Here is a 144179-nt window from a genome sequence, read left to right on the forward strand (position 1 = left end):
TTCCCAGTGCCAGCTCCTGGCTGCTCCCTCCCCCTTCTGTTTGTTTTCTGATATCTGCCCACAGAATCACGGCTCCACCCTTCATACCTCGAGACTGCTGGAGATTTTCTGCTTGTAGAGATCCAGATAGATATTCTTACATTTCAGGCTGATTTCATAGGTGTTCAGAATGGTTTGATACATATCCAGCTAAATTCAGGAGACCAGTTGAAATAGGGTCCGCTACTCCTCCGCCATCTTGCCTGGAATCAAAATTAACCCTTTTAAAGTGAACATTTCAGTGGCATTTAGTGCATTTACCAGTTGTCCAACTACCACCTCTGCCTAAGTGCACAACATTCCCATCACTCCAAATTACTGTCCGTTACCCATAAATCAGTTTCTCCACATTTTCTTGTTGCCAGTCCCTGAAATTACCAGTCTGCATTGTGTCTCTGTTTATTCTTTATAGATTTCTTCTTTTTCAATATTGTCTGGACTCTTCAGGGCCCGTCACAGTTCCATATGTATTGGATCATGTTTTCCATTTCTCCAAGGAAGGTTTCTAGAATTTTCATAATGTGTATATAGAATATCTAGACCACTTTGGTAAATGTTATCCTCTTTAAAAATATATCTTCCAACCCATAAATATGAAATGTCTTTTCTGTTTATTTTGGTGTTTAATTTCTCTCAGCAGCATTTTATGCTTTTCAGTCTACAGGTCTTTCACTGTCTATGTTAAGATTTTTTTCTAGGTATTTTATTTCTTGGATGTTTCATTATATATGGAATATATTTTTTTTAAAGATTTTATTTATTTATTTGACAGAGAGAGACACAGCGAGAGAGGGAACACAACCAGGGGGAGTGGGAGAGGGAGAAGCAGGCTTCTGCCGAACAGGGAGCCTGATGCGGGGCTCGATCCCAGGACCCTGGGATCATGACCTGAGCCGAAGGCAGACGCTTAACGACTGAGCCACCCAGGCGCCCTATATATGGAATATTTTAACATTCTCTTCCCAGATTGTTCATAATAGTTTATAAGGCACAACTGCTTTCATGTGTTGATATTGTGTCCTGCAACCTTCCTGACATCATTAGGACACAGTGTTAGAGTAGGTTGTGTGTGTGTATTTTTTTTTAAGATTTTATTTATTCATTTGACAGAGGGCACAAGGAGAGGGAAGCGCAGGCAGAGAGAGGTAGAAGCAGGCTCCCCGCTGAGCAGGGAGCCCGTCCTGGGGCTGGATCTCAGGACCCTGGGACCATGACCTAAGCCGAAGGCAGAGGCTTAACTGACCAAGCCACCGAGGTGCCCTGTGTGTGTGTATTTTATGGAATTTTTTATACATAGTATCATGTCATCGGCACATAGAGATTATTGTCCTTTTTCTTCCCCAATATGTATATTTAAATTTTTTTTTCTTTCTTTTTTTTGTCTTATTGGTCCTGGTAAAACTTGCAGTATAGTGTTGGATAGCATTGATAAAAGTCAGTATTCCATCACGTATTCCTTATCCTAGGGGGAGAGTATTACTCTTTCACCATTGACTATGATATGAACTGTGGGTTTTTTTATAATAGACCTTTAAGAAGTTGAGGAAGTTCACTTCTGTTTTAAGTATGCTGGTGTTTTTAACATGAAAGAGTTCTAGGTTTTTTCAGATATTCTGTAGACAGATGATTATGTAGGTTTTTCTTTTTTTCTTTTTACTATTAATCTAGGTTATTATATTGATAGATGTTTACATGTTGAATTGTCAATCCTTGAATTCTTGGAGTAAGTCACATTTGTTTATGTTGTGTAATTTTAATCTGTGTATTTAATTGGATAGTATGTTAATGAAGATATTTGCATCTATATTAATAAGTTATATTGGTTTATGATTTTCTTTTCATGTGCTGTCTTTGGTTTGTTATCAGAATAATGTTGGCCTCAGAGAATGAATTAAGAAATGTTCATTCTTGGGGGGACTGGGAGGGGGGAAAAAAGGAAGTGTTCCCTCTTATTTCTTGTTGTGGTGGTTTAGTTATAAGGAACTTCCTCACCTTTTGTTTATCTTGGAAGTTGTAATTGGTTGACTTTTTTGTCCCTCCCCCCCCCCTTATCTGTCAACATTTTAAATATCTTATCCCATTGTCTCTGGACTTCATGGTTTGGCTGAAAAATAAGCTCTGAAAGTTACTGCGCGTCCTTTGTATGTGATGATTCTCCCTTCCTACTTTCAGAATTCTCTTTTTTACCTTTGTCTTTCCATATATTGATTATGATTTGTTGCAGTGTGCGTCTCTTTTGCAGTTTTTCTTAATTGCATGTTCACTGAGTTCTTAGATTTGTAGAGTCCTGTCTTTTAACATTTAAGAAATTGTCTACCATATTTCTTTCAATAATCCTTCTGCCTCCTCTTTCTCCTTTCTTCTTGGGACTCCCATTGTTCATATGTTGGCCCACATGATGTTGTCCTGCAGCACCATTAGACTCTATTCACTTATACTCAGTCTTTTTCTTTGTGTTCCTCATACAGGGTAATTTCAACTGCTCCCCTACCAGTTATCTGAATCTTACTTCCACCTCATTAGACCTGATATTGAACCTCTCTATGAAATTTTTCTTTTTTTTCTTAAGATTTTATTTATTTGAGAGAGGGAGAACATGAGCGCGAGGAAGGGCAGAGGGAGAGGAATAACCAGACTCCCTGCTGAGAAGGGAGCCCAATGTGGGGCTCGATCCCAGGACGCTGAGAGCATGACCTGAGCTGAAGTCAGACGCTTGACCAGCTAAGCCAGCTAGGTGCCCTTCTGAAATATTTCAATTCAGGTTCACCTTCAGAATGTGTTTGGTTTCTTTTTCCATCTTCTCTTTACTGATATTCTGTTGTTTATTTAAACAGTGTTTTCCTGATTGCTTTTTAATTTTTTGTCCATCATTCCCTTTAGCTTAAATAGTTGATTTAAAGCATGTGTTTAGTAAGTCCAAAACTTGGGCTTCCTTAGGGCCAGGTTTAGTTATTTAAGTTTCATAGCATCATTAATCTCTCTGTCTGATCTCTTGGGCTTTCAGTTTATCCCAGGCCTCCTCGGCTTCTTTCTTTTCTATCATCTTATCTTCTGGCTCACTAATTCATTCTTCAGAGGCCATTGTCTGATCCTTTTCTTTGTTGGTTCCTTCTCTTAGTCATTTTGTTGGGGGGTGTTTGAGGGTATGTACAGAGTCCAAAGTATTAACCACGACCCAAGCAAGGTGCACCTGTTTTATAGGGACCCTAGGGTTGTTGTCCTCTTGTTCTTCCAGCCTGTCTTCTGGGGGAGGGGCTTGCTGTGCTGTTCCTCAGGCAACCCTGCTTGTGCAGAATTGCCCTGCCCCTTGTGTGTGGGGGGGTGGGGGTGGGGGGCTCTGTGAAAACTGGTATTTTTGAGCTTTTGTTCTCTGGTGACTTTCCCCGGAGGCTTTCCGCATCTCTTCGCAGAGTCAGAGCAGAAGTGACCACATGGAAACCTCTGTCCCAGAACAGAGAAATCACAGTCTGCTCTTCACTGAGCTCTCCAGGACATACGGTCTCTGTTTCTGTCTGTGCTGCTAAAAACCACAGCCTCCCCGGTTGTGCGTCCCACAGCAACTCTCCCACAGGTCAGTTCCAGGGCCCAGCATGTCTCTGCCCTTTTTGCTTCTAAAACCACGAGTGGGCCCAGTTCATGCACGTGTGCACCCACAGGTCCTGGATCCTGTCTGGGGGCTGCACTAACGTCCTTTCCCCACTGCTACCAGTCTGCGAGTCTGTGCCGGGTCCCCATCGTGGGATGCTTTTGCACTCCAGTGTTATATAACCTTCCTGGCACCACCCTTCTGTTTATCTTCTGATATCTGCCAGCAGAATCCTGGTTCTGACCTTCATAACTCGAGACCGCTGGAGATATTCTGTTTGTAGAGATCAAGATATATATTCTTACAGGGGCACCTGGGTGGCTCAGTCGTTAAGCGTCTGCCTTCGGCTCAGGTCATGGTCCCAGGGTCCTGGGATCGAGCCCCGCATCGGGCTCCCTGCTCAGCGGAAGCCTGCTTCTCCCTCTCCCACTCCCCCTGCTTGTGTTCCCTCTCTTGCTGGGTCTCTCTGTCAAAAAAAAAAAAAAAAAAAGATATATATTCTTACATCTCAGGCTGATTTCGTGGGTGTTCAGAATAGTTTGGTAGCTACATTCAGGGGACTGGTTGAAATAGGGTTCCCTACTCCTTTGCCATCTTCCCTCCGACTCTACTGCTTATATTTTCTGTCAGGTTTATAATGTTATTACAGAGAGGACAATGTTAAAATATTTCCTAGGATTGAAGTGATATCCATTATGCTCCCATAGAAATCCAAAAGTCACGAGCTCCCCATAAACAAAACGTCCTCTAGTTAAATGACTATTTAGAACCTACTACAAGTTTATTTTTTTTTAATTTTTAAAAAGATTTTATTTATGTGTCAGAAAAAGCGATCACAAGTAGGCAGAGCAGCAGGCAGAGAGAAAGGGGGAAGCAGGTTCCCCACTGAGCAGGGAGCCCAACATGGGCCTCGATCCCAGGACCCTGAGATCATGAACTGAGGCAAAGATACATGCTTAACTGACTGAGCCACCAGGCACCCCAAAACTGATAAAGTTTATAATGAAGTTTGGCATTAAAGTTAGTGTAGGTTCTAGGGGTGTCTGGGTGGCTCAGCTGGTTAAACGTCTGCCTTTGACTCAGGTTATGATCCCAGGGTCCTGGGATCGAGCCCCGATCGGGCTCTCTGCTCAGTGGGGAGTCTGCTTCTCCCTCTCCCTTTGCTGTCCCCCCTACTCACACACTCTCTCAAATAAATAAAATCTTTATAAAAGAATTAAGAAATAAACTTTATCAGTTTGGAGACCATGACGGTGAACCCCAAAGAGTCATAAAACCACTATGGTCAATTGACATATCACTAAATAAAGGGAAAAAAATTACCTTTTATAGATCCCTAAATTATGCCATTTGACTCAAGACTGCATTTGTAAAGTTTTGATAGTCATTGGATATCTTTGAAAGATCTGCAAACACATCTTTTTGTGTTCTCCTTTGACATAATCGAGTTTATATATGGCCATTTTCACATGAGTATAATTTAAGTACCTAATGATATTTTATCATAACTTTATTTCAAATGAATATTATCTAAGATTGTGCAGTCATTTTCAGCCTTTTGGCTAAGATCAAGTGCAGATGGATTGTGCAAAACTTGTTGTTGATCCACCATTCTGTGGTGGGCAATTCTGAATTTGCCATCCAGCTGAACCTCAGCCTACTTACATCATTGTTCCGTGGCTCTATTGTTTTCTTCAGCTACTTGAATGACCATCTCATATGCACCTTTTTATTGACTGAATTGTCTAAATTCTCATGCCCACTTAACATTGGGAAAATCTTCATTTGTCACATTGAGAGTTATAGTGCTCAAGTATTTCTCTATATTTTCCAGATTGTTTTAGGATCTAATGTTTTATTTATGCATAGACACTGAACTTTTCCATGGTAAACATTATTAAAACTTGTCCATAATACTAGCATTTCCTTTAGAATTGTTATTACAGTTTAATTATTGAGGCAAAGCTCAGTCTGCCTTAGTCAACACTTGCTTGTAGTGTGTTCAATAATAGAACTTAGGATTCAATGGGAGATGAATGAATAAACAGCTGAACATTGTGTAAAACAGAGAATGTACATCTCTCTGATTATATTAGGGGATTGGTATTCCTTCTGTCCCAGCAGAGCCCAGATAGACTGCACTCATGACTCATGAGAAGAAAGGGGCAGACAGTGGGAAACATGCAGCAAACAGTGCACCTATTACTCTAGTCACACGTGAGTTAAATGAAACTATTACCAATAAAGTGAAATGTGTGAAATCTTGTGCATGGTACAAAGTTGTAGAGAAATACATGTTGAGCTTAGGTTTGATACCAAAATATTTTTAAACCAGAGAAAATGTCTCAAGATGCATTTGAGCCTAGCAGCTGCTCTATGAAACACACAACACAAAGTATTTTTTTAAATACTTTCCCCTTAAATTCCTACTTTCAACAGTCTCTCTATAATAATCAGAAAACAGGGGCGCCTGGGTGGCTCAGTCGTTAAGCGTCTGCCTTTGGCTCGGGTCATGGTCCCAGGGTCCTGGGATCGAGCCCCGCGTCGGGCTCCCTGCTCAGCGGGGAGTCTGCTTCTCCTTCCTCTCCTGCTCCCCCTGCTTGTGCGCTCTCTCCCACTGTATCTCGCTCTGTCAAATAAATAAAATCTTTAAAAAAAAAAAAAGAAAACAGATGTTCTAGTAAAGAATCAATGTCTCCTTTATGTGCATCCTAACCCATAATTAGAGAAAAATATATTTTAGAAACTCACTAAGAGACTGTTCTTGTATAGGATTATGTGATTCCAAGAGATCCACCCTGCTCATTATTACAAGTATGGATGTATTGTAATCCTGAAAAGTTAGTCCAGATAAACTGAAGAGATTAAGAACTGTAAACCTTAAGAATCCTAAAAATCAGATTTCATTGGTATTATTTGGATTCAACACCAACAACCACCGCCAGTAAGGAGTGTGGTAAATTACACTGAGAGACATCAGGGATTGGTGTGGTGTCGAAAGCCCCATTTCTACCAGCTCAGCTCATGCCTCAGGGATTTTCCTCATTCCTGTGTAGCTTTTGAACTGGAGAACAGTCCACCCCAGAATTCCATTTACTCACATGATCACCCAGACTGTTGATCTGCTTCCCTCCCTTACAGACTCTGTCCCTCACACGGAAACAGTAAATGCATAATGCTTTTCTGCTTCCAGGAAGGTGGATTGAGTGTGAAGGTTGTAACAACTGTTGCTTGTGTGACAGGGAGGCAGCCGGACCCCGAGATACGGATCTGTGATTCTATGACCTCCCCTCGCCTCAGAACGGCAAATTATCTCAGCTGTAGTGGACATGACCGTGCAGGGTAAGGGACCTGGGAACCTTTATCAGGGGGTGGGGGGGAATCCCTGTTGCTAACTACTAAAAACCATCACCATCTTCTATTAGCATCTTTGAAGAGACCATCTGTGTGGAGTTTAGGAGCAGGTCACCTTTTGTATGATCCCTGGTTGCAGATAGGATCTCTTATAGAGGAAGCAGGAAATTCTGAGGTCTGATTCGTGATGGCCTGCAATAGAGCAATGAAGCTCATCGATTCACTGGATTCTCTGCTTTGCTGAGTTGTTCTGCCTGAAAATGAATTCTTTACTAATTGGCAGGCACAGAGAGGTACCATTTCTTAATTTATGAGCACAAATTTAGAATCTGACAACATATTTGATAAGGATATTCACTGAGATACAAGTAAGAAAGAACAGGAAGTTACTAATGTGCATTAGAAATTATTAGATTCATGGACGCTCGGGTGGCTCAGTTGGTTAGGCATCTGCCTTCGGCTCAGGTCATGATCCCAGGGTCCAGGGATCTAGTCCCACATCAGGCTCCTTGCTTAGCAGGGAGCCTGCTTCTCCCTCTGCCTGCTGGTTCCCCTGCTTGTGCTCTCTCTCTCTCTCTGGCAAATAAATAAAACCTTAAAAAAAAAAGTATTAGATTCATTGCAGATTCTAATGAATTATTAGATCCATTGCAATTCTAATGAATTTGAAGGTTAAATGAGAAGGAATTTTTGTGGGAAGATATGACTGAACAATATTGACCCCAATAGGGCACCTGGGTGGCTCAGTTGTTAAGCGTCTGCCTTCGGCTCAGGTCATGATCCCAGGGTCCTGGGACGAGTCCCACATCGGGCTCCCTGCTCAGTGGGAAGCCTGCTTCTCCCTCTCCCACTCCCCCTGCTTGCGTTCCCTCTCTCACTGTCTCTCTCTCTCTGTTGAAAAATAAATAAAATCTTTAAAAATATATATAGACCCCAATAGTGATAGGAAGTCTAAATAACACAGGATCATTAGAGAAAGGTTTGTAAGTAACTAAAGGACCATCATCAGATGGTTTCATAGGCAGATTCTCCCCTTTAAAAAATGCAAGATTCCCCTCACTCAGTTGAAGAGCATTGAATAATTACCACACTCTACACTTGTTGAATCTTTTCTCATGGGCACTCATTACTTTTGAAAGAAATGAATATAAAATATGAGTACACACAAATCCTTGATATTTCAAATTAACAATTCTAAAATTTGATCCTGGTTCACTATCTAATTATCCTTGATTTCTAAGGGATTAGAGTCATGATGGTGGAGAAAACACACATACACATCAAGCACAGATGCAAATACTCATGGACGTGCACACACACAATCAAATTCACGTACACATACCTACTTACAACCACATGCTCTCTATCATAAGCACTGTCATCCACACAGTTACTGCAAACTCTATACGGGATTCATTTACACAACAACACACAGAATCTCATGTGATCATACTCACATTTGTGGGGCACTCCAATCAGATGGGGTCCACCAAATGTGGAGTGTCCCAATTGGGTGAGGACCCCAGTGTGGGTGGTGAACGAATTCACTCAAGAAGAATAGAGGAGTTTATTGAATACACTGCAAGGGAGTGGTGGGTAGGACAGTAAAGGAGAGACTGTGATGGGGCAGTGGTGCGAGGTTGCAGTTAAGAGCAGGGGGAGGGAGCATAGGGATGGATGAAATTTTCCCTTTTTTGGTTACTTAGGAAATGTGCCTCTGCTTGCCTGAAGTTGGTCAGTTAGGGTCTATGGTTATTTCAAGGTGGAACACTTAATGAGCCTGTTTGCATTCAGCTTGTTCGTCACTGTGGGCCTTTTGCCTTACTCAGGTTTCCGCTGCTCAACCCTGCTGCCTAAAAGTGGCCTCTACAATGTTCATATGATCACATTACTCAACCATATCAATGTATGTGTTATGATCACATATTCATATGTGGAAGAATATTAGTGCCTCCAGACCTCAGGAACACCGAAAAAATGAGACCTTTTGCACCTTTTATATTTTTTCCAAACCTGCAACAACCCACTAGGACAGTGTTTGTGAAGTGCATCATTGTTTTTTTTAAAGATTTATGTATTTATTTGAGAGAGAGAGAGCAAGCAGGGGCAGAGGGAGAGGGAGAGTCCTCAAGCAGACTCCCTGCTGAGTGAGGAACCTGACGCGGTGCTGGATTCCAGGATCATGGGATCATGACCTGAGCTGAAATCGAGTCGCATGCTTAACCGACTGAGCCACCCAGGCGCCCCTGGCCTCGCTTGCTTTCAGTGGCAAATATTATGAGGATTTGTCCTCCTTGTTCATGGGCTCCGTGGTGTGAAAGGCTGTATTTTGCCCTTCTCTGCGCCACCAGCTCCCTCCCTACCACACATGGCTAGGGTCCATTTTGCTCCCAGACTGCATCTTTGCCTTTCCTACCTTCTTCCATGTGGCCACTTTTCCATCTTTGATTGTGGAGTTTGTTGTGCCAAACTTCAGATTGTTTTCTGGGTTACTTATACTGATGTGAGTGTTATCTAGTTGTATCTATGGGATGAGGTGTGCTCAGTGTCCTCCTACTTGACTATCTTCCCAGTCCATCTCCTTTAACATTTCTTGTAGGGCTGGTTTTAGTGGTCAAGAATTCTTTAACTTTTGTCTGGGAAACTCATTGTCTCTCCTTCTATTGTAAATGATAGCCTTGCTGGATTGCACGTTTTTTCCTTTCAGTACCTTGAATATGCCATGCCACTTTCTTCTGTCCTGCAAAGTTTCTGCTGAAAAATCAGCTGATAAACTTATGGGGTTTTCCTCATATATAGCTGTTTTCGCTTGCTGCCTTTAAAATTCCCTCTTTATCACTACTATTTGCCATTTTGGTTTTTTTTTCGTAAATTGTTTTAAAGGTTTTATTTATTTGGTGGGGGGGGGAGAGAGCGAGCTTGCACACACAAGCAGGGGGAGCAGCAGGCAGAGGGAGAAGCAGGCTCCCCGCTTAGCAAGGAGCCCTTCGCAGGACTAGATCCCTGGACCCTGGGATCATGACCTGAGCCGAAGGCAGACGCTTAACTGAGTCACCCAGGCACCCCTACTTTTTGCCATTTTAATTACTAGTGTTTTGATGTGGACCTACTTGGGTTGATTTTGCTGGGGGATCTCTGTGCCTCCTCGATCTGGATTTGTTTCCTTCCCCAGATTTGGGAACTTTTCAGTATTTTTTCTTCAAACAAATTTTCTTCCCCCTTTTCTCTCCTGGGATCTCTATACTGGAAATATCACTACATTTGATAATGTCACTGAGTTCCCTAAATCTATTCTCATTTGTTTTTAAAGATTTTATTTATTGATTATTCATTTGAGAGAGAGAGAGAACAAGCAGGGGGAGGGGCAGAGGGAGAGGGATAAGCAGGCTCCCTGCCGAGCAGGGAGCCCGACGTGGGGCTTGATCCTAGGACCCTGGGATCATGACCCGAGCCTAAGGCAGACGCTCAACCGACTGAGCCACCCAGGCGCCCCTCTCATTTGTTATTTTTTAAAGTTTTATTTACTTAAGCATGTTTATCTCCACACCCAATGTGGGGCTCTAACTCATGACCCTGAGATCGAGTCACATCCTCTACGGAGTCAGCCCAGTGCCCCTATTCTCATTTGTTATTTTTTTCTCTCACCTGCTCAGTTTGATTGCTTCCTATTACTGTCCTCCAGGTTGCTGTTTCATTTTTCTGCTTCTTTTAGTCTACTATTTATACCGTCTAGTGTATATAAAATTTCATTTACTGAGTTCTTTATTTCTGATTTGTACTTTTAATGTTTTCTTATCTTTTTGTTAAGGCTATTACTGATGTCCTCCACTCTTTTCTCAAGTCTGTTGAGTCTCTTTATGATCATTACTTTAAAATCTCTATCAGGCATGTTAATTCTCTCCATTTTGCTTAGCTCTCTTGCTGTGATTTTGTCCTCTTCTTTCATTTGGGACATATTCCTCTGTCCCCTCATTTTGTCTAATTCTGTGTCTTTTTCTGTATGTTAAGGAAGTCAGCTATGTCTCCTGCTCTTGAAAGTAATAGCTTTATGAAAGAGTCCCTGTAGTGTCCTGCAGTGCAATGTCCCCTGTTCACCAGAACCTGGTGTTTCAGGGGTGTCCCTTACGTGTGTTGCATGCCCCTTGCTGTTATGACTGAGCCACTTTTTCCTTCAGTCATCTGCAGTGGCTCTCTTCGTCTGTTGTGGGCAGGGATTGGTACCTGTGGTATTAGTAGGCCAGTCTGGGATGGTGTTGGGATTGAGTTGAGTCAGACCAGGCATTTGCCAGAGATGTAGGAGCATCAACCTGCTAGGCACTTTCCCTATGTTGTCCCTTGAGAAGCTCTCATTGGTGGGTGGGATATTGAATCAGACCAGCTGTCTGTCCCCAGCCCACTGCAGGAGCCACAGTTGGATTTGTGTGTATGGTTATCTTTTTCCCCAGGTCAGAGGTTACTTTGGAGTGGTGCTGGTCCCTGTTCAGGCTTCTTGTGAACTGCCAGGCTTGCGGCATCACTTTGGATGGGCTCCACACAAAAGCTTACTGTAGGGGGAAGATCTGCAGAAGAGTGGGGCAGGAGGTGTGTTGTTAGCATGATTTGTGCTGGTCCTCTGAGGGGGGTACCTGCATCTGCTGTGACTGAGGCAGGCCTGGCAGTAGGGGGCAGATCCACAGAAACACAGGGGAAGGAGATGCACAGGATGCATCATGTTAGCAAGTTAGGTAGTGAGTGTTAATTGTGCACTGGTTCCCATAGATGGCTTTGTGTAGGGTGAGGGACAGGAGAGGGAAATACTGCCCACCACCTCCTGTGTTCCTGAAGAAGCCTCCCAATGTTCTCTGCCCCTCCAGCACACACTCTGAGATTAATAAACAAATACGTCTCTGGTATACCCCAGACATTTTTCAAAATGCTGTTTCTATGCTGTATCTTTGTGAGCTGTTTGTTGTCCTGTCTCTTTAAGTGGGTGACTCCATTCTTATCGGCTTCCAGGATCTCCCAGAACTGAGCCCACTGATTTTTAAAGTACCAGGCTTTAAGTCCTGCTGGTTATAAGAACGCATGAAATTTGGCCCCTCTAGTTTTCCAAGCGAAATGTTAAGGGGATTCATCTTCCCCATGTGGGCTCCCCTGTGTGATAGCTTGTTTCTGTCCCTTCTCCATGGCCATGGGTCCTTCTCTCCCACAGTTGGCCCTGTGGATCTGTTTGGCTCCCCTCTGTGTCTCCACCCTTCCTACCCTCTTAAATGTGGCCTCTTCTCTACATTAATTGTGGAGTTTGTTATGCCAGTCTTTGGGTTATTTTCTGGGTTGTTTACACTGATGTGAATTTTATTTAGTTGTGTCCATGGGAGGAAGTGAGCCTAAGGTCCTCCACTTCTGCCATCTTCCCAGCCTCCAATTGTAGAATTGTTGAATGATTATACTGTATAACTGAAACTGATAATACTGCATGATAATTAAACTTCCATTAAGTATACATATATATATATATTAAAAGATTTTATTTATTTGACAGAGAGAGAGTACAAGTCGGCAGAGTGGCAGGCAGAGGGAGAGGGAGAAGCAGGCTCTCCACTGAGCAGGGAGCCGGATGTGGGGCTCAATCCAGGACCCCAGGATTATGACCTGAGCCGAAGGCAGCCGCTTAACTGACTGAGCCACCCAGGCACCCCAAGTATATGTATATATTTAATATCATTGGAATTTTGTTTTTGAGAGCGAGTGAGCGCATGTGGGCGGGGGAAGGGACAGAGGGAGAAGGAGAGAGAGAATCTTAAGCAGGCCCCACATTCAGCCCAGAGCTCAATATGGGACTTGATCTCACAACCCTGAGATCATGACGTGAGCCAAAATCAAGAGTTGAATTCTGAACCAACTGAGTTACCCAGGCACTCGGATCTTGATAGGGATTTGCATTGAATCTCTAGATGGCTTTGGGTAATATGGGCATTTTAACAGTATTAACTTTTCCAATTCCTGAACATAGGATACCTTTCCATGTATTTGTGCTATCTTTAATTCTTCATCAATTTTTTAAAGTCTCTAGATGTCTTTCTCTTCCTTCATTAAATTTATTCCTAAGTGGGGCACCTGGGTGGCTCAGTCGTTAAGCTTCTGTCCTCAGCTCAGGTCATGATCCCAGAGGCCTGGGATCAAGCCCCACATTGGGCTCCCTGCTCAGCAGGGAGCCTGCTTCTCCCTCTGCCTGCTGCTTCCCCTCTGTCAAATAAAAAAAATCTTTTAAAAAATGCTAATGTAAATGGGATTGTTTTTCTTTACTCTTTTTCAGATAATCACTGTTAGTATATAGAAATGCTCCTACTAGCTTTTGTATGTCAATTTTGTGTCCTGTAACTACTAAATTTGTTGATGATATCTAGCAGGTTTGTGTGTGTGTGTCGTATGCAGAGTCTATAGGATTTTCTATATGTAAAATCATGTCCTTTGCAAATAGAGACAATTTTACTTCTTCCTTTACAATTTTAGTGGGTTTTTGTTTTTTTTTTAAGATTTTATTTATGTATTTGACAGAGACACACAGCGAGAGAGGGAACACAAGCAGGGGGATTGGGAGAGGGAAAAGCAGGCTTCCCACGGAGCAGGGAGCCTTTTTGCACGGCTGGATCCCAGGATCCTGGGATCATGACCTGAGCTGAAGGCAGATGCTTAACAGCTGAGCCACCCAGGCGCCACTTTTAATGCTTTTTAAAAATTAAAGTATATTTGGGGTGCCTGGGTGGCTCAGCCGGTTAAGCGTCTGCCTTGAGCTCAGGTCATGATCTCAGGGTCCTGGGATCAAGTGCTGCGTAGGGCTCCCTGCTCAGTGGGGAACCTGCTTCTTTCTCCCTCTCTCTCTGCCCCTACCCCTGTTCGTGCTTGTACCCTTTCTAATAAATAAAATCTTAAAGTATATTTGACAGACCAAATCCTATGAGTTTCAGGTGTACATCATAGTGATTCAATATTTTATACATTATGACATCCCCACAATAAGTCTAATTACCTTCTTTCTTCATACAAAGTTATTACAATATTATTGCCCATATTCCCTATGCAATATACTGCACGCCCATGATTTATTTTTTAACTGGAAGTTTTTACCTCTTAATCTCCTTCACCTATTTCAATCACCCCTATTTCAACCCCTAAAACCTTTTCACTCTGGTAACCAATAGTTTTTTTCCTGTATCTGTGAGTCTGTTTGTTTTGTTTTTTAGATTTCACATATAAGTGAAATCATACGGTATTTGTCTTTATTTCACTTAAGTGTAATACCTTCTAGTTCATTCATGTTGTTACCTTTTATTTCTTTTTCTTGCCTGATTGAGCTGGGTAGGATGCTCAGGGCTATCTTGAATAGGATTGGTAAAGGCGGACACTCTTGTTTTGTTCCCAGTATTTGAGGAAAAGCTTTTATCCTTTCATCATTGAGTATGAGGTTGCTGGTAGGCTTGTTATATATGGTCTTTATTATGCTTATGTATATTCTATACCTAATTTGTTGAATTTTATCATGAGTGGGTGCTGAATTTTTTAAAATGTTTTTTCTACATGTATTGAGAGGATCATAAGATTTTTTTATTAATGTGATGTGTCACATTGATTGACTTGTGTATATTGAATCATCCTTGCATCCCAGGGATAAATCCCAACTGATTGTGCCGAATGATTCTTTTAATATGCTTCTGTATTCAATTTGTTTTCTTGAGGGATTTTGCATCTATGTTAATAGGGGTATTTGCCTGTAGTTTTCTTTTGGTGTCCCTTTCTGGCTTTGGTATCAGGGTAATGCTGGCCTTATGAAATGTTTGGGAGTGCTTGCTCCTTTTTGATATTTTTCATAAAATTTGAGAATTCTCCATTAAATATTTGGTAAAATTCACCAGTGAAGCCATCTGATCCTGTGCTTTTGAGATTTTTGTTAATGGATTCAGTCTCCTTATTAGTAATTGGTCTGTTCAGATTCCTATTTTTTCTGATTCAATCTTTATAGGTTGAATGTTTCTGGGGATTTTTCTATTTCTTCTTGGTTGCCCAGTTTGTTGGTATGTGGTGGTTAATAGTATCAGTTGTAGGGGTGCCTGAGTGGCTCAGTTGGTTAAGCGACTGCCTTCGGCTCAGGTCATGATCCTGGAGTCCCGGGATCGAGTCCCGCATCGGGCTCCCTGCTCAGCAGAGAGTCTGCTTCTCCCTCTGACCCTCCTCCCTCTCATGCTCTCTGTCTCTCATTCTCTGTCTCAAATAAATAAAATCTTTAAAAATAGTATCAGCTGTAATGTCTTTTTCATTCATAATTTTGTTGATTTGGGTCCTTTCCCCCCACTTGGTTAGTCCAGCTAAGTGTTTATCAATTTTATTTTTTTAAAGAAGAAGTGTTTAGTTTTAATTTTTTGTTTTCAGTTCTATTTCATTTTCAGTTCTTTTTAAAATTTCTGCTCTAATCTTTAATATTTTCTATAGCTAACTTCAGGCTATTTATTTCTATATATTTATGAATTTAATTTTCCTCCTGTTAATGATTTCTAGTTCCGTACCATTTTGTTTGGAAAGTTTTGAGTTATGGTTTTAATATTATGTGTTAAGGTTGGCTTTGTGGCTCAGCATATGATCTATCCTGGAGATAGTTTTCTGGTGCTGCTGAATGGAATGTTCTGGGATATATTTGTTAGGTCCATTTGTCTATAGTGTTATGTAGATCCAGTGTTACTAATTTTCTGTTTGAAAATGGAATACTGACATCCCCTACTTTTATTATTATTTCTTCTTTTAGTTTTGCTAAGATCTGGTTTAAATATCTAGGTCCTCTTATAATGAATGCATATAAGTTTATTATTATTAGTCTCTTGATGAATTGATCCTTTATTGATGTAGAGTGACCTTTGTCTCTTGTTACCAATTTTGACTGAAAGTCTATTTTATCTGATGAGTATGGTCACTTCAGCTCTCTTCGGGTTACCAATTGCATGGAATTTTTTTTCTTAATCCCGCACTTTCACCCTCTTATGTGTCTTTAAAGTTAAAGTGAGTATATTTTAGGTAGCATATTGTTGATTTTTAAAAATTTATTCAATTACTTTGTGTTATTCAACTGAGAATTTAGACCATTTATGTTTATTGATAGAGAAGGACTTAAACTTGCCCTTGCATTGTTTTCTGGTTGTTGTTGCTGCTGTTTTACTTCCTTTTCCCCCCCTCTCCTTCTCTTGCAGTGTTCCTTTGTGGATTTTTGTGGGTTTTTTTTTTTTTTTTTTTCTGTGGTACAAATGAATTTTTATCTTTCTGGGAACTACACTGGTTTTTTTTGTTTTTTTTTAAAGATTTTATTTGAGAGAGAGCGCACATGATGGGGGAGGGTCAGAGGGAGAAGCAGACTCCCTGCTGAGCAGGCCCCCCCCCCCCCATGTGGGACTTGATCCTGGGACTCCAGGATCATGACCTGAGCCGAAGGCAGTTGCTTAACCAACTGAGCCACCCAGGCACCCTACACTAGGTTTCTTATTTGTGGTTTCTATGAGGCATACTTAAAAGATCTTGCATGTATAAAAGGTACTTTAAATTGATAATTATCAATTTAGTACAATAATTCTACTTTCCTGTTTTATACTGTTCATGTCATACTTCTTTGTATATTGTGCAGCCATTAGTAAATCATTGTAGTTAGAGTCATTTCTTATTTTTAAGCAAGCTCTATGCCCAATGTGGGGCTTGAACTCATGGTTCTGAGATTGAGTCATGCTCTGACTGAGCCAGCCAGGTGCCCCTATTGGAGTTATAGTCATTTTTAATAACTTTTATAGTAGCGAAACAAGTGATCTACATACAACTATTATAGTGGCAGGGTATTATGAACTTAACTTTCATATTTCATGTCACTTGAGAGTTCTTCAGGCTGAAATAAAAGGATGTTAAGTTTATTTCAGCCTGAAGAACTCTCTTCAGCAGTTTTTAAGGCAGGTCTAGTGGTGATGAGCTCTCTTAGCTTTTGTTTTTCTGGATAGATCTTTCATCTCTGGAGGCTTGATTTGTTGTATATAGTATTCTCAGCTGACAGATTTTTCTTTCAGCATTGAATATATTATCTACTTCTTCCTTGTTTACAAAGTTTCTGTAAAGAAATCTGTTATCCTTATAGGGATTCCCTTGAATACAGCAAGTTGTTTTTTTTCTTGCTGCATTAATAATTCTCTCTTTGTCTTTGACTTAGAGTAATCTTGTGTTGATTTTGGTTGGGGTCCTTTCAACATTCTGTACCTGAATGCCCATATCTCTCCCTAGATTTGGCAGAGTTCTATTATTTAATTGTTCTCCTTTCTCGCTTATCTCCTTCTGGGACTTCTGTGATGCTAATAAGTTCACTTACACTTTATTCTACATTATCAAATCTGTTGTGCAATCTACTGAATGTTTCACTTCTGTCATTGTATTCCTCAGGTCCAGGATTTCTGTATATTCCTATCTGTTCTCTGGGTTGATGGTATTACCTTCAAAATCACAGTCATGCTAGGGTGGAGCCAGTTATGAGACTGCTGGTGGGTCTGTGGTTGGTGGGCATGTTATCGGGGACCTGGATGGGTATGGATCCTGTCTGGTCCCTGAGTGGGTGGGACTGCCTCCACTACCTTGCTCAGTAGAGTGTCACTAAGGTGAGCCTACACATGGGGCCCCAATTGGGTCCTCCAACAGTGAGCCCATTACCAGGTGCATGGCAATTGTGGCTCCCACATGGTTTCTGAGAGGGATGCTGTCTTGTCACTTGATGGGTCCCCAGGTAGATAGGGATTGGAACTGTGCTTCAGGTCTACTACAACTTCTACAATCATGTTTATTGTCATCAGACCTAACTCTGGAGGCACAAATGGATGTTTCCTGGTAGGTCCCTAGGTGGGCTGGTCCCTGACCATGACTGGAGGGCTTGTACCTGAGTGTAGGGCCCTTTCAACATCTCCTTAGGTGCGAAGGTGTCTCCTGCCTCATCCCTGTGCCTGCAGGATTGTCCATGGACAGTGTATAGGGCCCTTTCTAAATTCCAGAGGCATGGCTATGTTTCCTACTGGGTAGCGGGCCCTTTCAGAATTTCAGGAATTTGGGAATGTCTCCTGCTGGGACCTTGGCCCCTCAGGACTGCTGGCAGACTATGAGTGTGGAGGATGTTACTGAACCTGAGTTCCTAAGCTTGATGTGCAGCAAAATCAATCACGGAGACAGAGTATGCAGCTAGGAAAGGATTTATCCAAGAGGCAGCCGAACAAAAAGATGGCAAGCCTCAAATTTGCCTCCCCAAAGGGGGATAGTCAGGGATAATATTTAGAAGTAAGTGGTATAGGGAAAGGAGCCACATTATTTAAAGGAGGTTTCTAAGTAGGGAAGGCCTAAAGTCAATTTGTTATCTGGACTTGCGTGGATCTTTTTATGTTGTCATGCAATTCAGGACTAGGAAGTTGGGTCCTTAGCATGATCCAAGGGTGGAATTATATTAAAAGTTCATCCACTGGATACTCACACATGCTTACCGAGAAGGTTGGTGGTTCTGGCCAGGTCCTTGGTGAAACTTTGAGTCTCTGCAAAAAGTTAAATCAAGGTTTTGTGAACATTCCTGCCTGGCATAATCATAGCTGTGGAAACACTGTGTCACGGCAGGTCCTGTAGCCTGTGTTAGCTTACAGTGCGTTCTGGGGACAAACAGAATTTGGGTAAAAGTTACAGCTGTACTTAGTAGTGCTGTTAACCCTTTGGTCACCAGTTTCCTTCAGGATCTCCAGTGTTACAGATAGCTGGGTCTTCCACCAAGGCCCTCAGACTGCTAGCAGACTATGGCAGTGATTAATGGGGCCTTTTCAATTTCTCAGGGGGCATGGATGAGCCTTTCTCCTGCCTGCTCTCTGTGTCAACAATACTATTTATGTACCATGGTGGGGAATCTACAGTTTTTTGTTTTGTTTTTAAATATATTGTTGAGGGTTTTTGTTGTTGTTAAGATTTTACCTATTTACCCGACAAAGAAAGTGAGAGAGAGACAGCAAGCACAAGGAATGGCAGGGGAGAAGCAGACTCCTCACTGAGCAGGGAGCCTGATGTGGGGCTTGAGCCCAGGACCACCCTGGGCTCATGACCTGAGCCGAATGCAGCCGCTTAACCGACTGAGCCGCCCAGGTGCCCCGGGAATCTACAGTTTAACCAAGTTTGGCAGGCTTGCTTCAAGTTAGGGCACCTTCAGGGTCCACAGCCTGCACTGAGGTCTGAATGTCTATTGTCCATTGCACAAATGACAAAACCAAGCCATACAGGACTACAGGCAAGTCCTCAAGTGTACAAAGCTATTTTCAGATCTGTAGCTGGGACCTGAGAAATGAGACTCTCCTACAATGTCCCTGTGCCAGGAAGGACTAGTTGACTCTAACTGGGATGGGCTGGACCCAATTTGCAGGGCCCTTTCGGAATCTGGAATCTACAGTTGGCTAGAGGCTGGTGGGCTTAAAGAGCTCCAGTATTCATAGCTACTTCAGGGTCCACAGCCAAGACCGAGGTCTCTATTACTGGACATATAGATGGGTGTGACTGCTCCCAAGGCTGTTGGGATATAGTACTGGTGACAGCCCTATAGCCAAATGGGGCTGTGGGTAAGTCCTCAGGATTGTGGAAATGTTTCTGTATCTGGGACCCTGGTCAGTGAGCTGCCTGGGTGAAAGCCTGCTTTCTTTAAAGGGCTCTCCTTGGTCTTAGACTGTTCAGGAATTTCACACTTTCCTACCTGGATCCCAAAGCTCCCAGGAATGCACTTTCATAAGTAGATGGGTGCTAAATTATTGTTAATGGGGGGGGGGTGGATACAGCAGTGACAGCTTATTGAGCTGTGTGCTGACATCCCTCAAGGATACATGTTTTTAAAACATTAAGGAATGATTTGACTTATAGAAAAGGCTGAACGAAATCATTTAAAAAACCAAAACTCTGTGCCCATTAAATAACTCCATTTCCTATTCTCCCCAGTCCCTGTCAACCACCATTCTATTTACTGCCTCCATTAATTTGATTAGTCTAGGTATCTCATATGAGTAGAATGATTTTTGTTACTGGTATATTTCCCTGGGCTTAATGTCTTCAAGCTTTATCCAGGTTGTGGCATGTGCCAGAATTTCTTCCTATTTAAGGCTCAATTTATTATGAGCATATATCACAATACCCATTTATGTAACAATAACACTTGGATTTTTTCCCTACCTTTTGGCTGTTGTGAATAATGCTGCTAAGAACATAGGTTTACAGATACCTCTTGGAGACCCTGCATTCAATTGTTTTGGGTATCTATACTGTTTTCTATAGCAGCACCACCAACTTACATTCCTATAAACAATGCACAGGGCTCCAATTTTTCCACATCCTTACCAACAGTTGCTATTTGTGTTTTAGGTGGTATCTCATTGTGGTTTTGAGTTAGGTTAAACATCTTTTTGTGTGCTCATTGTTGGCAGCTTCCCTTTTGCTCTATCTTTGTGCATCTGTATTGTAAATAACTCCTAAAGGTTACCACGTCTCTATGTAATATTATTCTACCTGGTCAGATTTCTATATAGGGAGTGCACAATTTTATTAATACAGGCTTTATAATATTTTGTCTGATTTTCTTGTAATATTTTCCCCTTGACTCTTTGGCCATACTCTGTAAACAGAGATTGTTTGAACCCTTCTTTTCCAGTGGTTACTTCTTCACTAATACCTCAAGGTGCTAAATAATACAGGGTGTTGGGATTTCCTAGTGTTCTTTTTGACCCTAGAGGTGACTTATCTATTTCTCAATAGGTGAACTAGCACTGGGGGTCAGTGACATCTTTGATTAAGTTGAATATAAGTTATACAATAGTTTTTCATTAAGAAATATTGACAAGGTTAAGTGAATCTTATATTTGCTAAAACTAAATATGTGAGGCTTCTTAAATATATTTTTGAGAATCTTTGTAAGATTTGGGAAATTTCCTATTTGCAGCAATTGTATAAATCATCTCTAAAGTTCATGGCATGCCCCCCCCCCCCCTTTTTTTCCACTCCTCTTCGAAAATTTTTCTCAAGCCCTTTGTATCCTTGTTTCTGTTAACTTAAGTTCAGGAGCCGGAGGATGAACAGATAATTATGTTGGGGACAGTGAACTTCTCAACTAAATGCATGTGCCTTGCTGTGGTCCTCTCATCTAGCAGATTCTGCTTCCATCATGTGGGACCTTGTCTGTTAATATAGAAAAAAAAACTTTTCCCATACACTCGATCTTGAGTACATAGTAGAAAATCTAACCATTTATGGGGATTGGGAAAGTTGTTTTTTAGGTTATATCTGAAACTACAGGTGAAATGACGACTGCATTTCTGCCGGGAGTTGATCACAAACCCAAAAGTGCTGAAAGCAGAAAACTGCCAACCAAGAATAGTCTTTCAAAATGGAAGGAAGTTTCCCAGGCAAGTGTAGGCTGAAGGAGTTAAGACTGGCTTTTTGGGAAACGTTAAAGGTGGTACTTCAAGCTGAAATGAAAGGACACCTAATTCGATTTATACTTTACCAGTTAGTAACAGGAAAGCAGGTAAATACATAAATTCAGAATACTCTTGTGTTGGGGGGTGGGTAAATCACCTAACTAGTATAAAAGTTACAAAAGTATTAAAAATAATAACTAAAATACCTTATGTATCCATTAATGAGTTAAGAATATGTAAATTGTGACATCAAAACCAAAACATGGGTGGGGAAAGTAGAAAACGTAAAATTTTCTCAGCTTATCGATCTTCATGGTAACCATGACGAAAAACTTGTATTAGATCTAGGTATGCCAGACAGCAAATCATAAAGGGACAAAATGGCAATAGTAGTAAGCACATACCCATGAATAATTACATTAAAGACAGTGGCTAAACGGGTATAAATACAAGACCCAAGTCTATATTCCCTATAAGACACTGACTTCAGCTTTAAGGACACATACAGACTGAAAATGAAGGGTTGGAAAAAGATCTTCCATGCAGGTGGGGCCAGAGTTATAATCCTTGGCTTAAGGTCTCTTATAAAACAAAGAGGGTCATTGTATAATGATAAAGGTATCAAACAAGAGCATATAACATTTATAAATATGTAGGCACACCTAAATACATAAAGCAAGTATTACTAATAAGAGTAGGGGACTTCATCTGGACAGAAAATCAGTAAGGAAACTTTGGACTTAAATTATACATTAGACCAGATGGCATCAACAGACATTTATAGAACATTCTTCTCAAGCACACATGGAACATTCTCTAGGATCTAGCATCTGCTAGGCCAGAAAACCATATCAAGCCTCTTTTCTAAACACAGTGGTTAAGACTAGAAATCATATTAATTGATAGCTTCTTTGTCCTATCAAAGGAAATAAAAAGCCCAAAGTCAGAAGAAAATTAGAGCAGAAATAAGAGACATTACAACTGACATCACACAAATACAAAGGATCTAAAAGACTGCTACAATTACTTCCCAGCAAATTGGACAACCCAGCAATGGAACTTTCCTAGAAAGAGTCAACCTACCAAGATGGAATCATAAAGAAATAGAAAACCTGAAGAGACCAATTACTAGTGAGACTGAAACAGTAACCAAAAGCCTAAGACTTCAATGGCAAATTCTACCAAACATTTAAAGATTACCAGTTCTTCTCAAAGTATTCCAAAAAAATGGAAGAGGAGGGAACACTTCCAAACTCATTTCATGAGGTCAGCATTACCCTGATACCAAAACCAGACAAGGACACTACAAGGGATGGAAACTACTAGCCAATTACCTGATACAGATGTAAAAATCCTCATGAAAAGAGTAGCAAATGGGCATTAATAGTGTGTCCTTTTAATGACACACTATTATCAAATGGGATTTATTCCAGGGATGCAGGATGGTTCAATATCCATAAATCAATGTGATACAGCACATTAATGGATTAACCTCCTACAATCATCTCAATAGATGCAGGAAAAGCCTTTGACAGAATCATGATAAAAACTCTCAACAAAATGGGTATATGAACCTCAACATAGCCCACAGCTAACATACTCAATAGTATCCCCTAAGAGGAATGAGACAAGACACAGCAGTTTATATAATTGTGTGTGTATATATAATCTTACATTAACATTTTTAATCCAACACTATATTTGTTTTGTTGCTCAAATTGCTTCAGCTTTTGCAACTGGGAGCAAGTTGCAGCTGGTTTCAGATTAAACCATATATCTCTTTCATTTACCCTGATAAAGATTTTGAGAGGGAGAGCAAGCAGGAGTTGGAGGAGTGGCAGAAGGACAAGCAGACTCCCTGCTGAGTGGGGAGCCCAATGTGGGGCTCAATCCTATGACCCTGAAACAAAGTCAGATGCTTAACTGGCTGAGCCACCCAGGCATCCCTGAACTGAAAAATTTAATATAGGCTTTCAAAAGCAGACTTGAGCAGAACATTTGATATCCACTCAGAGGAGCACAAAGAAAAAATGAAAGTGTGAAAAAAGAATTAAAGTCTTGTACACTGTTTTACTTGTAGTCTCATGAGTTATGGAAGTCAGAAGGAGAAGAGAATGAGAAAGGGACAGAAAATGTGTGTAAAGAAATAATGGCTTGAAAACCTCCCGCATCTGGGGAAAGAAATCCAAGTGCATGTTCATGAAGTCCAAAGGACCCCAAATAGTTTGCAAGTTGAGATCTACATCAAGACACATTAAAGTAAAAATTTTGTTAGTAGCAAAAGAGACCTATATCATAAAAGGGAGCCCCACAAGAAACTTGCAGATTAAAAGAGAGTGGGATAATATGTTCAAACTGTTGAAAGTGAAAAACTATGAACCAAAAATACTATATCAGCAAAGCTGTCCTTTAGAAACAAAGGAGAGCTAAAGATGTTCCCAGACAAGTAAATGCTGAGGGATTTCTTTAACCACTAGAACTGCTATACAAGAAATACTAAAAGGAGTTGTTCATACTGAAGCAAAAGGACACTAATTAGCATGAAAACATAAAAACTCACTTGTGAAGGTAAGTACATAGTCAAATACAGAATATTCTTATACTGTAGTGGTGGTGCATAAGCCATTTTCTACTCCAGCATAAAAGTGAAAAGAATTTAAAATGACAACTATAATAATTTGTTAGTGGATACACACAAAATTTGTAAATTGTAACATCAATAAAATATTGGGAGAAGTACAACTGTAAAATTTTAGTATGTAATCAAAATTAAGTTGTTTCCAGGTTAAGCTAGACTGTTACAAGTAGTTTTATGTAAGCCTCATGGGAAACAAAAATCTTGTAGTAAATACACAATATACCAAGAAAAAGGAATCAAAGGAGACCACTAAAAGATTAAATGAAGAGAGGAAGAAAGTTGCTTTCTACCTGTATTGTAGTTCCTTTGTCACTAACAAAATGGCAATGATGAGTCTTCATCTATCAATAATTAAAGTGTAAATGGATTAAATATCCCAAATAAAACAGGTGGCTGAAGGATTTTTTAAATCCAGTCCTATGCTGTGTATATAACTCATGTTAACTTTGAGGACCTATATAGGATAAAGTTGAAGGGTTGGAAAATGACATTCCACACAAATGATAATCAAAAGAGAGCAAGCTGACTAGCCTCAATCAGACTTTAAGTGAAAACCTATCAAAGGAACAGAGAAGGTTATAATGATAAATGGGTTAATTCTTTAAGAGATAACAATCATAAGCTTGTATGCACCCAGCATTGGAGTCCCTAAATATATAAAGCAAATATTAACATCTATAAAGGGAGAAATACAGAGATCTACAATAATAGTAGGGAACTTCAATACCCAATTTTCAATGCTGGGTAGGTCACTCAAATAGAATATCCATCAGGTAATACTGGACTTGAAATTTTACTTTAGATCAAGTGTACCTAATAGACATACATAATACATTCTATCCAACAGCAGTAAAATGCCCATTCTTCTCAAGTACACAGAGAACATTCCCTAAGATAGATCATCTGTTAAGCCACAAACAAGGATTGTTTCCTACCATGATGATGTGAAACCAGAAATCAACATCAAGAATACTGGAAAGTTCACAAAGATGTGGGAATTGAACAACCAGTGTGTCAGAGAAGTAGTCATAGGGAGAATCAAAAGAGATCTTGAAACAAGTGAAAATGGAAACACAGTATACCAAAACTTAGGGATCTTGAAAGTGATAAAGAAAAAAAAATCTCATAAGTGGAATTTATGTATTTAAGAAACAAAACAGATGAACCTAGGGGAAGGGAAGGAAAAACAAAACAGAGGGAGGCAAACCATAAGAGACTCTTAACTATAGGGAACAAACTGAGGGTTGCTGGAGGGGAGGGGAGTGGGGGGATGGGGTAATTGATGGGCATTAAGGAGGGCACTTGATGGAATGAGCACTGGGTGTTATATCAACTGATGAATCACTTAACTCTACCCCTGAAACTAATATACTATATGTTAACTAATACACTATAAGAAATAAAAAAAATTTAAAAAGATCTCCATTAAACAACCTAACTTTAAAACTCAAACTAGAAATAAAGACCAAAGTTAGAATAAAGATGAAAGCAGAAGTTAAAGCAATAGAGATCATAAAGATTTAAAAATTTATTGATCTTTTCTAGTAACCCAAATTGACAATTAGCTAGAATAAGAAAAAAGACCAACAATAAAGATGTATCATTAAAATGATACCACAAAAATATAAAGGACCATAAGAGACAAGTATTAACCATCACATGCCAACAAATTACCTAGAAAGCAACAGGCAAATTCCTAGAAACCTACAACCTACCAAGACTGAACAGTGGATAAATAGAAAATCTGAACAGATCAATAGTGAGTAAAGATACTGAATTAGTATTCAAAAGACCTCGCAGTAAGGAAAATCCTGGAACCAGATGCTTTACTGGTGAATTATACCAAACATTTAAGGAATTAAAGCCAAAATTTATCTTCTAAAAAATTAGAGGAAGGGCGCCTGGGTGGCTCACTTGGTTAAGCGACTGCCTTCAGCTCAGGTCATGATCCTAGAGTCCCTGGATCAAGTCCCGCATCGGGCTCCCTGCTCGGCAGGGAGTCTGCTTCTCCCTCTGACCCTCCCCACTTTCATGTGCTCTCTCTCATTCTTTCTCAAATAAATAAATAAAATCTTTGAAAAAAAAAATTAGAGGAAGGGACATTTCCAAACTCAAGAGGCCATCATTCCCCTGATAGCAAAATGAAACAAGGGTACTACAAAACATTACGGGTCAATAGCCCTGAAAAACTCAGATGCAGGTATCTTCAAAAAATACTGGCAAACAAAATTCCACATCACATTAAAGGGATCATACACCATGATAAAGTGGGACTTATCTGTAAGGTTCAGGGATAGCTCACACATTAACAGAATGAAGGTGAAAATCATACCATCATATTAATAGATACAGAAAAATTATTTGATGAAATAAAATTTCCTTTCATGGTAAAGACACCCAACAAATTAGGTATAGAAGGAATTTCCCTCACATAATAGAAGCCATCTATGACAAGCCCAAAACTAACATCCTATTGAATGGTGAAAGCTGAAAGCTTTTCTTCTAAGTTGAGGAACAAGCCAAGGTTTCCTATTCTTGCCACTTCCATTCAATATAGTACTTGAAGTACTAGCCAGAGCAGAATGGAAAGAAAAATAAAATCCAAATCATAAAAGAAGTTAAATTGTCCCTGTTTGCAGATGACATCATCCTATATTCAGAAAATTCTAAACATGGACCACAAAACAAAAAACTGTTAAAATGAGTAAATGAATTCAGTAAGTTGCAGGATGAAATCAGTTGTGGGGCGCCTGGGTGGCTCAGTTGGTTAAGTGACTGCCTTCGGCTCAGGTCATGGTCCCAGGGTCCTCAGATCGAGTCCCACATTGGGCTTCCCCTGCTCTATGGGGAGCCTGCTTCTCCTTTTCCCTCTGCCTGTACTGTCAAATAAATAAAATCTTAAAAAAAAAAGTTGTGATTCTACACACTGACAACAAACTCTCAGAAAAAGAAGAAAAAACTCCCATTTCTAATAGCACCAAAAAAAAAAAAATTAGGAAAAAAAGAATGCAAAAGATGTGTACACTGAAAACTATAAAATATTCAAAGAAATTGAAGACAAATGAATGGAAAGATAACCTCTGTTAACGAACTGAAAAAAAAATATTAAGGGGTGCCTAGGTGGCTCAGTCAGTTAAGCATCTGACTCATGGGTTGTGAGATGGAGCCTTGCATCAGGCTCTGGGCTCAGCAGGGAGTCTGCTTGAAGATTCTCTCCCTCTGCCCCTCCACCCACCTTGGGCACAGGCGTGCACACTCACTCCCTCTCTCTAAAAATAAATCTTAAAAGAAAAAATATTGTTAAAATGTCCATACTACCCAAAACAATTTATAAATTCAATGCAATCATGATGAAAATTCCGTTGGCAGTTTTCACATGAAATAGAAAAAGCAGTCCTAAAACTGTCAAAAAAAACAAAAAACAAAAAACAAATTCATGTGGAACCACCAAAGACCTAAATGGCCAAAGCAATCTTGAACATAAAGAGCAGAGCTGAAGCATCACACTGAACCTGAAGCATCCCACTGCAGGGTTTCAAATTATACTACAAAGGTATAGTAATCAAAGCAGTATGGTAGTAGCACAAAAACAGACATTTGAACAATGGATCAGAATAAAGAGCTCAGACATAAATCCACACATTTATGGTCAACTGATCTTTGACAATGATGCCAGAAAAATACAATGGGGAAAGGACGGTCTCTTTAATGAGGGAAACTGGATATCCACATGCACAAGAAAGAAATTGGCCCTTATCTCACACTATATACAAAAATCAACTCAAAATGGATTAGAGACTTAAATGTCAGATCTGAAACTGTAAAATTATTAGAAGATACAGGGAAAAAATTGGTATGGGCAACGTATTTTTGGATACAACCCCGAAAGCACAGGAAACAAAAGCAAATAGAGGGGGAAAAAATTAGATGGCATCAAACTAACATGTTTCTAAACAACAAAGGAAAAAATCAAGAGGGAAGAGACTGTAATGGGAGGAAATATCTGCAAACCAATATCGAATATAGGACAAATATCCAAACATATAAGGAACGAAATAGCAAAAAACAACTGTTTTAAAAATGGGCAAGGACCTGAATAGACATTGCTCAAAAGAAGACCTACAAATGGAAACAGGTATATGAAAAGTGCTCCACACCACTAATCATCATGAAAATGCAAACTGAAACCAGAATGAGATATCACTTCACACTTGTGAAAATGGCTATTATCAGAAAGACAAAACAAATGTTCTCAAAGGTGCAGGGAAAAGAAGGAAGTCATTGTGTACTTTTGGTGAGAATGTAAATAGGTATTGCCACTATGAAAAACATTATAGAGGTTCCTAGGGCGCCTGGGTGGCTCAGTTGGTTAAGCGACTGCCTTCGGCTCGGGTCATGATCCTGGAGTCCCGGGATCGAGTCCCGCATCAGGCTCCCTGCTCAGCGAGGAGCCTGCTTCTCCCTCTGACCCTCCCCCCTCTCATGTACTCTCTCTCATTCTCGCTCTCTCAAATAAATCTTTAAAAAAAAAAAAAACATTATAGAGGTTCCTGAACATACACACACACCCTAAAATATTACTCAGCCTTAAAAAATGAGGTAATCTTATTTGGAACTACATAGATGAACATGGAAGACATTATGTTAATGAAATAAGCCAAACACAAAAATACTAGGTGACATCACTCCTATGTAGAATCTAAAACAGTGAAATTTTTAGAAGTAGAGAACAGAATGGTTATCAAGAGATAGAGATGAGGGATATGGGTAGATGCTTGACCCTGTGACCATGTTTTGGTATACAGGCTGAATGAGTTCTGGAGATCTACTGTTCAATATTTTGACTATAGTTAACAATGCTATATTGCATACTTGATATTTGTTAAGAGAGGGGATTTTAATTGTTCTTCCCCCCCCTCCCTGCAAATGTGAGGTGGTAAATATGTTAATCAGCTTAATTGTGAGAATCTTTTCACACTGTATATCAAAACATCACATTGTTCACTTTAAATACATGGAATTTATTAATTATACAATAAGTAAAAAATTGGTATAATAAAAGTCATACTGATTTTTTAAAAGGAAATTATTGCAAAAATAAATTTCTCAGAATACCTCAAATACTTAAACCTAGAAAATGCTTCTGTACAGCAAAGGAAATCATCAATGGAATGAAAAGAATCTGTGAAATGAGAGAACATATTTGCAAATCATCTATTTGGTTAATATCCAAAATATATGAAGGAGTGGTTAATATCTAAAATATATGAAGAATTTGGGCGCCTGGGTGGCTCAGTTGGCTAAGCGACTGCCTTCAGCTCAGGTCATGATCCTGGAGTCCCGGGATCGAGTCCCACATCAGGCTCCTTGCTCGGTGGGGAGTCTGCTTCTCCCTCTGACCCTCCTCCCTCTCATGTGCTCTCTCATTCTCTCTCTCTCAAATAAATAAATCTTAAAAAAATAAAAATAAAAATAAAAATAATAAATAAAAAAAAATATATATGAAGAATTTATAAACCTCAAACCCCCAAACTGATTAAAAAAATGGACAGAAAATATGAATAAAAATTTTTCAAGAAGACATACAAATGGCCAATAGGTACATGAAAAGGTGCTCAACATTCCTAGTCATAAGGGAAATGCAATTTAAAGCCACAATGAGATCACCTCACGCCAATTATAATGGCTATTATTGAAAACACAAGAAATAAGTGTTGCTGAGGATGTGGGAAAAAAAACACTTGTACACTTTGGTGCAAACGTAAATAGGTACAGCTGCCATGGAAAACAATATGAAGGTTCCTCAAAACATTAAAAATTGAACTACCACACTGGGGCGCCTGGGTGGCTCAGTTGGTTAAGCAACTGCCTTTGGCTCAGGTCATGATCCTGGAGTCCCTGGATCGAGTCCCACATTGGGCTCCCTGCTCAGCAGGGGGTCTGCTTCTCCCTCTGATCCTCTTCCCTCTTGTGCTGTCTCTCATTCTCTAATAAATAAAATCTTTAAACAAAAAAACTGAACTACCATATAACCCAGCAGATGTACTTCTGGGTATTTTTCCAAAGGTAATGAAATTGCTATCTTCAAAAGGTATCTGCACCCCCATGTTCATTCCAGCATTATTTATAATAGTTAAGATATGGAAACTACTGAAGTGTACATTGATAAATGAATGATTAAAGAAAATGCAGTGTACATATACAATGGAATATTATTCATCCATAAAAAAGGAAATCCTGCCATTTGGGACATTGTTGGACCCTAAGGATACTATGCTGAATAATATAAATCAGATAGAAAAAGAGAAATACTTTATGGTATCACTTATATGTGGCATCTAAAAAAACCAGTCTCATAAAAGCAAAGAGCAGAATGGTAATTACCAGTTGCAGGAGGTTGGGGAATAGGACAGATGTTGTTCAAGGGTAGAAACTTTAAACTAGGAGTAAGTCAGTCCTGGAGATCTAATGCAGAGTGTAGTGAATATAGACAACATTGTATTATAATAATCAGATTTTTTAAAAGACTACATCTTAATTTTCCTAACCATAAAAAAGACATTATGTGACATGAGAGAGGTGCTATTTACTACAAATGGCAATCATATTACAATATACAAGTATATCAAACTGACACATTGTACAGCTTAAATTTACATATAAATGTCAAATATATTTCAAGAAAATAGAGAGCAACAATATCAAAGAATCAAGCAAAAGAATTAATCTGTGAATTAGAAGATAGGAACTTGAAATATCCAGTCAGAGAACAAAGAAAAAAACAAAAAAGTGAAGGAAGACTATGTGATACTCAGAAGAAAATTTGGCAAATTACTGGAGTCTCAGAGGATACACAGAAAGAGGGCAGAAAGCTTATTTAAGGAAATGATGGCTGAGAACTTCCCAAATCTGCGCAGAGATTTGAATATCCAAGTTCATGAAGCTCATTAGTCATCAAACTCAGAGGTCTTCTCCAATATATATTACAATAAAACTGTCAAATATCAAAGATTCCTAAAAGCAGTAAGAGAAAAGAAGATTTTAACTTACAAGCAAACCCTCATAAAAATATCAGTGGATATTTCAGCAGAAACCTTCAGGCCAGCAGAGAAGAGGATGAGCTATTCAAAGTGCTCAAAGAAAAAAACTGCCAACAAAGAATATTCAGCAAAGTAGGCCTTCATAAATGAGGGAATGATAAAGACTTTTCCCCAAAAATCAAAAGCTGAAGAAGAAAAAAACAAAAGCTGAGGGAGTTCATCATCACTAGACCTGCCTTACAGGAAATGCTAAAAGGAGTTCCTCAAGCTGAAATAAAAAAATTAGTAATATAAAAATATGAGAATATATAGCAGACTTCTGGTGATAAGTATATAGTTAAATTAAGAGTATTCTAATAATATAACAAGGTTGTACATTAACCAGTTAACAGTAGTATAAAGGTTAAAGGACAAAATTATTAAAAGTAAATATAGCTAAAACATAATAGCTATAATTTTTAATGGTAACATTTTAACATTAAATTTAACATTATTAAATTGTGATTCTGTATAAAAATGGGGGGAGGGGAGGAATAAAAGGGTAGAGTTTTTGTGTCTAACTGAAGTTAAATTTTTATCAGCATAAAATAGGCTATTACATCTATGTTTTATGTAAGCCTCATGGAACCACAGAAAACCTACATTAGATTAAAAAAATATAAAGAGAAGAGAATCATAGCATACTACTACATAAACCAATTCAAAAACGGCAAGAGAGGAAGATACAAGAAACAACAAAATAGCAAGAAAACAAATAAAATGGCATTGGCAAGTCCTTACCTATCAATAATTACACATAAATAGATTACATTTTCCACTCATAAGTCATAGAGTGGTTGGATGGATAAAAACACAAGACCAACTATATGGTGCCTACAAAAGATTCACTCCAGATTCACATAAGCTCAAAATGAAGCCTTGGAAAAGGACATTTCAAACAAATAGAAACCAAAAGAAACCAGTGTTAGCTATACTTTTATTAGAAAAAGCAGACGTTAGGCCAAAAGCTGCAACAGGGGAAATATAAAACTATTATATGATAAAGTTGTCAAGGGCGCCTTGGTGGCTCAGTTGGTTGGGTGACTGCCTTCGGCTCAGGTCATGATCCTGGAGTCCCGGGATTGAGTCCCGCATAGGGTTCCCTGCTCAGCAGGGAGTCTGCTTCTCCCACTGACCCTCCCCCCTCTCATGCTCTATCTCATTCTCTCAAATAAATAAATAAAATCTTTAAAAAAAAGTTGTCAACTCATCAAGAAGACAATAATCACAGACATGCCCTGAGTATTGGGGGACCACAATATATTAAGCAAATACTAACAGATTTGAGAGGAGAAACAGACAATACAAAAAGATTTTTAAAAATGAATAAACCATCCAGACAGAAAATCAGCAAGGAACTTTTGGACTTGAACTATACTTTAGACCAAATGTACCTAACAGACAAACAGTATAGTCCACCTCACAGCAGCAGAATACATATTCTCTCAAGTTCACACTGAATATTCTCCAAGATAGATGATATGATGGGCCACAAAATAAACATTAGCATATTTAAGAAGGTTGATATCATAATAAGTATTTTTTAGTCACAATGGTATGAAACTAGACACTAGTAATAGAGATTCTGCGGAAAATTTACCAATATGTAGAAACTAAACAACACACTCCTAAAGAACGAATGACCAAAGAAGAAATTTTAAAATAAAAAATAAAACATCGAGACAAAGGAAAATAGAAATATATCAAAACCTATACTACACTTTAAAAGCAGCTCTAAGAGAGAACTTAATAACAATAAATGCCTACATTAAGAAAGAAGATCTCCTTCTGTAGGGCATACTGCACGTAAGCCCAATTGTCTTGGAGAATATGCAGCCTTGTTCTGCTTAAAAGCCTGCCATCTCATCCTTAGGACCCCCCCGCTCCCCATTTTCTGTTTCTTCTGGTGGTCGCTGCCAGAATTCTAAGTAGTTTTTACTTCTACCACTATTTCTTAAATTAACAACTTCAGCTAGTATTTTTTCACTTGCAAAAATACGAACTTTATATTTTAAACCTGCTTTACCTTTTTATTGTTTATTGATCAAATAAAAGTAGATCCTCAAAACCTAAAAAAAAAAAAAAAAGAAAGAAGATCTCCAATAAATGATCTAACTTTATACCTAAAAGAACTGGGGGGGGGGGGGAAAGAACCTAAGCCAAAAGTTAACTGAAAAAAGGACAGAGCAATGATCAGAGCAGGAATAAATTAAAGACAGAAATTAAATTGAGATAGAAAAATAGAAAGGATCAATGAAATTCAGAGATGGTTTTTTTGCAAAGGTAAATAAAATTGACAAGTCTTTAGATAGACTAAAAGAGAAGATCTAACTAAAACCAGAAATGAAAGGGGACCAAAGAAATAGAAAGGATCAGAAGAGACAACAATGAACAACTAGTTTGACAACCTAGAAGAAATAGATACATTCCTAGAAACATACAATCAACCAAGACTGAATCATGAAGCAGAAAATCTGAACCAGTAATGAAAAAGGAGACCAAATCAGCAATCAAAATCTCCCAACAAAGAAAACCAAAGCACCAGTTGGTTTCCCTGATGAATTCTACCAGGCAAAGGATTGACAACAATGCTTCTCAAACCCTTCCAAAAATCTCAAGAGGAAGGAACACTCCCAAATTCATTTTAGAAGCAAACATTATATGACACCAAAACCAGATAAGGACAAGAAAACTAAGCTACTGGCTAATATCTGTGAATATAAATAGAAAAATTCTCAACAAAATATTCACAAAGTAAATTCAAAAGCACATCAATGACCAAACCCCATTTATGCTTTAACACATATAAGTCAATAAATGTGATATTCCACATTCATAGAATGAAAGGAAAAATATGATCATCTCAAGATATCAGAAAAAGCATCCGACAAAACATGCTTTCATGATAAAAACCATTAGCAGACTGGATATAGAAGGAGTGTATCTCGACATAGTAAAGGCCATATACAGGGCGCCTGGGTGGCTCAGTTGGTTAAGCGACTGCCTTCGGCTCAGGTCATGATCCTGGAGTCCCAGGATCGAGTTCCGCATTGGGCTCCCTGCTCAGCGGGGGGTCTGCTTCTCCTTCTGACCCTCTTCCCTCTCGTGCTCTCTGTCTCTCATTCTCTCTCTAAAATAAATAAAATCTTAAAAAAAAAAAAGCCATATACAAAAAGCCCACAGCTATCATATTCAATGCTGAAAGGTTGAAATATTTCCCTCTAATATCAGGAGAAAGACAAGAGTGACCAATCTTACCACTCCTGTTCAACATAGTGCTGGAAGTCTGAAACAGACCAAGTATGTGAGAAAAAGAGAAAAGTCATCAAAATCAGAAAAAAAAGGAGTACATTTTCTTTGAAGATATGATTTTTTTTTAGTATAGTTGACACACATTGTTACATTAGTTTCAAGTGTACAACATAGTGATTCAATATCTCTGTACATTATGTTATGCTCACCACAAGTGTATATTCCCCATGCTGTCCCTTTTATTCCCATGACTTGATCATTCCATAACTGGAAGCCTGTATGTCCCACTGCTCTCCACTCATCTGGTCCATCCCTCCACCTTCATTCCCTTTGGCAACAATTTGTTTACTGTACTTATAGGTCTGATTCTCCCTTTCATTTGTTTGCTTATTTAGTTGTGTTTTTTTAAATCTCACATACAAGTAAAATCATATATTATGACCTTATATATAAAAAATTCTAGGAAGGGGGGAAAGATGGCAGATGAGTAGGGGACCCTATTTCAACTGGTCCCCAGAATTGAGCTGGATATCTACCAGACCACTCTGAGCACCCACGAAACCAGCCTGAGATGTAAGAAGATCTGGATCTCTACAAACAGAATATCACAGGTGGTTGGTTGTGAGGTACAAAGCAGAGAGGTGTGATCCTGCAGGCAGATATTGGAGGATAAACGGCAGCGAGAGGGTGCCTGGACGTGGGGATCCTACACTGCCGGTGAGTGACAGCCTCGCACGCTGGGGACAGGGCACAGACTCGCAGACCGGTAGCGGCGGGGAAAGGACTCTAGGGCAGCCCCCGGGGTGGAGGACCAGACCAGTGGGGTCGCGTGTGCGAACTGGGAGCGGCTGGCGGTTTTAGAAGCACAAAGGGCAGAGACGTGCCCCGACCTGGAGGCAGGACTGGGGGCACTGCGGAGGGGCGCACAACCCAGGACGCTGCAGTTTATAGCAGCACGGACAGAAACGGAGATGGTGTGGCCTGGAGGGCTCACTGAAGAACAGACTGCGGTCTCTCTGCTCTGAGGCAGAGGGTTGGAAACGGTCTCTTCTGCTCTGACTCGCGGAAGAGACACGGAAAGCCGCCAGGGAAAGGCGCCAGAGAACAAAAGCCCCCAAAACTGCTTCCCCCTGAGCCCATCCCCCGCCGCAGGGGCGCAGGGCAACTCCGCCCAAACAGGGTTGCCTGAGTAACAGCGCGGCAGGCCCCTCCCGCAGAAGACAGGCTGGGAAAACAAGAGGCCAGCAACCCTAAGGTCCCAAGAAAACAGGTGCATCTTGCTTGGGTTCTGGTCAATAATTTGGACTCTATACATTCCCTCAAACACCCATCAACAGAATGACTAGGAGGAGGAGCCCCCAAAACAGAAAAGACTCAGAGATTATGACTTATACTGCAGATTTACAAATGGATGCAGATATAACCAAGATGTCGGAGATGGAATTCAGGCTAGCAATTGTGAAGACAATGGCTAGAATGGAGAAATCAATTAATGGCAACATACAGTCTCTAAGGGCAGAAATAAAAGGGGAATTGGCAGAACTTAAAAATGCTATCAATGAGATCCAATCCAATCTAGATGATCTAACAGCTATGGTAACTGAGGCAGAAGAGTGAATAAGCGGCCTGGAAGACAATATAATAGAATCAGAGAAATAAGTGACACCATGAAGCATTCCAATGTCAGAATAATTGGAATCCCGGAGGGAGTGGAGAGAGAGAGAGGACTAGAAGATGTATTTGAGCAAATCATAGCTGAGAACTTCCCTAATCTGGGGACTGAAACAAACATTCAAGTCCTAGAGGCAGAGAGGACCCCTCCTAAGATCAAGGAAAACCGGCCAACACCTGGCATGTAAAAGTAAAACTTGCAAATCTTAGAACCAAGGAAACCATCTTAAGAGCAGTTAGGGGGAAGAGATTCCTTCAGTACAGAGGGAGGAACACCAGAATAATGTCAGACCTATCCACAGAGACCTGGCAAGCCAGAAAGGCCTGGCAAGGCATATTCAGGGTACTAAATGAGAAGAACATGCAGCCAAGAATAGTTTATCAGGCAAGGCTTTCATTTAGAATGGATGGAGAGATGCAGAGCTTCCAAGACCAGCAGAAACTGAAAGAATATGTGACCACTAAGCCAGCCCTGCAAGAAATATTAAGGGGGGGTTCTATAAAAGGAGAAAGACCCCAAGAGTGATATACAACAGAAATTTATAGGGACAATCTATAAAAACAACATCTTCACAGTCAACATGATGACAATTAATTCATATCTTTCAATAATCACTCTCAACGTGAATGGCCTAAACGCTCCCATAAAACGGCACAGGGTTGAAGATTGGATAAAATGACAGGACCCATCCATATGCTGTCTACAAGAGACTCATTTTGAACCTAGATACATCCAGACTGAAAGTGAAGGGATGGAGATCCATCTTCCATGCCAGCGGACCTCAAAAGAAAGCTGGGGTAGCAATTCTTATATCAGACAAATTAGATTTTAAACTAAAGTCTGTAATTAGAGACACAGAAGGACACTATATCATTCTTAAAGGGTCTATCCTACAAGATCTAACAATTATAAATATCTATGCCCCCAACATGGGAGCAGCCATCTACATAAGCCAACTGTTAACCAAAATAAAGAGTCATATTGATAACAATATGTTAATTGTAGGAGACCTCAATACTCCACTCTCAGCAATGGACAGATCATCTAAGCAGAAAATCAACAAAGAAACAAGAGCTTTGAATGATACATTGGACCAGATGGACCTCATAGATATTTACAGAACATTCCACCCTAAAACAACAGAATGCTCATTCTTCTCGAGCACACATGGAACTTTCTCCAGAATAGACCACATACTGGGTCACAAATCAGGTCTCAACCAATACCAAAAGATTGAGATTATTCCCTGCATATTCTCAGACCATAATGCTCTAAAACTGGAACTCAATCACAAGAAAAAATTTGGCAGAAATTCAAACACTTGGAAGCTAAAGATCACTCTGCTCAAGAATGTTTGGGTCAACCAGGAAATCAAAGAAGAACTTAAACAATTCATGGAAATCAAAGAGAACGAAAACACATCGGTCCAAAACCTACGGGATACTGCAAAGGTGGTCCTAAGGGGGAAATACATAGCCATCCAAGCCTCACTCAAAAAAATAGAAAAATCCCGAATTCACCAACTAACTCTGCACCTTAAAGAACTAGAGAAAAAGCAACAAATGATGCCTAAGCCACACACTAGAAGAGAAATAATTAAAATTAGAGTAGAAATCAATGAATTAGAAACCAGAAACACAGTAGGTCAGATCAACGAAACTAGAAGTCGGTTCTTTGAAAGAATTAATAAGATCAATAAACCACTGGCCAGACTTATCCAAAAGAAAAGAGAAAGGACCCAAATTAATAAAATTATGAATGAAAGGGAGAGATCATGACTAACACCAAGGAAATAGAAACAATTATTAGAAATTATTATCAACAACTATATGCCAATAAACTCGAGCAATCTGGATGAAATGGAGGCCTTCCTGGAAACTTATAAGCTGCCAAGACTGAAACAGGAAGAAATTGACAACCTGAATAGGCCAATAACCAGTAACGAGATTGAAGCAGTGATCAAACCTCCCAAAAAACAAGAGTCCAGGGCCTGATGGATTCCCTGGGGAATTCTACCAAACATTCAAAGAAATAATACCTATTCTACTGAAGCTGTTTCAAAAAATAGAAACAGAAGGAAAACTTCCAAACACATTCTATGAGGCATTACCTTAATCCCCAAACCAGGCAAAGACCCCATCAAAAAAGAGAATTTCACACCGATATCCCTGATGAATATGGATTCCAAAATCCTCAACAAAATCCTAGCTAATAGGATCCAACAATACATTAAAAGGATCATCCACCACGACCAAGTGGGATTTATCCCCGGGATGCAAGGGTGGTTCAACATTTGATAATCAATGTGATAGAACACATTAATAAGAGGAGGGAGAAGAACCATATGGTCCTCTCCATTGATGCAGAAACAGCATTTGACAAAATACAACATCCTTTCCTGATTAAAACTCTTCAGAGTATAGGGATGGGGGAACATTCCTCAAGTTCATAAAATTCATCTATGAGAAACCCACAGCGAATATCATCCTCAATGGGGAAAAGCTGAGAGCCTTTCCCTTAAGATCAGGAACACGTCAAGGGTGCCCACTCTCACCACTGTTGTTCAACATAGTACTAGAAGTCCTAGCAACAGCAATCAGACAACAAAAAGAAATAAAAGGTATTCAAATTGGCAAAGAAGTCAAACTCTCTCTTTTCACAGACTACATGATACTTTATGTGGAAAACCCAAAAGACTCCACCCCCAAATTACTAGAACACATACAGGAATTCAGTAACGTAGCAGGATACAAAATCAATGCACAGAAATCAGTTGCTTTCTTATACACTAACAATGCAACTGTACAAAGAGAAATTAGAGAAATGATTCCATTTACAATAGCACCAAAAACCATAAGATACCTCAGAATAAACCTAACCAAAGAGGTAAAGGATCTATACTCTAGGAACTACAAAACACTCATGAAAGAAATTGAAGAAGACACAAAAAGATGGAAAAACATTCCATGCTCATGGATCGGAAGAATAAACATTGTTAAAATGTCTATGCTACCCAGAGCAATCTATACCTTCAATGCCATCCTGATCAAAATTCCAACGATACTTTTCAAGGTGCTGGAACAAACAATCCTAAAATTTGTATGGAATCAGAAAAGACCCCGAATCGCCAAGGAAATGTGAAAAAGAAAAACAAAGCTGGGGACATCACGCTGCCCGATTTCAAGCTACATTACAAAGCTGTGATCACCAAGACAGCATGTACTGGCACAAAAACAGACATACAGACCAATGGAACAGAATAGAGAACCCAGATATGGACCCTCAACTCTATGGTCAAATAATCTTTGACAGAGCAGGAAAAAACATGCAATGGAAAAAAGACAGTCTCTTCAATAAATGGTGCTGGGAAAATTGGACAGCCACATGCAGAAGAATGAAACTCGACCATTCTCTAACACCATTCACAAAGATAAACTCAAACTAGATGAAAGACCTCCATGTGAGACAAGAATCCATCAAAATCCTCGAGGAGAACATAGGCAGTAACCTCTTTGACATTGCCCACAGCAACTTCTTTCAAGATACATCTCCAAAAGCTAGTGAAACAAAAGCAAAAATGAACTTTTGGGACTTCATCAAGATAAAAAGCTTCTGCACAGCAAAGGAAACAGTCCACAAAACAAAGAGGCAACCCACAGAATGGGAGAAGATATTTGCAAATGACACTACAGATAAAGGGCTGGTATCCAAGATCTATAAAGAACTTCTCAAACTCAACACCCAAAAAACAAATAATCAAGTCAAAAAGTGGGCAGAAGATATGAAAAGACACTTCTCTGAAGAAGACATACAAATGGCTAACAGACACATGAAAAAATGTTCATCATTAGCCATCAGGGAAATCCAAATCAAAACCACAAGGAAATACCACCTTACACCAGTTAGAATGGCAAAAATGGACAGGGAAAGAAACAACAAATGTTGGAGAGGTTGTGGACAAAGGGGAACCCTCTTACACTGTTGGTGGGAATGCAAGTTGGTACAGCCACTTTGGAAAACAGTGTGAAGGTTCCTCAAAAATTTAAAAATAGAGCTACCCTATGACCCAGCAACTGCACTGCTGGGTATTTACCCCAGAGATACAGATGTAGTGAAAAGAAGGGCCATATGCACCCCAATGTTCATAGCAGCAATGTCCACAATAGCCAAACTGTGGAAAGTGCCGAGATGCCCTTCAACAGATGAATGGATAAAGAAGATGTGGTCCGGGCGCCTGGGTGGCTCAGTTGGTTAAGCGACTGCCTTCAGCTCAGGTCATGATCCCGGAGTCCTGGGATCGAGTCCCACATCGGGCTCCCGGCTCAGCAGGGAGCCTGTTTCTCCCTCTGACCCTCTCTGCTCTCATGCTGTTTCTCTCTCTCTCTCTCTCAAGTAAATAAATAAATAAAATCTTAAAAAAAAAAAAAAAAAAAAAAGAAGATGTGGTCCATATATACAATGGAATATTACTCAGCCATCAGAAAGGATGAATACCCAACTTTTACAGCCACATGGATGGGACTGGAGGGGATTATGCTAAGTGAAATAAGTCAAGCAGAGAAAGTCAATTATCATATGGTTTCACTTATTTGTGGAACATAAGGAATACAATGGGGGGAGGGGAATTGGAGGGAGAGATGAACCATGAGAGACTATGGACTCTGAGAAACAAACAGGGTTTTAGAGGGGAGGGAGGAGGGGGGATTGGTTAGCCCAGTGATGGGTATTAAGGAGGGCACGTACTGCATGGAGCACTGGGTGTTATACAAAAACAATGGATCGTGGATCACATCAAAAACCAATGATGTATTGTATGGTGACTAACATAAAATAATAAAATTTTAAAAAAATTAAAAATTCTAAAGACCAAAACACTGTTCAAATTAATCAACAAATTCAGTAAAGTTGCAGGATACAAACTCAACAAAAATCACTTGTTTTTCCATACACTAGTAACAAAATATCTGAAAGAGTTAAATTAATCCCATATACAATATCATGAAAAAGAATAAAATTCTTAGGAATAAATGTAACCCAGGAGGTGAAGGATCTGTACATTGAAAAGGATAAGACTGATGAAAAAAAAAACGGAGCAAGGTACAAAGAAGAAGAAATCCATTCATTGTTAATGGATCAGAATTAATACTGTTAAAATGTCCACACTACCTGGGGCACCTCGGTGGCTTAGCTGGTTAAAGGGTTCCCCTTTGTCCACAACCTCTCCAACATTTGTTGTTTCTTTCCCTGTCCATTTTTGCCATTCTAACTGGTGTAAAGTGGTATCTCCTTGTGGTTTTGATTTGGATTTCCCTGATGGCTAATGATGATGAACATTTTTTCATGTGTCTGTTAGCCATTTGTATGTCTTCTTCAGAAGTGTCTTTTCATATCTTCTGCCCACTCTGACTCTCGGTTTCAGCTGGGGTCATGATCTCAGGGTCGTGAAATCAAGCCCCCTGCCAGGTCCCGCATTCAGCAGAGAGTCTGCTTGAGATTCTTTTCATCTAGCCCTCCCCCATATGCACTCTCTCTCTCCCTAAAATAAATAAATCTTAAAAAAAAAAAAAGCCCAAAGCAATCTGTAGATTCAATGCAATCCCTATCAAACGATGGACTCCGAAAAACAAACTGAGGGTTCCAGAGGGGAGGGGGGTGGGAGGATGGGTTAGCCTGGTGATGGGTATTAAAGAGGGCACGTTCTGCATGGAGCAATGGGTGTTATATGCAAACAATGAATCATGGAACACTACATCAAAAACTAATGATGTAATGTATGGTGATTAACATAATAAAAAAATTCCAATGCCATTTTGCTTGAAAAAAAAAAATCTATATATACATATATATAGATATATCTCCACAAAAAAAAAATATCTATATATACATATATATAGATATATCTCCACCCAGGCGCCCACAATTTCTGATTTCAAATTCTACTACAAAGCTGTTGTAATTCACAAAGTATGGTATGGCATCAAAACAGGCACACAGACGAATGGAACAGAATGAAGAGACAGAAGCAAGCATTTGCATATACAGTCAACTAATATTTGATGAGGGAACCAAGAATACTCAATGGAGAAAGAACAGTCTCCTCAATAAATGGTTCTGAGAATACTGGATAACGACATGCCGAAAAATGAAATTGGAACCCTATCCTACACTATTCACAAAAATTAACTCAAAAGGGCACCTGCATGGCTCAGTTGGTTAAGCGTCTGCCTTCCACTCAGGTCATGATCCTGGAATCCCAGGATTAAGTCCCATATCAGGCTCCCTGCTCAGCAGGGAGTCTGCTTCTCCCTCTGACCCTCTTCACTCTCGCACACTCTTGTCGTGCGCACATGCTAATAAATAAATAAAATATTTTTTAAAAATTTTAAAAAACCTCAAAATATATTAAAGATGTAAACATAAGACCTGGAACTGTAAAACTCCTGGAAGAAAATATAAGGATAAAGCTCCTTTACATTGGCTGTGGCTGCATATGAATACAAAAGCACAAGGAACTAAAGCAAAAATATAAGCATGACTACATCAAACTAAAAAGCTTGTGCACAGTGAAAGAAACAAAATAAAGTAACATATGGAAGAAAATATTTGCAAAACACATCAGAAAAGGATTATCCAAAATATATAAGAACTCATACAACTCAAGAGCATAAACCAAACAATTTGGCTAAAAAATGGTCCGAGGAACTGAATAGACATGTTCCAATTCAGACACATAAATTGCCAACATACGTATATGGAAAAATGCTGAACAATACAAACCATCAAGAAAATGCAAATGAGGGACAACTGGCTGGTTCAGTTGGTAGAGCATGCGACTTGATCTCAGGATCATGAGTTTGAGCCTGGCGTTGGGTGGATAGCTTAAATTTTTTTAAAAGATGCAGATCAAAACCACAGTGAGATATCACTTCATGCATGACAGAATGGTTACCTTCAAAAAGACAAGAGATTACAAGTGTGGAGGAGGTTGGGGAGAAAATGGAAATGTGCACTGTTAGCAAGAATGCAAATTGCTGCAGCCACCGTGGAAAATAATATGGAGGCTTTCTAAAGCATAAAAATAGAATTACCATATTATTCCACAACCCTACTTCTGGGTATATATCCAATGAAAATGTCAAGATTTCAAAATGATCTCTGCACCCCCATGTTCACTGCAGCATTATTTACAATAGCCAAGACATGGAAACAATCTAAGTATCTATCTATGCATGAATGGTTAAAGAAGATTTAGAATACACACAGACACACAGGAACATTATTCCGCCATGAGAAAGAAAGAAATCCTGTCATTTGCAAACACATGGATGGAACTTGAGGGCATTGTTCTAAATGAAATAACTCAATAAACATACATATGATATCACTTATACATGGAATATTAAAAAAAAAAAAAAAAAAACCCAAACTCACAGAAACAGATTCATTGACATTGGCCAAATCACACTACCATAGTTTTTTCCATCTATAATATAGCAATAATAGTATAATCTATGTTTCAGGGCCATGATGAGAACCAAATTAGCTAATATATGTAAGACAGGGTTGTGGTGATGACACAGACAAGACCACTATGGCATGTGCCTTGAGTGTAGGGTTTTGGCTTGGCTTACCCATACAGAATTTGAGTGGACCCTTCTATGATCTTACTGGACCAGAGTCAGTCCTCAGACTTAAAGCTGAAAACTGAAGAAAACCAACCCAGTCCACAATTAATCCCACGTAGACATCTGGATAGTCACTCTCAGCATCCAGGTTAACCAAAGTACTTGTATACCACCTGTCTGTAGCTATATGGGTCTACACTCCGACTGGAGAAGACAACAATAAATGTGCCCCTAGGCACTGGTTCTCAAAGTATAATCTCTTGACCAGCATGAGTAGCATTACCCTGGACTCTTAAAAAGGAGAATTTCTGGCACAATGCAGGACTACTTCAAAGAGTAAACTGCAGAGGTGCCCAGAAATCATGTCTGCTTCTCCCTCTGACCCTCTCCCTTCTTGCGTGCTTTCTGTCATGCGTGTGCGCTAATAAATAAATAAAATCTTAAAAAAAAATTTTAGGGGCACCTGGGTGGCTCAGTCGTTAAGCCTCTGCCTTCGGCTCAGGTCATGATCCCAGGGTCCTGGGATTGAGCCCCACATCAGGCTCCCTGATCAGCGGGGAGTCTGCTTCTCCCTCTCCCACTCCCCCTGCTTGTGTTCCTTCTCTCGCTGTGTCTGTCAAATAAATAAAAAAATGTTTAAAAAATTTTTTTAAAAGACCTCAAAATATATTAAAGATGTAAACATAAGACCTGGAACTGTAAAACTCCTAGAAGAATATATAGGGATAAAGCTCCTTTACATTGGTTGTGGCTGCATATGAATACAAAAGCACAAGCAACTAAAGCAAAAATATAAGCATGATTACATCAAACTAAAAAGCTTGGGCACAGTGAAAGAAACAACAAAATAAAAAGGTAACATATGGAATGGAAGAAAACATTTGCAAAACACAATCCAGAGGTTGTTGCAGGCTCAGTTTGAGAACCACAGCTCTAAGTCAGAACTCATCCCTAAATCAGCATCAGATAAATTACACTGGGAACAAATCTTACACATGCATCCTCAATTGTGTTAGGACACAAAATTCAAAAACATCTTTTTTTTTTTTTTTAAAGTAGGCTCCATGCCCAGCATGGAGCCCAACACAGGACTTGAACTCATGAACTGGAGATCATGACCTGAGCTGAGATCAAGAGTCAAATACTTAACTGACTGAGCCACTGAGTTGCCCCCAAAACATCTATTTTATAATTTAAAATATTCTGACTCATATAAGAGGAAATACAAACAAACAACAAATCCTCTAGTGCAAAAAGGGAAAGAGACTTCCATTTTCTCCTTTATGAAAAAAATTTAATAAAATGTGTAATTTAAGCTTTCTGTCTCTGCTCCTTTGAGATGTATGTAAATCATTTTAAAAGTTAAATAAGCATGACTGGGGATGGGGGCGGGGATCCAGGCCACCATTGCCTGCTCTGTCCATGCCCACTTGCACAGCTCCTTCCTCCCTCTTCTTCCAGCTGCTTGCATTTCCTGCTGCTCTGGCTCTCCTGGCCCCTAAATGTTCTTCACAAGCTTTTCTCTCTTAAGCAGGTGATACAGGTGCAGTCAGGGGACAGACTGTCATACTCCTTCTCTCTCAGCTGTCTGCTCTCCTGGCTCAGCAGCAGATTCAAAGGGCCACAATTCTTTCCCACCCACCTCACTCATCCTTTTTTCCCTTAAATATGTCCCCCTCCAGGGGAACAACCCAGTGCTTAGGTTGTTCTCCTTTTCTCCTCTGAACAGCTCTGTACTGACCCTCATGTGAAGAAAACAGCAGATACCTCCCTCCCATTCAACCTCCTGTGGTTCCTCCCACCACCAGCCACTGAAATAAATTCCTTGGGGGAACTGGTGCTTTGTCATCATGAAGGACTTTCCACACAGACTCCTGGGCACTGATGAGGCCATGTATGTAGGATGTTAAAAGTGTATGTGCATGTTTCATTGAAGAATGACAATGAAAAAGGCTCCTGAACTCATCTTTTCCCACAGACATACTGAATCTACAGCTACACATGGAACAACTCCCTCTGAAAGAGTTCCAGAAACTAGTTGACTGATACCTACACATCAAATAAACAAGAAAATACTCACATTAAAATGGGATTGGGCATGCCCTCCACTATGTGGAGACAGAACAAAGAAGGTAGCTTAGACAATCACGAAAATTTGAAAAAACAAGTAATAAAAAAGCTTTTGTGTCTTACGCAAAAAGAAAAACAAAAATCGCCGAACATTTGAGAGACAATCAAGAGCTTGGGTAGAGTTGAACAATAAGATTATTCTCCTAACTGAGACCACTCCATCAAGACTGGGAGGGTAGCTGTTTTACCTAATGCATAAACAACAACACAGGCAAAGAAAATGAAGAGACAGAGAAATGTTACAAAGGACATGATAAAACCCCAAAAACAAACTATCATGAAATAGAGATAGTTCCAAATAATGTTCATAAATATGTTCACCAAGGTAAGGAAAACAATGCCTGAACTAAGTGAGAATTTTTTTTTTTTTAAGATTTTATTTATTCATTTGAGAGAGAGGGAGAGAGAGAGAGAGACAGAGCCCAAGCAGGGGGAGAGGCAGAAGGAGAGGGAGAAACAGACTCCCCACTGAGCTGGGAACCAGATGCAGGGCTCAATCCCAGGACCTGGAGATCATGACCTGAGCCAAAGGGAGACACTCAACCATCTGAGCCACCCAGGCGGCTCTAAGTGAGAATGTCAACAACAGACTAAAAATGAAGGGAAGTTCCAAGCAAAAATCACAGAGATAAAGAATACAATAACTAATAGGAAAAGTTCAATGGAGGGGTCCTAACAGACTAGAGCAAGCAGAAGAGAGGATCAATGAACTTGAAGGCAAGGCAGAAGAATTCAACCAATCAGAGAAGCAAAAAGGAAAAAGCATGAAACACAGTGAGGCTAGTTTAAGGAATTTATGGAATACCATCAAGGGGACCAGTATATGCATTACAGGCATCCAGGAAGGAAAAGAAAAATGGATATGAAGCTTTCTCAAAGAAATAATGGCTGCAAACTTACCTACTCTGGGGAAAGAAATAGACGTCCATTCCAGAAAGTCTGGAGAGGTTCCAAGAAGATGAATCCAAAGAGACCCACATTGATACATATTATAATTGTCAAAATTAAGGAAAAGGAGAGCAAGAGAAAAGCAGCTTGCTACATACAAGGAAACCCCCATGAGACTACTAGGTTTTCAACAAAAATTTCACAGGCCAGAAATAGGTAGCGTGATATAATCAAACTGCTGAACAAACGAACAAAACTGCAAACCAAGAATCTTCTACCCAGAAAAACTGTCCTTCAAAATTGAAGGAGACATAATGAGTTTTCCATACAAGAAGAAATTGAAGGAGTTCATCAGTACTAAACTGGCTTTAAAGAAATGTTAAAGGCACTTCAAGTTGAAACAAAAGGATGTTAGTCAGTACAGTAAAACTTAGGAAAATATAAATCTCACTGGTAAAGATAAACAAAGCTAAATTCAGAAGACTCTAATATGTTGGCAGGTAAATCACAAACTCTAGCATAAAAGAAAAAAGACAAATGTATTTCTGTAACTAGAACTATACTGATTTGTAAATTGATACACAAGGTAAAAAGATGTAAATTGTGACATCAAAAGCAAAATGTAGGGGGGAACAGAATGCAAAGCTTTAGTACGCTTTCAAAGTTGTTATCAGCTTAAAATAGGTTGTTATGTTAATATAAGATGTTTTGGCTTAATATAGACTACAATATAGCTAATATAGACTGCAGAAGATGTTACATATAAACTGATTGGTAACCCCAAATCAAAAAAGTCATAGATATGCAAAAAATAAAGAGTAAAGAATCCAGGGGTGCCTGGGTGGCTCAGTCATTAAGCATCTGCCTTCGGCTCAGGTCATGATCCCAGGGTCCTGAGATCGAGCCCCGCATCGGGCTCCCTGCTCCGCAAGAAGTCTGCTTCTCCCTTTCCCACTCTCCCTGCTTGTGTTCCCTCTCTCTCTGTGTCTTTCTATGTCAAAACAAAAACAAACAAAAAACTTAAAAAAAAAAAAAAAAAGGAATCCAAGTATAGCATTAAAGAAAACCAGCAAACCATGAAAGAGACAAAGAAGAAAAGATTAGAGGGGGCACCTGGGTGGCTCAGATGGTTGAAGGTCTCCCTCGGCTGAGGTCATGATCCCGGGGTCCTGGGATTGAGCCCCACATCGGGCCCCCTGCTCCTTGGGGAGCCTGCTTCTCCCTCTGCCCCTCTCTGTCTCTGTCTCTCATGAATAAATAAAATCTTAAAAAAAAAAAAAAAAGATTAAAGAAAAACTACAAAAACCGCGACAAAACTAGTAACAATATGACAATAAAAACATCTCTATCAATAATTACTTAGGATGTAAATGGAGTAAATGCTCCAGAGTGACAGTGTGCATTAAAAAAAAAACAACAAAAAAACGACCCGCCTATATGCTGTCTACACCGGCTTCATTTCAGACCTAAAGACACCTGCAGATGGAAAGTGAAGGGATGCAGAGGGGGCGGAGCAAGATGGCGGAGGAGGAAGAGACCCGGATTTTGTCTGGTCGCAGGAATTCAGCTGGATCAAACCATTCGAAACACCTACAAACTCAACAGGAGATCGAAGAAAAGAAGAGCAACAACTCTGAACAGAAAATCGACCAGTTTCTGGAAGGTAGGACGTGCAGAGAAGGGAATCCGCGGCGATATTCGGGAGGATAGACGGCGGGGGAGGGGCCTCCGTCGGCCAATTCTGGCAAGTGATAGAGCCGCGGAGCACAAAATCGGAACTTTTAAAAGTCTGCTCCGCCGAGGGACGGCACTCTGGTGGCTAAGCGGGGGGTGGAACCCTCCGGGACAGTGTGGTCTCAGGGCCCTCGGGGTCACAGAAAGACCGGGGGTGCCTGAGTGCGGCAGAGCTCCCAGGTAACGGAGCAGGGAAGCCGGCTGCAGAGGCGGAGCCCAGGCGCGGGCTCTCAGCTCGGGGTGGCCATAAACCGTGATCCGCGGCCCAGTCGGGCCCCTGCTCCTCCAGCAGGGACCCCACAAGCGGCAGATCCGGGGAGACTCACCTTCCTCCCCCGGGGAGGAGCCGCACGGGAGGGCACCGCAGGGATCTGCTGGGTTTGGAGACTGCACGCGGGGTCGGGTGCCAGAGATAGAAACGCGCGGTCACAGGCCGAGTGAGCACGGAGTGCGGCCGGAGACTGACGGCTTTTCTCTGGGGGCTCACTGAGGAGCGGGGCCCCGAGTTCTCGGTTCCTCTGGGGCAGAGATTGGGAGGCCGCCATTTTCACTCTCCGCCTCCAAAGCTGTACGGAAAGCTCGCAGGGAACAAAAGCTCCGGAGAGCAAACCCGAGCAGATTACTTAGTCCGGACTGGGCAGGGGCAGGGGCAGGGGCGGGGCAATTCCGCCTCCAGCAAAGATATTTGGAAACCACAGCAACAGGCCCCTCCCCCAGGTGATCGGTGAGAACAGCCAGACAAGACCAAGTTTACCAATCAATGAGAACGGCAGAACTCCAGAGGTAGGGGAATAATGCACATAGAACTCATGGCTTTTTTCCCATGGTTCTTTAGTCTTTCAAAGTTAATTAAAAAAAATTTTTTTTTAATTTTTCTTTTACCCTTTTTCAACTAACATCTTATCAATCCTTTTTTTTTTTTTAAGATTTTATTTATTTATTCGACAGAGACAGAGACAGCGAGAGCAGGAACACAGCAGGGAGAGCGGGAGGGCGAGAAGCAGGCTTCCTGCTGAGCAGGGAGCCCGACGTGGGACTCGATCCCAGGACCCTGGGATCATGACCTGAGCCGAAGGCAGACGCCTAACGACTGAGCCACCCAGGCACCCTTATCAATCCCTTTTTAAAAAAATCTTTTTTATTTTTCATTTTTAGAGTCATATTCTATCCCTTCATAGTAGTTAACCTTATTTTTGGTGTATATAAGTTGTTCTCTCTTTAAAATTTTGGGATAGTTTCTTCTAACAGATCAAAATATACCCTAAATCTCTAGTGTATGGCTTTGTTCTAGTCTCCTGCCTGATCACATTCTCTCCCTTTTTTTTTTTTAATTCTCTTTCTTTTATCAACCAACTTATCAATTCCTTTTATAAAATCTTCTATAATTTTCATCTTTACAATCATATTCCATCCCTTGATTGTATTAACCCTTATTTTTGTACATATATAAGTTTTTCTTTAAAATTTTGGGAGGCATTTTCTTCTAACAGACCAAAATACACCCAAAATATAGTGTGTGGCACTGATCTATGCACCAGCCTGATCATATTTGACCACATTCTGTTTTTGTTTTGTTTTGTTTTTATCTTTTTTTCTTTCTTTCCCTATCTTTCCCCCCCATTTCAGGTCTTTTCTAATTTGTTTAGTGTATATTTTCTGGGGACGTTGTTACCCTGTTAGCATTTTGTTCTCTCATTCATCTATTCTCCTCTGGACAAAATGACAAGACAGAAAAAATCACCTCAAAAAAAAAAAAAAGAACAAGAGGCAGTACCGACTGCCAGGGACCTAATCAATATGGACATTTAGGAACTAGAGTTCAGAATGATGATTTTAAAGATACTAGCTGGGCTTGAAAAAAGCATGGAAGATATTAGAGAAACTCCTTCTGGAGAAATAAAAACTAAAATTTAACCAAGTCGAAATCAAAAAGGCTATTAATAAGGTGCAATCAAAAATGGAGGCTCTAATTGCTAGGATAAATGAGGCAGAAGAGAGAATTAGTGATATAGAAGACAAATTGATGGAAAATAAAGAAGCTGAGAAAAAGAGAGATAAACAACTACTGGATCACGAGGGCAGAATTCGAAAGATAAGTGATACCATAAGATGAAACAATATTAGAATAATTGGGATCCCAGAAGAAGAAGAAAGAGAGAGAGGGGCAGAAGGTATATTGGAGCAAATTATAGCAGAGAACTTCCCTAATTTGGGGAAGGAAACAGGCATCAAAATCCAGGAGAGAACCCCCCTCAAAATCAATAAAAATATGTCAAAACCCCAACATCTAATAGTAAAACTTACAAGTCTCAGAGACAAAAAGAAAATCCTGAAAGCAGCTCAGAAGAAGAGATATGTAACCTACAATGGTAGAAACATTAGATTGACAACAGACCTATCCACAGAGACCTGGCAGGCCAGAAAGGACTGGCACGATATATTCAGAGCACTAAATGAGAAAAATATGCAGCCAAGAATACTACATCCAGCTAGGCTGTCATTGAAAATAGGAGAGATAAAAAGCTTCAAGGACAAACAAAAACTAAAGGAATTTGCAAACACAAAACCAGCCCTACAAGGAATATTGAAAGGGTCCTCTAAGCAAAGAGAGAGCCTAAAAGTAATGTAGACCAGAAAGGAACACAGACAATATACAGTAACAGTCACCTTACAGGCAAAACAATGGCACTAAATTCCTATCTTTCAATAGTTACCCTGAATGTAAATGGGCTAAATGCCCCAATCAAAAGACACAGGGTATCAGGTTGGATAAAAAAACAAGACCCATCAATATGCTGTCTGCAAGAGACTCATTTTAGACCCAAAGACACCCTCAGATTGAAAGAGAGGGAGTGGAAAACCATTTACCATGCTAATGGACACCAAAAGAAAGCTAGGGTGGCAATCCTTATATCAGACAAATTAGATTTTAAACCAAAGACTGTAGTAAGAGATGAGGAAGGACACTATATCCGACTTAAAGGGTCTATCCAACAACAAGATCTAACAATTGTAAATATCTATGCCCCTAACATGGGAGCAGCCAATTATATAAGGCAATTAATAACAAAAGCAAAGAAACACATCGACAACAATACAGTAATAGTGGGGGACTTTAACACCCCCCTCACTGAAATGGACAGATCATCTAAGCAAACGATCAACAAGGAAATAAAGACTTTAAATGACCCACTGGACCAAATGGACTTCACAGATATATTCAGAACATTCCATCCCAAAGCAACAGAATACCCATTCTTCTCTAGTGCCCATGGAACATTCTCCAGAATAGATCACGTCCTAGGTCATAAATCCGGTCTCAACCGGTACCAAAAGACTGGGATCATTCCCTGCCTATTTTCAGACCACAATGCTTTAAAACTAGAACTCAATCACAAGAGGAAAGTCGGAAAGAACTCAAATACATGGAGGCTAAAGAGCATCCTACTAAAGAATGAATGGGTCAACCAGGAAATTAAAGAATTAAAAAAATTCATGGAAACAAGTGAAAATGAAAACACAACTGTTCAAAATCTTTGGGATGCAGCAAAGGCAGTCCTAAGAGGAAAGTATATAGCAATACAAGCCTTTCTCAAGAAACAAGAAAGGTCTCAAATACACAACCTAACCCTACACCTAAAGGAGCTGGAGAAAGAACAGCAAATAAAGCCTAAACCCAGCAGGAGAAGAGAAATAATAAAGATCAGAGCAGAAATCAATGAAATAGAAACCAAAAGAACAGAACAGATCAACGAAACTAGGAGCTGGTTCTTTGAAAGAGTTAACAAGATTGATAAACCTCTAGCCAGACTTATTAAAAAGAAAAGAGAGGGAGGAGCGGAAGGGAAGGGAGGGGGAGCAGCGGGCGGCAGTAGCGGTGAATTTTTTTAGAAGTGGGTGGGAGGCGCCACTCACAGCCCCGGGTGCTGCTTGTGCTGGGAGCCACGGTGTCTCCTGGACGCTCCGGTGAAAGAAAAGCACAAGAAGAAAGTTTTACAGTCACTGTTGATATGACTATTATGCTGATCCCCCAAATTAAAAAAAATCTCCTGAGACCCAGGGGACAGATCACAGTGTTGTGCTTTGGAGGCCGATGAAACTTTGAAGCTGATTCTGTCACAGTTTAAGATGCCTTTGGAAAATTCTGCATTATTCTTAGATGAATCTTTAGAACTTGATAGCCATCAAATCATTGGCCAGATTTATTTGTCTGAGTTGATTATATATTGTTATTTTTTGAAATCTTAAGAGACAAGATAAACCATTAATCCAAAAATTACCAATCTCAAAGAAACTTAGAAGCCTCCTTTTAAACTTTAAAATGTACTAAAAGCTACTCTTAGATAGGAAGATTCATATATTCTCATCTAAGTCTCCTGAAACATTCCCAACTTATCCACTGAATCTCTTTTTTAAATAAACCTTCCCTGTATAGTTTGCTCAAGAACCCAGCTTTTAAAATATTATCCTGCAGAATACCTTGTAAAGATCAGATAGTTTAAATGGCATTTAGTTGAGAAAAACTATTCCAGAATAAAGGAGTCTACAGAGATCGGACAGCTAAATGCAATCAATATATCACTCTGGACTGGATCCTGTATTGGAGGAAGAAGAAAGCCTTAGAGGACATCATATGCTCAGTTAAAAAAAAAAAATTGGAAAATAGACATAAAAATTTTCTGTAATTGTTAAAAAAAGAAAAGAGAAATGACCCAAATAAATAAAATCATGAATGAAAGAGGAGAGATCACAACCAACACCAAAGAAATACAATTATAAGAACATATTATGAGCAAATATATGCCAGCAAATTAGATAATCTGGAAGAAATGGATGCATTCCTAGAGACATATCAACTACTAAAACTCAACCAGGAAGACATAGAAAACCTGAACAGACCTATAACCACTAAGGAAATTGAAGCAGTAATAAAAAATCTCCCAACAAACAAAAGCCCAGGGCCAGATGGCTTCCCAGGGGAATTCTACCAAACATTTAAAGAAGAATTAATACCTATTCTTCTGAAACTGTTCCAAAAAATAGAAATGGAAGGAAAATGTCCAAACTCATTTTTTTAAAAATATTTTATTTATTTATTTGAGAGAGAGAGAATGAGAGAGAGAACACATGAGAGGGGATAGGGTCAGAGGACGAAGCAGACTCCCTGCCGAGCAGGGAGCCTGATGTGGGACTCGATCCCGGGACTCCAGGATCATGACCTGAGCCGAAGGCAGTTGCTTAACCAACTGAGCCACCCAGGTGCCCCCAAACTCATTTTATGAGGCCACCATTACCTTGATCCCCAAACCAGACAAAGACCCCATCAAAAAGGAGAATTACAGGCCAATATCCTTGATGAACATGGATGCAAAAATTCTCACCAAAATACTAGCCAGTAGGATCCAACAGTACATTAAAAGGATTATTCACCACGGGTGCCTGGGTGGCTCAGTTGGTTGGGCGACTGCCTTCGGCTCAGGTCATGATCCTGGAGTCCCAGGATCGAGTCCCGCATCGGGCTCCCTGCTCAGCGGGGAGTCTGCTTCTCCCTCTGACCCTCCCCCCTCTCATGTGCTCTCTCTCAAATAAATAAAATCTTAAAAAAAAAAAAAAAAGATTTAAAAGCATTATTCACCATGACCAAGTGGGATTAATCCCTGGGATGCAAGGTTGGTTCAACATCCACAAATCAATCAATGTGATACAATACATTAATAAAAGAAAAAACAAGAACCATATGATCCTCTCAATAGATGCAGAGAAAGCATTTGACAAAGTACAGCATCCTTTCTTGATCAAAACTCTTCAGAGTATAGGGATAGAGGGTACATACCTCAATATCATAAAAGCCATCTATGAAAACCCACAGCTAATATCATTCTCAATGGAGAAAAACAGATTTCCCCCTAAGGTCAGGAACATAGCAGGGATGTCCACTATCACCACTGCTATTCAACATAGTACTAGAAGTCCTAGCCACAGGAATCAGACAACAAAAAGAAATAAAAGGCATCCAAATCAGCAAAGAAGTCAAACTCTCACTCTTTGCAGATGATATGATACCCCAAACCGCTAGAACTCATAGAGGAATTCAGTAAAGTGGCAGGATATAAAATCAATGCACAGAAGTCAGTGGCGTTCCTATACACCAACAACAAGACAGAAGAAAGAGGAATTAAAGAGTTGATCCCATTTACACTTGCACCCAAAACCATGAGATACCTAGGCATAAATCTAACCAAAGAGGCAAAGGACCCGTACTCAGAAAACAATAAAATACTCATGAAGGAAATTGAGGAAGACACAAAGAAATGGAAAAAGGTTCCACGCTCATGGATTGGAAGAACAAATATTGTGAAGATGTCAATGCTACCTAGGGCAATCTACACATTCAATGCAATCCCTATCAAAATTCCATCCACTTTTTTCAAAGAAATGGAACAAATAATCCTAAAATTTGTATGGAACCAGAGAAGACCCCGAATAGCCAGAGGAATGTTGAAAAAGAAAAGCAAAGCTGGCGGCATCACAATTCCGGACTTCAAGCTCTATTACAAAGCTGTCATCATCAAGACAGTATGGTACTGGCACAAAAACACATAGATCAATGGAACAGAATAGAGAGCCCAGAAATGGACCCTCAACTCTATGGTCAACTAATCTTCACCAAAGCAGGAAAGAATGTCCAATAGAAAAAAGACAGTCTCTTCAACAAATGGTGTTGGGAAAACTGGACAGCCACATGCAGAAGAATGAAACTGGACCATTTCCTTACACCACACACAAAAATAGACTCAAAAAGATTGAAAGACCTAATGTGAGACAGGAGTCCATCAAAATCCTAGAGGAGAACACAGGCAGCAACCTCTTCGACCTCAGCCGCAGCAACTTCTTCCTAGAAACATCGCCAAAGGCAAGGGAAGCAAGGGCAAAAATAAACTATTGGGACGTCATCAAGGTAAAAAGCTTTTGCACAGCAGAAGAAACAGTCAACAATACCAAAAGACAACCAACAGAATGGGAGAAGATATTTGCAAATGACATATCAGATAAAGGGCTAGTATCCAAAATCTATAAAGAACTTCTTAAACTCAACACCCAAAGAACAAATGATCCAATCAAGAAATGGGCAGAAGACATGAACAGACATTTTTCCAAAGAAGACATCCAACTGGCCAAAAGACAGATGAAAAAGTGCTCAACATCACTCAACATCAGGGAAATCCAAATCAAAACCTCAATGAGATACCACCTCACACTAGTCAGAATGGCTAAAATTAACAAGTCAAGAAATGACAGATGTTGGTGGGGATGCAGAGAAAGGGGAACCCTCCTACACTGTTGGTGGGAATGCAAGCTGGTGCAGCCACTCTGGAAAACAGTACGGAGGTTCCTCAAAAAGTTGAAAATAGAGCTACCATATGATCCAGCAATTACACTACTGGGTATTTACCGCAAAGATACAAATGTAGGGATCCGAAGGGGTACGTGCACCCTGATGTTTATAGCATCAATGTCCACAATAGCCAAACTGTGGAAAGAGCCAGGATGTCCATCGACAGATGAATGGATAAAGAAGATGTGGTATATATATATATATATATATATATATATATATATACACACACACACAATGGAATATTATGCAGCCATCAAAAGGAATGAAATCTTGCCATTTGCAACGATGTGGATCAAACTGGAGGGTATTATGCTGAGCGAAATAAGTCAATCAGAGAAAGACATGTATCATATGACCTCACTGATATGAGGAATTCTTAATCTCAGGAAACAAACTAGGGTTGCTGGAGTGGTGGGGGGTGGGAGGGATGGGGTGGCTCGGTGATAGACACTGGGGAGGGTATGTCCTCTGGTAAGCGCTGTGAATTGTGCAAGACTGTTAAATCTCAGATCTGTACCTCTGAAACAAATAACACATTATATGTTTTTTTGAAAAAAAAAAAAAGATAGGGCGCCTGGGTGGCTCAGTCGTTAAGCGTCTGCCTTCGGCTCGGGTCATGATCCCAGGGTCCTGGGATCGAGCCCTGCATCGGGCTCCCTGCTCCGCAAGAAGCCTGCTTCTCCCTCTCCCACTCCCCGTGCTTGTGTTCTCTCTGTCAAATAAATAAATAAAATCTTAAAAAAAAAAAAAAAGATAGCAGGAGGGGAAGAATGAAGGGGGGGAAATCGGAGGGGGAGACAAACCATGAGAGAGTATGGACTCTGAGAAACAAACTGAGGGTTCTAGAGGGGAAGGGGGGTGTGGGGATGGATTAGCCTGGTGATGGGTATTAAAGAGGGCACGTTCTGCATGGAGCACTGGGTGTTATACGCAAACAATGAATCATGGAACGCTACATCAAAAACTAATGATGTAATTAATGTATGGTGATTAACATAACGTAATAAAAAAGAAGAATAGATGGGAGAAATAAAAAGCAAAGCAGTCTTTGATACTAACCATAGGGTCTGTACAATAAACACCTATTTTTGATCTTTCAAATGAAAAAAAAAGTGAAGGGATGCAGAAACATTTATCATGCAAATGGACGTCAAAAGCAAGCTGGAGTAGCAATCCTTATATTGGACAAACTAGATTTTAAAACAAAGTCTGTAAAAAGTGACAAAGGAGGACACTATATAATAATAAAGAGGACAATCCAACAAAAAGACATAACAATTGTAAATTTTTATGGACCCAGCATGGGTGTACCCAAATACATAAAACAGTTAATAACAAACAAAAAAGGACTAATCAGTAGTAATACGATAATAGTAGAGGACTTTAATACCTCATTAACATCAATGGACAGATCATCCAAACAGAAAATCAACAAGGAAAGAGTGGCTTTGAATGACACACCTGACTAGATGAATTTAACAGATATATCCAGAATATTCCATCTTAAAACAGAATACATATTCTCTTCAAGTACATACAGAATATTCTCCAGAACAGATGATATATTAGGCCACAAAACAAGCCTCAACAAATTAAAAAAGACTGAAGTCATACCATGCATCTTTTCTAACCTCAGTGCTATGAAACTCGAAGTCAAGAGCAAGAAGAAAATCTAGGACTACCACAAATACACAGAGGTTAAATAACAAGCTACTGAACAATGAATGGGTCAACCAAGAAATCAAAGAAGAAATAAAAAAAGTACATGGAAACAAATTACATTGAATACACAATGGTCCCAAACCTTTGGGATGCAACAAAAGGTGTTCTAAGAGGGAAGTTTATAGCAATATGGGCCAACCTCAACAAGCAAGAAGTATGTCAAATAGACAACCTAACCTTATACCTATAGGAGCTAGAAAAAGAAAAACAAAACTCAAAAGCAGAAGAAAAGAAATAAGATTAGAGAAGTAAATAATAAAGAAACTTAAAAAAAAAATCAAACAGATCAATGAAACCAGGTGTGGTTCTTTGAAAAGAGCAACAAAAGATAAACCTCTAGACAGACTCATCAGAGAGAGAGATTGAGAGGAATCAAAATCACAAATAAGAGAAATAGCAACCAACACTACAGGAATACAAACAACTGTAAGAGAACATTATGAAAAACTATATGCCAACAAATTAGACAACCTGGAAAAAATGGATAAATTCCTAGAAACATATAACCTACTGAAATTGAAGCATGAAAGACATAGAAAATTTACAGACCAATTACTAGAAAGGAGAATGAATCAGTAAAAACAAACAAACAAACAACAAAAACAAAACAACTCCCAAATAACAAAAGTCCAAGACTAGATGGCTTCAGGGATGAATTCTACCAAACACAGAAAGAAGAGTTAGTATCTATTCTCAGACTATTCCAAAAAATAGAAAAGGAAGAAAAAGTTCCCAATTCATTCTATGAGGCCAGCATTAGCCTGATACCAAAACCAGATCAAAACACTGCAGAGAAAGAGAACTATAGGTCAACATCCCTGATGAACATAGATGTAAAAATCCTCAACAAAATACTAGCAAACCAAATTCAAAATATATTAAAAATCATTTACCGGGGCACCTGGGTGGCTCAATTGTTAAGTATCTGCCTTCGGCTCAGGTCATGATCCCAGGGTCCTGGGATCTAGCCCTGCATTGGGCTCCTTGTTCAGTAGGAAGCCTGTTTCTCCCTCTCCCACTCCCTCTGCTTGTGTTCCCTTTCTCGCTGTGTCTCTGTCAAATAAATAAATAAAATCTTAAAAAAAATAATTTACATGATCAAGGGGGATTTATTCCTGGGTCACGAGGGTGGCTCAATACTCAAGTCAATCAATGTGATACATCACATCAATAAGAGAGGATAAAAACCGTATGATCATTTTTCAATAGGCACAGAACAAGCATTTGAGAAAGTACGACATCCATTCATGATAAAAGACCTCAATAAAGTAAGTTTAGAGGGAACATACCTCAACATAATAAAGGCCATATATGAAAAACCCACAGTGAAGATCATACTCAGTGGGGAAAAACCGAGAGCTTTCCCCTAAGGTCAGGAACAAGACTCCCACCTCAAGACCTACCCACAAAAATTAGACAAGAAAAAAAATATAAAAGGCATCCAAATTGGTAAGGAAGAAGTAAAACTTTCATTATTTGCAGATGATGCTGTATTTAGAAAAATCTAAGATTCCATGTAAAAAAACTATTAGACCTGCTAAATGAGTTCAGTATAGTCATAGGATACAAAATCAATGTGCAGAAATCTACTGCATTTCTATACACTAATAATGAAGCAGCAGAAAGAGAACCTAAGAAAACAATCCCATTTAAAATTGCATCCCAAATAATAAGATACCTAGGAATAAACATAACCAAAGAGGTGACACTCTGAAGACTGTAAAACACTGATAAAAAGAACTAAAGAGGACACAAAAGAAATGGAAAGATATTCCATGCTCATGGATTAGAAGAAAAAATATTGTTAAAATGTCTATACTATCCAAAGCAATCTATACATTTAATGAAATCCCTATCAAAATACCAAAGGATTTTTCACAGAACTAGACCAAATCCTAAAATTTGGAACCACCAAAGACCCTAAATAGCCAAAGCAATTTTGAAAAATAAAAGCAAAGCTGGAAGTATCAAAATTCCAGAGTTTGATTCCTATTACAAAGCTATAGTAATCAAAACATTATGGTACTGGCACAAAAACAGACACATAGATCAATGGAACAGAATAAAAAACCAAGCAATGAATGCAGAACCGTGTGATCAATTAATCTTTGACAAAGCAGGAAAGAATATCAAATGGGAAAAAGAGTCTCCAACAAATGGTGTTGGAAAAAGTGATCAAGTACATGCAAAAAAAAAAAAAAAAGAAAGAAACTGGACCACTTTCTTATACCATACACCAAAACAAACTCAAAATGGATTAAAGACCTCAATGTGAGACCTGATACCATAAATTTCCTAGAAGATAACACAGGCAGCAATCTCTCTGATTTCTGCCTTAGCAACATTTTTCTAGATATGTCTCCTGAACCAAGGGAAATAAAAGGTAAAATGAACTATTAGGACTTCATCAAAAGAAAAAACTTCTGCACAGCAATGGAAACTATCAGCAAAATTAAAAGGTAACATATGGAATGGGAGAAGATATTTGCAAATGACATATCCGATACAGGGTTAATAACAAAAATATATAAAGAACTTATAGAACTCAACACCCAAAAAACAAGCCAGTTAAAAAATGGGCAGAAGACATGAACAGACATCTCTCCAAAGACATCCAATGGCTAACAGACACATGAAGAGATGCTCTACATCACTCATCATCAGGGAAATGCAAATCAAAACTACCATGAGATAGCACCTCACACTGCTCAGAATGGCGAAAATAAAAAACATAAGAAACAATAAGTGCTGGTGAGAATGTGGAGAAAAAGAAACCCTTGAGCATTATTGGTGGGAATGTAAACTGCTGCAGCCACTATGAAAATTAGTATAGGGGTTCCTCAAAAGGTCAAAAACAGAATTATCTTATGGTCCAAAAATTGCACTACTAGGTATTTAACCAAAGAATACAAAAAAACTAATTCAAAGGGATATATGCATCCTGATGTTTATAGCAGCATTTTCTACAACAACCAAATTGTGGAAACAGCCACAAGTGTCCATCAGCTGATGAAAGGATAAAGAAGTGGTAAATATATTCCATGGATATATGCTAAGCGATAAGAGTTAGAGAAAGACAATGGATATAATGCTAAGTGATATAAGTTAGAGAAAGACAAATACCATATGATTTCACTCATGTGGAATTTAAGAAAGAAAATAAATAAGCAAGTACAAAAAGAGAGAGAGAGAGAGAGACAAACCAAGAAATAGACTCAACTACAGAGAACAAACTGAGGGTTACCAGAGTGGAGGTGGGTGGGGTAATGGGTAAAATAAATGATAGGGATTAAGGAGTGCACTTGCCATGATGAGCACTGGGTGTTGTATGGAAGTGTTGAATCATTATATTGTAAACCTGAAACTAATATAACACTCTATGGGGCGCCTGGATGGCTCAGTTGGCTGAGGGTCTGCCTTTGGCTCAGGTCATGATCCCGGGGTCCTAGGATTGAGCCCCATGTCAGGCTCTCTGCTTAGCAGGGGAGTCTGCTTCTCCCTCTCCCTCTGCCTCTCCCCCTACTTGTGCTCTCTCTCGCTCTCTCTCAAATAAATAAAAACTGAAAAAAAATAATATAGGGGCACCTGGGTGGCTCAGTCGTTAAGCGTCTGCCTTCGGCTCAGGTCATGATCCCGGGGTCCTGGGATCGAGCCCCACATTGGGCTCCCTGCTCAGTGGGAAGCCTGCTTCTCCCTCCCCCACTCTCCCTGCTTGTGTTCCTTCTCTCGCTGTGTGTCTCTCTCTGTTAAATAAAATCTTTAAAAAATATATATATAACACTCTGTTAACTATACTGGAATTAAAATTTTAAAAAGTGAGCAAATGCATGATGTAAAAGAGAATAAGATGTTTTACTTAAGCTATATGATAATCACAAAGCAAAGACCTACTTTAGATACATAAAAGATAAATAGAAATGGGGCGCCTGGGTGGCTCAGTCGTTAAGCGTCTGCCTTCGGCTCAGGTCATGGTCCCAGGGTCCTGGGATCGAGCCTCACATCAGGCTCCCTGCAGAAGCCTGCTTCTCCCTCTCCCACTCCCCCTGCTTGTGTTCCCTCTCTCGCTGTGTCTTGCTCTGTCAAATAAATAAAATCTTAAAAAAAAAAAAAAAAGATAAATAGAAAGGATTGTAAGCATACGACTATAGAAAATCATCAAATCACAAAGGAATTATAAAACATCCAGAAAATGTCAATAGTAAGTCAACATCCATCATGGATTAAATGTAAATTAACTAAATTCTCTGATCAAAATATACAGAGTGGCTGAATGGATATAAATACATGACAAAACTTTATGCTGCCTTTAAGAGACCAACTTAGGCTTTATGGACACACAGGCTTAAAGTGAAAACATGGAAAAAATATTCTATACAAATGGAAACAACAATAACTAAAAAGCATGGTGACTATAATTATGTCAGACAAAATAGATTTTTTTGTCAAAGAATGTAATAATAAAAGGGTCAATCCAACATGACAATTATACATATTTGTGCACATATTAGAAGAGTACCTAAATATATGAAGAAACTATTAACAGATTTGAATGGAGAAATAGCAATAGCAAGGGACTCTGATATGTCACCTTCAACAATGGATAGATCATCTAGATGGAAAAATCAATAAAGAAATATTAGACTTAAACTACACATTGAGCAGATGGACTTAGAACATCCCAACCAACAGAAAACACGTTCTTGTCATGTGCACATGGGACACTTTCTCTATAGATCACAAAACAAGTCTCAAGAAATTTAAGAAGACTGGAATCATATGAAGCATGTTTTCTCACCATCATGGCATGAAACTAGAAATCAATTGCAGAAGAAAACTAGAAAATTCATAAATTTGTGGAAATTAAACAACATGGCACTGAACAATCAATAGGTCAAAGAAGGGGTGCCTAGGTGGCTCAGTCGGTTAAGTGTCCAACTCTTGGTTTCAGCTCAGGTTATGATCCCAGGGTCATGAGATCGAGCCCCACACCAGGCTCTGCACTCAACACAGAGTCTGCTTGGGATTCTTTCTCTCCCTCCCTCTACCGCTCCCCCACCTGCATGCTCTCTCTCTCAAATAAGTAAATAAACTTTTTTAAAAATTAGGTCAAAAAATTCAAAAGAGAAATAAAAATAGCCTGAGACAAATGAAAATGGAAAAAATGCCAAAACTTACGGGATACAACAAAAGAACTATCATAGCAACAAATGCCTACATTAAGAAAAAAGAAAGATCTCAAACAATTTAACTTTATACCTCAAGGAATTAGAAAAAGAACAAACTGAGCCCAAAGTTAGTATAAGGAAAGAACTAACAAAGATCAGAACAAGAAGAAATCAAATGGTCATTAAAAAGACAATAGAAAATTTCAGTGAAAAGAAAATCTGTTTTTTTTTTTTTTTAAAGAACAACTAAGTTGATATAACTTTAGTTAGATTAACCAGAGCAGGGAGGGGAGGGAGGGAGAACTTAAATAAAATTTGAAATGGAAGAGGACACATTACAACTGGTAGCACACAAATATAAATGATCAAAAGAGACTACTATGGAAAATTATGTCAACAAACTGGAGAATCTCTAAGAAATAAGTAAATTCCTAAAAACCTACAACCTACCAAGACTGAATCATGAAGAACAACAACAACGAAAATCTAAACGGACCAGTTACTTGTAAAGATAATGAAAGAGTAATCAAAAACCTCTCAACAAACTAAAGCCCAGAGGACTAGATGGCTCACTGGTGAATTCAACCAAACATTTAGAGAATACCAACTCTTTTCCAACTCTTCCAAAATATCACAGAGGGCAGAACATTTCCAAACTCATTTTTCAGGGCCAGCATTACCCTGATACCAAAACAAGACAAAGATACTACAAAAAGATAAAATCACATAGCTGATGAACATAGCAACAAAAAAATATTTAACAAAATATTAGCATGTCATATTCAACAGGGCATTAAAAGGAGCATGCACTGTAATCAAATGGGATTTATTTCAGGCATGCAAGGATGGTTCAATATCCATAACTCAACCAATGTGATATACCTCATTAACAATATGAAGGATGAAAATCATATCAGCTCAATAGATGCAAGAAGAGCCTCTGACAATATTCAACATCTATTCATGATAAAAACTCTTAACTGGGTATAGAAAGAATGTACCTCAATATAATAAAGGCCATATATGACAAGGCCACAGCTAACATAATAGGCAATGTTGAAAAGCTGAAAGTCATTCCATCTACGATCAGAAATAAAACAAAGATGCCCACTCTTGCCCCTTTCAGTCAAATTACCACTGGAAGTTTTAGCTAGAAAAATTATGTACAAAAAAGAAATTAAAAGTAGACATATTGGAAAGGAAGAAGTAAAGTTGTCTCTATTTGCAGATGGCATATCATATATAGAAAGCCCTAAACACTCTCCCTGTTAGATTGCTATCATAAAGCAGGCAAGAGATGACAAGTGTTGGCAAGGATGTAGAGAAAACAGAACGCTTGTGCACAGTTGGTGGGAATGTAAATTGGTGCAGACACTGTGGAAAACAGTATGAAAGTCCCTCAAAAAATTAAAGTACAACTATCCTATCATCAGGCAATCCTACTTCTGGGTATATATCCAAAGAAAAGGGAATCACTATCTTTAAGAAATATCTGCACAGGGCGCCTGGGTGGCTCAGTTGGTTAAGCGATTGCCTTTGGCTCAGGTCATGATCCTGGTCCCTGGATCGAGTCCCGCATCGGGCTCCCTGCTCGGCAGGGAGTCTGCTTCTCCCTCTGACCCTCCCCCCTCTCATGTACTCGCTCTGTCTCATTCTCTCTCTCTCAAATAAATAAAATCTAAAAAAAAAAAAAAAAGAAATATCTGCACATCCCCATGTTCATTACATATCTACAATACCAAGACATGGGTACAACCTGAGTGTCCATTGTAAGATAAGTCAATAAAGAAAATGGGGGGGGCGCCTGGGTGGCTCAGTTGGTTAAGCAACTGTCTTTGGCTCAGGTCATGATCCTGGAGTCCCTGGATCGAGTCCCGCATCGGGCTCCCTGCTCAGTGGGGAGTCTGCTTCTCCCTCTGACCCTCCCCCCTCTCATGTACTCCCTCTCTCTCATTCTCTCTCAAATAAAAATAAATAAAATCTTAAAAAAAAAAAGAAAATGGGGTATATAGGGACACCTTGGTGGCTCAGTCGGTTAAGCGTCTGCCTTCGGCTTGGGTCGTGATCCCAGGGTCCTGGGATCGAGTCCCACTTTGGGCTCCCCGCTCTGCAGGGGGCCTGCTTCTCCCTCGGCCTCTGCCTCTCTATCTCTCATGAATGAATAAATAGAATCTTTAAAAAAAAAAAAGAAAAAGAAAATGGGGTATATAGAGTATATGATGACTATAGTTAACAATACTCTATTGTATAATTGAAAACTGCAAAGGGAATACATCTTAAAAGTTCTCATCACAAGAAAAAAACTATGTGAGGTGATGGATGTTAACTAAACTTATTGTGGTAAACATTTCTAAATATACATAAAAATGATGTTGTACACCTTAAACTAATAGCTTACATGTCAATCATATCTCAACAAAACTAAAAAATAAGCAGATTACTGTTTGCTTAGGCATGGGGATAAGGGGATAGAGGGTGGTGATGGAGTACTGGGTTTCATTAGCAGCTAATAAAATGTTCTGCAACTGACTACATGTGAATATATTAAAAAGCTGTGAATTACACACTTAAATAGAATTGCATGGCATGTAAATTATATTCCAATAAAGCTGGGTTGTTTTTTTTTTAATATTTTATTTGTCAAAGAGAGCGAGAGAGCACAAGCAGGGGGAGCAGCAGAGGGAGAGGGAGAAATAGGCTCCCCGCTGAGCCGGGAGCTTGATGCGGGGCTCAATCCCAGGACCCTGGGATCATGACGGGAGCCAAAGGCAGATGCTCAACTGACTGAGCCACCCAGGTGCCCACCCTGGGACATTTCATTAAAATAACATTGAAGGGTGGGAGGATGGGTTAGCCTGGCGATGGGTATTGAGGAGGGCACGTTCTGCATGGAGCACTGGGTGTTATGCACAAACAATGAATCATGGAACACTACATCAAAAACTAATGATGTAATGTATGGGGATTAACATAAGAATAAAAAAATTAAAAAAAAAAAGCCACACAGCTCTTGTTGCGTGGCCGCTTAGAGAGTACCCACGTCAGCATAAATAACCCAGAAAGCAGCCCGAAAACTGGCAGAACAGACTCTCCGCAGCCCGGCACAGACAAGAGGCCACAGCAAAGCAGATCCATCCCCTCCGATCGCTCTTGGCAAGATCCCGTCAAAGCAGTGCCACAAGCCTGGCAGTGTGTGCGTGGCCGACAAGGGTCAGCACCACTCCAACGTGAGTCCTGCCCCAGGGAGAGGGGAAGATAAACACACACCCATCTGACTGTGATCCCAGCAGTGGGCTGAGGGCAGGCAGCTGGTCTGACTGCAGGCCCCAGCCACAAACAGAAGCTTCTCTGAGGACGACACAGGGACAGGGCCTGCAGTTTGGTGCTACTGCATCTCCGGCAAACGCCTGGTCTGACTCAACTCCAGCCCAAGGCAGCCCCGGAGCAACCCACTAACACCACGGGCACCAGACTCTGCCCACAACAGGCAGGGAGCCATCGCAGACAACAGGACTGAAGGCAAACACATCCCAGCCACAACGGGAGGACACCCCTGGGGCAACACACATAGGAGACACCCCCTGAAGCACCAGGTTCTGGGGAACAGACATTGCACTGCAGGACCTCTTCATAAAGCCACTACTTTCAAGTGCAGGAGACGGAGCTGACTTTCCTAACACAGAGAAACAGACAACGCAAGAGACAGAATGAGGAGACAGAGGAATATGTCCCAAATCAAAGAACAGGACAAAATCAGAGTAGGAGACCTAAGCGAAACGGAGATAAGTAATATGTCTGATAGTGAGTTTAAAGTAACACTCATAAAGATGCTCGCTAGAATTGAGGAAGGACTGCAGGACCTCCATGAGACCCTCCACCGAGAGCTAGCAGACGTAAAAAAAAACCAATTAGAGCTATTGGACTCACTAAATGGAAATAAAAATAGAGCATCTGGAATAAATAGCAAGCAAGAGGAAGTAGAAGAAAGGATCAGCCACCTGGGGGACAGAGTCATGGAAAACAATCAAGCCGAGCAGATGAGAGGGGGGAAAAATATGCAAAATGAAAATAGACCCAGGGAACTCAGCAACACTGTCAGGCATAACAGTCACATGATAGGGATCCCAGAAGGAGAAGAGCAAGGAAAAGGCGCAGAAGATTTGTCTGAAGAAATAATAGCTGAAAACTTCCTGAATCTGGGGAAGGAACGAGAAATCCAGATCCAGGAGGCACAGAGAGCCCCCAACACAACCAACCCAAAGAGGTCTGCGCCAAGACACAAAGTAAATAAGATGGCCAAAAGTAGTGATAAAGAGAGAATTTTAAAAGCAGCAAGAGAAAGGAAAGCAGGTACATACAAGGGAAACCCAATACGGCTATCAGTGGATTTTTCAGCAGAAACTCTGCAGGCCAGAAGAAAACAGCATGATAAATTCCAACTGCTAAAAGGAAAAAATCTACAGCCAAGAATACTCTATCCAGCAAGTCTTTCATTTAGAATAGAGAGAGAGATCAAGTTTCCCAGAAAAACAAAAATTAAGAGCAAAATCAGCCACGTCCCTGTCACACACGATGCCATCGGCCTGTGGGTCCCAAATTCACAGTCCACCCGCCCTCCTGCCCAAGTCAGCGTGCACGGCCTGCCACCTAAATGCCAAGTCAACATGCCTTCACCTCAGATTGCCAAGGGCTCAAATTGACACTGTTCCCCTCAAATTTCAGCCCCTGTGCCCAAGTTTGTGCACAAAAGTGGGAATAATTATAACAGCAGAATGAAGCAACCCAAACATCTATTTCTGTGGAATATAAAATGGATAAAAGGAGTGTGCTAGGCTGAGAACATCTCCAAAAAGCACATGGACAATACATACAGCATGATTCTGGTTAGTAAAAAACAAAAAAAAAAACCTGGGAAAAATAAAACAAGATGAAACCGGAGAGGGAGAAAAACCATAAGAGACTTCTTAAGCATAGGAAAGAAACTGAGGCTTGCTGGAAGGGAGGTGGGGGAGGGGGATGGGGTGACTAGGTGGTGGGCATGAAGGAGGAGGGCACGTGATGGAATGAGCACTGGGTGTTGTATGCAACTGATGAATCACTGAACTCTACCTCTAAAATTAATAATACACTATATTGTTAATTAATTGAACTTAAAAAAAAGGAAACCCCCCCCAAAAAAAGCCACACATAAAAATAAATTAAAATAAAATAACATTGAAACTGGGCTTCACCACAGATGCAAAGACAGAGCTATTTAGAGATGGTCACAGATGAGGGTAATTTTTAAAACTACCCAGATGATCCCCAGAGAAATCAAGACTGAAAAGTGTATGTGTGTGTGTATATATATATATACACACACACATACATATATATATTGCTTCTCACCCTGTAATATGCATGCTAGTCACTTGGACATTTTGATAAAACAAGTTATAAGGCTCCACACTTAGAAATTATGATTCAGGGGTGCCTGAGTGGCTCAGTTGGTTGAGCATCCGGCTCATAATTTCAGCTCAGGTTATGATCTCAGCATTGGGCTCTGCACTCAGCAGGGAGTCTGCCTCTCTCCCTCCCTCTGCCACTGCCCTCCCCCCCGCCCCCCTGCTTACATGTTCTTTTTCTTGCTCGCTCTCAAATAAATCTTGAACAACAAAAAAAAGAAATTCTGATTCAGCTGGTCCAGGATGGGGCCCATGAGTTTATATTTTCTCTGGTTGCAAGTTTGAAACTAATTTTATTTATTTTCAGCTCTTCTGAACTATGATTGACCAGAAAAATTGTATATATGTAAGCTATACAAATGATTTTTTGTATATGTATACATGATATTACCACACCAAGCTAATTATCATATCTATCACTGCACACAGATGTCGTGTGTGGGGTGTGTGTGTGTGTGTGTGTGTGGTGAGGGCTGGGAGATGGGGGGAAATGGGAAATATTTGTCAAGGGTGCAAGCTTTCATAAGTTCTGGAGATCTAATGTACATCATGGTGATTATAATAATGCATTACATACTTAACTAAGGGAGTAGATCTAATGAACTTGTACACATCCTCAGATGTTCTGATGCTGGACCCCTCAAACCCCACTTTTAGTTGCTATGATCTAGTAAAAGAAGGCAGAGAAAACTAGAGCCTCTTTCACCAACAAACATATTGCAATACAAATATTATTTGTTCCCAGTATAGACTTACCTGAGAGATGTTTTCAGTTGTCTCTTTGTAACATGAGAGGGTATTAGAGACAATAGTATTTTTTTTAAGATTTTATTTGAGAGAGCGCACATGAGAGGGGTTAGGGTCAGAGGGAGAAGCAGACTCCCCGCCGAGCAGGGAGCCCGATGCGGGACTCGATCCAGGAACTCCAGGATCATGACCTGAGCCAAAGGCAGTCGCTCAACCAACTGAGCCACCCAGGCGCCCGAGACAATAGTATTTGAACAAGGCTGTATCTGGGAAACAACATTCATTCATTCATTCATTCAATGTCTCTAGAAACAAACTGGTGGTTGCCAGAATGGAGCGGAGTCGGGGGATTGCAAAATGGGTGAAGGGAGTAGAATGTGCAGTCTTTCAGTTACAGAATGAAAAAGTCATGAAGATGAAAGGTACAGCATAGGGAATAGAGGCAATGATCTTTTAATAGGGTTGTAGGATGACATAATACACTTATGCTGAGCATAGGATAACATACAGACTTGTACAATCACTGTGTTGTACACCTGAAACTAATGTAATATTGTGTGTCAACTATACTTCAGAAAAATAGGTAAGTGTTTCTAGAGCATCTACTATGTACTCACTTATATTTTCACATGCATGGTAGGGTGCAGACAGCGTGGGACACTGTGCTAGGAACTTCACATTATGTGAGCCAATCCTGAAAATACTCTGGGAGTTGGTTACATCTTTCCCAGGCGCTTATAGATGCTGAGCCTTGTAATTCTAGGCACAAAGATTCTCTGTGTCTCTTTGCTTATGTTACTGATCCTAAGAATAATCCTGCATGGGGGCACCTGGGTGGCTCAGTCGTTGGGCGTCTGCCTTCAGCTCGGGTCATGATCCCAGGGCTCTGGGATCGAGCCCCACATCAGGCTCCCTCCTCCACGGGAAGCCTGCTTCTCCCTCTCTCACCCCCCCTGCTTGTGTTCCCTCTCTTGCTGTCTGTCAAATAAATATTAAAAAAAATATATTTAAGGGCGCCTGGGTGGCTCAGATGATTAAGCATCTGCCTTCGGCTCAGTTCATGATGCCAGGGCCTGGGATTGAGCCCCGCATTGGGCTCCCTGCTCAGCGGGAAGCCTGCTTCTCCCTCTCCCTCCCCCCACCCCCGCTTGTGTTCCCTCTCTCGCTGTGTCTCTATCAAATAAATAAAATCTTAAAAAAAAAAAGAATAATCCTGCATGAAAGCACAACTAAGAAGAGAAGGATAGAAAAAGGCCGTTCTGTCTAAAAAGAGAAAGAGAATAGAGATTTTGACAGATTTGGGTAGATTATCCACTTGCATTCACGTATTCTGTTTTCACCATGAAGGACAATCAATATACTCCCCAGAAATAGAAGGGGGGGTGCTGCAAGTTACTCTTGAAGCGCATGGTTGTTTTTTTAAATATATATATATATATATTTTTTTAAGATTTTATTTATTTATTCATGAGAGAGAGAGAGGCAGAGGGAGAAGCAGGAAGCCCGATGCGGGACTCGATCCCAGGACCCTGAGATCATGACCTGAGCCGAAGGCAGACGCTTAATCATCTGAGCCACCCAGGCGCCCTTAAATATATTTTCTTTAATATTTATTTGACAGAGAGACAGCAAGAGAGGGAACACAAGCAGGGGGAGTGGGAGAGGCAGAAGCAGACTCCCCACTGAGCAGGGAGCCCGATGCGGGGCTGGATCCCAGGACCCCGGGATCATGACCTGAGCCGAAGGCAGATGCTTAACCGACTGAGCCACCCAGGTGCCCCGTTGAAGCCAGATAGAAATGTTTTAACCAGATAGAAAGAAACTGGCTCACCAAATTTAAGTCCTCTGAGTCCAGGTGTCAGGAAATGGAGAGTGCCAGCCCTGGACCAGCAGGATGTGGGGCTGCCCCGAACTCTGGTGTTCTCTGAGCTTTTCCAGAAAGACAGAGTAGTGGGAGGGGAGAGGGGCCAGGGTGGTGCCACTTCCTGGTCTCAGAGCTTTTCTAGAGGAAACTTGATCTGACAGTTTTCTGTTAAGCCCTGCAGACTCAGACAGGCTGTCTCTATTATAACCAAACATCACCAAAAATGGGAAGTACCTATAACACCCACCTGTGGTGTGATATCCTAAGAGGGTTATACAACTGCGTGTGTCTCAGTGTGACTCATCCTTGTAGCTGGATTCTGAAGAGAAATTCATACAGGACATCCTAAGAAACTAGATGTGCATTCCACAAAATCGTGTCATACAAGATTAAAAAAAAAAAAAAATGGAGACAACTGTTCCAGGAGAAAGAAACTAGAGATGACAGAGTCAAGATGACTTAATGCAATCCATGTAACATGACTGAATCCTGGAGAAGAAAACATGGAGAAAACCATGATTGTATCACTGGAGGAAATGTCTATATGGACTCTCTACTGGATGAATATAAAATCACAGTGGTGGGACCCCTGGGTGGCTCAGTTGGTTAAGTGTCTGCCTTCCGCCCCGGTTATGATCTCAGGGTCCTGGGACTGAGTCCCACACTGGGCTCCCTGCTTAGCGGGGAGCCTGCTTCTCCCTCTGTCTGGGGCTCCCCCTGCTTGTGCACGCTCGCTCTCTGATAAATAAAGCTTAAGAAAAAAAAAACAGTGGTAGTGTGCAAAGTGTGTACTGTGTTTTTGCAGGAGAATGATCTTGTTAGGGAATAAATATTCTGATACGGAAAGGGGCAACATGTCAGGGTACCCGCAGGTTACTGTGAAGCTGAGTAATGGAAGCCTCACTCCAAAGGAGTTGGGAAGCCAGAAGGGGGTGCTCCCATGCCCGACCACTCCAATCGCAGACCTCAACAGGAGGAAGCCTCTCCGCCAGACCTCCCCTGCCGGATGAAGAGGGGTTTTCTCCTTGCCTGGTAACAGCAGAGCCAGAGACTGCCCCAGCTCACCAATGAGAAGCCACCACACTTCAAACACGCAGTTTACTCCAATGGGCTTTTTGTTTATGGCAGCCCTTCCAAACCCCACATCTTCCCCTGGAAAAGTGTGGTCCCCACTTTGTTCTCCATGCTAAGCTATTGTTTTGCCGTAGCTTGCTTGTACCCATTTGCAATTCTCCGCTAGTCCCAAATAAACCCATTTTTACTAGCCCCTGATAAAGGTTCCCAGGTCCCTAACCCTGCACGGTCATGTCCACTACAGCTGAGATAATTTGCCGTTCTGAGGCGAGGGGAGGTCATAGAATCACAGATCCGTATCTCCGGGTCCGGCTGCCTCCCTGTCACACAAGCAACAGTTGTTACAACCTTCACACTCAATCCACCTTCCTGGAAGCAGAAAAGCATTAAGCATTTACTGTTTCCGCGTGAGGGACAGAGTCCGTAAGGGAAGGAAGCAGATCAACAGTCTGGGTGATCATGTGAGTAAATGGAATTCTGGGGTGGACTGTTCTCCAGTTCAAAAGCTACACAGGAATGAGGAAAATTCCTGAGGCATGAGCTGAGCTGGTAGAAATGGGGCTTTCGACACCACACCAATCCCTGATGGCTCTCAGTGTAATTTACCACACTCCTTACTGGCGGTGGTTGTTGGTGTTGAATCCAAGTAATAATGAAATCTGACTTTTAAGATGCTTAAGGATTACAGGTTTTGTTTTTTTTTTTTTTTTTAAGATTTTATTTGAGAGAGAATGAGAGAGAGAGAGCACATGAGAGGGGGGAGGGTCAGAGGGAGAAGCAGACTCCTTGCCGAGCAGGGAGCCCGATGCAGGACTCGATCCAGGGACTCCAGGATCATGACCTGAGCCAAAGGCAGTCGCTTAACCAACTGAGCCACCCAGGCGCCCAAGGGTTACAGTTCTTAAATCAATCTCTTCAGTTTATCTAGACTAACTTTTCAGGATTACTGAAGGGTGCAATACATTTATACTTGTAATAATGAGCAGGGTGGATCTCTTGGAATCAAGTAATCCTATACAAGAACAGTCTGAGTGACAGTTTCTCTTTTTTTAAGATTTTATTTATTTGACAGAGACACAGCGAGAGAGGGAACATAAGCAGGGGCAGTGGGAGAGGGAGAAGCAGGCTTTCTGCAGAGCAGGGAGCCCAATGTGGGGCTTGATCCCATCACCCTGGGATCACGACCTGAGCTGAAGGCAGACGCCTAACGACTAAGCCACTGAGGCAGCCCAAGTGAGAGTTTCTTATATATTTTTTCTAACTATGGGTTATGATGTACATAAGGGAGACATTGATTCTGTCTCTCCTAGAACATCTGTCTTCTGAGAATTATGGAGAGACTGTTGAAGTAAGGAAGCGTATCAAAAAAAAAAAAAAAAACCCCACTTTGCATCGTGTGCTTCATAGAGCAGCTGCCAGGCTCAAATGCATTTTGTGACATTTTCTCTGGTTTAAAAGTATTTTAGTATCAAGTCTAAGCTCAACATGCATTACTCCACAACTTTCTACCATGCACAAGATTTCACACAGATCACTGTATTCGTAATAGTTTCATTTAACTCCGGTGTGAACAGAGAAATACATGATTTGAAAGTAGTCAACATCCGTTTCTACACATTATGTCAAAGACTGAAGTTTCATAGTTAGGGTATCATGCCAATTGTTTCATAACGTGATATTACTGTGCACTGTGATATCGGACATTGTACTTTGGCATTAAAACCAGGTTGGTCACAGGGGAGATTCTTTTTCCTATTATACTCAACAGTTCACCTAATATATTAAGAACCCCAAATCTTGGGGTGCCTGGTGGCTCAGTCGCTAAGCAGAGTCTGCCTTTGGCTCAGATCATGATCCCAGCATCCTGGGATCGAGCCCCGCATCGGGCTCCCTGCTCCGCGGGAAGCCTGCTTCCCCCCTCCCCCTCCCCCTGCTTGTGTTCCCTATCTCGCTGTCTGTCAAATAAATAAATAAACAAATCTTAAACAAAACAAAACCCAAGTCTTTTCTCATAGTTGATATTGACCTGTAGAATATTTATACAAAAAAACACTTGTGAACACCAAAATTATTGGGAAAAAAAAAAACTATCAACCTAAATTAAAATGTCAAGGTATAGGAAGCAAAACTAAATATAGGTCTAATTTATTTCAAAGCCCAGGTGTCATCATTTATTAGCATGGCACAGTAGCTAAGCATATCATCTTTGCTACAACCCCAGCGCGCTGTCCCTAAGCAGCGTATGCGTTTTCATATATCGGCTAACCATTCTGCACCTGCTTCACTTTCGTCCGAAAATAAAAACTATGTATGGGCCCTTACTAAAGAGTTGTTCAGATTTTTAAAATTCACACATGGACAGTGTTCATGGCAGTGATTTATACAAATTGTTAATATAAAGGCTAGTATGGTAAAGGATTAGAAGCTTAACAAAAGGACCTATATTTTAGTAATTCTCTTTGAGTAGGAACTAGTAATAAAGGCAAACTATTGGTTTTCAGCGGACCTGCTCCATTTAACTCCGGCCTCATATTTCCAACAGGAATCTGGCAACAAAGGTGAATACGCAGTCATCTGGAAACCAGCAGAATAGCCTCCAGACACTTGACAATAGGAGTATCATTTTTATTATAGTTGAAATCCTGAGGAATTTTTCTCTTGTTTACCATTATACCTTCCTTTTCTTGCCACTGGGAGCAGGTAGGTCCCCGGATCTTATTCTCAGACACCTGACCACAGCCAACTCCTTGGTTATTCTTTCTAAAGGAATCACCCAGACAACGGCAGGTTTGGGGTTGAAAAGTTTTTTTAATGATTTTGGATGCCAAACTTGTGTTCTATGTTCACAAAGTAGGCAGGGGTGTGTCTGTCGGCACCACCTGCCTCCTGAGTGTATTTCAAGTGATCGGGGTCAGTCCTGGAACTCCAGGTGGGCAGAATTTAAAGTAAAAGCTCCCAAGTACATGGAGTCCTATATGTTCCTTTTTGGATGCTATATACACGGATAAATTTGATTTTTCCTATATATGTGGCTGCCAAATTGAACAGCTTTAACATCACAAAGAAGAAAGATTTTCAATACTGTTCTGTTACATTTCAAGGAGAAATCACCGTGCCACTATTCCTGAATGTCTATTAGTCCCTGGTGTTTTACCTTTGGGGCTCATGATCTGGGCCAGTGGCTCCCTGCTTTTCAGGCTGCCCAGGAAAAAGAGGGGTCCAACACATTCATAGAAATTGAGTTTTCCCCAGATCCTCCGAGGAGACCACAGTTACCCAGAACATCTTCGTCGTGCTCAGCACTTTTCTATCATTGAACACCCTCACCTCCATCTTCCAGGTGTGTAGTGCTCTTGTTAATAACCCCAACTGGTTAATGGTAAACATCTCTGCACTATTTGCTGCATGTTTCCCAACTGTCTGCCCCTTTCTTCTCATGAGTCATGACTCCAGTCTATCTGGGCTCTGCTGGGACTGGACAAGGAATACAAATCCCTTAATTAGATGTAAATTCTATGTTTTAACAATGTTCAGATATTTATTCATTCATCTTCTGCCAAGCCTAAGCTCTATTACTCAACACATTACAGACAAGTAGTGACCAAGACAGACTGAGCCCAGCCCCAATAATTAAAAGTAAATTGTAATAGCAATTTAAGGGAATGTAAGAGAATTGCTATGTATTTATTGTGGACTTGTAGAATTCAAATTTATTAATGTTTACAGTGGAAAGTTTAGAGTCTATGCGTTAATGAAATGTTAGGTGCTAAAACAATCTGTAGATTATAGAGAAATATTTGAGTGTGTAACTTCCAATGTGACAAATGAAAATTTCCCAAATGTTAAGTAGGCATGGGAATTTAGGACAATTTTATCAATAAGGAGGCACATGATGGTCATTCAAGAAGCTGAAGAAAACAATGGACATGCAGAATAATGAAGTAGGCTGTGGTGCAGCTGGATGGCAAATTCAGTTTGGGGCAGTAGAGAAATGATGGGTCAACTTACAAACTTTGCACAATCCATCCTAGAGAGATGGTATTCATTTGAATTATGAAGTTATGGAAGAAACTTAGTATATTTAAATTCACGTGAAAATGGGCACATATGAAATTGAATGTATGTTAACGGAGGGCAAAAAGAGATGTACTTGATCTTTTAAAGATCTCCAGTGAATATGAAAAGTTTATACACACGCAGTCATGGATAAAGGCATAATTTGGGGATCTATAAAAGGCAATTCTTTTTATTTAGTGATTATATCAACTGACCAGACTGGTATTATGACTTTCAGTGGTTCACCCACATGGTCTTCAAAGTGACAAAGTTTTATAATGAAGTTGTCATTAAATTTGGAGGTTATAAAAAGTCATTTAAGGAGAGGAAGTTTTTGTTTATGGGGAGTTTGTGATTTTTAGGTTTCTATGGGAGCTAAACAACCCAAAAAATTACTGTCTCACAGTTCTGGAGGTTCTTAGAAATCTGAAGCCAACCTATTGGTAGGGCCACACTTTATCTCAAGAATTGAGTCTTCCCGGGGCGCCTGGGTGGCTCAGTTGGTTAAGCGACTGCCTTCGGCTCAGGTCATGATCCTGGAGTCCCTGAATCGAGTCCCGCATCGGGCTCCCTGCTCGGCAGGGAGTCTGCTTCTCCCTCTGACCCTCCTCCCTCTCATGCTGTCTCTCATTCTCTCGGTCTCAAATAAATAAATAAAATCTTTTAAAAAAAAATTGAGTCTTCCCTTTTCCTAATTTCTGGGGACTGTCAGCTATCCTTCGCCTTCCTCGGCTAGTAAATGCATTGCTCAGTCTCTGCCTTCATCACTACACACTGTTTTGTGTATGTCTAAATTTCCCTCGTCATTAGGATAGCAGTCACTGAATTCAGGTTTACCTGAATCCAGTGTGACCTTTTAGTTTGACTACATCTGCAAAGATCCTATTGCCCAATAAAGTTACAATTACAGGTACTGAGGATTAGGACTTGAGGTGGTGGTTTCACACCAGTAGAAACGGATTTACTGCATTCCTAAAACATCATATCGCACAGTAATTGTAAATATAACACCCTTGGGGTGCCTGGGTGGCTCAGTAGTTAAGCGTCTGCCTTCGGCTCAGGTCATGGTCCCAGGGTCCTGGGATCGAGCCCCGCATCGGGCTCCCTGCTCAGCGGGAAGCCTGCTTCTCCCTCTCCCACTCCCCCTGCTTGTGTTCCCTCTCTCGCTGTGTGTCTCTGTGTCAAATAAAATCTTTAAAAAAAATAACACCCTTGTTAAAACACCTTGTTTATACACTTATATAGTTAAATGTATGTCTCCTGCTATAACACACATCATGAAATGTGGATCTCTGATTTGTACACATGTGCCTTAACTGGGTGGATCTGGGCACGAGACTGTTGTCATGACTACATTCTTACAATGAGTGGACAATTGCTGAACCTTGCAAATAGATAAAAACCACTACCACCACCACAACCATAATACCCTACCAACTATTTCCACTGTTAAAGGAATTAAACAGGGAAGCCATAGACTCAGGTGACTTTAATGCCTTGGAAGCCTCTGTAAACAAACCCCAACTTAATTCACAGTCAATACACTGGAATGGAAGAAAATGAACTTAAGAACAAATGATTACTGTCAACTAGACCTTCCAAAAATAAGGCAACTGCTTTAGGTATATCCAATCAAACAATGTCCTTGCTTTTCTTCCATTTCCTCTCTATAAAAACCTCATTGCTAGGTCCTACAGGTGGAACATGCCTAGTCATTTGAATAGACAAATTAACTCTTGAAAATTTGAATGTGCATCACTTCATCTATTTTATTTTTAAATATTTTATTTATTGGACAGAGAGACACAGCCAGAGAGGGAACACAAGCAGGGGGAGTGGGAGAGGGAGAAGCAGGCTTCCCGCAGAGCAGGGAGCCCGATGTGGGGCTCGATCCCAGGATCCTGGCATCATGACCCGAGCCGAAGGCAGACGCCCAACAACTGAGCCACCCAGGCGCCCCCACTTCATCTCTTTTTAAAAGATTTATTGAGAGAGAGCAAACGGGGAGGGGCCGATGGAGAGGGAATGAGAGTCTCAGACTCTGCACTGAGCTCAGAGCCCACACTGGGGGCTCAATCTCACCATCCTGAGATCTTGACCTTAGCCAAAATCAGAATCCCATGCTTAACCGAGTCACCCAGGTGGCCCATATCACTTTTTTTTTTTTTAAGATTTTATTTATTTGAGAGCGAGACAGCGAGAGCAGGAACACAGCATGGGGAGTGGGAGAGGGCGAGGGAGAAGCAGGCTTCCCGGCGAGCAGGGAGCCCGATACGGGGCTCGATCCCAGGACCCTGGGATCATGACCTGAGCTGAAGGCAGACGCTTAACGACTGAGCCACCCAGGTGCCCCATCTTTTTTTTTTTTAATAAAGATTTTATTTATTTATTTGAGAGAGAATGAGATAGAGAGCATGAGAGTGGGGAGGGTCAGAGGGAGAAGCAGACCCCCCGCCGAGCAGGGAGCCCGACGCGGGACTCGATCCCGGGACTCCAGGCTCATGACCTGAGCCGAAGGCAGTCGCTCAACCAACTGAGCCCCCCAGGCGCCCTGGAGCACTTTTCTGATGTAGCCTACATTTCTCTCCCGTTTGCAACGTAGGCTCAGGACCCAGTGTGACATCTTTTCCTATCTCCCCTCGCTCACCTTCACATATGTGCACAAGAAACTAACACGACTCCATCTCACTTCCGCAGATTTCACTCCCGGTAATGGCTCCCCACGAGTTTCCCACCAGGTGTTCCACACGAGCACGGAGGACTTGCGGCACACACTGCCCTTCTCAGGGACCAAACCTGCAGTCACGTGCTCCTCCCTTCACCTGCCCTGGTCTCCAGAGCACCAGCCTTGAATCCCAGCTCACCCAAGCCCAGACATCGAAGATCACCCTTCAAGCAAGCTGGAACCAGATCTACGACAGACCAGATCTCCCTTTGATGGGGTTATCACATTCAGAGTTTTTGATGCCCTCTCCCATCTCTGCCCTTCCTAGGGCCAAAACTTCACACGTGTGCAGAGAAAGAACACAGGTGAACCCCTCAAGGTCCTGAGTCAGGCACCTGCCGCAATGCAGAGGACACCAGAGCGGATGGGGAACAGGGATTGGCCATCCCTGATCACCCTGTGCAATATGAACACTTAAGGTGCCCATCAGTCCAACCTCTCCAGCAGACCTTCTGACACCCCTGGATACCTGTTTCAAACTTCGGGCCTAACACTGTGGGCACAGAGTCCTGAGCCCTGCATCCTCATATACCTGGAACATGTAGTAGATGCTCAATAAACATTCCTTTCATGAATGACCACATACTATTTATCCCAAATAGCCTTGCTCAGATACCACTGCCTTATCTAGTCCCTTCCCAACTTGCAGGGGATGAGCAGAAAATCTCATCTTTGTGGAAGCTGCTAGTAGTCTTCACTGGGAATGGCAGTATTCGTGTTGACATAGGATGGTTTGGTATGAGGGACTCAGGCGTGCTCTTCTGCTTTCTCTAGATTAGGGCTACTGGAAACAAAGCCTGGGAACAGCAACATCAATATCTGTTAGAAGTACACATTAATGGGCTTCGTCCACACCTAGGGATTCATGATATCTGAGTGTGGGTCCCCAGAGTCTATTTTTAATGGGAACCTCAACTGGTTTGTATATATATGAAATTTTGACAAGCAATGTTTAGAAAAGCTGGTCTCAGGTTTTGCTTCACATTGGGAACCCTGTGTAGTTTTTAGAACTACCATTCCCAATGTCCCAGCCCTAAAGATTCTGGCACTTTGTCCTTGATGGAGCCTAGTATTACTAGGTCTTAATGAAGTGGCCCAACTCATTCCACTGTGACACCAATGTAAACATTGAGGCTCTCAAGTACATCTTTTTTTCTTTTTAAGACTTATTCATTGGGCGCCTGGGTGGCTCAGTTGGTTAAGCGACTGCCTTCAGCTCCGGTCATGATCCTGGAGTCCCAGGATCGAGTCCCGCATCGGGCTCCCTGCTGTCAGCAGGGAATCTGCTTCTCCCTCTAACCCTCCCCCCTCATGTTCTATCTCATTCTCTCTCTCAAATAAATAAATAAAATCTTGAAAAAAAAAAAAAGACTTATTTATTTCAAAGGGGAGGAGCAGAGAGAGTCTTAAGTAGACTCCACAATGAGTGTGGAGCCCAACACAGAGCTTGATCCCAGACCTGGAGATCAAAATTGAGCGGAAACCAAGGGTCGGATGCCCAGCTGTCTGCACCCAGGCACCCCCTCAAGTACATTTCTGAGGACAGAGCACAGGGTCTAGTCAGTGAGAAAGCCTCCATGGAGAGAGCTGTTCTGCATAAGACTTGATAGGGGAGGGTCAGTCTACCCAACATTCCTGATTTTGTACCAGACTGTGTGTGTGTCTGGAGACCAGTGCACCCAAAAATTAGAGTAAATCACATTGGGGCCTCCACTTTGAAACTACCTAGGTGTACAGATTTTCACATGCTTCCACAAGCAATCAGAACACATACACTCTCACTGGCCATGGGGAGGCTTTTGGATTTCACTGTGAATGCCAGGGAAGACATTGGAAGAGAAGGTAAGCCCTTAGAGGATGTAGGAGCATGTGAAGAGAGAGAGGAGATGTCCCTCTGTGACCATCAGAGAATTAAACCTAAGCTTCCAGAATCATTCCATTCAAGCAGAGCATCCTAAGCCACATTTTAAGGTCAAGGTTTCTCCCCCCACCCCCCAGCCAATGTCATCTGCTTCATTCATTCCCACCTACCTGGGTGTGTGGCTACTGTCTTTCTCTTCATGTGCCGGGTTCTTTCCTTTTCCAAAGAAGTTGACCAGACACAGTCTAGAGAGAGCAAGCCCTGTTTATAAGAAAAAGAAACATGACTTGATGGAGAATGTACAAGTTCAAATCCAGTACTATGCTCAGTAAAGAGAGCATATTACAGAAGGATATAGAAAATTATTTCTTGAAACGCAATTCTCTAATGGCCTCTTTAGAATACTTAGGAAGCTTTTTCAATGTTAAGCTCCTTAACTCCGCTTACAAGCACTACTGAATCAAAAATAATAGATATCTGGGGTGCCTGGGTGGCTCAGTTGGTTGAGCGTCTGCCTTCAGCTCAGGTCATGATCCCGGAGTCCTGGGATCGAGCCTCGTATCGGGCTCCTTGCTCCACGAGAAGCCTGCTTCTCCCTCTCCCTCTGCCCCTGCTGCTCCCCCTACTTGTGCTCTCTTTGTCAAATAAATAAAATCTTAAAAAAAAAATAGAAATCTGATTTTAAGATGTGGGCAACAATATTCTATGCCATGTAGTTTCTAGAATTATCATAAATGTAGAGGGAAGGTTGCAGATAACCTCAGGGAAGGGAAATGTTCAAGCCAAGATAAAAACATCATCAATACTTCCTTACACCAACAAACGCCTGATTATTTCCTTGAAATGACGTCATTGGGCTGAGTTACACTATAGAATTTTAAGACATGTGAACATATAGTAATTATATACTTGTTTCCTTTTGCTAAAAATACAAAAATAAAGAAAATATCTGTGCCATTGTGCAGAATAAAACAAACTTAAAGGTCCAGAACTAATTTAGAACCTTTATTTGCAAAGACCAGGATCTCCAGTAAACAAAGGTGATAGCCTTCATTTTCTGGGGGGAATCTGGCAGAGAGACCCTGAACAAAGTGAACAAAGTTAACATCAGCTGTAATGAGAAAAATTGCAATTATGGGCCTGAAGCACATAGGGCTCATCACTGCTGTGATATTATTTACTAAAAAACAAAACAAACAAATAGGATTCCAATTGTGAAAATATAGCAGTTATAAAATTTCAAGCCACAGATTGCTCCCATGTCCTGTAATCTTTATTTCAAATAGTAAGTCTTTCTTTGAAGCAATCTAGACAGCAAGTTTCTCTTTTTCAGAACATTGACTTAGCCTGGGCCCAACAGCCATCTGGTTTGTTTGTTCATGTTTATCTAGTTTCCAAAGACTCAGACCACACCCAGACGGAACCTAAATATTGTATATTCTCCCCCTTCATTGGGGTCCTGAAACCCAACACATCCCCAAGTGAGAATCTTGGGTATCAACACATCCTCTTGTTGATCTGTCATAGTGGGAATATTTTCAATAGTACCAGGTCATGAATCCATGGTAGGAATTCTTCATGCTGCTAAATAAAAAGCCCAGTTGGAGAAAATGGAGAGACAGCCCCAGCAATGTAAGAGAGAAATATCCTAAAGAGTTCACTTTGACTGTCATTAAAAGGATAAATAGCAGTCCAAAACAAATTCGCTAGGAAGGACAAACAGAGGTAGAGAAGTATATATGCAAATTCTAAACACATGGCATTCGGGTAAGAAATGGGGACACTGCCCTGAGCTAAGTCAAGACAAAACTTACCTGAGAAGCAGCCATTTCTTCCTCTCCCTCCTGCTCTTGATTGTTTTCTCGGGTGAGCTTATAAAGAGAAATCACACCTGTAAGCCTTTAAAGGCCTCAATACGGCCTCTTCACCTGCTATCATCAGCTCAGGGGCAGAAGGATCTTGAAATGCACAAAAGGCCGCCCTCTCCTTTGTCACAGGAAAGGTTCAGAAAAAAGGAGCTCCTATGTGGACACTTGCGTGTGAGTTTGTCCCTCCCGGTTTCAGATGTCCTCCCCTCCCATAGAAAACCAAATCCTGCCACAGCACAGAGAACGTGGGCTGCACGGACCTGCCCCTTCCAATTGCAGACCAAACAGTCTGTTAGCTTCTCTTCACCAGAAAGCCGGACTCTGCTCTCACAAGTGTGTCTGCGAATCCTTGGGCTTCACCCTGGTCTACCCGAGAAGCACCTGAAGCGCATAGTTAAAGCAGCACTGATGTTCTCACCCTGACCAATAGACAGACTCTGGCAGAGGGCCCAGGTGATGGTGGTTCTTAAAACTCACCCTGGGATCTTTACTGTAAACCCAGGCTGATAAGCAATGATGCGCTTTCAAGTTTTAATGTGCACAGAAATCATTCAGTGTTCCAGGTCCCACAGAAGAAATGGTGATTCTGCAGGTTGGGAATGGGGTCTGAGAATTGGCATCTTTCCCAAGTACTTGTTAGTGCTGATGCTGTTCCTGGGGACCCTCGTTTAGTGGCGACACTAGAGAATGCAGGCACAGCGCACCTGAGCCCCCCACACCCACCATCTACGTCAACACAAACAACTCCTGGGGAGTTCCCAGGAAAGAGTTTACTTTTCACTGTTGTGAGTTTACTGTGGGTTCCCAGCAAAGACTACAATCACCATCCTGAAGGACCACATCTTACATAGCACTTTAAAGTATACAGAAAGAAAAAAAAAGGTTACAGAAAGAAGACTACTGAATGCACTGATGTCTAAGCAAGTCTCTATTTGGAAAACAACGTGTATATATCGATTACTGCAATGTTGATTGAGCACTGATTTTCTGTTCACAAGGAAGTTATGGGGTGCACTGTGTTGGCAACTTCACATATATGATGTGATTTCATCCCGATAACACCCTGTGAGCTGGGTAGGCACTAGGGGTCCTATAATAACCATGAAGATGTAGATCCTGGGCCCCACCTATCTGCCTCATCTTCTGTTTCCCTATTGATTAAAAAAAAAGTGTTCGTATACTATAGGAGTGAAATATGGAAGAACAGAAAAATACAGAAAGGAAGGGTAGATTAGTAGTTCTGAGAGTTTTTGTTGTGTTTACATTTTTTTAACAGGATAAATTTTTTTTTTTTAAGATTTTATTTATTTGAGAGCGAGAGAGAGCGAGCACAAGCAGGGGGAGCGGCAGGCAGAGGGAGAAGGAGACCCCCCACTGGTTTTCAGTGACGGGATGTCTCAGGTCCATGATGTTTCCTGTCTTTGTGCAATTCCATCTTTTTACAACTTGAAACCCTTTACTTCTCTACCTCTGAGGTGTCCTGCCCAATGGGCTTCTTAATTCATTGACTTGTTTTTCTTGTTCTCCTGAAGGCTGGCTCTCTGAATATTTCTTCCCTTTATCACAGAATCTGTCAGTTCTCACTTCTTTCTCCTCAGGCTTTTTACATGCCCTGAACAAATTTCACCATGAAATAATGACCTAGAGCTTTTGAGAAGGTTTGTGTTGGGGGTGGATCAGTTTTGATGCCCAAGATTCCTTTTGGAGTTGGCAGTCAGTTTCTGGATATCAAAGAGGACAGCCTGTCGTGCTTAGTGGATGGACATTGGATACTTGGGCTGCTCCGTGTAGACCGGGATTACAGAAACTGCACATGCAATCCAGATGGGGGTCAATGGCCCCAAAAAAGTGCAAAGTCCTGAAAAATGCAGAGTACTTACTTCTGCCAGAATTTAAGAAACTCATTAGAGGATGAACGAGAGCATTACTGAAGACTGAATACCAAATACAGGTGTTAATAGGGAATAGAATAAATCATTCCATAACCTGCAATCAATTCTTATCAACACTGCCTTTAAAATCATATGACAAACTTGATTTATTAAAGAATTAAATTTTTAAAAATAGAATCAACCTAGATATCTAAAAATTGGAGGTCTGTCAAATAATATATACTACATGCATTGAACTGAAGGCCAATTGTATATCGAGTAATTGTTCTGGGTCATTCATTATAAATGAGAGAAAAATGCTTCCAATTCAACTAGGAAACAACCTAGAACTTTGGCTTTGTGAGCAGATGTACAGTTTCAAGTATGCTTCCAACAGTTGTTACCAATGCAACATTTCTTCTTGGGCAAGTATTTCAAACACTTCTGAATGAGAAATAAGTTATATTCTTTACTATTACATATGCATTATGACTCCCTCCCTACAGAGACATACACTCAGATTTTCTAGCTGTCTAATTTTAAGTCTTTTGCAAATATAGAGATTTAGTTAAAAATACGCATGCTATTTTATGTGCATATTGTGTCATATAATGTGATGCAGTTTTCTCAACATTTGCGTGATCTATTTTAGAGATTTTCTTTAAAAAGATTTATTTGAGAGAGAGACAGAGTGCAACAGACAGACCATGAGCACGGGGAGGGGCAGGGGGAGAGGGAGAGCGACAAGCAGGCTCCCCATAAGCAGGGAGCCTGACGCAGGTCTCGATCTGAGGACCCTGGGATCATGACTTGAGTCAAAGGCAGACGCTTAACCAACTGAGCCACCCCGGCGCCCCTAGAGATGTTTTATTAGTAAAAATGGAGTTAGGACATACCTTAAAATATCCATGTAAGTATTTTCTTTTTTTTTTTTTTTTTTAAGATTTTATTTATTTGACAGAGACACAGCGAAAGAGGGAACACAAGCAGGGGGAGTGGGAGAGGGAGAAGCAGGCTTCCCGCGGAGCAGGGAGCCCGATGCGGGGCTTGATCCCAGGACCCTGGGACCATGACCTGAGCCGAAGGCAGACGCTTAACGACTGAGCCACCCAGGCGCCCCTTTGTAAGTATTTTCTTATTGATCACCTACGTCATTATTAATTTCCTCCATATAAAGAATGTTGTGATTTGTTTCAGACAAATTTGTATATATTGCATTGAGTTGTAGAATGTGAGCTGTAATTATTGCTTCAAAGGTGAATGAATTCAAAATTTTTGTAGATACTGGACAGGAGCTATTCCCCAAAGTTGCACTTATATCCTATTTTATACATAGTGTATGCTTTTCCTCCTGGCCTCACCAACACTCTTTATTACCACTCATTTTAATTTCATCTATCATGAGGCTAAAAGTGATGTCTCTGTATTTATTTGTATTCTACTTACTAGCTGTGAAATTTGAGCAATTTTCATTATTGAATATTCAAGTTATTCTATCAATTAATTTTTCCTATACTTAGAAAAATAAGCTTTAAATTGCAGAGGTATTTTTTGTCTTTTAATCCTGTTTAATAATTAAAGTATTTTCTCCACTAATTTTTATTTACTTATAATATCTAAGAAAATGTATATGCTCTTTATTATATTGTTATATATCTACCATAATTCTGATTTTGGGGGCGCCTGGGTGGCTCAGTCGTTCAGCGTCTGCCTTCGCTCAGGTCATGATCCCAGGGTTCTGGGATCGAGCCCCGCATCGGGCTCCCTGCTCAGCGGGGAGTCTGCTTCTCCCTCTCCCACTCCCCCTGCTTCTGTTCCCTCTCTCGCTCTGTCTCTCTCTGTCAAATAAATAAATAAAATCTTTAAAAAAAAAAATTCTGATTTTGTCTTTGGCTGAAGGCATGCACTAGTGCTTCCTTGAAAATGCTACATATTCTCATACATTTAGTCAAAATATTCTAAGATGATGTTTAACTCTTTTTAGAAATTATTTGTATTTTTTTCCATTTCAAATAGTTTATATTAAAGTTATATGCAAATAAATCCATACCACTCACTAGATAGTCTATTCTGGAGAACATAATAATTAACTGTATATTCCAAAGGTGCTTTTTCCTACTGACCTGCATCTGTTTCCAGCCTGTCTTCAGATTCTCCAGCTTCAACATCAGCTCTTCCCTAGCCCTCTAGCCTGCTGGACTTCCTTGCAGACATCAGACTTGCCATCTTTCACAAGTGGGTTAGCAAATTCATTAAAGAAATCTTTCCCTCTCTCTATATATGTAGAGATATAAAGAGAAATAGAGATCTATTTCTATTTATGATATGCCTGTATCTATTTCTGCATCTATAGGTCTATAGAAATATACTGAAGATACAAAAAGAGATACATAGATATCCATTCTATTGATTGTTTCCTTGGAGAAACCCAGATTTTAGCATCCATACATTTTCTTCATCCAACATCAAAGTGTTGAACATAACTCATACTAATAATTATATATAATGTGTAATTTGACAAAACTTCCTTCCCATGTGCTTCTTTTAAATTGTTTTTGTATCATCACAAAATTCAAAACACAGGAAAAAGTTAAATCCTAAATTCTCTTTGAACTCTTACACATGTATGTGTGTTTAATAGTTCAACTTATGTAGTCTTGATATAATACTAGGTCTTCTTATACAGGCATTTCTTATTTAGGGTTCTTTTTAAACAGCTTTATTTGCATAGAATTTACATGCTGTATAATTTACCCATTTAAAATGTACAAATGGTAGGTTTTTAACTGATTCACAATAGGTGCAAGCAAACCATACATAGTCAATTTTACATCGAATCACCTCTGAAAGAGACTTCATACTCTTTAACTATCACCATCCCCATCCTCTTATCCCTGAGGCTAGGAAACCACTAATCTGCTTATTTCACTTTTTATCACTCTCACTAAGATATAAGTAACATATAACATTATTTTAAGGTGCATTATGATTTATGTATATATTGCAAAACAGAGTTATCACCTCAGAGTTACAAGTTTTCATGTGATAAGAATTTTTTTTTAAATATTTTATTTATTTATTTGACAGAGAGAGAGAGAGAGAGAATGAGAGAGCACAAGCACAGGGAACAGCATAGGCAGAGGGAGAAGCAGGCTCCCCACCGAGCAGGGAGCCCGATACGGGGTTTGATCCCAGGACCCTGGGATCATGACCTGAGCTGAAGGCAGATGTGTAACTGACTGAGCCGCCCAGGTGCCCCTCATGTGATAAGAATTTTTAAGAGCTATTCTCTTAGCAACTTTCAAATGTATTAATTATATCTAGTACACATTGTACATACGTACCACATTATCTACTCATCTGACAATGGGCAAGGGATTTCCATTATTTTGGCTATTATGAATAATGTTTCATGTTTTTCACATATTTGTGAATTTTCTAGTTTTGAACTTGTAACTGACATCTAGTTTCATGCCATAGTGGTTGGACAAGATGCTTGGTATGATTTCAATTATAAATTTATTAAGACTTGTTTTGTGGCCCAGCATATACTCTATACTGGAGAATGCTCCATGTGCATGTGAGAAGAATGTGTTTTCAGATGTTGTTGGATGCAGTGTTGGACGTCTGTCTGCTTCATATCATTGAAGTCTGAGGTCCCCTTACTGATTTTCTGTCTGGATAATCTACCCATTATTGAAGGCACAGTATTGAAGTCCCCTTCTTTTTTTATTTTTTTTATTTTTATTTTTTTAAAAGATTTTATTTATTTATTCATGACAGACAGAGAGAGAGAGAGAGAGAGAGAGAGAGGCAGAGGGAGAAGCAGGCTCCCAAGGAGCAGGGAGCCCGATGCGGGACTCGATCCTGGGACCCTGGGATCATGACCTGAGCTGAAGGCAGACGCTTAACCATCTGAGCCACCCAGGCGCCCTTGAAGTCCCCTTCTAATGTATTAATGTCTCTTCCTCTGTTCTTGTCTGTTAATAGTTGCTAAATGTGTTAATAAGTGCTTTTATGTTGCGTGTGTGAATAATTATAAAAGTTATATCCGTTTGTCAAATTGACCCTTTTATTTTTTTAGGCAAAACAGGTTATATATATTTGAAAAAGTATAAAAGATTACTATAGATCAAACAAAATTTGTTAAAAGTGACTGCTATGTATTCAAATTTGAACGAAACAACACAACAATCCAATGCACAAAAAGATCATTATATAGCTCAAGGAGCAGAAAGCAATAAAAAGAAATGTCTTGTCAATACAGACACTACATGAATATACAAACCTACAGCTTTAATGTAACACAAACAAACCATAAGTACATGTGTTAGCTACCTTTCTCCAACATTAAGGGAATGAACGCTTTATATTTAATAAATGCATATATAATGTATACAACTGTTAGTCACATGTAAGCTATGCTAAAAACTTTGAATCAACTAGAATGTAAAGGTTTCTTATGGGAAGATGTACATTTCAGAAAAAACCCAGCTTGAACTAAATCCACTATCACAATTACGACAAAAGTGACCCGTACAAAGCCTATCATTTGCAACTGTATATAAAGAAATACTGCCCAGAAATAATATCAGAAATCTTACTGAAGGGCATTATGGTAACCTGCTTGAAAGTACAAGTAATTTGGGGCAGCTGGGTGACTTAGTCGTTAAGCGTCTGCCTTTGGCTCAGGTCATGATTCCAGGTCCTGGGATCGAGCCCCGCATCAGGCTCCCTGCTCGGCGGGAAGCCTGCTTCTCCCTCTCCTACTCTCCCTGCTTGTGTTCCCTCTCTCGCTGTGTCTCTCTCTGTCAAATAAATAAATAAAATCTTGAAAAAAAATGAAAGAAAGAAAGAAAGTACAAGTAATTTATTTAGGGATTTTAAATAGCAGGGCATCTGGGTGGCTCAGTCAGTTAAGCATCTGCCTTTAGCTCAGGTCATGATCACAGGGTCCTGGGATGGAGCCCTGTGTTGGGCACCCTGCTCTGCAGGGAGTCTGCCTCTGCCTCTCCCTCTCCCTCTGCCTGCCGCTCCCCCTGCTTGTGCTAACTCTGTCAAATTAAAAAAAAAAACTTTAAATAGCAAACAATGTAAATTAAATAACATGTGAAAAAAATATGCAATGTATAATACCAAGAGGTTGGACAACTGAATGCTGTGGAAAAGATTAGCCTGTACAAGTTAGTTTTGATAAACTATTGGCTACTTGTTACAGCAAATTGCCAAGATTTTCAATGCAACTGTATTTTCCCATACACATCAAAATCTGAAAGCAGTAGGTTTTCTCAAATTGTTATTCAGTGTTTTTTTCTTCCCCAACCCTCAAAACACAGAAAAAGGATTTTGAAAATCAACTACTTGTTCAGGGGATTTGTAAGATATCAATGTTCATAAACCTTAAGCAAGCCACAATTGAAGTATGTGGACAAACACCACCATTTATGGAAAAAAAGTGCTGGTTTTGAAAGAGGTTAAGTACTACACGTGTTACATAATCATACTATTCCTGTCCTTCCAAAACCAAAATGGGGGAAATCTTTTTAGCCATTCTGCCAAACACCACATAATTAAAAACACTGCACAAAGTGAGCCCTTTATTTTATTTATTTATTTTTTTTAGATTTTGAGAGAGAGAATGAGAGAGAGAGAGAGCACATGAGAGGGGGGAGGGTCAGAGGGAGAAGCAGGCTCCCCGCCGAGCAGGGAGCCCGATGCGGGACTCGATCCCGGGACTCCAGGATCATGACCTGAGCTGAAGGCAGTCGCTTAACCAACTGAGCCACCCAAGCGCCCCGAGCCCTTTATTTTAAATGACCTTTGCCATGTTTTACTACACTCTCTGGCCCCTGCTTGTGTTCCCTCTCCTGCTGTCAAATAAATAAAATCTTAAAAAAAGAAAGAAAAACTAATTTAAAATAACGCCCAACAAAGAAAAGTTCTGTGCCAGAGGAGTTCACTGGATTATTCCTACATATATATATGTAGGAATATATATATGTCTATTCCTACATATATATATATATATATATACACATACTTCAAATCTCCTCAAACATTTCCAAGGAGTAAAGACAAGGGAAATGGTAACACTCTCTGTGCACCAGCATTAACATGTTATCAAAGCCAAAGGGCTGATGCTATAAGACTACAAATTACTACCTGTGAGGAAGATTCATGCAAAATTGACAATAAAATAAAGCCAACTGAATCAAAAGCACACATTACCATTTTACAACATAATCAAGTGGGAATTCTTCCTGGAATTCAAGACTGTTTCAACATATAGGAATACTATCAATTTGAGACAGCACATTAGTATCAAAAATGGCACGATTAGGAGCACCGGGGTGGGGCGCCTGGGTGGCTCAGTTGGTTAAGTGACTGCCTTTGGCTCAGGTCATGATCCTGGAGTCCCGGGATCGAGTCCCGCATCGGGCTCCCTGCTCGGCGGGGAGTCTGCTTCTCCCTCTGACCCTCTCATGCTCTATCTCATTCTCTCTCTCAAATAAATAAATAAAATCTTTAGAGAAAAAAAAAAAAAAAAAAGGAGCACCGGGGTGGTTCAGTTGGGTAAGCATCTGACTCTTGATTTCAGCTCAGGTCATGATCTCGGGGTCGTGGGATGGAGCCCACGTTGGGCTCCATGCTCAGCAGAGAGTCTGAGATTCTCTCTCTCTCCCACTGCCCCCCCCCACCCCCCGTTTGGGAACTCCTCTTTCTCTCTCTAAAGTAAATAAATAAATGTTTTTAAAATGGCATGATAGGGACACATGGGTGGCTCAGTCAGTGAAGCGTCTGCCTTCCAGATCGTGACCTGAGCCAAAGGCAGACGCTTCACTGACTAAGCCAACTAGGTACCTCTCAACTTTTTCTTTCTTAACATTACACCACGGGGAAATAGAAAAAGAAGAAACTTAGCTGAAAATCAGTAGGAGGGAATACCAAAGAGAAATCAGAAATAAATAAAATATAAACCAGAATAAACAATAACACTGAAAGCAATGCCCAGTTTTACAAAACAACAAACAAAACTGGCCATGCTTTAATGACACTACCTAAGAAAAAAGGGAGAGAAGACTCAAAAACCAAAATGAGATATGGAAAAGAAAATGATACAACACATAACCACAGAAATTTATACTGTGATAACAGATTACTATAAACAATTATATACTAACAATTTAGATAAATTAGGGGAAAAAAAGATAATTCCTACAAATGCATAAGTTACCAAGTTTGAAAATATAAACCTTGAACCTAAGAAATAGCAAATCTTCTTAGACCAATTATAAAAATAAAAGTTGAATTTGGAATAAAGATCCTCCCAGTATATCGGGTGCCTGGGTGGCTCAGTTGGTTAGGCGACTGCCTTCGGCTCAGGTCATGATCCTGGAGTCTCAGGATCGAGTCCCGCATCGGGCTCCCTGCTCGGCGGGGAGTCTGCTTCTCCCTCTGACCCTCCCCTGTCTCATGCTCTCTATCTCATTATCTCTCTCAAATAAATAAATAAAATCTTAAAAAAAAAAAAAAAGATCCTCCCAGTATAAAAAAGCCCAAGACTACATGCCTTCATTGGTCAATTTGAATACTCAAAATAATAATAATAATAATAATAATAATAAATAAATAAAAGTAATAATGACAAATCTTAGAAATAGCAGAATAGAGGGAACACAATCAAATTCTATGAGGGCAGCATTATCCTGGTACCAAAGCAGGATAAAGACAATACAAGAAGAAAAATGTCTCTTTTGTCCCATATAAGTATTGTTACTCTGGCTTTCTTTTGACATCCATTTTCATTCCCTCTCGTTCAATCTGCAGGTTTCTTTAGGTTTAAAGTTAGTCTCTTACAGGGCTGCCTGAGTGGCTCAGTCGGTTCAACATCTAACTTCGGCTCAGGTCATGATCTTAGGATCCTGGGATTGAGCCCTGTGTTGGGCTCCCCACTCAGCGTGGAGTCTGCTTGTCCCTCTCCCTCAGCCCCTCATTCTGCGTATGCTCTAATAAATAAAGTCTTAAAAATAAAATAAAAATGAGGCTTCTGTATGCAGCATATAGATGGGTCTGGTTTTTTTTAATCCATTCAGACACCCTATGCGTCTTGATTGAATGAAAATGTACTATATACTCCCAAGTAATTATTGAGAGATACGTGTTTATTGCCATTTTATTCCTTGTTTTGTCACTGTTTCTGGAGATTCTCTCTGATGCTTTCTTGTCCATATCACTTTTGCTGTCTTATCTGCACTCAAGATTCTGCTTTAACATTCCTCATAGGGCTGGTTCACTGATCAAGCTAATTCTAGCCCTCCATGATGAATTTGATCAGCCACTCTTTTGTGCCACCTTTTCCTTTTCCTTCTTCCTGCCACCATGTCAAACATATTCTTGGAAATAGCTCCCTCTTTGACAAGTAATGCGGTAAAATCTGCTTTTGGTTGCAATGCTGGATTTCTTAGCTTGGACTCCAGTCAATCCATAGCCTTCAAAAATATCAAGTTTTCCCTGTACCTTACTAGTTCCCACTGTTTCACGGTACAGGAGCTCTTCTGTTTTTAACTCAGGCTTCCTCCTAAAGTCTGACTTTGCCTAATATGAGCATGGACATAAAAATCCATTGCACTTTCCAGTATTCCCCAAAGAATCCACTTATAGAGAGAAGCCTTAATGAGCTATGTGGCCATTATTACATACACTTTAACTGTGAGGGATTAGAGAGAGCCCACTGCAGGGGAAACAATTTAAGAAGCTCTCACGGAAATTACTGTTCTTCATGTGTCTTCTGGGCTGCTCAGCCTGTGAGGACTCCAGGATTCACTTCTGAACGCTGGGTTCCCACTGGGAACTCTCACCTCTCTGCCATGTCCTCCCCTTTCTCTAGTGTTGTGTTACAGATTAATTTGCTTTTGTAAGTTTATATCTTACTATGAATACATAGGATTACATTGATGTGCAGAGTAGGTTAGCTTGTGTTTACAGGCAACCTCTTAAAAAGTAGTTTAAGTGGGGCGCCTGGGTGGCTCAGTTGGTAAAGCGACTGCCTTCAGCTCAGGTCATGATCCTGGAGTCCCGGGATCGAGTCCCACATTGGGCTCCCTGCTCGGTGGGGAGTCTGCTTCTCCCTCTGACCCTACCCCCTCTTGTGCTCTCTCTCTCACTCTCTCTCTCAAGTAATAAATAAAATCTTTAAAAAAAAAAGTAATTTAAGTGATACATGCTTAGGTGTATCTGTATATCTAGTTTTCTTTCTTTTCTATTGAAGTATACTTGACATTCAATGTTACATTAGTTCAGGTGTACCACATAGTCATTTGACAACTCTCTAGGTTTTGCTATGCTCACCACAAGGGTAGCTACCATCTGTCAATATATGACACTGTTCCCATACCACTGACTTTATTTGCTATGCTGTACCCATTATCCCCATGACATATTAATTCCCTTACTAGAAGGTTGTACTTCCCATTCCCCTTTACCCATTTTGCCCATCCTCCCTCCCCATTCCACTCTGGTAGACAGCAGTTTGTTGTTTGTATTTATGGGTCTGTTTTTGCTTTTTTTTTGTTATTGTTCTCTCCCATTTGAGACAACGTGAATAGACCTAGAAAGGTATTGTGCTAAGTGAGATAAGTTGGGCAGAGAAAGACATATACCATATGATTTCACTTTTAGGTACAATCTAAAAAACAAAACACATGAACAAACAAAAGCACAAAAAGACCCATAAATATCTATTTTGATTTGAATAAGGTCCATGGATAGTCTCAAGAACTCCAAAAATTCCAAGATTCCACGCATTCTATAATGTAATAAGTTGGCTTGTAACAATATTCCAATGCTCGTTGGAGACAGAGGACTCTCAGATCAAAGTCCAAAGGATCTTGTGGCTCCTGACACAGCAAACACCATAAGCTTCTTCACCACACTAATTTCACTTGCCAGCTCCCCACCCCAAATCATACAGGTAGATGCCACACGTGTAGTGTGTATCACATCTTTGAAACCGTGTGCATAGGAAACCCCAATATCTTAAAGGAAAGCCTATCTACCTGAACTTTTGCCATGGAATGAGATATCTCTATTTTCCTGTACAGTAAACAAATCTGTGCTCTATCCAAGAGCAAGATACTATTGCTATATTCTAAAGCTTTTTTATACACAAACATCAATGGAAAGACAAGAAGAAAAACTTTCAGTACCTCCATCCATAAAACATGGAGAAACATAAACCCATAAAGAACCGTCTCCCAACGATATTGACCACTCAGTTTGACCTCAGCTTGGATCCTGCCTAATTTTCCCATGTGTACACCACCTCGTCAAATACTCCTTAATCTGACACAGGATCTGGGAGAAAATCTATTCAATTTACATCATGCACTGTTAAGACTATGATCCACAGGATACAATACAGAACAATCGCATGAGCTGTAACATTCACTTCTCAATGTCCCTATAGGTCTTGCATTTGAACACGTAAGGAAATCCCAATACTCAAGAGAATCTACCTTAAATTTCTGTAGTGAGCTTTCTAAGGGGGAGGGGTGAAGAAACAACTGTGCAAAAGCATACAATTTAGATGTATCTGAAAAGATGAGACGATTTTATATTTCTTACCCAGGAAGAGTAAGCCCTGGGTATAGTGGAATCATGGCTCATTACAGTAAAAAGGCTGAGGATTGGGAATCACACAGGAATAAGGGCAGAGGTGTTCGGGAACCGTCAATGGGAATATTAACAACAGCAATGTAGATATAAAAGATGCAGGAGATGGGGCACCTGGGTGGCTCAGTTGTTAGGCGTCTGCCTTCAGCTCAGGTCATGATCTCAGGGTCCTGGGATCGAGCCCCGCATCGGGCTCCCTGCTCAGCGGGAAGCCTGCTTCTCCCTCTCCCACTCCCCCTGCTTGTGTTCCTGTTCTCGCTGTCTCTCTCTCTCTCAAATAAATAAAATCTTAAAAAAAAAAAAAGATGCATGAGATTGAATCAAATGGAACAGAAGTGCCACAATGACAAAAATACTTTGGGTGGCTCTGAAGTTAGGTGAAGATCTGGAGGAAATGCTGATCTTATGAATACACTTGACCTACTGCTTATGCCTCTACTGGATGAAAATCAAGGACCCACTGGTGTAGATCATGAGCTCACAACATGATTTCAAGGAATAGTAACAATGCTGGATATAGCAAATGTGTAATTTTCTTCTGATAACCACAACAGTATCCAGAATAGGTTTTCCTTCATGATTTATTTGGCAGTGACATACGGAGGAAAATGAAAAGCTCGTGTACTTGGAAGCTTTACTTTAGCTCCTTCCAAGCAGCGTACATATGACTAATCTTAATGGTCTAGAAGACACCCAAGTCCCACACTGCACTGCAATGGACACATCCCTGGTCACTCTGTGAAGATACCGAAGAAGTCTACATCCGAGATCATGACAGAAATCTCTTCACCCAAAAGCTGTCACTCTTGGTGGGACTCCTTTGGAGACAATGGCCAATGAGTTGACTATACTCATGTTTGGAAGTACAATCTGTAGAACTTAACCTATGCCCAGTGATGTAAAGAGAGAGAGAGAATGGGAAAAACAGCTACCAGTTTGCCAAGATTCCAGCTACAGTCTATGACAAGTACATTATTGCTATTGCCCAGCCCTAGAAGACATTCTGCTATGGGAATATAGGAATAATCATTCATAGAGCAGCTGGATGGCTCAGTTGGTAGTGCGTGTGACTCTTGATCTCAAAGTTTTAAGGTTAAGCCCAGTGTTGATTAGAGAGATTACTTAAAAACAAAATCTTTTTTTTTTTTTAAAGATTTTATTTTTATTTATTTGACAGAGAGAGACACAGCGAGAGAGGGAACACAAACGGGGAGTGGGAGAGGGAGAAGCAGACTCCCTGCCGAGCAGGGAGCCCGATGCGGGACTCGATCCCGGGACTCCAGGATCATGACCTGAGCCGAAGGCAGTCGCTTAACCAACTGAGCCACCCAGGCGCCCCTTAAAAACAAAATCTTAAACAGAAAACCTCAGTCACTACACAAACCACAGAAGACATTGTTTAATACATTTCTGAGCAAAACTGTAAGATAATTAATGATGTTATTATAAAACATAAATGATTGTATTTCTGTGGTCTTGGTATAAGAGAGTATTTCTAAAAGTGGTAAAAAGACACTACCTTGGGATGTCTGGGTGGCTCAGTTGATTAAGTGTCTACCTTCAGCTCAGCTCATGATCCTAGGGCCTTGGGATCCAGCCCTGGATCGGGATCCTTGCCTGACAGGGAGCCTGCTTCTCCCTCTGCCTGCCACTCCCCCTGCTTGTTCTCTCTCTCTCTCCCTCTGACAAATAAATATTTAAAAAAAAAAAAATTTTATCATTTAGAGAAAGAGCATGCGAGAGCATAGCAGGGGAGGGCCAGAGGCGTAGAGAGAGAGAGAATCCCTAGCAGACTCTGCTGAGCATTGAGCCCAACGTGGGGCTCTTCCCAAGACCCCGAGATGATGATCTGAGTCGAAATGAAGAGATGGATGCTTAACTGACTAAGCCACCCAGGCACACCTCTCTATCCTACTTTAATGAAAATAATGATTCCCTGAACACTTACTTCACCATGATTTAGATCACTCTTATACTTCAACCACAAATGGCATCTCCATGTGGACCTTCCTCGTACACTATACACCACAGCCTCCTTAATCTTCTATGCAAAATGGCATGAATGAATTCCCCATCATACAAGAGCCCCTCAGGTCTGAGACAGCAACGATCAAATCACTTTGCATGCATACAAGCAATAAAGACACAGCATGAGATTATTTAAGAGTAAAATAGTATTTGCCATGTAAAAAATCTCAAATATGGTTAAAAGAAAAAAAAGAGACACACTATTATCCCTCCCCAGACATTCATCCTCCCTCGATCCTTTCAGGCATATTAACAAATGCAGTTGAGGGGTGCCTGGGTGGCTCAGTCGTTAGGTGTCTGCCTTCAGCTCAGGTCATGATCCCGGGGTCCTGGGATCGAGCCCCACATCGGGCTCCCTGTTCGGCGGGAGGCCTGCTTCTCCCTCTCCCACTCCCCCTGCTTGTGTTCCCTCTCTCGCTGTGTCTCTCTCTGTCAAATAAATAAATAAAATCTTTTAAAAAAAAGAAAAAAAACAAATGCAGTTGACAAATGAATAACATGGGTTCAAATGACCTGGGTCCACTTATATACAGATTTTTTTGTTGTTGTTGATATACTGTGCAGTATTGTAAAAATGTTTTGTTTATTATGATTTCCTTAATATTGACTCTTCTTAAGCTTACTTTATTATAACAATACCGTGTAAAATACAGATAACATGCTAAGAATGGGATATTGACTGTTTATGTTTTAGGTAAGGCTTCTGGTCAACAATAGGCTATTTTCATGGAAAAGTAGGTATGATTTTACTTCTGGGGACCCAAAAGTGAAAAGCAGATTTTCAATTGTGGCAGAGTTGACACCCCTAATATCTGCATTGTCCAAAGCTAAAATGTAATTGATTTAAGTGAATGTTGGATTTTTCTCCATAGTAAATACCCTAATTTAGAATCATGTCTGGAAAATGAGATTGACTTATTGCTTTCTGCTATGAATTCTGATTTTATATAAATTTCATTCCATTACATAGTTTGCCAATTGTTCACATCTTTAATGTTTTTATCCTTCATGAAGACTTTTTTCTGAAGTATATATTAAAAACATAAGTTTTTCACCAATCATTACATTTCTGGAATTTCGATCCTGTATGCTTTCTCTGAAGTTGAGGAAGAGTAAGTTCCATGTGAAGACTTTGCCAACATTCTTGACATTTGTACAGTATCTTCACAGGATGTATTATCTCATGTTGAAGAGTTTTGATTATGAAATAAAAGCTTTGCCACATTTTTTACATTTTTAGGGTTTCTGTCATCATGCACTCTCTGATGTTTAGAAAGTTCTGTTTAAAGGCTTTGCCACATTTTTTTTTCATTTTTTACATTTGTCAGCCTTCTTACCAGTATGTCTTACCTTATGTTGATAAATTTTGAGTGGTAGTCAAAGGCTTTGCCACATTGTTTACATTTGTAAGATTTCTTTTTTTCTTTTTATTTATTTCTTTTTATTTATTTCTTTTTATTTATTAGAGCGTGAGCAGGAGAGAAACAGCATGAGAGGGGAGAGGGTCAGAGGGAGAAGCAGGCTTCCCGCTGAGCCGGGAGCCCGATGTGGGACTCGATCCCAGGACCCTGGGATCATGACCCAAGCTGAAGGCAGTCGCTTAAATAACTGAGCCACCCAGGCGCCCCTACATTTGTAAGATTTCTTTCCAATATGAAATCTCTGCTGTTGACCAAGTTTTGAAGATCACTTAAAAGGATTGCCAGAGTTACATTTGGAACTCTTCTCTCCCGTGAGGATACAATGGTGTACAACAAGATTTGAGTTTTCATAAAAGACTTTCCCACATGTATTACTCTTATACTAGTTCTCTGGAAACTGAGTTCCTTGAGGCTTATAGAATTTGACCCTTGATTAATGTTTTTCCAAGATTCATTCCATTGATACATTCCATCTCCATTATAAACACCTCAGTAATTATGGAAGCTAGAAAGGCCTATAGTGAGGACTCCAAGTGCAGAACACATAACATAAAAAAAAAACTTGCTCTAAGTTATGTATTATGGATAACTATGGAACAGTGATGTTTCCATAAAGACCCCCCCCATGTTTATCAAAATTAGAGACATTGGAAAAGGATGGATTATGTGTTGGTTGAAGAATAATGAACCTTCTGAAAAGGACTTCTCAAATCAATCACATTTCGAATTTTTATCTTCCTTTTTCAATGTCTAACTTTCAGAGATGTTTCTGTGCATGACTAATCCAAATTTATATTTGAAATGGTTTGAATGATTATTTTCAGCATGAACTAGGGGGATTTTCTAGAATTTACAAATGCCCTTTCAGAGAATATGTATGTATAAAAATGGATTTGGGTCCTTGGGTCAAAAACATTGTTCTGCAAATATAACTTGACTTAAGGTGGGGTTTTCTCCCCCACCCCCCACTGAATGTTTTATATCCTTGATCTTTTCTGGCAAGAGGGATTTCATTATGGGTAATTGTCCCAGTTTGGTTTTATCCGTCATAACATCCTTCCTGCCCTTCCCTCCCCTCATCACATTCATAGTCATTCATAAGTATAAATACTCAGGGCCACAGCTTCCATATCTTCCCATATCACAATCTTCTTTGCCTGTCTTTGCTAACAGGCCTAGGGGATTATGGAAAGACACAATTAAAAGATACAAAAAAAGTTATCCCACTCACTATGTTCACATGCATATACATTAAAATGCTAATATGCCCCATTAATACCTATCATAGGGCATCAGCAATTGAGGAATTGGAAGCCCTTGGACTTTGCTCTTCCATGGAGACAAAAATGGACAAAATAACCTTTTAGGGTGCTCCAGAAGCCAGATAGGAGAACACAGCACACCCAGCAAGTACAAATGCAGAAGGGCCACATCAAAGAGACAAGGGAAGTTTGTGACACTTGCCCACTGCAGCAGCTCACCCTCCCTGACACTCCATGGCAACACTGTGAGAAAACTCTTCCAAATGAGTGACCTGTGTATTCAATGATCAGACTTCTTAGCAGCTGCCTGAGGAACTTGTTTCTGTCGTTAATGACATGGAGAAAAGAGGGAATGAGAGTACCCTTTGGAAGCAGTGTGGTAGCTACTCAGACAAAGGGTGAGTATTTGTTCAAACAATGGACAGATAATAAAGCTGAGGGGACACAAAGAGAGGAAGGTATCACGGGCTGTAAAGAAGTAACTGCACTTTTGTAACCTGGGAAATTACAAAAACTTAGACATGACAAATGCCCAGAATATGTGTGACACATGCCATAATTACTATTATCTGTGTTCTTTTCTACAAAGCAAGTCCATAAAACTGGGCCCAGAGGCTTTCTTTTTTTTTTAATTCCGAAATGTCAATAAAAGATCACAAGCGAACAAAAGAAATAGAAAAATGTGTTCCAATCACAAGAACAAAATAAATCCCACAAACTGACCCTCAATTAATAAAGCACTCTTACTTGCATGACAAAGAATTCATCATCATAAAGACGTGCATGGAGAAAGGAAGAGAAAACAGATATGTAACTAAATGATATCAGAAAACTGGGCATGACCAAAATGTAAACCCAAAGAGACAAAGTATAACAATCAACCAACCAGGAATTGGGAGCTGAAGAATACAATGACTGAATTTAAAAACACACCAATGGGTCACCCACAGACTTGCTCAAGCAGAAGAAAGAGTCAGACAATCTAAAGACCCCTTGTTTTAAACTGTCTGCTAAGAAGATGAAAGAAAAATGTGGAAAAGGACACGGTCTGGGGACTCATGGGACACCAATAAGTGGACCGAAATGTACACTAAGGGGACATCATAAGGAGGGGAGAGTGAAAGGGGGCAGAGGGTTGACATGAAGAACTAAAGGCTTCTACTTCACACATATGTGGAAAGAAGAGACAAATTCAACAATATCAGTAAATTCATAGTAGGATAAATGTCAAGACATGAACACAGTCACACATTATAATTAACCTATCAAAAATCAGAGGTGAGGGGCATCTGGGTGGCTCAGTCGGTTAAGCGTCTGCCTTCGGCTCAGGTCATGATCCTGGAGTCCCGGGATCGAGTCCCGCATCGGGCTCCCTGCTCAGCCGGGGGTCTGCTTCTCCCTCTGACCCTCACCCCTCTCATGCTCTCTCTCTCATTCTTTCTCTCAAATAAATAAATAAAATCTTAAAAAAAAAAAATCTGTAAAAAATAAAATAAAATACCTTTAAGATGTTTTAAGGAATCTCTAAGGTAACCAGAATGAAAATACATACAGAAGACAGAAAAGTTAAAGAGAATGGTGTCAAAGCGTATCATGGGTATAACTCCACAATTAAGATAAAATAGAATACCTATACAAGATACAGAGGCGTAAAAAATTTAAAAATTACTTTCGATTCACCAAAAGTGCTTCTCATGCAAAGAGAATATAAATTCAACAATAAATAGATGTTGAAATTAATGCTAGCAACTCACCGAGGCATGATAGAACATTCACAACCACTAAGGAAAGAAATACACAAAATGAGTTACAAACCGTGTATGGGTAATATTTATATAGACACATACATAATGTTATTGGCAAAGGGCATAAATCTGATTCATATTTGAGTCACACATTGTTCAAAAGTGTACTGTGTTGAAAATTGTCATCCTATAACAAAATACATAGGTAAAAACCAAACCACAACTAACTAATGTTGTGGAAGGTCCCATACAAAAGGAAGCACATTATTATGGAATTGCAAAATCAGAATAAGCCAAAATTTAACTGAAACAATTCCTCATAGTAAAATATGTGAATTATTTAGAAGGAAACCTTCTAGGGTGCCTGGGTGGCTCAGATGGTTAAGCGTCTGCCTTCGGCTCAGGTCATGATCTCGGGGTCCTGGGGTTGAGTCCCTCATCGGGCTCCTTGCTCCTTGGGAGCCTGCTTCTCCCTCTGCCCCTCTCTCTCTCTCTGTCTCTCATGAATAAATAAATAAAATCTTAAAAAAAAAGAAAAAATAAAAGGAAACCTTCTATAGAACTATAATTTTAAGCTCTGTGTATCCATGAAAACCAGGCATTTTCCATTTTGGCATATGTTCATTGACAGTAAAATTGTAAGGAATATTCATTAAAATCAACCATGAAGAGGTGTAATGAAAAATTTTTGAATAAGAACTTAAGAGACATCGGGCGCCTGGGTGGCTCAGTCGTTGAGCGTCTGCCTTCGGCTCAGGTCATGATCCCAGGGTCCTGGGATCGAGCCCCACATCGGGCTCCCTGCTCAGCGGGAGGCCTGCTTCTCCCTCTCCCACTCCCCCTGCTTGTGTTCCCTCTCTCACTGTCCCTCTCTCTGTTAAAAAATAAATAAAATCTTTAAAAATAAATAAATAAAAAGATACTTTATTTAAAAAAAGAACTTAAGAGACATCAAAAAATGTATTCTGTTATTGATATATTCCTCTTCTTACACAGAATTCCAGGGTATAATCCATTCTTTTTTTTTTTTTTTTAAGATTTTATTTATTTATTTAACAGAGAGACAGTGAGAGAAGGAACACAAGCAAGGGGAGTGGGAGAGGGAGAAGCAGGCTTCCCGCTGAGCAGGGAGCCCGATGTGGGGCTCAATCCCAGGACCCTGAGATCATGACCTGAGCCGAAGGCAGACGCTTAACAACTGAGCCACCCAGGCACCCAGTATAATCCATTCTTTAGAACGAAGCAGAGAAGCAAAAAAACTTTCCTTTCTAAATAAACAAATGCCATCAAAGTTGTAAAATATGCTGACAATCATTTTATAAAAATAAATATTGGGGATTAAAACCAGATACATTCTGAGGAAAGTAGTAAAAAAAAAAACCTTATAATTAATTTTTCCTGAAGTAAAATTCCATTTATGAACAATATTTTTTCAATATGGGAATTTTACTATCTATACCACTTCTTATAAAGCACATGCCCATGTTGTATCAGAACTTTTGATCTAGGGCACCTGGGTGGCTCAGTTGGTTAAGCAACTGCCTTCGGCTCAGGTCATGATCCTGGAGTCACAGGATCGAGTCCCGCATCGGGCTCCCTGCTTGGTGGGGAGTCTGCTTCTCCCTCTGACCCTTCCCCCTCTCATGCTCTTTGTCTCTCATTCTCTCTCTCTCAAATAAATAAATAAATAAAAATTAAATTAAATTAAAAAAAAGAACTTTTGATCTAATAAATAAGAGATGAGTCTTATAGACAACTAATAAGAAAATGAAAACATATGACAAAGTCACAGGAACCTCATATTATATGAGACAAAATTATAAAATGATGGAATTATTAATAAGCTAAGAATTGAGACTTTATTGTAGGCTGTGGGTTCTAAAAGTTCTAAATCCCCTATAACATTAATTTATGTAGTAAATCTAGGAAACAAATAGAGACATTACATTATTTCACCACCAAGGAATGGAAAACATGGAGGGAAAATTTCTTCTAGTTAATACAAAGAAAATGAATGTTTAAGGTGAAATAAAGGATTTTATTCTCTCATTTTAGGGAAGTGTTTTGTTACCTGATGAAATTACTGAGTCTTAATTTTGTACGTTTAAGATTAAAGCCTCCATGGGCACCTGGGTGGCTCAGTTGGTTAAGCGACTGCCTTCGGCTCAGGTCATGATCCTGGAGTCCCAGGATCGAGTCCCGCATCGGGCTCCCTGCTCGGCAGGGAGCCTGCTTCTCCCTCTGACCCTCCTCCCTCTCATGCTGTCTCTCATTCTCTCTGTCTCAAATAAATAAATAAAATCTTAAAAAAAAAAAAAAAAAGATTAAAGCCTCCATAACACTGGAAAGCATAAACCAGACAACATGTGACATCTGTCTCCAGTGTTCCGGGGGTTTCTGCACCAATCCCCAGTATGCCCATTACAACTCTGGCACACTTTCTCACATGAAGAAAACAGGACTTAGAAGAGGCTTAGCACAGAGACCCTCAGAAATAGGGAGATTTCCCTAAGGCCCTCAAAGCAATGGAAAATCTCTCAGACTATGGAGGCTCTCCCACTCCAAGGGGAGTCTCCAGGCCCCCCCTATGGATGTGATGGACCATCACTGGAGCTGAAGGAGACCCTTAGAGAATATAAAAGCATGATAATGTTGGCTAGCAGATGTCCCTCTGTGAGAGACAGTGACATGAAACTGGGCTCCTCCAACTGATTTTCATTCAAGGAGACCTACTTGAACCGCATTTTAAGGTCTGTCTTCATCATTCACATTTGGACCTCACCTCTGTCATCTGCTTCATTCATTCCCACCTACCTGGATGAAAGGCTACTGTCTTCTTTCTCTTCACGTCCCAAGGGTCCTTCTTTTGCTCCAAAAAGATGACCAAATCAGGCTTTGACACAATGAGACCTGGTTAATAGAAAAACGGAATATTAACTATTGCTGGAGATTCTTTCAATCCACTATTGTGCTCAGTAGAGAACAGAGAACATCGCAGAATTCTAAAAGATGATTTCCCATCCCAGACACTGCTGACCAACAGCCCCTTCAGAACATGCAGGAGTTTCAAATATTCACATCCTAACTTGCACTTCCAAGTACTACCGATACAATGGTAAGGACGAAAAATTGGAGTTTAAATGCGGGCAGCACCATTTTATGCCCCTCCGGGTTTAGCACTGCCACTAATCTACAGAAATGATGTTACCTTAAGGAAGGGGAAGCTAAAGCTGAAATGCAAACATCAGGGATTTTTGTCTACATCTACAAACCCTTACTTTTGTTCCTTAGTGCAGTGATCTGAATTCCAGTTCTGCAAAGAATCATCATCCAAGAGACTCTTCAAAGATACATACAAATGTGGTTTGGGAAATCTGGAAGGAGTTATTCTCACCCAGGAAGAGGAGGTGTCCGTAGTTCTCTAACATCACATCCCTGTACAATTCCCGCTGAGTGTGGTTCAGGCATCCCCACTCCTCCTGGGAGAATTCGATGGCCACATCCCTGAATGTCAGCAGTCCCTGCAATAAATACGACAGTTACCAAGTGGCCACTGGCAGAGTTCACAATGGTCCCTAAGATGAAAGAGGGTGTTAATGTCACCAGCTAGACTCCCCAACACCTGGCCTTCACTGCCTGATTGTACCCACCAAACTGTATTACACATTTGACTTAACCTCTTCTTTTCACCTTATCCTTACTTTAGCCAAAACACCCCACTGGCAGAGTCTCCTGTGGTGAAAGCAGAAACTATCCAATAAAAGGTAATGACTGCTCAGGGGAAGTGCTTGGGCTGGCCCAGTTTGAGACAGAGGGACCAAGGTGTAACCCATGGAGTGGTCTACAGTTACCTTTACCTCATTATACTAAAATTCTCCACCCACGGAGAATCACAAACCTCATTTACCTAATGTACAAAGGGAATCGGGTTTTAACCCAGTTATTGGTCCCAGAGTTGATTGAAAAGGACACACAGGTCAATATACAGAGAGGACTCTAAACCGATGTTCATAGCAGGTGTCAAACATGACAAGAATGATGGAAACAAAAAGGTTATCCATGCAAAATTGATCTTTTTACATTTCATGCACCCATCCAGACATTTAGGAAGTAGTTATATACACATTAAAAGTGACAGAGTAGAAAATTGTCATGGTGATTAATTCAAGAACCATTTTCCATGACATGACACATAAATCACTTTGTGGATGATGATGCTTCTTTTATTCACACTATCAACACAAACACATAGAATGATACAGATAAAACAGCTGTTATTTATGAGTCTAGTATGATGAGGGATACAAGCAGAAAAATGTTTACCTTTAAATCAGAAGGCTGGGGACACCTGGGGCTCAGTCCATTGGGTGTCTGCCTTTGGCTCAGGTCATGATCCCAGGTTCCTGGAATCGAGTCCCTCATCGGGCTCCTTGCTCAGTGGGGAGCCTGCTTCTCCCCCTGCCTGTGTTCTCTCTCTTTCTCTCTGACAAATAAATAAATAAAATCTTTAAAAAATAAAAAATAAATCAGAAGGCTGACCCATAGGCTGCATAGCTCTGCTAAGAATCAAATATATACTACTTGCTACATTCTTAAAGATTCTCTCGACTGCCTGTTTATCTCACCAATGTTAATATTGAACTGAAAGATAGCAGAGCAATCTTGCTGAAGTAGTTTTACAAGTACAAAATCAAAGCAACATTTCTGATCTAATACTCTGGGCACCTACCCTCCCCCTAGAACACTAAGCATGTAACCACGAGCTTCACGCAGCCAATGTGCAACTCTTTCTGCCCATGGATCCTGTCCCTGTGCTACTTCAATAAACCTACTATCTGGCACCATACAACATCTCAAGAATTTTCTTGACCATCATGCTCAAAGATTCCACAACATAGTATTTCATTGAACGCTTTTGTTTCAATCATCATCTGCGATATATTTCAGGATTTTAAGACACTCAAACATGTTAATTATATGATTCTTGTTTTCTTCTGAAATACAAAGGAGGAAATAGGGCGCCTGGGTGGCACAGTGGGTTAAACATCTTCCTCTTGATTTTGGCTCAGGTCATGGTCTCAGGGTCCTGGGATCACTCAGCACAGTCTGCTTGAAATTCTTTCCCTCCCCCTCTACCCTGGATCACCCATCCCTCTCTCTCACACACACACTATTTCTCTCACTCTCTAAAAGAAATAAATAAAATCTTTTTTTTTTTTTTAAATAAAGAGTATGTCTATGACATGAATGTGGAATAAAGTAAAAACTCACAGGATGGAGGTCTGACTGATTTAGATCCTCCACTCCCAGAAGTCAATACTATCAACTACACGAAGGTGAAAGTCTTCATTTCTGCAGTGGAAACTGATGTGAGGTGGGTTGGGAGCAAATAGTCAAGAAAGTATTCTTGAGGGGCGCCTGGGTGGCTCAGATGGTTAAGCGTCTGCCTTTGGCTCAGGTCAAGGTCCCAGGGTCCTGGGATCAAGCCCCACATCCGGCTCCCTGCTCCGCAGGAAGCCTGTTCTCCCTCTCCCACTCCCCCTGCTTGTGTTCCCTCTCTCGCTGTGTCTCTCTCTGTCAAAAATAAATAAATAAAATCTTAAAAAAAAAAAAGTATTCTTGAGACATTTTTGGTGAAAAAAAAATCTGTTTTTATTTAAACCTCAGGGACAGGACCTGTTGGCAGAAAGAGCTGCAGTGTGATTTTGGGAAGGTACTGATTATATGCTTTTCAGTTAGGGGGGATAGAGATAAAAGAAGTTTCTAAAGGGGTTTTCATACGTTGAAGAGGACTTACAGGATCCTGGAGGTCTGGCTATTGTCAAACTAAGGTTCCTTTTGCCTCTAGCAAAGCATTACACTAAGGCACTTGTGAATTCCTTGAGGAAAGTCATACTTTGCATGTCTCAAGTATTTATCTGTGGGCTGCAAGTTGTAAGGACATTTCATTTTTCTCTAAATTTTTTTTTTTTTTTTGCTTTGTTCTCCTGATCAGAAACTACAAGCAAAGAAAAACTCAGAAGAAAGAAGATTCCAGGTGAAATGTGATGGTTTCTGCACATCACTCAGTAAATCCATCCAAGACCCTTATGAATATAAGAAGGAAAATATGAGCATTACAGGGGAGCTATCTGGCTATTAAGCCATTAAAAGAAGTTAACATCAGCTGTAATGAAACAAGTTACCAGTGCTTAACGCACACTGAAGGACCTATTACTATTGGTGTTGAGTAAGGGACAGGTGGGGCTAGGTAGGGATTGATAGGTAGGGGGCTAAGTGACCAGGCTCACGAAAAATCCCAGGAATGAGGAGGCATAAGGAAACCAGAGATAAGGGAACAGAACCAGACCACCTTGTTTGTTTTAAACATCAGAGATGAGATATTCAAAGGAGACGTAATCCTGGTGCTTTCCTTGGTGACATCAAGAAGATTTAAGTTCCCTGGGCAGTTTTCGATAAAAGACCAGCCATAAAAGCGCTCTGTGGCAACCCATTCGGGACCCCCTCACTCTAGAAAGCTTGCTTTCTGTTCTCACCCTCACTTGCTAAACTACCACTTTACCCTCTTGTGTCTGAGATTCATTCTTCCGTTCCGCCAGTCAAGAACCCTGCAACAGTGTGTTTTTTTTTTTTTAATTTCTATTCATTTATTTGAGAGAGAGAGAACGAGAGAGAGCACATGAGAGGGGGGAGGGTCAGAGGGAGAAGCAGACTCCCCGCTGAGCAGGGAGCCCGATGCGGGACTCGATCCCGGGACTCCAGGATCATGACCTGAGCCGAAGGCAGTCGCTTAACCGACTGAGCCACCCAGGCGCCCAACAGTGTGTTCTTTGTAGAGGCCACTTTTAGGCAAACAGGCTTGAGCGCTGGAATGGGGAAAGGGCCGGTGACTATCTGCCTGAACACGGACAGGCCCATCAGGCCACCCACCCCGAAATATCCATAGGCCCTAACTAACCAATGGGCTACTTACAACCGGGTTCAGTTCCCCAAAAAGGGAAGATTCCATCTGTCCCCATACCTCCTCATCTTCCCCCTTTAAAAATAGGCCCCACCCACTAACTTCTTGCAGACAGCCTCTCTTCTACTGTCCTGTCCCCACTCCCTTGCTGTGTATTCAATGAACTTCTAGCTCCTTTGTTCTGCCTCAGGCATATTCTCTTACTTCTGCAACCGGCCCACACCGGATCATCACCCTACATTTGAGGGCCCCCATCCGATCAAGAGATGCCACATTCTTGTAGCCCCTAAACAGTAAATCAGAATGTCAATTAACTTAGGAGAATACAGTTGATTTACGCAAACTTCAATCACCTATACTTTCCCTGTCCTGTGATATCTAGGATATTTTAGATACAGTACCTTTCCCACAGTCTAAAGGGTATAATCCTGGCCCTTTTTTTTTTTTCAGAGAATATTCCAAGTTATTTTGGGCCTCATATCCACTGTGTTTATTTGTGCATTTTCTTACTCCTAGTCTACATAGAGCTGATAAAGCTTCCAGATGGGACCTAAATAAGACCATCCACCTTCACTGATATCGCAGGACCAGACCCTTTTCAGCAATAGGAATCTTTAACCCCACACCTTCCCCGTGGATCTGTCACCAAGGGAGTCTTTTCAATACTGGTGGGCAGGTCTTTCATTCATTGTAACAACTGTTGATGGCCTACTGGAAGCCAGGTTGGAGAGAAGGGATAGAAGGCTCTGGCTTATAGAGAAGTGTTCTAAAGACCTAATCTTGAGTATCATTTCTGAAAAGGTTTAAAAATTAGGTGTAAACATGGGCGCCTGGGTGGCTCAGTTGGTTGGGCGACTGCCTTCGGCTCGGGTCATGATCCCAGGGTCCTGGGATCGAGTCCCACGTCGGGCTCCCGGCTCAGCGGGGAGCCTGCTTCTCCCTCTGGCCCTCTCCTCTCTCATGCTGTTTCTCGCTCGCTCGCTCTCTAATAAATAAAAAAAAAATTAGGTGTAAACATAAAGCAGAAACATCAGAACTAGAAAAATCCGTATTTGCAATTTCTAAATGTGAGGAATTTCAGGAGAAAAAGATGACAGGGCCTCTGAACTCAGGCGCAAAGCTTACCTGAGAACTGGCCATTTCTTCTTTCACTTTCTCCTTTGGAGTTCTTCAGAAGAGAGTCCAGGAGAAATCACAGCTGCATCGGGAGAAAATGCTTTTAAAGCCACCAACAGAGCCTCTTCACCTGTAAACTGCTCACCTGCAGGCAGGATTTTGAAATGCAGAAAAGTTCCAATTTCCTAGCCTTTTGTGTCAGGAGCTATTCAGAAACAATGAATTCCTCCTTGGAGACCAATCTTCGAATTTTTCCTTCTCTGCTTTCAGGGCGCCTCCCCAACCAGACACACACAACTTCTGCTGAAGCAGAAAGAAAGAAGAAAAGTGTGACGCATGGACCTGAAGCTTCCAGATTCACGCACAGGAGACCATGTTACTCCTCCCTGAGCCAAAGCCTACACTCAGCTGTCTTCTATTCATGGGAAGCCCTCCAATTAACCCTGGCTGCACCTAGAATCACCTGGAGCATTTAATTCAAACAACACTGTTGTTCCCACCCACACGGCTTGACAGAATCTGGGCTGGGGGGCACCGGATATGATCCTTTCTTAAAACTCACACATGATCCTATTGGGAAGCATTTGGGGAGGTGACCAGGCAAAAAGCAATAATCGAGGCCATGTTTGATATTCCGATTTAATCCATGCCTTGTCCACTGATCAGAGTTTCTGGAGATTTACACTTTCTCCCTCTTTCTGCTACACGGAGGGAGACAGTCTTACAAATGGAGTTTTCCCCTGGAAATGCCAATGTCTCTTACAAAATAACCAGACTAGGTTTCAGAGCTTTTTCTTTGCTGTTTCCTTTTTTTTTTTTTTAAGTTTTTATTTACTTATTTGAGAGAGAGAGAAAACACAAGGAGGGGGAGTAGCAGAGGGAGAGGGAGAAGCTGACTCCCCACTGAGCATGGAACCCATTGCGGGTTCCGTCCTGAGCCAAAGACAGGCGCTTAAGCGACTGACCCACCCAGGCACTCCTGTCTGCTCTTTCTCTAAAATACCCAGCCTAGGGGCGCCTGGGTGGCTCAGTGGGTTGGGCGGCTGCCTTGGGCTCAGGTCATGATCCCGGAGTCCCCGGATTGAGTCCCGCGTCGGGCTCCCTGTTCAGTGGGGAGTCTGCTTCTCCCTCTGACTTCCCCTCTCTCATGCTCTCTCTCAAATAAATAAACAAAATCTTAAAAAAAAGAAAGAAAAGAAAGCCTTGGGACTGAACTCTCTTGCACAAGCTTCCCCTGGGGGACCAGTACATATCCTGCAAGCACCTCCTTAATGTCTATAGGTAACAGCCCTGAGTCTGCACTCAATCAAAAAGTGTTACAGATTACTCTGTTCCCCTTTTTACTGATTAACTGTCCTAAGGTTCCTTTAAAAGTCTTTGGGCTGGGCAGAAACATTAGAGTTGGCTTCTGGACAAGACTCCCACCTTCTTCCCAAGTGGCCAGCCTCCTGAATAAACCTCATATTCCTTTCTAATTAAAACTCATGCCTTGTGTATTGGCTTTTCATGAGACTGGGAGCCAGGGTGTTTCGGTAACAAAATTGTCATGGGATTGTTGAGTACACCCATCAGGAAATAATTATTGAGATGTTTTATGGTGCAGCGTAGTAAGTTCATTCAAGAAGCATGGGACAGGACCTAAGGGCAGAAAGAGCTCCACGTTGGCTCTATGAAGCTGGTGGTTACATGCTTAGTGCTCAAGAGACAGGGGTCATGTAGGGAGTATTAGATCATAAATGTTTCTTTTTTTTTCTTTAAAGATCTTATTTATTGGGCGCCTGGGTGGCTCAGTTGGTTAAGCGACTGCCTTCAGCTCAGGTCATGATCCTGGAGTCCCAGGATCGAGTCCCACATCAGGCTCCCTGCTCAGCAGGGGGTCTGCTTCTCCCTATGACCCTCTTCCCTCTCGTGCTCTCTGTCTCTCATTCTCTCTCTCTCAAATAAATAAATAAAATCTTTAAAAAAAAAAAGATCTTATTTATTTCTTTGAAAGAGAGAGAGCTGGGGGGGGGAGGAGCAGAGGGAGAGGGACAAGCAGACTCCATTCTGAGCACAGGCCTAATGAGGGGGCTGTCAATCCAAGGACCCTGAGATCATGACGTGAGCAGAAATCAAGAGTCAGATGCTCAACCCACTGAGCCACCCAGGTGCCCCAATCATAAATGTTTTTTTTCAAATTTCTACTCATAAAACTACTTCTACAATATTTCTCTGGTGCTTATCATTCAGTTTGATATTAACTATGGGTGAGATATACAGGCAGTCTTGAGACCCTTTAAGGATGTACCAACCAGCACATATTTGATCCTTCTCAAAACTATGCAGGCTATAGGTCAGCCTTCTGGGTTAAAGGCGAATATTTTTCTGTTTCTATCTCTCATCATTTCACCAATGACCAATTTTTAGTCCTTCAATTTTTAAGGTTGTTGAAAGATAAAGGGCTCATCTTCTGTAACTTCTTCAGGGTGACAGGGGTTGTAGACATGTCCCTACATGTGGACCGAAATTTGTCACTATCTGTCCCTACATGTAACTATTACAGAAGGCCATTCTTGTAGAATCCAGAGGGGACACTGGGATGAATTTGTTTTGAGCTGTAAACATCATCTGTTCGGCTGGGTGAAAGAGACAGGAACTGCGTGCATATACCTCAACAATGGAAGGGAACAAAGCAAAAGAAAGAACACATTACAATTATTACTGTAATGAAAAATCGGAAGAGCAGTGAGAAGACCCTTTAGGGTGACCATAATCCACCTCTCCACCAGAAATTTAATCAATCAATAAGTGACAGTGTAGGGAGAAAGAGAGACAAATCAAGAAACAGAGGCTTAACCAGAGAGAACAACCTTCGGGTTACCAGAGGAAAGGTGAGTGGGCGGAAGGCTTAAATAGGGGAGGGGAATTAAGGAATGCACCTGTCCTGATGAGCATCAGGTGATGTATGGAATTGTGGAATCCTTATATTGTACATCTGAAACTAAGAAAACATTGTGTGTTAACTGACTGGAATTAAAATCTTAAAAAGTCAAAAAAAAAAAAAAGAAAAAGTAAAAGTGGTGGCAATCCATGAAAATACTGATGTATCTTTATAATAACCAAAAGCCACAAGTAGAGAATATTAGTTCATGTGGTTCAAATAAAGAAAACTTCCCAGATAGCAGGAGAGGTTAGCTAACTCTTTCCTAAAGGGCATTGAAATGTACATTGGCATTTCTTGATAATTACTTCAGGCCTGAAAATTATGGAAATTATTACACCTACGTCATTATATCAGAACAAGAATGCTTCTTGAATGCTTAAATCTGTATTTTGAACAAGGATCCCACAGTGGATTTGAAATGCTTAACTTAGTCTCTGTGTGATCTAAATATATTTTAATGAATAGTGAGGTGCCTGGGTGACTCAGTCGATTAAGCAACTGCCTTTGGCTCAGGTCATGATCCTGGGGTCCTGGGGTCCTGGGGTCAGGTCATGATCCTGGGGTTCCCTGCTCAGCATGGAGTCTGCTTCTCCCTCTGCCCCTGCCTCAGCTCATTTTCTCTGTCTGTCTTGCAAAAATAAATAATTACAAGGGGGGGAAAAGAATGCTTCTTGAATGCTTATAATTTTTATTTTGAACAAGGATCCCTCAATGGATTTGAAATGCATAACTTAGTCTATGTGTGATCTGAATGTATTTTGATGAATAGAATATAATGCTTTCTAATGTGTTAACACTGATATGTAATGAATGATGTATTATCCGGCCACCAGTAATTACCTACCTCACCTTATTTAAGAATGTAGACCACATACAGTATCTATCACCACTTGGTAACAGAGTGACATAATACAACTAGTAATCCGTTTTCTCAGTGGCCTCACACTTTGTATGATATAGTTATATTTCCCACAGTTTATCTGTTGTGTCGTTTTCTCCTCCTTGGAACTCTTGGGACATCAGGATAGATATATTACAGATTATATCAGGGGTATTATTGGCAGTTTAGGTAAACTCCTCCATGATGGTGCTACTTGGCATCCATTCTGTGTAGTCAGGTGGTTTGCAGGGGACTTGAACTGACACAAGACATTCTCACTAGGGCATCCCCTAAACAACGCCCTGCAGAGTTACAAGTCAATATAACTTCTTAAACTGACACCTCAACCACTGCCCTTGTGAACGACCATCTCCCCTGGCACCTTAGGTATTCCCCATGTGCACACTTTAGAGAAGATCCCCGCAGAGATTACCTATCTGTTTTAGTGACAATGGCTCAATCTGGACTCCCGAGCATTCCACCCATGGATCCTAATAAAGGATTGAGCCCCATGTCATAATGGAGGGGTTCCTTTGATGCTTAAATGAAGTGAATATATACACATGGCAGTACCTGGGGTGTAAGAGATACCCCTTGAGTAGGAGGAAAATATTCCAACATGAGGCAAGGCATGAGAGAGAAAAATTCCAGGAAGAAGAATTGCTTGAATTCTGCATGTAGAGAGGACACCTGTTTCCAGGTTGCCTACCTGACTCTGAATACAGAAAGATACATTGTATTTCTTTTATTTTTTTAATTATCCCCAGTTCCTCCGCATCTCCTCAATTTCATTCCTAACTCCATATTCATCTCAGACAATTTTTTGCTTGTGTTGTGTCTGGAGTGTTTGCACTGACCTCTTAATTGAGATTAGAGGGATGCAAGGCCAGTGGGCCACGGATTAATTCAGATATTAAGCCCTGAGAGGGATGTGAAAATAGGTAAAACATGATGATGGAACACTCCCTTGAGAGAGAGATAAGACCTATTGCAAGCACCCCTGGAGAACTCTTTTGAAATGTTGGGAGGGAACTGGAGAGAGCCTGTATTCACTCCAAAGTCCAAGCCAGCTCCTAATGGAGTTATCTGATAAAGAAACGTAATGGAAATGGAGACTTGGCCACTAGGATGAGTTTCTGAGGATCAGGGAATTCCTATTTTTCTTCATGATTGAACTGCATTCCTGGGTGTTACTGACAAGCAGATGCTGTTGGATGACTGAGATTACTGACCTTCCTCAGGCCTAGACTGGTGGCAGGGGATAGTGAGGAGGTATGAGATGATGGAAATGCTGTAGACAATTGCTTTAATATGTCACATGGCAGAGTAGATGTTGGAGATGAAGAAACCTTCGGGACACTGTAATAGGCAGGATCAGCAAGGCATGGGCTGTGGTTCTACAAAGTACTAGTATCCCAGGTGTATAACCCCAATGTAGGTTTGATCCACTATAGATGGGTGATCTTCCAGGGGCTGATTCATAGCTGACAGGTACCTCCCCCATTTCCACTTACCCCATGATAGGGTTGGTAATCACCTGGTCTGGGCTCTGTGCTTGTTACCGATTAGTGGAGTCCCGGGTCAGCGTTCAGAGACAGTGAGCATCTCTGCTTCAACGAGTCCACCAATTTTTGGCCAGAAATCACCATGGTCTTTCACAGCCCTTGCTGTTCTTACACGCATCCTGCTAGGAGTGGAAATAGGATTTCTATCAGGTGTGGCATCCGGTGCAACGAAGTTGGATAACAGGTTAATCACACTGAACATTATTACAATTGAAATATAATAGTCCATTTCAGGGGCGCCTGGCTGGCTCAGTCAGTTAAGCGTCTGCCTTTGCCTCAGGTCTTGATCCCAGGGTCCTGGGATCCAGCCCCACATCAGGCTCTCTAATCAGTGGGGAGACTGCTTCACCCTCTGCCCCTCCCCCTGCTTGTGTTCCATCTCTCTCTCACTTTCTCTCTGTCTCAAATAAATGTTTAAAAATAATAAAAATCCATTTCATTTTGTAGCTGTGAGCTTGTGTTCAGCTATACTAAGAAAGAGTAATACTTATAGAAAATACGATGTATATTTTATTTTAGGTTCACATGAATATGTAGGAAGCCCATGTCTGATAAAATGACTTAGACATCATGTGGGTTACACTCTTTTTTTGTTTTGTTTTTGCTCTGGTATTATCCATATGCAGCCTTGTGCTCATCTTTCATCTCTCATGGCCCCGAAATGGCTGTCCCACCACTAGGTACCAAACCATGATCTCAGGGCTATGAGATCGATTCCACAGTGAGCTCTGTGCTCACCTGGGAGTCTACTTGAGATTCACACCCTCCGTCCCTCCCCCAGCATGCATTCTTTCCCGCGCTCTCTCTCTCAAATCAGTAAATAAATAAAATCTTTTTTTTTAATGTAGAATATGCTTAACCCAGATGCACAAAGATTTCATTTTGTATGCAACTAGAATGCTAATTCTGAGGTAGGCAGGTACAGATATTCAAACCTGCACTTGTGTTATTAAGGGCTTTATGGAAAAATTTGGAGGGAGTAATAATTTTCTTTTAACATTCAAGATTATTTTATCTGGACTAAATTTCAAATTGACTAAGAAATATTACAGGAGAAACAAATCCTAAACTATAATTACATGCACCCAAACCCCATAATGAAAGTGAGATCCATAGAAATAACTAATGCAGATTGTTTTTATGCTTTTTAGAAAAAGAGAAAATACATCTGTGAGGATTTGACAGAATAAGGAAAACCTCTTTGGGCCTTCAAATAGTATGGAATTCTGAACGGAATTTGGGTAGTGGAAGTAAAGTAGTGAAAAGTAACAAGGTTTGTTCATGCAGACTTCTCAGCTCTAAATTCCCTATCCCTGGTGATAAGAATACCTCTTTACCTTTCTGTGCAGGAAAAGTTTCTATTACTTGGCACACTGAGTTCCTCCTCTCTGGAGACAAATGGGGGTCAGAGTGTTGTTTGTGCATTGGCTCCTTCTTAAGTAGCTTTTATTTCAGAACATTCAATATGACATGGGGCACATATTAGGGCAGCCTACCATTGTCCCCAACACAAACTCAGAAGGATGAACTGACAATCCACCATAGCAGGGAGATCAGAAGCCTAGAACCCTCGCCGTCCATGGCCCTGCCCAGATCCAACATCTTCTGAAGATTTTCCAGGTCTGGCCCCACTCTGGGCTCCCCCCTCACTGAACAAATTAAAGGAGATCAAAATTTTGTTTGGCTGCTTATTCCCAGTCTAAATGTTAGGTGCTCACTTTTTGATGAAACCCCCACAGATACATGGGAGCAGAGAACTGCATGTTTTGGTGCCTAAATTTCTGTCTTTCTTATTAAAGTCAGTGCTTCTTGTGCGTATGCATTCAGCACCTTATTTTCCATTTACAAACATTCAGTTATTGCTAATCGTTTATAAACAGTAAATATCCATAGATATTGTGACGTTATACCTTGAAAATGATTTCACCTCTTGGATGTCGAGCCAAAGGATACCACCAAGCCAAAAAAGAGGAAAAGACAGGTTTTACTTGCAACAAGTAAAGAGAACACCAGGGACATTTCCCAAACTAGCTCTCCAAACAACAAAACTGGGTGAATGTTGGGCGCCTGGGTGGCTCAGTTGGTTAAGCGACTGCCTTCGGCTCAGGTCATGATCCTGGAGTCCCGGGATCGAGTCCCGCATCGGGCTCCCTGCTCAGCGGGGAGTCTGTTTCTCCCTCTCCCGCTCCCCCCTCTTGTGCTCTCTCACTCTCTCTCTCTCAAATAAATAAATAAAATCTTAAAAAAAAAAAAAACTGGGTGAATGTTAAGCTAAGGGCACATACGTATTTATCAAGGGGCCTGGCAAAGGATCTTTCAGTATAAAATCAGTCAAACGTCCTCCTAAATGGACAGAGTCTAGGTCCTAGTTGATTGAAGTCACAGGACCTGCAAGGGTGGCCATCATGAGTTCTCTGGCTCCTGCAGTCGGTTACTTGGGTGCTCCTAGGGCTTTAATTCCCACCAAATCCACTGGAGACTCTGTATTGAGGCAGTCTCTACTTTGGAAACAGCAGTGCCAGGTTTACCACGGATTTATTGTCTCTGATATGGTTAGACTATCTCCTGGCCTGGTAGTGGCTGTTTGTTTTTACATTCTTTTGCTGCCATGCATTACTTGTGTTTATTTTTCTGCAATTTTGACATATTGCAGGACATTCACCGAACAGGTACTTGGGGAGATAGCGCCGGCATAGAGCCTAAAATAGACGGGGGGCTAAAGTGATTTCTCTTCAGTTAAGAAATCTTTGTCTTGTCTTCCTTTTCCTGTGGGCCCTTAGCCTTATCTGCCTTCAAAATGATTACCAAAAATCAAGCTAATGAACACACCCATCACTCCATATAGTTAAGATTTTTGTGTGGTGAGAATGCTTTAGATGCGTTCTTTCTTTCTTCTCTTTTATTTTTTTTTTATTTTTTTAAAGATTTTATTTATTTATTTGACAGAGAGAGACACAGCGAAAGAGGGAATACAAACAGGGGGAGTGGGAGAGGGAGAAGCAGGCTTCCCGCGGAGCAGGGAGCCCGATGCGGGGCTCGATCCCAGGACCCTGGGATCATGACCTGAGCCGAAGGCAGACGCTTAACGACTGAGCCACCCAGGCACCCCTCTTTCTTCTTTTTTTAAAAAAGATTTTATTAATTTAATTTAGGGAGAGAACATGAGTGGGGAGGGGGGCAGAGGAAGAGTGAGAGGGAAAGGGGGAGAATCCCAAGCACAGTCTGGCCACATGAGGATCCATCTCATGACCCTGAGATCGTGACCTGAGCCAAAACCACGAGCCTGACAGTTAACCGGCTAAGCCACCCAGACACCCTTTAGATGCATTCTGCTAGCAAATTTCAAGTGCACAATACATTAGCTATGGTCACTGTGCCTTACAATAGAACTCCAGTATTTATTCATCCTATATAAGTGAGCCTTGTTATATTTAACATTAAAAATAGAGACTGCCAGGGCGCCTGGGTGGCTCAGTCATTAAGCGTCTGCCTTCGGCTCAGGTCATGGTCCCAGGGTCCTGGGATCGAGCCCCGCATCGGGCTCCCTGCTCTGCGGGAAGCCTGCTTCTCCCTCTCTCACTCCCCCTGCTTGTGTTCCTTCTCTCGCTGTGTCTCTCTCTGTCAAATAAATAAATAAAATCTTTAAAAAAAATAAAATAAAATACAGACTGCCAGTCATTTTTCCACCAAAAGATGGGTTTACTCAGGAATAAGGAGAATTATAATTAGGAACATACAAGCTGTGCTAAAACCAAAGGCAAATCCAGGGAACAAATAAGGGGCATGCTTTTTCGAGGAGATACGGGGTAAGTTGAGAAGTCCGTTACAAATAAAAGTCCTTTGTAATAAAAGGGTAGTTTGAAGGATGGTGGGTCTTCACTGGTGAGGCTGCTGCCTGGGAGCCATAAGAAAAGCATCTCTTCCTCTGGCTGGAATAGTCCACTATAATCTACTTCCAAGGTCACGCTTGTGTAAGGTCGAGACCTTCCCTTCTGGTTGACTATGAGTGATAAGGCCTGAGAGCTCCCCCTGCTGACACCTCCTGACTCCATTTTAGTCAGGGTTCCATTTACTAACTCAATCACCTTTTGACCAACATCTCAACATTTCCTTCATTCCCGGGCGCCTGGGTGGCTCAGTCGGTTAGGCGACTGCCTTCGGCTCAGGTCATGATCCTGGAGTCCCGGGATCGAGTCCCGCATCGGGCTCCCTGCTCGGCGGGGAGTCTGCTTCTCCCTCTCATGCTCTCTGTCTCAAATAAATAAATAAAATCTTTAAAAAACAAAAACATTTCCTTCACTCTCATTTGATGGCAGCAAACATTCTAATCTTCACTTTGATGGTGTTAACTTTTTTCTTTTAGATTCCATGTGATTTCATACAGTATTTTTTTTTTCTGGGTGTGGTTTATTTAAATCAACCGAATATCCTCCATTTCGTGTGGGCCAAGTTCAGGCTGCTCCGTGATGGGTCACTTTGGCAGAAAAATTATTTTGACTTAAAAACCAATCAAAATCCAGCGGATTCAGGAAAAGTCTCTTCCACCCCTCACCCCCCACTACCTAAAAAGAATTTAGAGAGAGAACCTGCCCTAGGATGAGAGCTATCCCCATATGTAACTACATTATGATATAAACTAGGTTTGAGAAACAGGGAGGAAAGTTCTCTATAGCCTATTGTTTTTGAGTGGCTCAGAGAGTATTTGTTTACCAAATATTTCCTCTTTTTCTTCTTCCTGTGAATTGCATTTTTTCCCTTGAAGTGCCCAGACTTCTACCTTATTCTTTTTCCTTCTTCTCTTCTCCTCATAGACATATATACCTTACTTTGCCCGTCTTTGCAACTTTCCCATCTGTGTGGAGTATCCATATGTACAGTTTAAATTTGATTTTCCTGTTTTCTCATGCCAATTTTTTAGTCAACAATGAGAACTTCCTCTTATGTTTCAGTTCATGCTTTTGTATAATCTTCCAATTGATATTTAGCTTCTATTTTATACAATCAACATTTAGAAAGAAAAAGAAACAGAAAGGCAGGGCCCAGCATTTACATTGTCAGAGAAAATGTGAGATACTTAGTACCAAGTCCTAAAGTATTATGAGGATTAACTCACCTACATGTTCCTGAGGTCCCAGCACAGCACCATGGATCCTATGTGTGTGCACAGAGTAAAAGTCAATAAATACTGCATTAATAATGTATCTATGTTATTTTCCAAATACAGACATTCTCAGACTATAACTGTTCCAAGCACTATAATGGCTACATGTGTCTAACTCACTGACCTATGCTCTCTACTTTATGGCTTGACAAATTGTAGCTTCTTTGAGATTTCAACTGACCTCTGATGCTAGGGAAACCAGGAACCCAATGTTTCTAAAAGATCAAGCTACACCATGCTAGAAAGTGGCCTTCCCTGAGTCCAGTGAGTCTCCTTGACATCATATTGGGAATGATGAAGCCCTGTAGCACTGCTTCCCCTGCATGTTAATGCTCACTACTTCTGTGTGCCTCCCCCTTAAACACTTCCTTCATGGTCTCTGACTTTGTAGATTAACTGTGGACGTGAATCTACCATGTTGCCCATTGGCCAGCCTCCCGAACAAAGCAACTTTTCCTTTCCAACTGTGAAAATTAGTCATGAGACACTTGTAAAATGGAGGATTTTGGTGGGAGAAGCTCTCCTGCCCTCCCATTGGCAGTCAATTGCAGATCCAACAGGAAAGGATGGACTTGATCTTATATGGACTTGATCTTGCTTATGGATACTAGTTCTCTATTCAGCCGAAGGAGGAGACACTTATGTTTGAGAAATACTTTCCCTCCTCATGGGCATTTGAACATAAATGGACTGATTTAATGAGAAGTAATTTAGAACTTCAGTGGCCATTACTGGATTCTCTGATGTTTCCAAAAGGGACTTTTATCAAAGATGAGTTGGACAACCATGGTTCTAAAATTGACAAAACTAAATGGGTTTCTACTTTTTGTTTTTAAAGATTTTTATTTATTTATTTGACAGAGAGAGACAGCGAGAGAGGGAACACAAGCAAGGGGAGTGGGAGAGGGAGAAGCAGGCTCCCCGCTGAGCAGAGAGCCCGATGTGGGGCTCGATCCCAGGACCCTGGGACCATGACCCGAGCTGAAGGCAGACGCTTAATGACTGAGCCACCCAGGAGCCCCTAAATGGGTTTCTATTTTAATTGGTATTTTGAAGGTTTCAACCCCTATAAAGAATGTGATATTTCCAAAAAAAAATTTAAAAAGAATGTAATATTTCCTCATTACAACATATCATTTTTCCAATAAATAAGGTAAGCAGATAATTACAAAGATGAAAAGGCAGATAATTACAAAGATGAAAAAAGCAAATGGGGCGCTTGGGTGGCTCAGTCAGTTAAGCATCTGCCTTCGGCTCAGGTTGTGATCCTGGGGCCTTGGGATCGAGCCCCAGATCGAGCAGGGAGCCTGCTTCTCCCTCTCCCTCTGCTGCTCCCACTGCTTGTTCTGTCTCTCTTTGTCAAATAAATGCATAAAATCTTAAAAAAGAAAAGAAAAGAAAAGAAAAGAAAAGAAAAGAAAAGAAAAGAAAAAAGCCAATGTAAAGAATTTGCTGAACTTTAATTTTTGCTCAGACTTCCCTTGACATCAGAGTACACATACTTGTGGAGAAACCCAACAAATGCAGACAATATGGCAAAGCCTTTAAACAGAATGACAACCTAAGTAAACACCTGTGTATGCACCCTGGGAGAAACTTTAAAAATGGAAAGAATGGGGGCGCCTGGGTGGCTCAGTCGGTTAAGCGTCTGCCTTCGGCTCAGGTCGTGATCCCAGCGTCCTGGGCTCGAGCCCCACGTCAGTCTTCCTGCTCGGCGGAAGCCTGCTTCTCCCTCTCCTCCGGGCTTGTGCTCTCTCTCGCTAGCTCTGTCACTATCTGTCTCTCTCTCTCAAATAAATAAATAAAATCTTTAAAAAAAAAAAGTAAAGAATGCGGCAAACCCTTGTCTGGATTTCAAGCCTTCCTTGACAGAAGACAATACACGCAGGGGAGAAACCCTACAAGTGTAGAGAATGTGGTAATGTCTTTACCCTGAACTTAACACTTACTCAACATCAGAGACTGCATAATAAATGCAGATAAACTTGTTTTAAATATACATTTTGGGGAAAAAAACAAGTTTATAAAGGTGTAATAAAAATGGCAATCTCTGTAATGAAAAAAGAAATCCAAATAAATTTCAGAGATTCACAGCAGAATGTACTAAGCCTATATCACTTTTTTTTTTATATATATACCACTTTTTAAAACATTAACCTGGTCCAGATTTTTTTTTTTAAAGATTTTATTTATTTATTTGAGAGAGAGAATGAGATAAAGAGAGCATGAGAGGGGGGAGGGTCAGAGAGAGATGCAGACTCCCCGCTAAGCAGGGAGCCCGATGCGGGACTCGATCCCGGGACTCCAGGATCATGACCTGAGCCGAAGGCAGTCGCTTAACCAACTGAGCCACCCAGGCGCCCAACCTGGTCCAGGTTTTTAGTGGAAACTTGCAGCATTCTACATCTTATGGATTTTTTTTCCTTTACACCAATGGAACCAGGGTGAGTTTGAGAGGTTTTTCTCAGTCATCTGAATGTGGCCACCTGTTGGTCATAATTTCTAAGTGGAATCCCAGAAACCTTGGCAGCTTTAAACATTTTCTCCATGGTTTTGGACTGAGACTTCTTTTCTAGTTTCAACGAGAGTCCAGAGGTGTTTCCATTGACAGCTGTGGCCCCTTGAGTGGCTTCTAGGCTATTATCATCAGTCCTAGGACTCCAGACGGGCAAAGCATTAAGCTACTGTCCCACGTTCCATTGGCCCCCCCGGTATCCTGTGCGGGATTCCACACGAGCTGGTAAATATCACAGTTCCTATGTATGTACAAGACAAAAACAACAGATACTTCACAAACATTACAGGCTTTGGATCCTGTTCTCATACACCCTGGGAGGAACACATAGACTTACTCTGTACAGAATTCAGACGTACCACAGATGTTTTGTGTTTAGGGCTCATCATCGTTGTGATTCTGCACATGTACAAGCTGAGGGGCCAACACTATCATAGAAAAAATATCTCACCTAAATCCTCTCTGAGATAATGGCTGTGACCCCAAGCATTCTTGTCCTTGGGAGCACCTTTGGAATTTTTTTTTTTTTTTAAGATTTTATTTATTTATTCATGAGAGACAGAGAAAGAGAGAGAGAGAGGCAGAGGGAGAAGCAGGCTCCCAAGGAGCAGGGAGCCCGATGCGGGACTTGATCCCAGGATGCTGGGATCATAACCTGAGCCGAAGGCAGACCCTTAACCATCTGAGCCACCCAGGCGCCCGCACCTTTGGAAATTTTTATATCCTCTCTGCCATCATTGTAATTTTTCACTTTTTCATTAGACTATGTGGGGGAAGTGAACAACTCAGCCTTAATCGATGCATGTTTCCCAAATGCCAGCCCCTTTTCTAAACAGCGTTTGTCAATTTTTCATGTATATACAAATCACTTGGGATTTCCATTAAAAACTGATTCTGGGGCTCCACACTCAGATTTCATGAATCCCTAGGTCTGGATGAAACACATTAATTCCTGTTTTTATTTTGTATTTTTTAAAAGATTTTATTTATTTTATTTGAGAGAGAGAGAGAGACAGAGAGAGCACGAGTGGTGGTAGGGGCAGAGGGAGTGGGATAAGCAGACTCCCCATGGAGCATGGACTCAGACACGGGCTTGATCCCAGGACCCAAATTAGGGCATCCCTAATTTGTATTTTTAACAATCATTGAGGTCACTGTTCACAGACTTCATTTCCAGTAGCACTGAGCTAGAAAAAGCAGAGTACACCTGAGTCCCTTATATCCAACCATCCTATGTCAACACAAATACTGCCATTCCCAGTGAAGACTACTAGCATCTCCAATAAAGATCATTTCTGCTGAGCTCCTGCAAGCTGAGTTTGGGACTAGAAAAGGCAGTGGTGTCTGAGCAAGGCTGTCTTGGATAAACAGTATGTGCTCATTCATGAACGGAATGTTTTTTGAGCATCTACTACTTACTCCAGGTATATGAGGATGCACTGGGCCCAGGACACTGTGCTGGGAATCTTACATACATTATGTAAGTTAATCTTTCTGAAGCCCTGGGAACTGGGTACCTTATGGTCATTTTTTCCAGGAGGATTTGGATGCTGGCCGTGCCACCCTGGGAGTAGTATCTCCTTCTTTCTTCTTCATTATCAGTAATCTTAAAAGTCATGTTGGATGTGATGGCCATAATATAGAGAGCAGACTGGGAGAGGGAAAGGAAGAGTGGGTAAGAGGCTCTGAGGGAAATTGATGCACCAATCATTTGCATTTCTGTATTTGGTTACTTTGAATGTGTGGACTATCAGTGGACATCCCAGGAATAGAAGGTGGGATGCACTGTTTTAACTAGAAAGGCAGAACTGACCACCAAATTGTATTTTATTTTCCTTTATATGAGTCTGACCCTCAGGACAGTGGGCATGCCAACTCGGGCCACCCAGGAGGTGGACCCACCAGGCACTCTGCTCTCTGAGCTGTTCTGATAAGGGAGGATCGGGGATTGGCAGAGGAGCCGTGGAGAGCAGTTTTGTGGTCTGAGGTCATTTTCCACAGAATCTAAACTGACAAATCTCTGTTAGGCTCTGGCAGCCACCTTTAGCCAGAGGGACTATTCCCGGTGGGAATTCTGGGGCAGCTGAGCTCTCTGCCCATAATATTAGGGCTCAAAGTATGAAACAGGAATCCGGGGGCGTCAGAAGGCCCGCTAGAGAGGTGGGACTGATGGGCGCCTTATGCGTTCATATTGCACAGGGTGATGGTGGACGTCCAGTCCCTGATCCCCACCTGCTCTGGGGTCCTCTGCATTGTGGCAGGTGGCTGACTCAAGACCTTGAAGGGTTCACCTGCGTTCTCTTCCTGCGCATGTGTGGTTTTGGTACTAGGAAAGGCAGAAACCGGAGAGGCCGGCCAAAACTCTGGATGTGGTAACAACGTTGGTCAGCGGGAGGACCGGTCTGTCCATAGACTCTGGCCCCAGTTTGCCTGAACTATGAACTCGGATGTCTGGGCTTGGTTGAGATGGGATTGGAGGCAGGTCCTCTGGAAAGCTGAGCAGGTGAAGGGACGAGCACATGACTGCAGGGAGGTTTTGGCCTTGAGGGGGGCTGTGTCACAAGTCCTTTGTGTGCATGTGCAGCATTTGGTGGCAACTTCTCTGGCCAGGCACGGTGAGGAGCCATTGCCAAGGGTGAAGGCTGGGGAAACAGGACAGAGTCGCAGTGCTGTGTTGTGTGTATGTGCAAAAGTGCGCAGAGCAGGACAGGGAAATATGTAATATTGGGTCTTCTGCCCTCTTGCAACATGGGCAAGATTTGAGAGACGAACTGATGTACGTTCAAATTTTCAGGACTTACTTTGACCAGTTAACTGGCTATTCAAATGGTTAGGCATGCTCCACGTGTAGGAGGTAGCAGTGAGGTGTTTACAGACAGAATATGGAAGAAACGTGGGCGCCTGGGTGGCTCAGATGGTTAAGCGTCTGCCTTTGGCTCGGGTCATGATCCCAGGGTCCTGGGATCGAGCCCCACATCGGGCTCCTGGCTCGGCCGGGAGTCTGCTTCTCCCTCTCCCTCTGCCTCTCCCACTGCTCATGCTCTCTCTCTCTCTATCTCTGTGGCTCAAATGAATAAATAAAATCTTAAAAAAAAAAAAAAAAAGAATATGGAAGGAACGTAAGGCCAGTATTTGATTGGATAGACCTTAAGCAGTTGCCTTATTTTTGGAAGGCCTAGTTGACTGTAAGAGTTAAGTTCATTTTCTTCCATCCCAGTGCACTGACTGAATGAAGATATGGTTTGCTGACAGAGGCTACAGAGACATGAGTCACTTGAGTCTAATGGCTTCCTTGTTTAATTTTTTTAACAGTGGAAACACAGTTGGTAGGATATTACGTTTTTGTTTCTTTTTGTTTTGTTTTGTTTTTAATTGATTTGCAAGGGTAGTTCAGCAACTGTCCACTCACTGTAAGAATGCACAGTCATGGGGTACCTGGGTGGCTTAGTTGGTTAAGCTCTGCCTTGGGCTCAAGTCCTGATCCAGTGGTCCTGGGTTGGAGACCCACATCTGGCTCCCCCCTCGGGGCGTCTGCTTCTCCCTTTCCCTCTGACCCTCCCACCTGTTCATGCTCTCTCTCTCTCAAATGAATAAATAAACATTCTTAAAAAAAAATACAGTCGGGCGCCTGGGTGGCTCAGATGGTTGAGCGACTGCCTTCGGCTCAGGTCATGATCCCGGAGTCCTGGGATCAAGTCCCGCATCGGGCTCCCCGCTCTGCGGGAACTCTGCTTCTCCCTCTGCCTCTCTCTCTCTCTCTCATGAATAAATAAATAAAAATCTTAAAAAAAAAAAAAATACAGTCATTATGGTGCAATAGTCTCATGTCCCAGAATCACGCAGTTAAGTCACCTGTGTACAAATCAAAGATCTACATTTCCTGATGTGTGTCATAGCAGGAGACAGATACATTTAACTAGGTATGTGCATAAACAAGGGGTTGTTTCGCCAAGGGTGTTGTATTGACAATTACCATGGGAAATGATGTGTTTTAGGAATGCGGTAATTCCATTTACATTGATACGAAAACACTACCTTCATATAGCATTCGTTAAGGAAAGCAATTCAGTTGACAGGAAGTATGATATGACCATAGTTATGTACACACTGAACCAAGAGCAAAATATTTCAGTGCCTGTGTGTTAATACAATTTCAAATGGAACTGCACATATACTCTAAAATTGCAGAAGGAGGAGGATACACCTTAAACTGATGAGTTGTTGGGGCGCCTGGGTGGCTCAGTCGTTGAGCGTCTGCCTTCGGCTCAGGTTATGATCCCGGGGTCCTGGGATCGGGCCCCGCATCAGGCTCCCTGCTCGGCGGGAAGCCTGCTTCTCCCTCTCCCACTCCCCCTGCTTGTGTGCCTGCTCTCGCTGTCTCTGTCTCTGTCAAATAAATAAATAAAATCTTAAAAAAAAAAAACTGATGAGTTGTTATGTCTAAAGATTAAATTATTACTGACTGGGGGCAATCAATGAGGATTTTTATTTTATTTAAATCTTTTCTAAGTTTGTATTATATAATTTTTATTTTACAATTAAAGTTATGCCTATGTGTAGATGTTTTCTATCTCTACTGTAACCAATTTTCACACATTTAGGAGCTAAAAAAGAAAACTTTGCTGTTTATGTGTCTGAATTGCAGTGGGCTTGGCTGGGTTTTCTGTTCAGGGTCCAACAAGGTCAAAATCAAGGTTTCATGAGGGATTGGACCTTCTCTGTAGCCTCTAGCAGGGAATCTACCTCCAGGACTATTCAGATTGTTGACAGCATCCATCTCCTTCTCCCGGTTGACCCGTGCCCTCTCCATGGTGACACCTTGTCCATAGTATCCCCAAAGAAGAGAGAAAATATCGACTCTCATTGTTGGCTTACAATTTTACCTGTGGTCCTTTACTGTATATTCCATTGAAAAGCTTACTGAGTATTTTATATAAGTAAGGTTATTAGTGCCTCATAGGCTGAAATTAGAAACTGTTGACAATTGTGAATCAAATGCAAATCAGGGAATTAGTGAGGAGGAGAATGAATTAGTGACTCCAATAAAACTCCTGGAACTTCCATCACCCCAGCTCCACCCCTCCCCACCCTCTACCTCTATCCCCCATGGTGACCTAAATCTCTGCACCCCCCCATGACCTGGAGACATCCATGAACCCTGGCACTCTCCCTCCAAATGACCCTTCTAGGCTTCCTCATGCTCTTCTACATTTATCTTGTGCATTTAAGACTTCTATACCAATAAATCCCTCTTCACCTAATTCTAGAGCTCTCAGTTCAAATTTCGATTGTCCCCAAATCCTCCATTCTTTCCTCCTCCTCCATTGTCATTTATCACCCTCCCCACAACATCATTCTAATAACTTCAGCCTATTTATTGTGTCTTTTATGTCCACTGCCCTCAATATCTCAGCCATCATGTATCAGGAGTCCTTAGTTTCCTCATGACCCTGCACCCGTTATGCCCAACCCTACACACTGACTCTTTCCCATGGGCCCGTAAGCCTACTGATGCCCACTATTCTCCCAGCTGTGAAGATCCCCTCCACCCACATTAAATCCCTGTGCCCATTATGTTCCCCAGGCATCACCTTTTCTTCCCACCACTCATCTCTGGTTAGAGCACTGAACACCCCCAGGCCTCCATTCACAAGCAACTATCCCCTTTCCACCCCTCTGTTCTTTAACCCTTCCTAAGCAATAAGGTTTGTATGCCTTTTACCCAACCTTGCCTTTTAACTCCCTTTTGCCAATTAATTCATCACCCATTATCCCTTTTCTTCCCATGATTTCCTTCACGCTCTTATTTCCTCAGCACACATACGCCTCATATCCTAAACATCCCTGCATACACCCACCCCCAACCTTAAAACCTGTAGTGCACTTTAATCCCTCAGTGACATTTAACTCCCTAATGCCCTTCAGCCCCGTTGTGGGTTATATAATGTGTCTCAAATAAATATGCTCAGGTCCTAATCCACAGTACTGTCATTGTAACCTTATTGGGCAATAGGATCTTTGCAGATGTAATCAAGCTAAAATGAGGTCATACTGGATTCGGGTAAACCCGAATTCAATGACTGCTGTCCTAATGAGAAGAAGAAAAGTGGAGACACACGGAACAGTGTGTGATGATGAAGGCAGAGACAGAGATGCATCTATCAGCTGCGGAAGATCGGGATAGCTGATGGTCCCCAGAACTGAAAAGAGGAAAGATTCAATTCTTGAGATTCAGTGTAGCCCTACCAATACCTTGACTTCAGACACTTAAGAACTTCCAGAACCGTGAGACAGAATTTTTTGGGTTGTTTAGCCACCCAGTTGTGCTAATTTGTTACAGCAGCCCTAGGAAACTAACCCAGGTCCTGTCCCCTCTTCCCCTGTGGCTCTGTTACCCCAAGCCCCCAGACTCTGTGCACTCCATTTATCCCCGTGCCCCGCATTTTTACCCCACTGTATCACTCCTTGCCTTGTTGCCACGCACCTCGACCTAAAGGGGCAGTGCTCCTTGTTCTTTCAGTGGCACATGTTGTGAGTATGGTCCCTGTGGAGTCTTGCTGTGTTGGAAGGAGTATAAAGAGTGCAAAGAGCCTTTGTTTGCAGGCACCCAGAGTACTATACTTGATCCCATTTTTTCCATCTACAAACATGTCATGGAGATACGCTCCCTCGTGTGATTAAATGAGATTTTATTAATCCCAGTGTGACCCTGTGAGCTTATGTTGTTGCAAGTATGTTTCATCATGAGTGTGTCTGCATGGGTGTCTGTGAATGTGGGACTGAACGTGTTTGTATGGAAGTGACTGTATGTGAGTATACGTGATTGTGTATTTGAATGTTTGAGTGTGTAGATGTGGTATGTGTGTGTGTGTGTGTAGAATATAAGTTGTCCCCAGTTATAGCTCTAATCCACGCTTTGGCAATTGTGGTGGCTTTGGGAAGGAGACGGGGTCAGATGTGGATTTGTTTCCTTGAAATATCGAAGGATCATGTAAGTTTTAGTATTTGTTCAATAATTAAGAAATTAATGCCTATTACAAAATTTAAAAAGTAGGAACCACATTAACCATTCAGTGCTCTCTATGTAGAAATGACTTCACTGATATTTTTTTAAATGGCAGAATCTGCTTATTAAACTTTCTTCTCCTGGTCCTTTTGTTGTGAGAGGCTCTTTTTTTTTTTTTATGTTTTATTTATTTATTCATGAGAGTCAGAGAGAGGGAAGCAGAGGGAGAAGCAGGCTCCCAAGGAGCAGGGAGCCCGATGCGGGACTCGATCCCAGGACCCTGGGATCATGACCTGAGCCGAAGGCAGACGCCCAACCATCTGAGCCACCCAGGCGCCCGTGAAAGGCTCTTTTATAACATTTGTGGTCTTCATGGATATTGTTCTGTTTAGAATTGCTATTACTCCTGGGATCAATATTGTGAGGTTATACTTTCCTACCAAATTTCCTTCATATTTACTCTGCAAACTGATTTTCACTTATGCAAATTAACATAACAGAAATTATTATCAGAACACTTGGGTGGCTCAGTCAGTTAAGCATCTGCCTTTGGCTCACGGCAGGGTCCCAGGGTCCTGGGACTGAGTCCTGCCTTGGGCTCCCTGCTCAGCGGGGAGTCTGCTTCTCCCTCTCCCTCTGCCTCTCCTTCACCTGATGCTCACTCTCTCTCTCTGACAAATAGATAAATTAAAAAAAAAAGAAATTATTGTCATTTCATTTTAATTGTTCCATCATTGAGTCTATCAAGTTATTTGTCTGATTGCTTTTGTCTGCTTATGAATTATGCACAACTAAGTGGCCTGAAGATTAGGAAGGAACTGAAATTACACTACAAGAATTTCTCAGGGAAACATAGAATCCAACAAAATACGCAAGCTTGGTGCCCATCCCTCATGTGTCAGACTTTAGCATGGTCTGCTGTCCTCCATATGACAGCATTTTTGCTCTCCAGGGATGTTGAAAGAGAAACACTTTCTATTGAACACTCTTAACCGTCTGGTTGCAGGTGTATGGCCTCACAATAGAAACTTGTAATTGGGAGTTAGCAAATGAGAAAAATATTTTTAAAAATATTCTCACCTCCACAAACCACCAACCTCATTATTAAACAGGATCATAAATATATGTATCATATATATATATATCATTCTAGCCTGTATATATTTTATATATATCATTATATATATTCTATATATCATTTTATATGTATATAAGTGAAATGTATATAATGTATATAAATATATATAAATATTTAGAAAATGACATAGATCAATAGGTCAAAGTGAGCTGTCTACTTTCTTGAATGTTTAATATTTTGAATCAGGCTTACAATGTTATTACAGAGAGCTGTATTAAAATAAATTCGAAGAGTGGAGGAAAATAATTCTGAAGAGTGGAGGAATATCCTTTATGTATGTTAATCACCTACTCCAAATTTAATGACTACTTCATTATAAAGTTTTTCACCATGCGGGTGAATCTAAAGGTCATAATACCAATATGGTCAATTGATATAATCACTAAATAAAGAAAAATAATTACCTTTTATAGATCCCCAAATTATGCCTTTATCAAAGACTGTGTATACTAAATATACTAAATATACTAATTTAATATACTAAATATACTAATTTAATATACTAAGGTTCCTCCATAACTTCACATTTCAAGTGAATACCATCTCTCTAGGATCCATTGTGCAAGGCTTGAAAGTAGACCCACTATTTCTCTGCTGCCCCAAACTGAATTTGCCATTCAGCTGCACCACAGCCTATTTCATTATTCTGTGCGTCCACAGTTTTCTTCAGTCTCTTGAATGGCCATCTCATATGTGCCTCCTTATGGATAAAATTGTCCTGAATTCCCATTTGTCACACTGAAATTTACACACTCCAATATTTCTCTATAATCTACAGATTGTTTTAGGACCTAACATTTCATTAGCACATAGACTCTGAGCTCCTCCGCTGTAAACAGTAACCATTCGAGTTATACAAGGACACAATAAATACATAACATTTCCCTTACAATTGCTATTACAGGTTACTTTCAATATATTGGGGCAGGGCTCAGTCTGTCTTGGTCACTACTTGCCTGTAATGTGTTGAATAACAGAGGTTAGGACTCGGTGGGAGATGAATGAATGAACATTTTAACATTGTTAAAATCTAGAATTTATATCTCTCTAATTATATTAAGGGATTTGTATTCCTTATCCAGTCCCAGCAGAGCCCAGATAGACTGGAGTCATGACTCATGAGAAGAAAGGGGCAGACAGTTGAGAAACATGCAGCAAACAGTGCAGAGATGTTCACCATCAACCAACTGGGGTTATTATTATACACACCTGGAAGATGGAGGTGAGGGTGTTCAATGATAGAAAAGTGCTGAGCACGACGAAGATGTTCTGGGTAACTGTGGTCTCCTCGGAGGATCTGGGGAAAACCCAATTTCTATGAATGTGTTGGACCCCTGCCTCTTTTTCCTGGGCAGCCTGAAAAGCAGGGAGCCACTGGCCCAGATCATGAGCCCCAAAGGTAAAACACCCCAAAGGTAAAACACCAGGGACTAATAGACATTCAGGAATAGTGGCACGGTGATTTCTCCTTGAAATGTAACAGAACAGTATCCCAAATCTTTCTTCTTTGTGATGTTAAAGCTGTTCAATTTGGCAGTCACATATATAGGAAAAATCAAATTTATCCGTGTGTATAGCATCCCAAAAGGAACATATAGGACTCCATGTACTTGGGAGCTTTTACTTTAAATTCTGTCCACCTGGAGTTCCAGGACTGACCCCGATCACTTGAAATACACTCAGGAGGCAGGTGGTGCCGACAGACACACCCCTGCCTACTTTGTGAACATAGAACACAAGTTTGGCATCCAAAATCATTAAAAAAACTTTTCAACCCCAAACCTGCCGTTGTCTGGGTGATTCCTTTAGAAAGAATAACCAAGGAGTTGGCTGTGGTCAGGTGTCTGAGAATAAGATCCGGGGACCTACCTGCTCCCAGTGGCAAGAAAAGGAAGGTATAATGGTAAACAAGAGAAAAATTCCTCAGGATTTCAACTATAATAAAAATGATACTCCTATTGTCAAGTGTCTGGAGGCTATTCTGCTGGTTTCCAGATGACTGCGTATTCACCTTTGTTGCCAGATTCCTGTTGGAAATATGAGGCCGGAGTTAAATGGAGCAGGTCCGCTGAAAGCCAATAGTTTGCCTTTATTACTAGTTCCTACTCAAAGAGTAGATCATTGTCAAAAGACTTACAAACCTCAACCACATTAGCCTTGAAAAAATAATTTGTATGCAACACCGATATGAACAATGTGCGTGTGTTACTTTCTAAAAATCTTCACGACTCTGTAATATGGGCCCATACATAGTTTTAATTTGCAGAGAAAATTATACGGACACACGATTTTAGCTACTATGTGAAAATGTGCACACTGCTTAGGGGCAGAGTGCTGGGTTGTAACAAAGACGGTACTTTCACCGTGCTATGCTAATAAATCATGACAGCTGGGTTTTCAACTAATTTAGATCTCCATTTAGTTTTGTTTCTTATACCTTGACATTTCAAATTAGATAGTATTTTTTAAATTTTGTTTTCACAATATTCTTAGGTAGAAATATTCTACAGGTCAGTATGAAGTATGAAGAAACATTTGGGTTTTTTATTATGTTAGGTGAACTACTGCAGTATAATAGGAAAAGGAATCTGCCCCAAGACCAACTTGGATTTCATGAAAACAGAATGACTTAATTATTTTTTTTAAAGATTTTATTTATTTATTTGAGAGAGAGAGAGAGCGAGAGAGAGCATGAGAGGGGGAGGGTCAGAGGGAGAAGCAGACTCTCTGCCGAGCAGAGAGCCCGATGCGGGACTCGATCCAGGGACTCGATCCAGGGACTCCAGGATCATGACCTGAGCCGAAGGCAGTCGCTCAACCGACTGAGCCACCCAGGCGCCCCAGAATGACTTAATTATTAGACAGTACTCATCTGTGTGTACAGCAGTGTCTAAGTGAGATGTGAGATCTCACAGTAAGTGAAGAGTATTCACAGTATGAAACAATCAACGTGATACCCTAACTGAAACTTCAACTTGTGACACAATATTGGGTAGAAATGAAGTTATTAGTATTATCAGATCACCTATTTCTCCATTCACACCTGAGGAAAATAAAACTATTATCAAAAGAGTGAGGGGCGCCTGGGTGGCTCAGTTGGTTAAGCGACTGCCTTCGGCTCAGGTCATGATCCTGGAGTCCCGGGATCAAGTCCCGCATCGGGCTCCCTGCTCAGCGGGGAGTCTGCTTCTCCCTCTCCCACTCCCCCTGCTTGTGTTCCCTCTCTCGCTGTGTCTTTCTCTGTCAAATAAATAAATAAAATCTTTAAAAAAAAAAAAAAAAAGAGTGAGATGTGTGAAGTCTTGTGCATGGTAGAAAGTTGGGGAAAATGCATGATGAGCTTGCACTTGGTACTAAAATATTTTTTAAAGAAGACAAAATGTCACAAAATGCATTTGAGCCTAACAGCTGCTCTATGAAACACACGATGAAAAGCTTTTTAAAATTTTTTTTAAAGATTTTATTTATTTATTTGACAGAGAGAGACACAGCGAGAGAGGGAACACAAGCAGGGGGAGTGGGAGAGGGAGAAGCAGGCCTCCCACTGAGCAGGGAGCCCGATGTGGGGCTCGATCCCAGGACCCTGGGATCATGACCTGAGCCGAAGGCAGATGCTTCACAACTGAGCCACCCAGGCGCTCTGATGCAAAGCTTTTTAAATACTTTTTCCTCACATCAAAAGTCTCTTGATATTAATCAGAAAATGGATGTTAGGGTAGGGACAGTTTCAATGTCTCCCTTACGTGCATCCTAACCCATAGTTAGAGAAAAGTATTTCCATTTTTGAAACTTTCACCCAGAGACTGTTCTTTTTACAACTTGAAAACCTTTACTTCTCTTCCTCTGAGGTGTTCTGCCCAATGGGCTTCTTTTCATCGACTTGTTTCCTTATTTTCTTGTTCTACTGAAGGCTGGCTCTCTGAATATTTCTTCCCTTTATCACAGAATCTGTCAGTTCTCACTTCTTTCTCCTCAGGCTTTTTACGTGCCCTGAACAATTCTCACCATGAAGTAATGACCTAAAGCTTTGAGAAGCTTTGCGTTGGGGGTGGATCAGTTTTGATGCCCAAGATTCCTTTTGGAGTTGGCAGTCAGTTTCTGGATATCAAAGAGGACAGCCTGTCGTGCTTAGTGGATGGACATTGGATACTTGGGCTGCTCCGTGTAGACCGGGATTACAGAAACTGCACATGCAATCCAGATGGGGGTCAATGGCCCCAAAAAAGTGCAAAGTCCTGAAAAATGCAGAGTACTTACCTCTGCCAGAATTTAAGAACCTCATTAGAGGATGAACGAGAGCATTACTGAACACTGAATACCAAACAGAGGTGTTATAGGGAATAGAATAAATCATTCCATAACCTGAAATCAGTTCTTATTAACACTGCCTTTAAAATCATGACAAACTTGGGGCACCTGGGTGGCTCAGTCATTGGGCGTCTGCCTTAGGCTCAGGTCATGATCCCAGCGTCCTGGGATCGAGCCCCACATCGGGCTCCCTGCTCAGCGGGAAGCCTGCTTCTCCCTTGCCCGCTCCCCCTGCTTGTGTTCCTCTCTCGCTCTCTCTGTCTCTGTAAAAAAAAATAATAATAAACTTTAAAAAATAAAAAATTTAAAAAATTAAAAAAAATCATAACAAACTTGATTACAGAATTAAAAAAATAGAATCAACCTAGATATCTAAAAACTGTTGGTCTGTGAAATAATCTATACTTCATCTATTGAACTGAAGGCCAATTGTATATCGAGTAATTGTTCTGGGTCATTCATTATAAATGAGAGAAAAATGCTTACAATTCAACTAGGAAACAACCTAGAACTTTGGCTTTGTGAGCAGATGTACAGTTTCAAGTATGCTTCCAACAGTTGTTACCAATGGAACATTTCTTTTTGGGCAAATATTTCAAATACTTCCAAATGAGAGGTAAGTTATGCACTTTATAATTATATATGCAATATGAATCCCTCTCTATGGAAACATACACTCAGATTTTCCTAGCTGTATAATTTTAAATCTTTTATAAATATACATACAGATATTGAGTTAAAAGTATGCATGCCATTTTACTTGCATATTGTGTTGTATAATGTGATGCAGCTTTTCTCAACATTTATGTGATCTATTTTAGAGATGTTTTATTAGTAGTAAAAATGGAATGAGGATATACCCTAAAATATCCATGTATTTTCTTATTGATCACATAGAAGGCATTTTTAAGTTCCTCCATATAAAGAATGGGATTTACGTTTCAGACAGATTTGAATCTATTTCTTTTTTTTTATTTGAGAGCGCGCACAAGCAGGGGGAGTGACGGACGGAGAGGGAGAAGGCGGCTCCCTGCTGAGCAGGGAGTCAGACATGGGGCTTGATGCCAGGTTTGGGATCATGACCTGAGCTAAACGCAGGTGCTTAATTGACTGAGCAACCCAGGCACCCCTATTTATTTCTATGAGTAGTAGAATGTGAGCTGTAATTACTGATTCAAAGGTGAATGAATTCAAAATTTTTATAGATACTGTACAGGAGCTATTCCCCAAAGTTACACTTATATCCCATTTTATACATAGTGTATGTTTTTCCTCCTGGCCTCAGCAACCTCTTTATTACCACTCATTTTAATCTTGTCTATCATGAGGCTAAAAGTGATGTCTGTGTTTATTTGTGTTCTACTAGCTGTGAAATTTGAGCAATTCATTATTGAATATTCAAGTTATTCTGTCAATTAACTTCTGTACTTAGAAAAATAAGGTTCAATTGCAGAGGTGTTGTCTTTTAATCCTATTTAATAATTAAAATATTTTCGGGCGCCTGGGTGGCTCAGTTGGTAAAGCAACTGCCTTCAGCTCAGGTCATGATCCCAGGGTCCTGGGATCGAGTCCCACATTGGGCTTCCCCTGCTCTGCGGGGAGCCTGCTTCTCCCTCTGCCTCTGCCTGCCACTCCCCTGCTTGTGCTCTCTCTCTCTGTCAAATAAATAAATAAAAATCTTTAAAAAATAATAATTAAAATATTTTCTCCTCGGCTAACATGAAATTTTTACTTATGCTACCTATGAAAAATGGATATGCTCTTGATTACATTGTTAAATGTATACATCCTACCATAATTCTGATTTTGTCTTTTGTGGAAGGTATGAACTAGTGCATACTTGAAAATGCTTTATATTCTTACATTTAGTCAAAATATTGTAAGATGACGTTTAACTCCTTTTAGAAATTATTTGCACTTTCTTCTATTTCAGTTAGTTTGTTATTAGTTATATGCCAATAAGCCCATACCACTTACTAGACAGTCTATTCTGGAGAACACAGTAATTAGCTGTATATTCCAAAGGTGCTTTTTTCCTGTCTCCAGACTGTCTTCAAATTCTCCAGCTTCAACATCAGTGCCTCTCTGGGTCTCCAGCCTGCTGGACTTCTTTGCAGATTGCAGACTTGCCAACTCTCAACCATCCGGTTAGCCAATTCATTAAAGAGACAGAGAAAAAGGGCGCCTGGGTGGCTCAGTTGGTTAAGCGACTGCCTTCGGCTCAGGTCATGATCCCGGAGTCCCGGGATCGAGTCCCGCATCGGGCTCCCTGCTAGTCAGGGAGTCTGCTTCTCCCTCTGACCCTCACCCTTCTCCTTCTCTCTCTCTCATTCTCTCTCAAAAATAAATTAAAAAATTTAAAAAAAAAAAAGTTAAAGAGACAGAGAAAGAGAGATCTATTTCTGATATGCCTATTATCTATTTCTGTATCTACAGATCTATAGAAATGTAGATAGTGAAATACAGAGATTACATAGATATCCATTCTATTGACTTTTTCCTTGGAGAAACCCATACAGATTAGCATCTGTACATTTTCTTCATCCAACATCAAGTGTTGAACATAACTCATAATAATTATGTATGTGTAATTTGACAAAACTTCCTGTGTGCTTAAAACACAGAAGTTAAATCATAAATTCCATTTGAGATCTTACACGTGTGTGTTTAAGAGCTGCACTTATAGAGTCTTGGTATGTTATACTAGTCGTCTTATGCAGGCTTTTTTTTTTTTTTTTGACAGAGAAAGACAGAGCGAGAGAGAGAACACAAGCAGGGGGAGTGGGAGAGGGAGAAGCAGGCTTCCTGCCGAGCAGGGAGCCCGATGTGGGGCTCGATCCCAGGACCCTGGGATCATGACCCGAGCCGAAGGCAGATGCTCAACGACTGAGCCACCCAGGCGCCCCTATGCAGGCATTTCTTATTTAGGGTTCTTTGTAACAGCTTTTGCATAGGATTTCCATAGTGTATAATTCACCCATTTAAAATGTACAGATGGACCGATGGGGCACCTGGGTTGCTCAGTTGGTTAAGCTCCTGCCTTTGGCTTAGGTCGATTTCAGGGTCCTGGGATGGAGCCCCATGTTGGGCTCCCTGCTCAGCAAGGAGGGTGCTTCCCCCTCTCCCCCTGCTTGTATTGTCAAAATCTTTTTTAAAAATGTGCAAATGTTAGGTTTCTGATTCACACACAGGTGCAAGCAAACCATAGTCAATTTTACACTGAATCACCTCTTAAAGAGACTTGATATTCTTTAACTGTCACCATCCCTGTGGCTAGGAAACCACTAATCTGCTTATTTCACTTTTCCTCAGTCTCATTGAGATATAACTAACATGTAACATTAAGATGCATTATGAAGTATATATTGCAAAACATAGTTATCACCTCAGAGTTACCATTTTTCATGTGATAAGAATCCTTAAGAGCTATTCTCAAATGTATTGTTAATTATATCCAGTACACATTGTATATATGTACCACATTATCTACTCATCTGACAATGGACAAGGTATTTCCATTATTTTGGTTATTATGAATAATTTCACGTTTATTTTTCACGTATTTGTGTATTTTCTAGTTTTGTACTTGACTTCTAGTTTCATGCCATAGTGGTTGGAAACGGTGCTTGGTATCCCCTCTTTCTTAAATTTATTAAGATTTGTTTTGTGGCCCAGCATATACGCTATACTGGAGAATGCTCCATGTGCATGTGCGAAGAATGTGTTTTCAGATGTTGTTGGATGCAGTGTTGGAAGTCTGATGTCCCCTTATAAATTTTCTGTCTGGATAAGCTACCCATTACTGAAGGCGCAGTATTGAAGTCCCCTTCTAATGTACTGCTGTCTCTTCCTCTGTTCTTTTCTGCTACTAGTTGTTTTATGTGTTACTTGCTTTTATGTTGGGTGAACAGACAATTATAAAAGTTATATCCGTTTGTTGAATTGACGGCTTTATTACTTTTTATTTTTTTAAGGAAAAGCACATATATTTAATTGAAAAATGTAAATGTAAAAATTACTATAGATCAAACAAAATTAGTTTCTAAAAGTAAGTGACTCCTGGGGCGCCTGGGTGGCTCATTCATTAAGCGTCTGCCTTCGGCTCTGCTCATGATCCCAGGGTCCTGGGATCAAGGCCCACATCCTGCTCTCCGCTCTGTGGAAAGCCTGCTTCTCCCTCCCCCACTCCCCCTGCTGGTGTTCCCTCTCTCGCTGTGTCTCTCTCTGTCAAATAACATCTTTTTTTTTTTTTTAAAGATATTATTTATTTATTTGAGAGAGAGCACATGAGAGGGGGGAGGGTCAGAGGGAAAAGCAGACTCCCCGCCGAGCAGGGAGCCCGGTGCGGGACTCGATCCCGGGACTCCAGGATCATGACCTGAGCCGAAGGCAGTCACTTAACCAACTGAGCCACCCAGGCGCCCCTCAGATAACATCTTTTAAAAAAATAAAATAAAATAAAATCTTATTTAAAAAGGTGACTCCTATGCATCCAAATTTTGAAAAAATCAACACAACAATCCAATTGTTTTTTGCTCAGAGAGCAGAAAGCAACTACTCTACATGAATATACAAACCTACAGCTTTAATGTAACACAAATCCTAAGTATATTAGCTACCTTTCTCCAACATTAAGGGAGTGAATGCTTTATATTTAATAAATGCATATACAATGTATACAACTGTTAGTCACATGTAAGCTATGCTAGAAACTTTGAATCAACTGGAATGTAAGGGTTTCTTATGGGAAGATGTACATTTCAGAAAAAACTCAGCTTGAACTAAATCCACTATCACAATTATGACGAAGGTGACCCATACAAAGCCTATCATTTGCAACTATATATAAAGAAAAACTGCCCAGAAATAATATCAGAAATCTTACTGAAAGGCATCATGGTAACCTGCCTGAAAGTACAAGTAATTTATTTAGGGACTTTAAGTAGCAGGTAACAATGTAAATTAACATGTGAAAAAAAATATGCAATGTATAATAGCAAGAGGTTAGACAACTGAATACTGTGGAAAAGATTAGCCTGTACAAGTTAGTTTTGATGAACTATTGGCTACTTGTTAAATTGCCAAGATTTTCACTGCACCCATATTTTTTTTCACACACATCACAATCTGAAAGCAATAGGTCTTTCTCAAATTGTTGTCCAGTGTTTATTCCCCCAACCCTCAAAACACAGCAATAGGTCGTATAAAAGGTGTTGGTTTTGAGAGTGGTAAGGACTACACAAGTTACATAATCGTACTATTCCAGTCCTTCCAAATCTAAAATGGGGAAAATCCTTTTTGACATTATGCCAAACACCACATAATTAAAAACACTGCACAAAGTGAGCCCTTTATATAATGACCTTTGCCATGTTTTACTACACTCTCTGGCTTAAAGTTTATTTTGACTGATGCAAACATAGCTATCCTGCTTTCTTTTCGATTCCATCTGCATAGAGTATCTTTTTCCACACCTGCACTTTCAGTCTGTGTTCTTAAAACTTGAAGTGAGTCTCTTGAAGACTACAGTTGGGTCGCATATTTCTTTCGCTTCAGGCAATGTATTTGGATTAGAGAATTTAGTCCCTTTATATTTAAAGCAAGTATCAATACAAGTATGGAGTTACGGTTGTCATTCTTTTGTTTAGCAGTTTAAAATTATTTGTCCCTTTCTTATTCATTTGCTATCTTTGTGATTTGATGATTTTCTATACAGGAATACTTAGGTTATTTTCTCTTATCTTTTGTGTATCTACATTTTTTCATTTTGTGATTACCATGAGGCTTAAAGAAGACCTCTTATATAGCAGTCTAGTTTAACTTCTTACCAGCTTAATTTTGCATACTAAAACACTTTCAGGACTCCGGTCATTCTCTAAAAATGTGGCTGCATCTCATTTTATGGAAGAGTTAGTTATTCTCTGGTATCTATGAGGATTTCTTCATTTCATGATCCTAGGGTCCAGGATTTGAGTCCCACACTGGGCTCCTTGTTCAGCGGGGAGCCTACTTCTCCCTCTCCCTCTCCCTCTGCCTGCCGATCCCCTGCATGTGTTGTCAAGTAAATAAAATCTTAAAAATAAAATACTGACCAAATGTTTAAAAAATCCCTCTCTTCTGTATTTCGAAGCACAACAGCATGTACATTATCTAACTTTGTCTTCCTTTTTTGATGTAATCTCTGAAGAGTGACAGATATACTGCTTTGTACTGTGAATTCTATGACATTTATTGACATTTGATGTTTAATACGTTTCTACATATTTTTATCTTCAAGTTACTTTTCTTCTCTCAACTCTGATGTTTTCTAAACTGTTAAGAGAAAGTCTTTCCTCATTCATTATGTTTGGACAGTTTGAACCAAGACTGCATTTTGAGATACCCAGTAAGGATTGAATTCCACTTAAAGGCTTGGCCACTTTCTTTACATGTTACAGTTTTGCTCCTGTATGATAAGGATGGATGATGTTGAGCAAGTTATGACTTCCAGCTGGAGGTTTGCCACATTCCTTCCATTTGTCGTATGTAGTTATTTCTCCTCAGTATGAACTCTGTGATGCTGAGTAGAAGTTGAGCAATCCGGGGGTGCCTGGGTGGCTCAGTCATTAAGCGTCTGCCTTCGGCTCGGGTCGTGATCCCAGGGTCCTGGGATCGAGCCCCGCATCGGGCTCCCTGCTCAGCGGGGAGCCTGCTTTTCCCTCTCCCACTCTCCCTGCTTGTGTTCCCTCTCTCACTGTGTCTCTGTTAAATAAAAAAAATCTTAAAAAAAAAAAAAAAAGTTGAGCAATCCAAAAGCTTTACCACGTTCTGTACACTTCTAAGGTTTCTCTCTAGTATGAATTCTGTAATGCTGGAAGCAGCTTGAGCACTATGAAAGGGCTTGCCAAAGTTTTATATCTGTAAAATCACCTCCACTATAAATTCTCTGATAAGGAATGAGGGTTGAGCATTGCTTAAAGGTCTTGCCACATTCTTTATACACATGTACAGTTACTCTCCAATATGAATTCTCTGATGTGGAGTTAGGGTTCAGCAGTCCTTAAAATTCTCTCACAGTCTTCAAATTTGTAAGACTTCCTCTAGTATGAATTCTGTGATGTAAAGTCAGGTGTGATTGCTGGATAAAGGCCTTGCCACATTCTTTACATTGGTAAGGTTTCTCTCCAGTATGAATTCTGTGATGTTGAGTAAAGCTTGACTGCTGGATAAACCTCTTGCCACAATACTTACATTTGAAAGGTTTCTCTCCAGTATGAATTCTGTAATGTAGACTAAGGGCTGAGTGCCAGTTAAAAGCCTTGCCACATTCTTTGCATTTGTAGGGTTTCTCCCCTGTATGGATTCTGCGATGTCGAGTGAGGCCTGACTGGTGGATAAAGGCCCGGCTACACTCTTTGCATTTGTAAGGTTTCTCTCCAGTGTGGACGCTGTCATGCTGCCTCAGGTGCACATGGTGCTTAAAGGCTTTGCCACATTCTTTGCATTTGTAGGGTTTCTCTGCAGTATGGATTCTGTGATGCTTAATAAGGTCTGACTGCTGCTTAAAGTCTCTGCCGCATTCTTTGCATTTGTAGGGGGTCTCTCCAGTATGGATTCTGTGATGTTGAGTGAGGCCTGAAAGGAGCATGAAGGCCTTGCCACATTCTTTACATTTATAAGGTTTCTCTACATGATGAACACTGTGATGTCGATTCAGGTGCGAGAGCTGGATAAAGGCCTTGCCGCATTCTGTACATTGGTAAGGTTTCTCACCAGTATGAATTCTGCGATGTTGAGTGAAGCCCGATTTAAAGCTAAAGGCCTTGCCACATTCATTACATTTGTAGGATTTCTCTCCAGTATGAATTTTGTGATGTGTATTAAGGTGTGATTGCTGGTTAAAGGCTTTGCCACATTCTTTACATTTGTAAGGTTTCTCTCCAGTATGAATTCTATGATGTTGAGTGAAGCTTGAACGATGGATAAAGGCCTTGCCACATTCTTGACATTTGTAAGGTTTCTCTCCAGTGTGGATTCTGTGATGTTGAGTAAGTTGTGATTGCTTCCTGAAGGCTTTGCCACATTCTTTACATTTATAAGGTTTCTCTCTAGTATGAATTCTGTGATGTTGAATAAGGTTTGCTTCCTGCTTAAAGGCCTTGCCGCATTCTTTACATATGTAAGGTTTCTCTTGAGTATGGATTCTGTGATGTTGAATAAAGTTTGACTGAAAGCTAAAGGCCTTGCCACACTCTTTACATTTGTAAGGTTTCTCTCCAGTATGAATTCTGTAATGGACAGTTAGGTGTGACTGCTGGATAAAGGACTTGCCACATTCTTTACACTTGTAAGGCTTCTCTCCAGTATGAATTCTATGATGTTGAGTAAGCGTCGAGGGCTTGTTAAAGGCCTTGCCACATTCTTGACATTTATAAGGTTTCTCTCCAGTATGAATTCTGTGATGTTGAATAAAGCTTGACTGAAAGCTGAAGTCCTTGCCACATACTTGACATTTATAAGGTTTCTCTCCAGTATGGATTCTGTGATGTTGAGTAAGTTGTGATTGCTTCCTGAAGGCTTTGCCACATTCTTTACATTTATAAGGTTTCTCTCTAGTATGAATTCTGTGATGTTGAATAAGGTCTGGTTCCTGCTCAAAGGCCTTGCCACATTCTTCACATTGGTAATGTTTCTCTCGAGTATGGATTCTGTGATGTTTCATAAAGCTTGACTGAAAGCTAAAGGCCTTGCCACATTCTTCACATTTATAAGGTTTCTCTCCAGTATGAATTCTGTGATGTACAGTTAGGTGTGACTGCTGGATAAAGGACTTGCCACATTCGTTACATTTGTAAGGTTTCTCTCCAGTATGAATTCTGTAATGTTGAGTAAGCGTCGAGGGCTTGTTGAAGGCCTTGCCACATTCTTTACATTTATAAGGTTTCTCTATAGTATGAATTATGTGATGTTGAGTAAGGGTTGAGCACTGCTTAAAGGCCTTGCCACATTCTTTACTTTTGTAAGGTTTCTCTCCACTACAGATTGTCTTATGTATACATATTACTGATGACTGACTAAACATGTTCCCAGGCTTATCATTGTATCTGTATGGGTTTTTTCCCACATGAATTCTCTGATGATCACCAACACTGGAGGACTGGTTAAAATCTCTTTCACATTCATTAAATTTGTAAGGATTCTCTCTTATATGCATACTGTTACATAGAAGGTTGGATCTTTGA

At 40.8% G+C, this 144179-nt stretch overlaps 2 protein-coding genes and 1 long non-coding RNA gene across 5 annotated transcripts in view; all 3 read right to left on the reverse strand.

Annotated features, from left to right (window-relative positions):
- Positions 1 to 16922: 16922 nt before the first annotated feature.
- On the reverse strand, positions 16923 to 83671 carry LOC117997946. Its single transcript, XR_004675931.1, has 3 exons — positions 80690 to 83671; positions 71051 to 71122; positions 16923 to 18543 (listed from the first exon to the last, which is right to left on the reverse strand). It is a non-coding gene; the product is annotated as an uncharacterized LOC117997946 (long non-coding RNA).
- Positions 83672 to 101117: 17446 nt separating this feature from the next.
- Positions 101118 to 109490, reverse strand: LOC117997907 (putative protein ZNF720). 3 transcript variants are annotated; one of them, XM_034986458.1, is made up of 4 exons: positions 109472 to 109490; positions 104780 to 104906; positions 104200 to 104295; positions 101118 to 101421 (listed from the first exon to the last, which is right to left on the reverse strand). In XM_034986458.1, the coding sequence occupies exons 1-4, from the start codon at positions 109484 to 109486 to the stop codon at positions 101354 to 101356; spliced, it is 306 nt and encodes a 101-aa protein (XP_034842349.1). In that variant the 5' UTR covers positions 109487 to 109490; the 3' UTR covers positions 101118 to 101353. The 3 variants fall into 3 exon arrangements, with proteins under 3 accessions (XP_034842349.1, XP_034842347.1, XP_034842348.1); XM_034986456.1 differs by lacking the exon at positions 109472 to 109490 and adding an exon at positions 105709 to 105822 and having other exon boundaries at positions 101121 to 101421; XM_034986457.1 differs by lacking the exons at positions 101118 to 101421; positions 109472 to 109490 and adding an exon at positions 105709 to 105822 and having other exon boundaries at positions 103756 to 104295.
- Positions 109491 to 139502: 30012 nt separating this feature from the next.
- The window catches only part of LOC117997765 (zinc finger protein 493-like), a 6190-nt gene continuing 1513 nt past the window's right edge, over positions 139503 to 144179 (reverse strand). Inside the window, 3 exon segments of the mRNA XM_034986080.1 lie at positions 139503 to 141934; positions 141937 to 142009; positions 142011 to 144179. The exon segment at positions 142011 to 144179 is cut by the window's right edge and continues 1513 nt beyond it. Of these exon segments, the coding sequence (XP_034841971.1) occupies positions 141719 to 141934; positions 141937 to 142009; positions 142011 to 144179 (2458 nt within the window). The 3' untranslated portion in view covers positions 139503 to 141718.

The sequence above is a fragment of the Mirounga leonina genome, unplaced genomic scaffold (genome assembly GCF_011800145.1).
Source record: "Mirounga leonina isolate KUSES-001 unplaced genomic scaffold, KU_Mleo_1.0 Mir_376, whole genome shotgun sequence".
In the NCBI taxonomy this organism is placed as follows: domain Eukaryota; kingdom Metazoa; phylum Chordata; class Mammalia; order Carnivora; family Phocidae; genus Mirounga; species Mirounga leonina.

What these genes read in the sequence shown, in the direction of transcription:
- LOC117997907 (XM_034986456.1), bottom strand. Translation starts at nt 105,807, where the DNA reads ATGAGGGACTCGATTCCAGGAACCTGGGATCATGACCTGAGCCAAAGG. An exon ending in CGGACACCTCCTCTTCCTGG is followed by an intron (nt 104,296 to 104,779) that starts GTGAGAATAACT and finishes TCTATTAACCAG; the next exon opens with GTCTCATTGTGTCAAAGCCT. An exon ending in GACAGTAGCCTTTCATCCAG is followed by an intron (nt 101,422 to 104,199) that starts GTAGGTGGGAAT and finishes TTCTTTCCTTAG; the next exon opens with TGGTTGTGAATGTTCTATCA.